This window comes from Bos taurus, chromosome 6, assembly GCF_002263795.3.
Source record: "Bos taurus isolate L1 Dominette 01449 registration number 42190680 breed Hereford chromosome 6, ARS-UCD2.0, whole genome shotgun sequence".
NCBI lineage: Eukaryota > Metazoa > Chordata > Mammalia > Artiodactyla > Bovidae > Bos > Bos taurus.
The window spans coordinates 27,705,503-27,849,681 of record NC_037333.1 but is presented as its reverse complement, the minus strand read 5'-3'; positions in this window follow the sequence as shown (position 1 = coordinate 27,849,681).

Below are 144,179 nucleotides of genomic sequence, written 5' to 3'. Positions count from 1 at the left end.
AAAGTTGGGTTAAAGCTCAACATTCAGAAAACTAAGATCATGGCAAATAGATGCAGAAACAGTGGAAAAAGCGGCTGACTTTGTTTTTGGGGGGCTCCAAAATCACTGAGGATGGTGACTACAGCCATGAAATTAAAAGACACTTACTCCTTGGAAGGAAAGTTATGACCAAACTAGACAGCATATTAAAAAGCAGAGACAGTACTTTGCCAACAAAGGTCCATCTAGCCAAGGCTATGGTTTTTCCAGTGGTCACATATGGTTGTGAGAGTTGGACTGTGAAGAAAGCTGAGTGCTGAACAATCAATGCTTTTGGACTACAGTGTTCGGAGAGACTCTTGAAAGTCCCTTGGACTGCAAGGAAATCCAACCAGTCCATACTAAAGGAAATCAGTCCTGAGTGTTCATTGGAAGGACTGATGTTGCAGCTGAAACTGCAATATTTTGGCCACCTTTTATGTAGAACTGACTCATTGGAAAAGACCCTGATGATGGGAAAGATTGAAGGCAGGAGAAGAAGGGGCAGACAGAGGATGAGATGGTTGGATGGCATCACCGATTCAGTGGACATGAGTTTGAGTAAACTCCGGGAGTTGGTGATGGACAGGGAAGCCTGGTGTGCTGTGATCCATGGGGTTACAAAGAGTTGGACACGACTGAGTGACTGAACTGAACTGAACTGATGGTTGCAAGAGAGACAAGAGATAGCAAAGACCTCACTAGGTTGGTAAACTCGTAATTTGTTTTCAGTGCTGTCAGGGTGACAAAGGAATAACTTTTGGCCTTCTCTTATGGGATTTATGTGAGTTCCTCAGAGACCCTCCCAATGGAACTTGTACCTATAATCCTCTTGACATTCATCCATTCCCTTTTTTTACCAATTCCTCCTCAGGCTGTGGTCTGCACATACTCATCCTTCTTATAGAAATCACTTACTCAATTTAGGACTGTTGCTTAGGTGACCCTAGGCCAATCACCTTCCAAAATCTCATCAGGTCCTAACACACTCATTTGCAATACTTCCAGAAGAAATGTAGCTTCCTCGATCACAGTCCTCTCTTACTTTATTTTGATGGTTGAAACATAATTAAAGTGTTTTTACCTTTTACTTCTCATAGAGGAGAAAGATACCAGACTTCAATATCCCTGAGTTTTCAGAAGACTCATATCAAGCTCTCCAAACTATTTCCTTGAATCCCCATTCATCTTAACCTGAGGTGACAGAGATGAACTTTATTTTCTTCGTCCAAAAGTTAGGGACAGCAAATGTCACATCACTCCAACAATCATTTCCCCAAAGTTACCACACCCTTTCTTGTACAATACCCCAACCCCATTTATAAAAATAACAATAAGGAAAAAGAGAAGTGAATTAATGCTGGTAATATCTTATTACTATGTCTTCACACATCTTACAAAAGTGTTTAGAACCATTAGAATGATGGAGCAATGAGCCTTCATAAACATTTTGAGAAAACAGCTTGATTACACTTATTACTTATCGGACAATGCATGAGATTCTATGAATTAAAAACATTCATATCTTGATATTGAGGGCTCTAAATTTAGTAAACTAACTGAAGTGAGATAAAATACTATGCTGCTGCTGCTGCTGCTAAGTCGCTTCAGTCGTGTCTGACTCTGTGCGACCCCACAGATAGCAGCCCACCAGGCTCCCTGTCCCTGGGATTCTCCAGGCAAGAACACTGGAGTGGGTTGCCATTTCCTTCTCCAATGCATGAAAGTGAAAAGTGAAAGTGAAGTCGCTCAGTCGTGTCCGACTCTGAGCGACCCCATGGACTGCAGCCTACAGGCCTCCTCCATCCATGGGATTTTCCAGGCAAGAGTACTGGAGTGGGGTGCCATCGCCTTCTCTAAAAATACTATGGATATTATGATAAAAATTTAGAGAACATCTGGGCATAAAGAAAGTAATGGGCAACTGTACTGGGGATGTATAACCACCAATATTATCATGAAGTGAAGTGAAGTCAAGTTGCTCAGTCGTGTCTGACTCTTTGCGACCCCATGGACTGTAGCCTACCAGGCTCCTCTGTCCATGGGATTTTCCAGGCAATAGTACTGGAGTGGGTTGCCATTTCCTTCTCCAGGGGATCGTCACGACCCAGGGATTGAACCTGGGTCTCCTGCATTGTAGACAGACGGTTTACCGTCTGAGCCACCAGGGAAGTCTATATGATGAATATTATCATAGTCATCTGAAACTCAGAAAGCTAATGCAGAACCCACTTTTCTTCCCCTCAGACCTGCTGGCCCTCCTAAGTTCTTTACCTTTAACAAAAGCCTATGACACACTGTCACTTAAGGGGAAAAAAAAAAAACACTAACCTAGGCCACTCACATTTCTTCTCGGTGTTGCTGTTCGGTCTCTAAGTCGTGTCTGACTCTTTGCCACCCTATGAACTGTAGCAAGCCAGGGTTCCCTGTCCTTTAAATCAAATTCCTTAACTCACTACAAATGATCAACATGTTCTCAAAAAACACAGCCAGGTGTTTATTCTGGATGGAAAGGGAAGTGAAGGGGATCTGAGGGCATTAGATTTAGAAACATTCACATCTCTTAGACAAAGGTAATCTCTTTTAACATGACAGAGATAGGGGGTGATAATGAAGAAGAGAGGAGAGATTTTTTGCCCCTCATAATGTGCTATCACGTTACTTACTGTCTCCATAGTTCCATTCATACTATTCCTTCTTTGTGGGAAGTCTCTTCCTTTAAATGGGTGGAACCTTGTGGGGGAAGTTGATTAAAAGTTTACTATATTTTAGAAATAATGGAATAAAACAAGTGATATTTCTACTGTTATTGTTACATCAAGGGTTGGCAGATTCTTAGTATTTATTTCAAAGAAGTGTGTTTGTGTGTCTGGTGACCTAGAAATGTTTTTTAAAGTATCCTCAAATTTTTCTTATGCATACTTCAGCCTGGAAAAATCTGCTAACAGGCCCCCAAGATTAGAGATATCTAGCTAGGAGTCAGACCTATCTTAACCTGTGAAATGCACAAATTTGAATTGAGAAACGCAATGGCACCCCACTCCAGTACTCTTGCCTGGAAAATCCCATGGACGGAGGAGTCTGGTGGGCTGCAGTCCATGGGGTCGCTAAGAGTCGAGCACGACTGAGCGACTTCACTTTCACTTTTCACTTTCATGCATTGGAGAAGGAAATGGCAACCCACTCCAGTGTTCTTGCCTGGAGAATCCCAGGGACGGCGGAGCCTGGTGGGCTGCCATCTATGGGGTCGCACAGAGTCAGACATGACTGAAGCGACTTCGCAGCAGCAGTGTCTGTGTGTAAGTGTATGTGCAGGTGATGTCTTGTATGTGCAACTGTATATGTGAGCATGTTCAATTATACGTGGGCTTGTGTGTGTGATGTCTTGGGTGTGCTTGATATTGGGAAGGACTGCTGCTTGGTAACCATTCCTGACTTTTGTGAATGAAATTACATAAAAGAGTATCCCAGAAATGTACTCTTATTCTTGAATTTTCACTCGGATATAATTTCACTTAGAAGTTATATCCACTCAATAATGCATTTCCTACTCTTCATATTTTGAAAAATCGATACTTTTACATCTACATTATCTTTTATGGATGTAGTACATTTCTTTAAGTGTCTTAAACAGGGGCACCTATGTTATATAAAGACAGCTGTTTTATTATAATAGCACTTACAATGGGTTTTGAATTCAGATTGATTTTTCTCATATTGTTTTAAATGGTTTTTATTAAGCAAACATATAATGGTATGGTTTTCTATTGTCAAAATATCAAAGTAAAAAATGTTAAAAAGAAACTATATGAGGCATTTAGAGAGAAAGCCATGTCCATGCCCCTTTAAGTGGCCTTTGGGACTTTCTGTTTAAAAATGTTAATGTGCTTTATAAGTTTTGATTTATAGATATTTTTAACATTGTACCTTTAAGGTGTCAACTCTCAATAAATTAACTGTGCACCTCAATTCTTTCAAATCATGAAGGCTTCTGTGTATATATACCTTAAGGGCATTAAAAACAAAATGAGTAGGAATTTGGTTTATTAATAAGATTTGATCTGAAATAGAAAAGAGAAGTAAAATAATATTTTGAACTTGAATAACATGTTCACTAACAGCAACAGAAAGGAACATCAATTCAAACAGAAAGGGAGGAAGCTAAAACCATATTACATAATCCAAATCACAGTGTAGCTCCAGGACTAGAGAGAGCGACGAGGATAGCACATCACTTTACAGAGCATCTGATCCAGACTCTGTGGTCCCGCCCAATGTAGCTTTTTCTAATACTTATAATCTCTGTCACTTCAGGGGTAGAAAAAAAAAATCTGACAACTTGAACGTAAACCCAAAGGAAAAATGATGTCTGAAGCAACAAACAGAAAAATACACTCTTCTCTCTTTTGTCCATGGAGCTTTTACAAAAATTTTCTATATGAGTAACAAAGATAGCCCTCAGTAGATGTTAAAAACAGTGATTTTTAGAGACCATGTTCTCAGATGTTAATGCAAAAACACAGAAGTTAACAAAAAGAACTTAATATTAAACTAAATTTTAAAGTGGAAATCATCTGTAAATTAAAAGAGACTTCTTAAGAAATTATCAGTTCAGTTCAGTCATTAAGTTGAGTCCGACTCTGTAATTTCATGGACTGCACCAAGCCAGGGCTCCCTGTCCATCACTGACTCCTGGAGTTTACCCAAACTCATGTCCATTGAGTCGGTGATGCCATCCAACCACCTCATCTATTGTCATCCCCTTCTCCTCATGCCCTCAATCTTTCTCAACATCAAGGTCTTTTCCAATCAGTCATCTCTTCGCATCAGGTGGCCAAAGTATTGGAGTTTCAGCTTCAACATCAGTCCTTCCAATAAACACCCAGAATGATCTCCTTTAGGATGGACTGGTCGGATCTCCTTGCAGTCCAAGGGACTTTCAAGAGTCTTCTCCAACACCACAGTTTAAAAGCATCAATTCTTCGGCGCTCAGCCTTCTTCACAGTACAACTCTCACATCCATGCACGACCACTGGAAAAACCATAGCCTTGACTAGATGGACCTTTGTTGGCAAAGTAATGTCTCTGCTTTTCAATATGCTGTCTAGGTTGGTCATAACTTTCCTTCCAAGAAGTAAGCGTGTTTTAATTTCATGGCTGCAATCACCATCTGCAATGATTCTGGAACCCCCAAAAATAAAGTCTGCCACTGTTTCCCCATCTGTTTGCCATGAAGTAATTGGACCAGGTGGATTGATCTTAGTTTTCTGAATGTTGAGCTTTAAGCCAACTTTTTCACTCTCCTCTTTCACTTTCATCAAGAGGCTTTTTAGTTCCTCTTCACTTTCTGCCATAAGGGTGGTGTCATTTGCATATCTGAGGTTATTGATATTTCTCCCGGCAATCTTGATTCCAGCTTGTGTTTCTTCCAGCCCAGCATTTCCCATGATGTACTGTGCATATAACTTAAATAAGCAGAGTGACAATATACAGCCTTGATGTGCTCCTTTTCTTATTTGGAACCAGTCTGTTGTTCATGTCCAGTTCTAACTGTTGCTTCCTGACCTGCATACAGGTTTCTCAAGAGGCAGGTCAGGTGGTCTGGTATTCCCATCTCTTTCAGAATTTTCCACAGTTCATTGTAATACACACATAAAAGGCATTAGCATCGTCAATAAAGCAGAAATAGATATTTTTCTTGAACTCTCTTGATTTTTCAATGATCCAACGCATGTTGGCAATTGATCTCTGATTCTTCTATCTTTTCTAAAACCAGCTTAAACATCTAGAAGTTCACGGTTCACATATTGCTGAAGCCTGGCTTGGAGAATTTTGAGCATTATCTTACTAGCATATAAGATGAGTGCAATTGTGTGGCTGTTTGAGCATTTTTTGTCATTACCTTTCTTTGCAATTGGAACTTTTCCAGTTCCGTGGCCACTGCTGAATTTTCCAATTTTGCTGGCATATTGAGTGCAGCACTTTCACAGCATCATCTTTTAGGATATGAAATAGCTCAACTGGAATTCTATCACCTCCACTAACTTTGTTTGTAGTGCTGCTTCCTAAGGCCCATTTGACTTCACATTCTAGGATGTCTGGCTATAGTTGAGTGATCACACCATTGTGATTATCTGGGTATGAGGATCTTTTTTGTCCAGTATTCTCGCCAGCTCTTCATAATATCTTCTGTTTCTGTTAGGTCCATACCATTTCTGTCCTTTTTGAGCCTATCTTTGCATGAAATGTTCCCTTGGTATCTCTAATTTTCTTGAAGAGATCTCTAGTCTTTCCCATTCTATTGTTTTCCTCTATTTCTTTGCATTGATTGCTGAGGAAGGCTTTCTTATCTCCCCTTGCTATACTTTGGAACTCTGCATCAAATGGGTATATCTTTCCTTTTATTCTTTGCTTTTCACTTCTCTTCTTTTCATTTGTAAGGCCTCCTCAGACAGCCATTTTGCTTTCTTGCATTTCTTTTTTGGGGATTATCTCTATCCCTGTCTCCTGTACATGTCACAAACCCCCATCCGTAGTTCATCAGGCACTCTGTCTATCAGATCTAGTCCCTTAAATTTATTTCTCACTTCCACTGTATAATCTTAGGAATTTGATTTAGGTCATACCTGAATGGTCTAGTGCTTTTCCCTACTTTTTCAATTTAAGTCTGAATTTGGCAATAAGAAACAATATATCCTATCAAAGCTTCTTTAAGAAATTGATTATATTCATCTAAATGCTTCCTTTTCAGAAATAAAAGAAACTACATGTGCCATATTAAGTTTATAAAAGGAAAGAAGCAACATAAACTAAAAATTGCCTTAGTATAATGATTAAGTTTAGATTAAGTTAAAGTAAAAAAAAATGAGTATGAAACTCTCAATAGAGTCACCTTCTCTTTTCTTAAAAAGACCACTTCTCATTAAGAGTAAAAAAGGAAAGAAAAAAAAAAAAGATACTAATATGTACAACCTCAGAGTTGAGAATGAAGATAGAACTGTGGGCTTCAAAGGGATTTAAATTATTATAAGTGACAGTTCTATGCTAATTCATGACAACTTTCATAATTTTCTAGCAAAATATATATCATAATAACTGCTCTAAGAAGAGATCAAAGATTCAACATTCTAAATCATTAGAAGAAAAGATTTTCAAAGGTACATGACTGTAAAAGACACAAGTTCCAGGTAGTTATACTTGTGAATTTTAACATACACTCAGATGACAGACAAACCCTTCATATTTTACAAAACTTCACAGCAGAATGACATGAAAAACCCTTCAGCTTATTTTATTATACTGGGATGATCCTGTCACCAAAACCTTATTTTAAAAATTGCAGAAGTACTCACACACAATAGAAAAATACATTTTTCTTTTAGATGTCTAAATAAATGAGGAAAGGCATAACATTATAAACAGTTATAAAGCCACATAAAGATTTGTGTTTAATATCAACAGTAATTACAGATTACATTAATTACAGAATCACATTAATGCTGGAATTACAAAGGGCTTTTTTATTGAAAATGATTCTAAAGTATATATGGGAGAATAAATATGAAATTGCTAAACAAACTTTTTAAATGAATAAGTAATAAAAATACAAAATACAAAAAAGATCTTCATAACCCAAATAAACACGATGGTGTGATAACTCACCTAGAGCCAGACATCCTGGAATGTGAAGTCAAGTAAGACTTAGGAATTATCACTACAAACAAAGCTAGTGGAGGTGATGGAATTCTAGTTAAGGTATTTCAAATCCTGAAAGATGATGCTGTGAAAGTGCTGCACTCAATATGCCAAAAAATTTGGAAAATTCAGCAGTGGCCACAAGACTGGAAAAGCTCAGTTTTCATTCCAATCCCAAAGAAAGGCAATGCCAAAGAATGCTCAAACTACCACACAGTTGCACTCATCTCACACGCTAGTAAAGTAATGCTCAAAATTCTCCAAGCCAGGCTTCAGCAATATGTGAACCATGAACTTCCTGATGTTCAAGCTGGTTTTAGAAAAGGCAGAGGAACCAGAGGTCAAATTCACAACATTCACTGAATCATCAAAAAGCCTAGAGAGTTCCAGAAAAACATCTATTTCTGCTTTATTGACTATGCCAAAGCCTTTGACTGTGTGGATCACAATAAACCATGGAAAATTCTGAAATAGATGGGAATACCAGACCACCTGACTTGCCTCTTGAGAAGCCTATATGCAGGTCAGGAAGCAACAGTTAGAACTGGACATGGAACAACAGACTGGTTCCAAATACAATATGGAGTACATCAAGGCTGTATATTGTCACCTTGCTTATTTAACTTATATGCAGAGTACGTCTTCAGAAATCTTGGGCTGGAAGAAGCACAAGCTGGAATCAAGATTGCTGTGAGAAATATCAATAACCTCAGATATGCAGATGACACTACCATTATGGCAGAATGTGAAGAACTAAAGAGCCTCTTGATGAAATTGAAAGAAGAAAGTAAAAAAGTTGGCTTAAAGCTCAACATTCAGAAAACTAAGATCATGGCATCCGGTCCTATCACTTCATGGCAAATAGATGGGGAAACAGTGTCAGACTTTATTTTTCTGGGCTCCAAAATCACTGCAGATGGTGACTTCAGCCATGAAATTAAAAGACGCTTGTTCCTTGGAGGGAAATTTATGACCAACTTAGACAGCATATTAAAAAGCAGACATCACTTTGCCAACAAAGGTCCATCTAGTCAAGGCTATGGTTTTTCCAGTAGTCATGTATGGTTGTGATTTGGACTATAAAGAAAGCTGAGAGCTGAAGATGATGCTTTGAACTGTGGTGTTGGAGAACACTCTTGAGAGTCCCTTGGACTGCAAGGAGATCCAACCAATCTGTCCTAAAGGAAATCAGTCCTGTGTGTTCACTGGGAGGACTGATGCTGAAGCTGAAACTCCAATATTTTGGTCACCTGATGTGAAGTGCTGACTAATTTGAAAAGACCCTGATGTTGGTAAAGATTGAAGTCAGGACGAGAATGGGACGACAGAGGATGAGATGGTTAGATGGCATCACCAACTCAATGGACATGAGTTTGGGTAAACTCCGGGAGTTGGTGATAGACAGGGAGGCCTGGCGTGCTGTGGTTCATGGAGTCACAAAGAGTCGGACATGACTGAGCAATTGAACTGAACTGTACCTGTCCATTACCTATCAAGCTTCTTTAATTAGAATAGTGTATATTTGTACAATAAAAGTCTAAGAAGTTAATGAAATGATAGAAAGTGAAGCAGTTGATTAAAGTAGTTTTGTGAAAATAATATAAATGTAATAATAATATGCCCCAAGTAGGGAACAATGGTATTCCAAAAATGGTGTTAGGGTGCTGGATATTTTATTTAGAAGAAAATAAATGTAAGGTTTCATTTCATAACATACAACAAAATTGATTTAAATTAACTAAAGGTCTAAATTTAAATTTAGAATAGCACTAATTAGAAGAACATATGAGAATACTTCTATAATTAGAAGGTAGAGAAAAATATATTTAAGTAATTTAGGTAAATCAAGTTAGGAATGAAGATTTTCAGAGAACAGATTGTATAATATGAAAAAATATTTTTTGACAAGTGAGAGCAGATACAAAGATGATATACTATATACATACAATCTTAATTTGCAACCTGATTCTCCATCTTAATCTGACTCACATTCATAATAAAATCCCAAATCCATTCCAGATCACACATATAAGCCCCTAACTAGTCTGATCCATGGCTACGCATCAGTATTCCTATTACATAAAACATTGCTGCTAATTACTTAATAATTAAAAGATAAAAGCAGTTATTTATTTGTCATGAGAATGTTCATTTTCCAAAGGAACAAACTATAAAGATATTAAGAATTAGATTACAGGTATAGAGAACATTGTTGAGGATTTTCAAATATAGTGATTTTCAATACTGTGATTTGGTGATTAAAGCTGTGATATAAAACACATATACACACAAAAAAATCAAAGGAGCATGAGGAAACTTATGGAGGTACAGTTATGTTTATTACCTTGATCATGTTGATAGTTTCACAGGTGTATGCATATATCCAAACTCATCAAATTGTATACATATATGTTAAATATGTGCAAGTTTTTTTTATATGTAAAACAAAGCTATAAAGCTGTTTTAAAAGGTCATAAGGAAAAAGAAAAATTATGATTTGATTATTTGAAGACTCTTTTCTCATCTAAATATCGATACTTTCAAGGTAAATGTTTCTGTCCTTCTAAAATAGATATTTTAAAACCAACTTTTGATTTTGAAATAACTAGACTTACATGCTATTGTAAAAACAATACAGAGAAATTCTGTGTGTTCTTTACCCAATTTTACTAGGGGTTAACATATTTTTTCAATTTTTTTTCATTTGGGTCTACTTTATGGCTTCTATTTCTTTACTGAGACTTCCTACTTTTTAATTTGTTCTTTATTCAGTCTTTACTGATGTTGGTTAGGGTTGGGCAGACTATATCTAATGGAATCCCCACAAGAAACATATATGGCATACTCATATAAGGTGACTGAAAAAGAGTTTAATAAAAGGATGTTTTACAGTTGTCTGGACACATTTATAGGACACCAAAAAAGAAGGTGAAGAATCCTAAGAATGGACAACAGCTGGTGACATATGTTTCTCTGGACATGGCAAGACTTAGAGTTACAGAAGGTGTAGCCCATCTGGAGCTGTGGCTTACAGTAAAGGAACCAGCCGTGGGTAACAACAGACTGACAAAAGGAGATAGAAATTTAAATGCAAAGGCAGCTTTGTCTTCACATCCACCCATCTCCCACTGGAATTTTCTACTGGACAAATGTAACTTTAAGGGATAGATAGGGAGTGTAGGTAAATCAAATACTGGTACACTTAGTAGGGTAAAGAAGGGCAGAAAGTGAAACTCGATGGCTACCTACTATGAGAAGACGCTTCATGAGGCCAAATTATGCGCATGTGATCAAAATGAGAAGGCTGACCTGTCTAGAGAAGAATTCAAAGGAGAAAGGTATTGTATATAAGATGAGATCATAGAGAGAGTCATGAAGGTGGGATCAGTAGCTTCAAATAAGGCAAAGGGAATTTAAGTAATTCAGGGGCTAAACAGTTAAAGTATATTTACATAGTGAAAGTGATAAGAAGGAAAAGCTTAAAATATTCAGTACTGAGCTCATTTTTAATAAACATCTTTTTCATTATTTAAGGCAACAGAATACAAGATAAATTTAATTATCACAGGAAACATGGTAATTTCACTGTAAAGGTGTTTAATTAAATTAGAATGATAGCAGAAGGGTTGAAAGGATTGATTGGACATTTTGCAGAGATGAATCTATTGTGAGGAATATAAGATTCAGATTGAAATACTGCGAAAGTGCCATTTTATTTCAAGGATTTGTATGAGTGTGGCATTTTTCTCATTTACATAAACATTTTATACTGAAAATAAATCTCAGCCAGAAATCTGCCTTCAAATGAGAGACAATAACCACCTAATCACTACCCTTATTCTTCCCAATACAATTAGGGTCATCAGAACCACATCTTCCTAAAAGGGAAAGAAACAGCCAACATCTTAGCAGGTGCTGCATAATCATGCCTCAGATAAAAAAAAAAGTAGCATTTGCTAGCATAAGTGAATATATCTGCCTGAGTTGTTTTCCTACAGATGTTATCCTGGGAATAGAAACAAATTGTTCATTCACTAGCAGCTTTCAAGAAGCACCATGATCTGGGGCAACAAAGAACCAGCAATAAAAGACAGACATTCACAATTCTGGAAGAAAACATTGGTGTGGAAAATACATAAAATGGCTGTCTGGTCTCAAGACTGCCTGAATTATTATCCAGCTATACTGGATATTCTAATTCCTGTTTCTCAGAAGACTGAAAGAGAGTGTGTGTGTGTGTGGTGTGTGAGTGTGTGTGTTGTGTGTGTATGTGTGTGTGTGTGTACACATACTGACTTATACCTACTTATCAATAGATAATACTGTCAAATGGCAGTTTTCATTGAGAGTGTTTGTATGAAGTTCTCTGCACTAAGAGCATCTACTAAATTATAAATACTTAAGAGCAGAGACAGCTTCTTATTCACTCTGTATTCCCAAATTGAGCCTTGTACATATGCAGTATCGTTCATGCTTTCAACATCAAAGATCCTTTATATCCAAGGTATATATATATACAGCTCATAGCAACTAAAGAGTAGGAATTTATTATAATATCGTGGTGGTTTAGTCACTAAGTCATGTCCAATTCTTGTGACCCCATGGATGCAAGTTGAGTAATTTATTGAGCAATAACTTGAGTAACATATTGAGTAATAACTAAATTACTCAATTACTATAACTAACTTAATTAAACCAGTTGTAAGATTAATGTTTTATATATCAACTTGGCTAGATCAGGGAATGCCTACATAACTGGTTAATCATTATTTTTGGAAGTGCTTGTGAGTGTGCCCAGGTGAGATATGAATTTGAATCTGTTGACTCAGTAACGTATGTAGCTCTACCCTCTGTGAGGGGGCATCATTCAATCTGTTGAATGTCTGAACAGAACAAAAAGGTCAACGAAAGAAGAAATGTTCCTCTGCTTCAACTGGGACATCTCATCATCTCCTGGCCTTGGTCTGAGATTTACATCAATGCCCTGCTTCTCTAGTCTCTGGACTTGAGCTAAATTAAGCCACCGGTTTTCTGGATCTCCAGCTTACAGACAGAGAATCGTGGGACGTCTCAGGCTCTATAGTCACAGGAGCCAATATCTCATAATCAATTGTCCTTTGTACCCTATTGGTTCTGTTTCTCTAAAGAACCCTTACTAGTACACTAAACAAATTGTATCCTCACATATTCCATTGCCAGTAGATTATGCTTTCAAAATAATACTGCATTTTGGATTCTGATTCAGCTACAACTGTTCATTTACTGTACAGAACTGTTGTGCTTTATTTATGCTTACTAAAAACTTCTCTCTTGGTCAGACACACTTATTCTTGAAACGAGTATTTATATAGTGCCTAGTATACGGGTAAAGGCTTATGCTTGATAAAGAAGTTGTCAAAAAGGCAAGTTATTTCCAGATAAACAAGATTCAGATTTCATATTGTAGTGTACTAGTTTGATTTCCTATACCATCCTTTAAAATATGTATCCATGTTTATATTTTATGTATACTAACAAGCAATAATAAGTCTACTCTATTTCTATACATTACTATTATAATAATTTGTAGGATATTTTCTCAATAAGATGAACAAATAGAGTGAATGATTTGTGAATGAATACATTGAATTTTGAAAATATATACTCAATTTTTTAGCTAATTTTCCATTGACTTCAGTTCAGTTCAGTTCAGTCGTTCAGTCATGTCCGACTCTTTGCGACCCCATTGACTTACTTTCCTCCAAATTATAGGTATTTAAACAGGTATGATGATAGACTATACAATGGCACTGATTTCAGTGTAGACCAAATGAAGCCATAGTCTCAAGATGTGACAAGATTTGGTCAGACAGATACTCATCATGATACTCATTGATTAATCCTGTTTTGAGTAACTTCACAGCCAGAAGCAAGAAATGAGTGTGGACTAGATTCTGGACTTAGGACTAATGATAACTTTCAGCAGTGACAGGACTCCAGCTGAACAGCTTGATATTTATGTTGGTGAGTAATGAGCGCACTGAACCAGAACCTAAGGAAGTCACATTATGTAGTAGATAAATAAAACTGTGACATATGTCCAAAGTGCCCACCCAGGCGCCAGGGAAGGCACAAAGCAACAGAATGATTTCTAGCCCCCACTCACTTGCAGAGTTCTTCTCCCAATGCTCTTTCTGACCTAGGTGATTGTCTTATGTACTACATTAGCCAATATCAGGAGGTATAAGCTCTGAACTCCACTGTACAAAACAGGGAACAATAAGGCTTTTTCAAGTTGTGACTAGAGAAATAAAAAGATGAGATACTTTGTCCACATTCTAAACATATTTCCAACACTTTTCTGCTCTTTAACCCTCTTCATTGGTTCTCAATTGCTTTCCAGAACAATATTAAAGCAATATCCTCTCCTATACTATGCGACTGATCTGATCTGATCTGATCTGATACTATGCATATTTAAACATATATTTTGTTTCACTTTGTGATTTCATTTCAATACATTGTTCAATTTGTGTCTAGTCAATTTGTCTTAAAGTTAGTTTCATTTCTCGGCATGATCAAGAATAATCTACAATATATTCTACAAAATATTTTATTTCTCTGTTCCAATAACTTTCAAAATATGCATTTTATTGACCTTTATTTCCAGTTGTTCTATACTCTACTAAGATATAAAAATAGTTACTCCAATATTAAGTGTACATGTACAACTTTTGCTCCAAGCTGTGAGATCCATTGAGTTCAGTATATGAACTCTGAAGGAAACTGCAATCAATGTCTGTCTCATTCTGTCATCTGCTTGGTATACCTTTGTTCTCAACAGATCTTTATGTATATCATGAGAATTACAATGATTAACTGTGTGTCTATTCTGCTGCTGCTGCTACTGCTAAGTTGCTTCAGTCGTGTCTGACTCTGTGCGACCCCATAGATGGCAGCCCACCAGGCTCCCCCCTCCCTGGGATTCTCCAGGCAAGAACACTGGAGTGGGTTGCCATTTCTTTCTCCAGTGCATGAAAGTGAAAAGTGAAAGTGAAGTCGCTCAGTCGTATCCAACCCTCAGTGACCCCATGGGCTGCAGCCTTCCAGGCTCCTCCACCCATGGGATTTTCCAGGTAAGAGTACTGGAGTGGGGTGCCATTGCCTTCTCCATTTGTCTATTCTACATTTTATTTAACATCATGTCTGTCCTCCAGAAACAGGTCATCTAGGAAGGAAGATAAAGTTCATGTGCAAATAACTAGAACAGAAGGTAAAATAAGACAAGTACCTCATAAGGTGCATGCACAGCATGCTACAGAAGTTCAGAAAAGAAAGAGACCTAGTTGAACAGGAAGAGCTTTATTTAATGTATTACATTTTATTTGGTTCTCATAGCACAGAGAATATTTTTAAATGAATATATTTAGACACTATTTAGTTTTTGAGTTTTAAGAGAGAGCAATGCCATATTTGGGGGTTGCTATTAGCAAAAAGTTCATCAAGGTCGCTGAAACCATCATCAAGGTTGCTGAAACCAAAGTATTAATTACTCAAAAAGGTAAAATTAGCGCCTGAGGGTCCCCCTCCAAAATAGTACAAACACTATTTTTTTTCTGAAAAGTAATGACATGCCAGATACCTAAGGTTTCCTAAACATATGAGTCACTGACATGTGGGACTTTTGATCTACTGTCTCTGGATTCAAGGCCACCTAACACATTACAGTATCTTGGTCACAAAAGTCACAGTACGTCTTACAAGTTTTACTTCACACCTACCGAAAACCACCAAGAACACTGTCGTTACACTCTTTATTCTCTTGAAACATTTTTTATAATAAGAGCTTTATTATGGAATGTAAATCAATACTCAATTCCAGAACTTAGAGTCACTGTAAACGCAGCCTTTGGGTTCAGTTCATTAAATCCTTTATCAAAGTCCCAACTAGGCAGTAACATGGTAATCACTTCCATGCATTTTTAATGTAGATTTCCTAATAACAGTCCTTTCTCTCTCTCCCTGTTACATCAAACAGGGAGATTTTTCTCTCTCTCCCAAGCCCTCCTGGTTTTCTTTTCTCCTAGAATTCACAGGCAAAGCGTTCTGTTTTTATTTTTTGCTCCCCATTCTTTTCCTATGCTTTTTTTCCCCAACAACTACAAATAATTATTTTATCTTCTGCCTTCTTCTCATCCAGTGTCTGCTTCATGCCTGTTCCTCTCTGCCTGAAGAGTAGCAGGTAGGAGTGAATTACCTATAACCATCGCCAAGTTTCCTGTATTCCCAACATCCTTGTTCTCCACGCAGTCTGCACATGTTGTCCACATGAAATTTCCTTCCTTTTCTTTCACACCGGCTGCTTTGCAAACTAGCTGCCTAATGAACTAGCTGCCTCCCCCTCCTTTGGAGCTGATCTTTGCCTGATCCTACTATCAGATATGACTGATCTCCAATTTAAGAATCATAAATTGAGAATCAGAGAATTTGAAACTTTCTCAAGGTGTCTAAAAAGGGAGTAACAGAGCTGGCTTCCATGGTGGCTCAGCGGATAAAGAACCTGCCTGCAATGCAAGAGACCCTGGTTCGATTCCTGGGTCAAGAAGATCCCCTGGTGAAGGGATAGGCTACCCACTCCAGTATTCTTGCCTGGAGAAACCCCATAGACAGAGGAGCTTGGTGGGCTACAGTCCACAGGGTCACAAAGAATCGAACGCGACAGCACTCAGAGCACAGAACTGAAACTGGAGCCCAGGTCCACATTCCAAGTCTAGAGTTCTTTCCACTGCCAACCACTATCTTATATAAAACATAGGTAAATTACACACTGTTTCTATACTTATAGTTTCCACTGCAACAAATACAATTTCTCAGGAAAGAAATAAAACTAAAAATTTCATAAAGACAATCACAACTAGTAGAAGTAAAAAAGTTAAAGAAAGATGGGAGAAGAGACTCAGAAAGACTTCAACAAACTTAAAGCCTGAATCTGGTAGGAAACTGAACTACAGAAAAAATTTTCTTTCTTTTTTTTTAAAGTTATAAAACTTTTATTTTTTTTAATTTTAATTTATTTATTTTAATTGGAGGCTAATTACTTTACAATATTGTATAGGTTTTGCCATACATCAACATGAATCCACCACAGGTGTACACGCGTTCCCTATCCTGAACCCCCCTCCTACACCTCCCTCCCCATACCATTCCTCTGGGTCATCCCAGTGCACCAGCCCCAAACATCCTGTATCCTGCATCATTTTCTATTGTTTCTTAAAAAGACCTTGGCCTTTCTCCAAATGGTATCACATCCATTTATAGTCATTTAATTAAGTGCATATTTCACACTGCTTGGTGTTCAGTACAAACTAACATGCTATTCTAACCACAATGTAAAACTCGCTGTGTAAGAATCAGCTGGGGAATTTGTTAGTTTTAAAGATTCCTGGGTCTATTTTATAAGTCTTTATTTAATAAGGTTGCTGTATAGTCCAGGAATCTGTATTGTTAAAAGCTTCCCCATGATACTGACGTGCAGTCCATGAGGGAACAATTAATCACACTATGTACTATCAAGGATTCGTAAAAGTATGGTTTTTAAAAGAGGAGAATTTATTGAATTTCTAGAAATTAATTTATGGATTTCCTGGAGACTATTTCCATCATTTTCCTAAACTGCTCTTTTTTCTTATTATTTTTCAGGAAAACTTATAGTAGAAAGAGAGGAGATATTGAAAATATGTATTCATGCCATCTATTCACTTATCCAACCCATAGTAAATATTCATGTGGAGCCAATTACAGGAGTGGGGAGGGGGAAAAATTAAAATCTAATGAAAGTTAATCAAAGAGAAGAACTTCCTTCAGGCTGGTCATGCATGTCTGCGGTTTGTCTGTCATTTATAATGCTGCAGCCTCTGGTTCATAGTCAAGCTGTAATTCTGCCAGTTAATGTATCCAATTAACCCCACTAATGAGCTAATCAACAGTGTAAAATCTGTGTAAAATCACTGAGGGTGTATGATGAATGGAAAATGCACTGAACTCTCCCAATATAAAAAGTGTTTTATTGCACTTGTTAAAGTGGCACTGTCTTATCCCTCTCCAAAGGGTAATTTATCACTAGGGTCCATAACAGTGCCATGCCCTGATAAGGCAGAGGTGGCAATAAACCCATCAGAAAATGATTACTCAGGAATGTAGAGCAATTACAATGTCTCTGTGTATCAGAGTCATAGGCTACAGAGTAAATGTGTTTTCCTGTTGATGCAGAGTTCAAATGAAGAACCAGCAGTAAACTTGAAGGTGATCCACAACTTGTAAATGGATGGTATTTTTATATATGTGCATATTCATTTCTAATACTCTGAAGCAAGTATTTCTGGTATCTCAAATCTCTGTTGTAGAGGAGGATGATGGTTCTTAAGGGAAACCCTTTCTCATCTAAGGGTAGGGCAACACAATGTTGGGTACCCTGTAGAAACTACCTATGTCCTCTAAAACCAATCATCTCTTACAGAAGGACTTCTACCAGCTAATTAACAGTCCTCAGTTCTTGCTTGTATACCAAGAAAACATTCTGGAAAGGTTGATTCTTGTGTTGATAAAGCAAAGTGTTCTCTGTGGTGTGTAATTCAAAGTCATCCTCTTGGATACCAAAGCAAAATCCAGTATTTTTGTTCTTTTATTCATCTACCCTTTGATGGCACAGTCTCTGGGTGTTTAATATATATGAAACTAGTCGTCAAACAAGGAGGGGGAGAATGGAAGAAGTGGCAGAAGGAAGTAGCATTGTTTATTCATTTCTGGATAATTATCTACCTTATTTGCTCCTTTGACTGACCTATTGTCTTATCATTATTTCTCTATATCTGGCCCCTTTCCTCTTAGTTATCATTTTCAAAACATAAATTTCCCACTTTTCACCTAAAATATTTCTGCATTTTTTCCTGTCATTTTATTTTCAACAAAGACATGGCCTACCTTCATTCTAACTTTTTTTTTTTTTTAATTTTCACCCCAGATTTTAATCTGTTTATTGTTTGACCCGGTAATTCACAATTATAAAAGTAAAATGTTCCAAAGAGTAAACACAGAAAAGTAAATCTCCCATCTCCTAACCTCCATGTCCAGTCCACCCAACCCCTCTCCCTAGATGTTTTTAGTTCCTTGTTTCTATTCTCAGAGATATTCTATGCACACAGAAGCACAACATACATATCCATACATACACATGCACACAAACACACACATATATACCCATAAATATTTAAAATAACTTTTAACTTTTCATTCTGAAATATATACTATTTTTAACAAAAATATTACATGCGCTATTCATTTCCTTAAAGTTTTGTATACTTGGGATTGTTCCATGTAAGTACATATAATGCTGCTTCATCCTTTTTTTTTAATTAATTTATTTTTAATTGAATGATAATTGGTTTACAGTATTGTGTTAGTGAAGTAAGTCAGAAAGAGAAAAACAAACATCATATACTAATGCATATATAAGGAATCTAGAAAGATGGTACTGATGAAAGTATTTGAAGGAAAGCAATGGAGACGTCTAATGCTAACTCTTTTTCTCCCCTGTTGGCATTTGTATCCTTGCTGTATCCATTAGTTGTTTGCTTTTCAGTGTCTCCTTCTCCCCGGCTCCCCTGTAGTCATCAAATATGCTCCCCCATCAATACTACTTAAGATCCTTCTCTTTCATTCTGAGTTTTCCCTCCAGTTACCATCTTTCTCTGTCTTTCACTTAAATTACTTCTCCCTTGCTATCTCCTCTCTGTCCATGTACATATTAACCTGATAATCTCATCCCTCTTTCATCTCTACTATTTAAATTAAAATTGCTTTCTCAAAGCTCCTCACTGTCAAGCCCACTGGTTTTATCATAATTAATCTCTTTGAAAACAATTGACACAATTGGCAATGTATTGCTTCCATAAAATACTTAACCACTCCTTAGAGCCATATGACACTACATTTTTGGTTCTCCTTCACGTCTTGAAATACCTTTCTTGAAATTTTCTTCCATGGACTTTACTCAGCTGTTCTTCACATGTATGTATTCTACAATATTGTTTTATAAACATACTGAAAATACTCCTACCATGCCTGGGCATACACACTGAGCAATTCTCCTGCTTGACTAATGATTTCACTATGTCCTCTCTATTTCAAACTAGGAAACTATAGGTTTAAGCTTATTAATGAATTCCAGGTCTGAATCTCCAAAATTTGCTAATGTTTTTGACATCCCACAGTTAATATTTGCGAAGTTTAGCTGATTATATTTTACTACTCAATCATCCAGGCTTATTTAGATTACACAAATTCCACTTTAATTAATTTAGGCTAAGGAAAGATTCATTAGAAACATCCTGGCATGTGATTGGACTAACCAGTCAGAAGTCTGCACAGTTGCCTTCCCTGATTTGTTCCAGGTGCTGGTTTTATTATGTGTAATAAAATCCCACACTGGCCACAGGACAGGGAAGAAAGTTATCAAACCTCCTGATTCTCATACTTGAAGCTTCCAGTTCTGAAGCTTTGACTGAATCTTCTTCCCTCCATTCACAGCCACATTTCTGTGCTAGCTTTTAAGATAAAAATAAAAAATAATTTTATGACAAAATTCCTTAGAAAAGCTAATATTGCCTGTCTTCAATTCCTCAACTCTGTTCTCTCAAGAAACTAGTGGAGGTTTTCAGCCCCATCCAATCCATTCACCAATAACTCATAATCACCAAAGACAGGCATCATACTAGGTCCACTATCTGCTATATATCTGTCTCCTTTTTACTCAAATCTCAGCAGTATTTGATACAGATGATGAATGCCTATTCTTGGTTACTTTCATCTTGCCTTTTTAATTTCCATACCTCGCTAGCTCATTTTCTACCCCATAGATATCTTTTTTCTTTTACTGAAGTATAATCATCATACTTTATACTAGTTTCAAGGAGACAGTATAATGACTTGATAGTTACACGTATTGTAAAATGATCACAATTAGTCTAGTTAACATCCCCCACCACATAGGGCTACAATTTTGTTTTTGTTATAAGAACACGGTCCGTCTAGTCAAGGCTATGGTTTTTCCAGTAGTCATGTACAGATGTGAGAGTTGGACTATAAAGAAAGCTGAGCACTGAAGAATTGATGCTTTTGAACTCTGGTGTTGCAGAAGACTCTTGAGAGGCCCTTGGACTGCAAGGAAATCCAACCAGTCCATCCTAAAAGAAATCAGTCCTGAATATTCACTGGAAGGACTGATGCTGAAGCTGAAACACCAATACTTTGGCCACCTGATGCGAAGAACCGACTCATTGGAAAAGACCCTGATGCTGGGAAAGATTGAAGGCAGGAGGAGAAAGAGACAACAGAGGATGAGACGGTTGGATGGCATCATTGACTCAATGGACATGAGTTTGAGTAAACCCTGGGAGTTAGTGATGGACAGGGAGGCCTGGCGTGCTGCAGTCCATGGGGTCGCAAAGAGTCGGACACAAGTGAGCGACTTAACTGACCCGATGAGAACATTTACACAGATGTCTTCTTTTCATTGTCTACTGCTAGATCTACTTGCTCTTCCCAAACTCCAAACACTGGCATACTCCAGGGTTAAGTCCTCAGGCTTCATTTCTCTTCCTTGTTCAAACTTTCTCCCTAGATTAGTTATGCAGCTTCCTCTGCCCTCTGTTAACTAACTATAAATTCATCACCAACAGCACACATATACTACAACCCTCTGGTGTATTCATAATTTCTATGATACTTTTGTGTTTCTGTAACATTCCCTGTGCTCTCACATAGTTAACACTGTTCAAGTTTGCCATTCACTGCCTCTGATGCCACCACTATCATCCCTAGGCCCAATTCAACGCTACCTCTCCTACGAAACTTTTCCTGTTACCACCACCCAACTTAGCTCAGATAAATTATTCTAGTTTTCTGGCTATGTGTGGTTTGCATCTCTTTTTAACACATTTCATCCTGTATCCTTTTATAATCTGCTATTAAGCTTTTGATGACCCCACTTAGATTGCAGTTCCATGAATGAATGCAATATTCTGTTCTGGCATGCCATCAAGGCACTCTGTAGCTAACCTGTCTATGAATACATAACTCAGATCCAGCAGACAAGCTGAACTTTTGATCCCCACCTAGTGCAGACTAACTGAATGTCTCTTCTCAGCAAGTTTTACCTGTGTTTCCACAACTCTGGTTTGCTCCCTAGAACTAGTTATATTCAATTTTTATTCTCGTCATTTACAAGGTACAGGTATAGAATTTAAAATGTTACATTTATTTACTGTATTTAATTTTAACTTTTGTTACTGACATAAAATTTAAATGTGGTTGCATACTTAAATTTACCTTTAAAAAATTCTCTTTAGCTCTGTCCAAATGAAAATTTAAAAAAAAATTCAGAAGTTAACTTGCTTAAGGTCACAGGCCAATGAGGGAAAAGTTAAAATTACTTGAATTCATTTTAGTTAACTCCAAAGCTCAAACTCAAAGATTCCCCCCTTCTTTTCATCAGTCACCTCCATTCCCTTTTCTCTTAGCCTCCTTACTCTAGCAGAGTGCCCACCCCACACACAGTAGGAGCTCTGTAAATATTTGTTGAATTGACTATAACTTTTGTAGACGGCGGTGGTTTTGTTATGAAAAAGCTTGGAGGCAGAGAAGGTTAACTGAATATGAGTCTCAAGGTGTCTGTGTTATGGCTCTCCTCAGTACTAGCTGGCAAACTGTATTTTTCTCCTTACGCAATTGCCTGTTATAACCAGCCACAGGGGGCCTGCAAAGCTTGAGGCTGTCAAATAACACAGTCAACCCATTCTAGGGAGCCTCTGCCAGAAATCTACAGGACTGAGGTGCTAGAAAAGAGATCACAGAGCCAGAAAAAAGAATAAAACTGGCTTCAAGTGCAGCAATACAAGTGCAAGGCTTGATGGTAAGAATGCAACCTAGTTACTTTCCAGGATTTGAATTATTTACAGTACATGTATATTAAATAGAAGAAGGCAATGGCAACCCACTCCAGTACTCTTGCCTGGAAAATCCCATGGATGGAGGAGCCTGGTATGTTGCAGTCCATGTGGTCGCTAAGAGTCGGACAGGATTGAGCGACTTCGCTTTCACTTTTCACTTTCATGCACTGGAGAAGGAAATGGCAACCCACTCCAGTGTTCTTGCCTGAAGAATCCCAGGGACAGGGGAGCCTGGTGGGCTGCCGTCTATGGGGTCGCATAGAGTCGGACACAACTGAAGCGACTTAGCAGCAGCAGTATATTAAATATGGGTTTTCTAAGAGATTTACTGAAATCCAAAATACTAAAAAACAAATAAGAAAAAGCATAAGCATAGTGTCTTTATATATTTGTCCCTTTACAGACCTTTATTACACTTTTGTCATTTTACTTAACTTTATAAAATGTAACCAAAGATGCTAGGATTAATGATCAAATAGTGAAAGAGGTTCAGAGTCAAAAGCTACAAATCACTTGGCATAAGCAGACAAAATAATATTGCAAAGCAATGCTTAAAGTTTTCATCAAAAAGGATTTCTAACTGATCTACCTGCTAAATGAACATAAAACCATTTCATAGATTTAAAAATCATTATGTCAGACATATTTTTAAAACAATGAATGCTGCTGCTGCTGCTAAGTCGCTCCAGTCGTGTCCCACTCTGTGCGACCCCACAGATGTTAGCCCACCAGGCTTCCCCGTCCCTGGGATTCTCCAGGCAAGAACACTGGAGTGGGGTGCCATTTCCTTCTCCAATGCATGAAAGTGAAAAGTGAAAGTGAAGTCACTCAGTCGTGTCCGACTCTCCATGACCCCATGAACTGTAGCCTACCAGGCTCCTCCGTCCATGGGATAACCTCTTCCATTTCAAATAAGTCTTATGCTCCAAAATTGTTTATGTGGTTACTTTATCTATAGGTATATAGACTCTGATAAAAATAGAGAAAAATAGTTGAATATTTCTTATAAATGATCTTGAAGTAGAAGAAAGCTTCTGATCACAGTCCTTTTTAGAATTAACACAAAGCTGCAGCATTAGGTAAATTTCAAACATGAAATCTTTATATCACTGACACTATGCCTGCTCATTTCTGACTCCTCTGATCTAAATTCTCAGGAAAGGTTTGTATTTTTTTTTCCTTTCTCCTTACGCAGTAATATATCAATTAACCATAACATGTATTCTGTTCTATTACTTGGTCCAATTAACCCCTCCAATTCATCCTTAGATTTGTATCCCTGGTGCCATTTACTCCATCAAGCTCTTTCCAATCACCCCATGGAAACAGATTGTGTTAGGTAAAAAACTAAATAATTTTAATCTGAAGCCCTTCAGCTAAAAATGCTTTTAGCTATCTCATACATTTTAGTTATTTTGCAGAACATTACATAATGTGGATTTGTCTAATGGTATCCTCATAATGAAATCAGGTTAAAGGTTCTTGTCAGAAATAGTGATGCTGTATTAATCTCCGTGAAGCATATCAGGAGGCATATGGTTTATATTCAATATTTGGCAATGAAAAATGTGATCATTTGATTAAAGCATTATCCTCTATATTTCTCCACCACAAAGGTACCTTCCCTCCTCCTGTAAAGAAAAAGCAATTCATGCAGTGAATCTTTGAACTATTTGAATATCCTTTTGCTCACTGAACTTGTCCCAATGTTTTCTTTTCAATAAAGTTTTTATTCTAGAACAGTTTTATATTTACAGATATATAATGCTTTATTGACTATGCCAAAGCCTTTGACTGTGTGGATCACAAGAAACTGTGGAAAATTCTGAAAGAGATGGGAATACCAGACCACCTGATCTGCCTCTTGAGAAATCTGTATGCAGGTCAGGAAGGAACAGTTAGAACCGGACATGGAACAACAGACTGGTTCCAAATAGGAAAAGGAGTTCGTCAAGGCTGTATATTGTCACCCTGCTTATTTACCTTATATGCAGAGTACATCATGAGAAACGCTGGACTGGAAGAAGCACAAGCTGGAATCAAGATTGCCGGGAGAAATATCAATAACCTCACATAGGCAGATGACACCACCCTTATGGCAGAAAGTGAAGAGGAACTCAAAAGCCTCTTGATGAAAGTGAAAGTGGAGAGTGAAAAAGTTGGCTTAAAGCTCAACATTCAGAAAACGAAGATCATGGCATCTGGTCCCATCACTTCATGGCAAATAGATGGGGAAACAGTGGAAACAGCGTCAGACTTTATTTTTCTGGGCTCCAAAATCACTGCAGATAGTGACTGCAGCCATGAAATTAAAAGACGCTTACTCCTTGGAAGGAAAGTTATGTCCAACCTAGATAGCATATTCAAAAGCAGAGACATTACTTTGCCAACAAAGTTCATCTAGTCAAGGCTATGGTTTTTCCTGTGGTCATGTATGGATGTGAGAGTTGGACTGTGAAGAAGGCTGAGCGCTGAAGAATTGATGCTTTTGAACTGTGGTGTTGGAGAAGACTCTTGAGAGTCCCTTGCACTGCAAGGAGATCCAACCAGTCCATTCTGAAGGAGATCAGCCCTGGGATTTCTTTGGAAGGAATGATGCTAAAGCTGAAATTCCAGTACTTTGGCCAGCTCATGCGAAGAGTTGACTCATTGGAAAAGACTCTGATGCTGGGAGGGATTGGGGGCAGGAGGAGAAGGGGACGACAGAGGATGAGATGGCTGGATGGCATCACTGACTTGATGGACGTGAGTCTGAGTGAACTCTGGGAGTTGGTGATGGACAGGGAGGCCTGGTATGCTGCGATTCATGGGGTTGCAAAGAGTCGGACACGACTGAGTGACTGATCTGATCTGATCTGATATATATATATAAAGATAATACAGAAGGTTCTTATATTTACCATAAGCAGACTGCCCAGTTTCTAACATCCTGCATTGAATGATATAACTAATGAACCAATATTGATGTATTATTAGCTCAAGTCCATACTTTAGTTGCATTATTTTATTTTTATCTAATGTTATTTTTTCTGGATTCAGAAACCCATCCAGGATATCACATTACATTTAGTCATCATGTTTCCTTAGATTTCTTTAGATGACAGTTTCTCATACTTTTCTTGTATGACAAGACAGTTGACAGTTTTGAGGAGGACTAATCAAGTATTTTGCAGAATGTCTCTGGTTTGGCTGATGTTTTCTTATGGTTACACTGGAATTATTGATTTGGGGAAAGAAAAGCCACAGAGGTAATGTGCATCACACCATATCAGGGATTCATGCTATCAACATGACTTATGACTGTGGATATGAGCCTTGATCACATGGCTAGGGTAGTGTTTGTCAGGTTTCACCACTGAAATTTACTCCTTTCCCTTCTTTCTATATTCTACTGTTTGTTAGGAAATCACTATGAGCAGCCCACACTTAAGCAATGGATTTCTATGTTCCACCTCCTGAAAAAAGGAGTATCTTCATAAGTTATTTTTTATTTCTTTATATGAAGATTTGTCTATTATCTCCATTTCATATATTTATTCAATCATTTACTTGTATAACCACAGGCTTAAAGATATTTATTTTTACCTTACACTCTAGTTATCTATATTCATTATTTTCTTGTTCAAATTGTTCCAGGTTTGGTCACATTAGGAGCCAATTCAATTGCGCTTCTCTGACATGATCCATTACTTTGTGGTACAAGATGGTCCAGGCTTATGTTCATTTCCTGTCCCAGACTTATAATCATACATTTCTACAAGGAGTCCTCATTTCTTCTACTAGAGGGAATTTTGGGTTCTGGGTATCTTTATTGCTACTTAGGTGTCATTGCTTCCAGGCTTTTTGAGAATACAGAACTTCAAAATAAATCTATGAGGACTTCCCTAGTAGGTCCCATGCTAAAGAATCCTCCTGACAATGCACGCAACATGGGTTGTAACCCTTGTTAGGTAAGATCCCACACACAATAAGGCAACTAAGCCTGTGCGCCACAACTGAGCCTGTACTCTGGAGCCCACGAGCGGCAGCTCCTGAGCCTGCACACCCTACAGTCTGTGCTGCACAACAAGAGAAGCCAGCACAACGAGAAGCCCACACGCGACAACTGGAGAGCACCATGCGCCCCCGTGCACTGCAAATAGAGAAAGTCCCTGCACAGCAATAACGACACAGCACAGCCAAAAGCAAATAAATAAATGAAATACTTCTCTGTATATGCAATATTATAATAATAATCTATTAGTAGTTAATTATATATATTATATAAACATAATGTACAAACCCGTATTTATAATTATTTCTATATCTACTTTCCTTTGTGTATTAAGCCAATATTAAGCCAAACATGAGTTCATACTGATGTCTTCAAATTAAGTCAGTTTTAATTGTTTCATCTAGCCTTGCTGTCTTGCTTGTAACCTTGCACTCCAACAATGAGAAATCTGACTACCAACATTCATAATTCATTTATGTATTGTACTTCTTCCATCTCAGTATACGTCTACAGTTGTTTCATTCAGACTTGCTATCTCACAGATGTGTGAGAAAAACTTCCCTCACTGTAGTACAGTTCTTATGTTCCATTCCTTTTGTCTTTAGTTTTCCAGTCTCCACTTGGGTCAGCATATTTCCTCCTCACCGCCGTTAGTGATGTCATACATGTGTAATGCAATTAATTATTTTATCACAATTTGCATTTCATCTTGGGATCCTCTGGCATAATTTAAATGTAAACATTAAGTTTTGCTCTTCAGCTATAAAATTCTACAGGTTTGACAAATCAATGGTGTAATATATGTATCACTGTAGTATAATACTGAAAAGTTGCACATTTCTGAAATAAAATCCCCTGGCAAATCCTGATGTTTTCCATCTTCATATTTTTACCTTTTCCAAAATGTCATATAAATGGAATGCTATATAATCTTTTCATACAGGCTTCTTTCATTTAGTGATGCACTTTTACGCTTCATTCATGCCATTGCAATCATTTCTCTTTATCAATGAACTATGTTCTATTGTATGACAGTATGACAGGGTTTTTTATTCATTTAGTTTTGAAGAATATTTTGGCTGATTCATTTTGGATGATAACATCGTAAATATTTGCATGTAGAATTTTGGTAAACATAAGCTTTCAAATCAGTTGGCTAAATAATGTGCAACTGCCGGATCCTGCCAAATTGTCTCCAAAAGTAGCTATACCATTTTTCAATCCCAGAAGCAACCAATGAGATTTCCTGTTGCTCCACCTCCTTGCCAGTAATTGTTACCTTTTTCAAATTATTCTAACAAGTATCTTATCATATCTGATTGCTGTTTTGACTCAGCAATGTTTTTTCTCATTCATTGATGATCTATTTTCTAAGTTAAATTGGGATTTGTGAAACAGCAATATTTTAATTCTATAATTTATTTAGTAATATTTCTTTTTTGCTAAGGCTTTGTATTAAAAGAAGAGCGCCCTCCCCTCTTTTTTAGTATCTTCCATAGACTCATCCATGTCTTTATTTTAATAATGTTATAACATACCATTGCCATTGTATTATTTTAAGAGATGCTTAAATTATCCCAAGTTGGCTTATAAGAGCCCATTTATGTTTATTCCTCTTCCTTTTGACATCTTCAGTACTGACAAGTTTCTAAACAAATAAGTAAAATAATCAAGGGCAATTAAAATGTGTAGTGGGAAAAAAGTCAGAATACAGAGTTATTTACTATACACACACACACACACACACACACACACATATATATATACAAAAAGAAACAACAAAGAAAAAAAAAAAACCTGAGGTATTTACTATATTACCTAAAATAGCTATTTTCAACAAAACCTCACAAGACAAAGAGAAACGTATGACTCATATTCAGAAACAGGTCAGTCTATAACAGGGACCAGATGTTGGATTCAGCCTAATAAGACCTTTTAAGGCTCTTATAACTATGTTCAAAGAACTAAAGGGAATTATTTTTAAAGAATTAAAGAATGATGACATGACTCAGCAAATAGTTAATGTGAATAAGTACTTAGTAATATATGAGAAAAGAATCAAATGAAAATTCCAGGATTGAAAAATATAATAAATGAAATGGAAAATGTACTAGATGAGCTTCTTAGTGTATTTGCCATGACAGAAAAGCAAATCAACAAATTTGATCAAAAGAAACTATTCAATCTTAAGGATGAGGAAAAACAAAGATTTAAGAAAAATATACATAAGTTTGGAAACCTGTGAGCAAATATCAAACACATAAAGGTGTATGTGACTGCCAGTTAGACAGAAATAAGATAAGGCTGTAGTAAAAATATTTAAACAAATAAGTTACAAAAATGTCCCACATTTAATGTCATAAATATTAATTTACAGATCCAAGAAGATCAACAAGCCTATGTAAAATAAACACAAATATATCTAAACCTAGATATATCAAAGCTAAATTGCTGAAAGATAAAGAAAACTTTCAATATTCAATATAGCCAGAGAAAAACATGTACAGAGAAACAAAATTACAATTAACAAAGGATTTTGCATTAGAAACAACAAAGGCTAGAAAGCAGTGGGATTCACACATTTCCTGCAGATATTTCATAGATCTCTGAGCCAGAAATTCCATTGTTTCCCTAATATGATCACATCTGTGAATGTCTTCCCTACCTTATCTAGGATTCTCTCTCATACACAAATAAATTATTTTCACTATCCTGATTTTCTTTCTATCCTCATGCATTGATTTTTGAGTTTCAAAAAATTTCATTCACTTTTCATTTGAACAGTCAATGAATTCTAGATACTCCTCTTCAATGTTAGAGGTAAACTGGAAATAGTTATTTAGTGTACTATTTTTAGTGCAAAGAATGATAGCCTCATTTTCCAATCTCTTCAGAAGGAAAGGTAATTTTTTTGAAGATGGGGTTCTAAAATACTGAGCACAGCCAAATTAATTTTGGATGACCAATATTTCAAGAATTTTATGATTTTGAGATTTTCTTGCTCCTTGTGGAGAAAACGTCATCTGACAGACTTCAGTATACCCGTCCAAACATCACTGCACTTTAGTTTTATTAAACAGAGCACCCTTTGAGAGGCTTTACTTCTGGAATACTTGTCTCAATATTAGTTTTAACCTAATTACCATATATTGTGAAAGTGAAAGTGTTAAGGCACTCAGTCATGTCCCACTCTTTGTGACCCCATGGACTGTAGCCCGCCAGGCTCCTCTGTCCATGGGATTCTCCAGGCAAGAATATTGGAGAGGGTTGACATTTTCCTCTCCTAGGGATGTAACCAACCCGTGGATTGAACCCAGGTTTCTTGCATTGCAGCCAGATTTTTTACCATCTGAGCCACTAGGGAGATCACATATATTCTAGACTAGAAATATATAGTTTCTACACTAAGTATTTTGAACAATAAAATCATTTGAAGACAAAGCAGTTAAGAGAACAATTTCATTTAACTTACACTGAACTAGACTACTAAGAACTTGGAAAAGTGTAAACTTGATTTATAGCGGCTGTCTAACTTTGAAAAGGAGGGAAGGTCATGCTGTTAAAATGATCTCTTTATTACTGTTCCCAAAGAAATTCAGCTATATGCATGTGTGCCCAGTTATTTAGCTGTATCTGACTCTGTGACCTCATGGACTGCAGCCAGTCTGGCTCCTCTGTCCATGGAATTTTCCAGGCAAGAATACTAGAGTGGGTTGCCATTCCCTCCTCCTGGGGATCTTTCTGACACAGGTATCTAATCTACATCTGCTGTGTCTCCTGCATTGGAAGGCAGATTCTTTACCACTGAGCCATCAGGGAAGCTCCCATTTTCATAATAGTTCCACTGATTATATCCTTCTGAACAAGAACATATGATCTTATATATGATCAGACCATGAGTCTTTAACAATGACAAAGAATTTATGAAATTATTAGAGGTTACTCTTGCCTGGAAAATCCCATGGATGGAGGAGCCTGGTAGGCTGCAGTCCATGGGGTCGCTAAGAGTCGGGCACAACTGAGCGACTTCACTTTGACTTTTCACTTTCATGCATTGGAGGAGGAAATGGCAACCCACTCCAGTGTTCTTGCCTGGAGAAACCCATGGACAGAGGAGCCTGGTGGGCTGCCATCTATGGGGTTGCACAGAGTCGGACACGACTGAAGCGACTTAGCAACAGCAGCAGCAGCAGCAGCAGCACATCTTTTCAGGCCCTTAACTTTTTTGGTATAGCTTTTTTTTTTTTTTTGCCTTTTTTTTCTTTATGGCATTTTGTATACACCTGCCCACCATTAACATTTTATAATACTCAGTAGATGGTAAGCTATCAAAATAGGAAAAAATTGCCTCTAAGATACCAAGCTTTTCATATACATCCTAGTTTTCCCTTCATTTTTCATTTCTTGTCTGGCTTTCAAAATTTCTCAAATCTTTCTTTCTTGTCCTAATTTTTTATACCAAGGTAACAAACAAACAAAAACAAGGCAGTGTTATCTTTTCTTATAGCATTTGCATTTTCACAATTAACTACATTTTAATCAATATGTATGATACTCACCACAGATTCTGAAATTGAAATAAATATCCAGGCTAATGCTTCTCAATGTCTAAGGCAACTGTATCAGGATGTGTGTAGGTGAGGACGAGATAGAATTGGCCAGGCACGAATATCTTGAAGCGCTCCTTGGATAACTGCAAATGTTCTTCTATACCCTACTTCGTGACTGAGAAACACTCATCTAAGTTTCTGCCTCCATCCATCCCTGAAACCAACCTGAACCACTGCCATCAAACTTCAGCTGCTGCTTGTCACCTCTGCTCTTGCTATTCACAGTTCTGGTCCAGATCATGATGAATCTTTGCCAGGTGAATTTTAGTAGCTAGTATGGGATGTGAAGATGAGTCAAATAACACGTGTTATAGGAGAAGGGACTTGCTTCACTATTTCATACAGCATATTATTTTAGGACAATTCTGATTAAACTCAGAGGGCTGATTTCTTTCCATTCAGATGAGGTATACAGCAATATTTCTCAACGTTCAATGTATATTAGAATCATGTTGAGGGCTTTTAAAAATATCAGTGTCTGGCCTCAACCCAAAGATCTCCATTCAGTTGATTTAGGAATGGTTCTGGACATTGATTGTTTAAGTTTCCAGATTCTGACATGCAGCTAATGTCTAGAATATTGAGGTGCCAAAAAAGCTACAGGACAAATAATGTTTATTATTTTAAAAGGCAGTGTATATTTGCTTTGGTACATTCTTAAATCTTATTCATACATGATCTTTTCCCTTTATCCCAAAATATAATATATGACCTGGAGAAGGAAATGGCAATTCACTCCAATTATCTTGCCTGGAGAATTCCATGAACAGAGGAGCCTGGTAGGCTACAGCCCATAGAGTCAGAAAGAGTCGGACACGACTGAGTCACTAACACACACACACACACACACACACACATACACACACATACACATAATATATGAAGGTGGTTTGAAGTATACAAAAAGAAAGAGTTAATTGAGTAAATTAGGCCACAAATGTGGCCAGATACTGACATCTAAAACAGTATTATGCACCGTTGGCCGCCAATTTTTTCTAAAGAAATATGTTTCTTAAGTAGATTTCTCTTGAATACTGATCCTGCTGCTGCTGCTAAGTTGCTTTAGTCATGTCCAACTCTGTGCGACCCCATAGACACCAGCCCACCAGGCTCCCCCGTCCCTGGGATTCTCCAGGCAAGAACACTGGAGTGGGTTGCCATTTCCTTCTCCAATGCATGAAAGTGAAAAGTGAAAATGAAGTCGCTCAGTCGTGTCTGACTCTTAGCGACCCCGTGGACTGCAGCCTACCAGGCTCTTCTGTCCATGGGATTTTCCAGGCAAGAGTACTGGAGTGGGGTGCCATTGCCTTCTCCGGAATACTGATCCTATGTCACCTAAAATTGTATATTGGTCCAAGAAGCTTAGAAAACATTTTTAAAAACATACCCTGGTTTTGAATATTTTAAAACAAAGTTGGTTATTTTAAATGCTCTTGGAGTTTCCACAGTGCAAGAACTCATTTGAAGTGATTAATTCTACATTTTATTAGCCTACTTGACTGTAAACTGTTTTGTGGTAACATAGTAATACTTTGCAAATTTTAATCTTCTGCCAAACACACATTGAAAATCACTGTACTGTATCATATTGTCATATATATATATATATATATATATATATATATATATAATAAACCACATAAGGAATCTTAGTAAAATCCTATGAATAATATCTTCTGAAATTCATATGACTAGAAAAGAAGCTCTATTTTACTATAAAAGAGTTACTGTAAATTCCACAATACTCTGATAAGGTCCTTTAACATGTGGAAAGGATTGCAGATCTACTGAATATACTATCTAGTGTTAATAGAATGATTTTAGTGTAACTGCAGTAGAAAAGAAATTATTTAAATTTGGCTCTTTATATTAGATAGAACATAATGGATTAGCAATTATTTATCTATTTCATGACTAATTTATTTTATCAGTTTCTAAAATATACAGCTACAGTTTAAGTCTATTTTCTGGTAATTCAGAGGTTTATAATATACCAACTTTAAAATATTACTTTTCAGCTTCAACCATTACTCTTCAGAGGAATTCATGAATCAAACAACTAGAAAGCAACTGCCTTCTCTTTTTGCAATGAAAGTATTTGGAGTAGTAAGTTACATGCTGTGCATCTAATAAGATGACCCTATTGACTCATATTTGCTAAAGCATGGATTTACTTTGAGACTGCTAATTTTTTTGTGTGTATTTTAAGAAGGCTACTTAACCAAACTCTTATACTCACACATTCACATTTTATTAACCATTATATTTTTTCATTACACTATGAACTTAAAAGCATAGTCTGTAGATTTCAAGTTTTTGGTCTTGTTTTCATTGGTTAAGTTACTGGCCCATGGCATTATTCATGGCCAAGTCTATATATGTAAAGATCATCTAATTTGAGTGATTTCTAGTTTTAAATCAAATGACTTTTTGTCTATGTGCTTCTAGACTTCCTCTTTGTCATCAATTTGAAGCAATGCTTTTTTTCATGGCTGTCTGGGGAGGCCTTACAAATAGCTGTGAAAAGAAGAGAAGTGAAAAGCAAAGGAGAAAAGGAAAGATATAAACATCTGAATGCAGAGTTCCAAAGAATAACAAGAAGAGATAAGAAAGCCTTCTTCAGCGATCAATGCAAAGAAATAGAGGAAAACAACAGAATAGGAAAGACTAGGGATATCTTCAAGAAAATCAGAGATACCAAAGGAATATTTCATGCAAAGATGAGCTCGATAAAGGACAGAAATGGTATGGACCTAACAGAAGCAGAAGATATTAAGAAGAGATGGCAAGAATACACAGAAGAACCGTACAAAAAAGATCTTCATGACCCAGATAATCACAATGCTGTGATCACTGACCTAGAGCCAGACATCCTGGAATGTGAAGTCAAGTGGGCCTTAGAAAGCATCACTACGAACAAAGCTAGTGGAGGTGATGGAATTCCAGTTGAGCTATTCCAAATCCTGAAAGATGATGCTGTGAAAGTGCTGCACTCAATATGCCAGCAAATTTGGAAAACTCAGCAGTGGCCACAGGACTGGAAAAGCTCAGTTTTCATTCCAATCCCAAAGAAAGGCAATGCCAAAGAATGCTCAAACTACCACACAATTGCACTCATCTCACACGCTAGTAAAGTAATGCTCAAAATTCTCCAAGCCAGGCTTCAGCAATATGTGAACCGTGAACTTCCTGATATTCAAGCTGGTTTTAGAAAAGGCAGAAGAACCAGAGATCAAATTGCCAACATCCGCTGGATCATGGAAAAAGCAAAAGAGTTCCAGAAAAACATCTATTTCTGTTTTATTGACTATGCCAAAGCCTTTGACTGTGTGGATCACAATAAACTGTGGAAAATTCTGAAAGAGATGGGAACACCAGACCACCTGACCTGCCTCTTGAGAAACCTATATGCAGGTCAGGAAGCAACAGTTAGAACTGGACATGGAACAACAGACTGGTTCCAAATAGGAAAAGGAGTTCGTCAAGGCTGTATATTGTCATCCTGCTTATTTAACTTATATGCAGAGTACATCATGAGAAACGCTGGGCTGGAAGAAACAGAAGCTGGAATCAAGATTGCCAGGAGAAATATCAATAACCTCAGATATGCAGATGACACCACCCTTATGGCAGAAAATGAAGAGGAACTCAAAAGCCTCTTGATGAAAGTGAAAGAGGAGAGTGAAAAAGTTGGCTTAAAGCTCAACATTCAGAAAACAAAGATCATGGCATCCAGTTCCACCACTTCATGGGAAACAGATGTGGAAACAGTGGAAACAATGTCAGACTTTATTTTTTTGGGCTCCAAAATCACTGCAGATGGTGACTGCAGCCATGAAATTAAAAGACGCTTACTCCTTGGAAGGAAAGTTAGGACCAACCTAGATAGCATATTCAAAAGCAGAGACATTACTTTGCCAACAAAGGTTTGTCTAGTCAAGGCTATAGTTTTTCCTGTGGTTATGTATGGATGTGAGAGTTGGACTGTGAAGAAGGCTGAGTGCCGAAGAATTGATGCTTTTGAACTGTGGTGTTGGAGAAGACTCTTGAGAGTCCCTTGCACTGCAAGGAGATCCAACCAGTCCATTCTGAAGGAGATCAGCCCTGGGATTTCTCTGGAAGGAATGATGCTAAAGCTGAAACTCCAGTACTTTGGCCACTTCATGCGAAGAGTTGACTCATTGGAAAAGACTCTGATGCTGGGAGGGATTGGGGGCAGGAGGAGAAGGGGACGACAGAGGATGAGATGGCTGGATGGCATTGCTGACTCGATGGAGGTGAGTCTGAGTGAACTCCGGGAGTTGGTGATGGACAGGGAGGCCTGGTGTGCTGCGATTCATGGGGTCGCAAAGAGTCAGACACGACTGAGCGACTGATCTGATCTGATCTGAATGGTAATAAATGGAAAATTATGATTTATTATGAGAGAATTACATCCAAAGGAACATTGAAATCTTGCTGTAGACTATCTAATATTGGCTATACATAATTTTTATAAGTATATTTTTAAAATACTAGCAATGGTTCTTATACTTTATTCCTCTTATAATATTTGTTTATATAAGAAATTTCATATTTTAAATGTTTTTCTTAGCAAAATTTTATTCCTCTAAACAATAGCTATCTGCTTAAAAGATTAACAGAAAGAAATTTTGTGAGAAAAAAAGGCTATAAATAGAAAAATAATATTTAAAAGTTATTGGTAATTCTTGTCATGGTATCTCCTATTTTTAGTACCCTAAAGTAAGCTCACTGAAATGAAACAATAAGATACAGTGTCATGTTTCTTTCCCTTGGACACTTTAAACAGCACGAGGGAGCCAACTGATTGTCAGATGGCTTTTGTCGCTGCTGAATATCAAAGAAGTAAAGAATTGTAATTTAAGCTAAATTTGGTTCTAGAGGCCTAGTTCAAAAATTCTCAAACTACCCATTTTCTTTTGCTATACATCTAACTTCAATATCTTCCTCATTTGCCTCTCAGTTTCCTTTTAGCCCTGGCAGATTTGATGGTACTGAATTTAAAACCTCTTCATTAGGAGGCTGATCCAATTATATTCACTGACACCTTCTTTTGTCATGTAACATAATACCTTTAAAAGACAGTCAAGCACCTGAAGGCTTACAACATTATCCCCATTGTTGAGTCAAATCAGCCAATTTTATAGTGATTTATTTAGCTTTTATTTGCTTCAATCAGTACTCTGAAAATATTAATTTGACAACATATTAACTAAACAGAAGAAAATACATTAATTCCAAAATGTCATCTTTCATTCCACTAAAGACCTTTTTGATATTAATTTACTTAACTATGGAGACAGGAATCTTCTTTTCGAAAATGAGTTTAACCTAGAATTCTAGAATTTAATCTTCTAATATCTGTGCCACTGAAGTTAGTTGTTTATGTTTTCTATTAGTAAATTCCTTCATTTGTAAAATGACATATTAGGATCTGATTATTATGAAGTCTTTCTCTAAAAGGCATAGTATACACTCAGTATTCAATATAAAATATGCATTTCATAATGTTAAAAAATATATATTGCACTTTTAGTTTCAAACTAATGTATCTAGCAAGATGCTCCTGATCTTAAGCAAGAAATAATGGCAGAGTTGACTTCCTATGATATCTTTAGCCAAATATAAGTCAGTAGTTTTGTCTTACTTAGAATATTTATTTTTAAATGAAGCTAATGTGTTTGAATAGCAAAGCTACTATACAGCAAAACTCCATTATTAATTAGTAATATTTTCAACAGATTGTTTCTACCTGGAATATGGGGGTTCTAGCCAAATAAATTCACCGTATCAATTTTATTTGTATGCTGTTTTTGTATAAGAAATGAAAAATAATTCATGGGAGTGGAAGACTTTGCCTCTTATGGATAATCTGAGTAGATAATCACTTTATAAGAATATTGAAAGTTTTAATTGTATCTGTTAATGTATTGATAGTCCTGATATTCTTAATTTCTGATTCAATGTCATAATTAGGTTGCATGAACACACAACACAAATGCACTCACACACATATACCTGCTAAATATTCCCAAATTGTTTGCTAAATGAGAAAAACTCAACCGATAGTAAAAATGTTACCAGAGCTGGTATTATGAAAGTGGCGTATCCATGTGATACTTTCCTCCTGTCTTACTTTGTTCTGTTTTAAGTTTCACTAATAGGGTCTTGTACAAGAGTTGGAAAGAAGTCAAATGTTCTTGTGCCACTAATGTTTTATTGTGGGTTCTTCATCAACATTCTAGAAGAACTTACACTAACAATCTAATTGTTAATCTTAAAATTTGCCTTAAGATATTCCCCTTATACTTGAGCTCATTAAGACCAGAGTCTTTGTTCAGAAATGTGTTCCTCCAGCTGTCAGGATTCTGAAAAGACTATTGATAGTAGTACATAGTTCACTTCAAGAAAACAAGTCTCTTAACATTGATTAAAATTGTTAAGATAATTAAAAACTGCATATTTGGTTCTGCTTCTACCTATACATGTCCCAAATAATGATGTAGCTTCTGCCTTTCAGGCATAAAAAAACTTAAAAGATAAACAAAACTACTTCAGGTAAACTGACAAATATCTGCAACCTGAAGAATGTTTCTAGGTGCTTATAATACTTCTAGAAAGTCTGTATTAATAAGTGCCTTCTATATTTCTAACATATACTATTTTGTTGGGTGTTCATTTATGTTAGGATATAATGTCTATATTCTTCTAAATAAACCCCGTTTATTGTCATCCTATATAATGGGAACTATATTAAATTGATTAATTCTTATGATTACTTGGTCATGTCTGAGACTTACCACCTTAAGGTTAAATGCTCTTTTTTGCATTTGTTTGTCTATTAGTCCACCCATGCATTATAGCTTCATACAGCATACAGTGTCTGAAAAGCACTTTTACCTCAATTACACCAGTGGCTAAGAGGAACTGAGAGAAAGCGTAGTAAAGTCCAACTCTGTGTGCCCTCATAAGCTATAGAAAATGCTAGAAGTTTCAGTGATTGATGACTGGAGAAATTAAGTCACAATGTCCAAGGCAATTATAACATATATACTAGGTCTGTGACTTTTCTCTTCAGAATTCAGTTGACCTTCCTTTATTTCCCTTGTTTTTTTCTTTCTCCTTCCTCTTCTTATTCTCTCTCTCCTTTGAATATCTTGCTGACAAAAATCACATGTTAGAAACAAAAATAATCACTAACTTTTATGCTTTACAGATACTGACCAAAAATAAGAATTCCATAATAACAATAGAAGAGAGGCTTAATTCAATTCATGTTAATCACTACTATACTATTACAGTATGGAGTATGGATATAAAGCCTGATCTACCTATTAGATTACATAATTTGTGATTTAATTTTAATGGATCTTAATGGATTTGGGAGGCTTCCCTAGCAGTTCAGATGGTAAAGAATCTGTCTGCAATGCAGGAGACCCTGGTTTGATCCCTGACTCAGGAAGATCCCCTGGAGAAGGGAACTGCAACCCACTTCCAGTGTTCTTGCCTGGAGAATCCCATGGACAGAGGAGCCCAGCTGGCTACAGTCCATGGAGTCAAAAGAGTCAGACATGATGGAGCAACTAACACTTTCACACTTCATTGGATTTTTAAAATTAAAACATAGCAAATGAAGCTGAAAAATAACTCTGAAGTATTGAGTTCTTCCTCTTCCTGGTCCCCACATAAATAAGGATGTGATTTTACTTTCAAAGAACCAGTTCAATAATCACAGTGATATTGAGAATATTTGAATATTAATCTTGACGATATGAGCTGGTTTATGAGTAACAATCTAAGGAATCTGATGCAAAGTGTGAAGAAAAAATAATGGTGCAAATTGAATTTTAATCTAGTTAGGTCATATGTACCTGTAATCTATTAAAGCTATTTAATCTCTGTGGCCTAGTTTTTGCCTTGTAAAATAATGTTCTAACATGCTGAGCAGTTTTCTCTAATTATTATTTAAATAAATTAAATCATATATTATCCCATTACAAATCTTAATCTGATATTTTAGATTAGAGGGTAGCCACCATCCTCAATCAAAGGAAAACAGAAGCAGGGAAGAAGAAGAAGAAAAGAGATACAAAATTATTAAATATCTATTATGTGTTTCCCAGTATTCAAGGTATTTTATGATTACAGTTCCATTTAATTCTCATAACTATTTTATGTGTAAAAGTTACTCAAATTTAAAGGCTGGAGATTTTGTGCTTGACTAGTAGTTTGGCTAGTAAAAAAAAAATTATTGCTGTGGGTGTACACCGATGTGACTCTCACTCAAAGAGTCACTTTTGAAAGTGACACAGTGTAAACAAGCTAAAAGTATATCCTTACCTCCCACGACCACTCTACACACACACATGCACTGAGGCAAGAGCTCTATGCAAATACATTTTATTAGCAAATTTATGAATTTACAATATAATAACTATCGTATGTTTCCCATAGAACTCCAGGCACTAGTGTCACCTCGTTCTTAGGAAGTCTGTGCTTTGTGCCCTATATTTACACTGCTCACTCTAATTTTCTAATTCTATCTATAAAACCATTCCTTAGTGTTACACATTTCTTTAGGTTGTTCTTGCCTCAGCAGAGGGAAGGGAACAAGTATCTTGGTCTTTTGTAAAGTAAAATAATATATCAAGACAAATATTTATTTTTGCTTTTGTTGGGATGAAAAATGCACTTATTGGCATTTGATTCTAGTTTGATTGTATCTCATTACCACATATTTAGCGCTATGCTTCTCCCAAATTCAGAGTTCTGTTGTATTCCCCACTTGAGTTATATGAAAGCAAACAGGATTCACTGCAACCTTTTAAGGGCTTCCCTGGCGGCTCGGTGGTGAAGAATCTGCCTGCCGATGTAGGGGACACGGCTTCGATCTCTGGGTTGGGGAGATCCCCTGGAGGAGGGCATGGCGACCTACTCTAGTATTCTTGCCTAGAGAATCATAGGGACAGAGGAGCCTGGTGGGCTAGAGTCCACGGGGTCAAGAAGAGTCAGGCACGACTGAGCACAGCATGGCACCAAACTTTTAAACTGTATTTCAAAAAACATACAGTTTATTATCTCCTGGTATACCTTGGCAGAATAATTCAGATACTAATTCAGTATCTACTGAGTTCTATTGTCTTATCTGCTATTTAGAGAATAATACACATAGCAGTATGTGTATTATGGAGAAACCACAGACAAAAAGAAAATAATCTAACATAGCAACAACGTTAATTCTCTTCTCTAATCATGAGAGAATATATACAAATGATCAAAATAAGAAATCACTGACCATACTTTATACTATGCTGCTGCTGCTGCTGCTGCTAAGTCGCTTCAGTCATGTCTGACTCTGTGCGACCCCATAGACGGCAGCCTAACAGGCTCCCCTGTCCCTGGGATTCTCTAGGCAAGAATACAGGAGTGGGTTGCCATTTCCTTCTCCAATGCATGAAAGTGAAAAGTGAAAGTGAAGTTGCTCAGTCGTGTCCAATTCTTAGCGACCCCATGGACTACAGCCCACCAGGCCCTCTGTCCATGGGATTTTCCAGGCAAGAGTACTGGAGTGGGGTGCCATTGCCTTCTCCGTTATACTATGCTATATAATATTAAAAAGGAATAAGTGAAAGTGACGTCGCTCAGTCGTGTCCTACTCTTTGCGACCCCATGGACTGTAGCCCACCAGGCTCCTCCGTCCTTGGGATTCTCTAGGCAAGAATACTAGAGTGGGTTGCCATTTCCTTCTCCAGGGGATCTTCCCGACCCAGGGATGGAACCTAGGTCTCCCTCATTGCAGGCAGATGCTTTAACCTCTGAGCAACCAGGGAAGCCCTAAAAAATAATAGTGGTTTGCGAATAAATGTTTTTAGAGATTTGTTTGTTCATATCACTGGAAATAAAATATATTTTAAAACAAACTACTTAATAGCTGCTGTTATAAAATACAGGTTGCTATGTGTTGATTTAAAAAAGTTAGAAATTATATAGAAAATCAATGCAAAGTTATTGTGATATACATAGCATAATTTTTGGAGACAGAAATAGCAAACCACTCCAGTATTCTTCCCTGGAAAACTCCACAGACAGAGGGGCCTTGTGGGCTACAGTCCATTGGGTCACAAAGAGTTGGACACAACTGAGCAACTAATACACACACACAGCATAATTTTTAAGGCATTGTACATCAGCGACCCTCATTTGCATTTATTCATTATTATAGCCCATGGACCAAAGCAAACAAGCCAAAACTACTAATGTAGCATAACTGTGAGGGAGAAAAACACCAAATTAATTAATTAATAATTTTATTTTATTTTAATTTTTTTACAGCAATTATTTTTTTCCTTTATTAAAAACTTTTTAACTTTATAATATTGCATTGATTTTGCCATATATCAACATGAATCTGCCACAGGTATACATGTGTTCCCCATCCTGAACCCTCCTCCCTCCTCCCTCCCCATACCATCCCTCTGGGTCGTCCCAGTGCACCAGCCCCAAGCATCCAGTATCATGCATCGAACCTGGACTGGTGACTCGTTTCATATATGATATTATACATGTTTCAATGCCATTCTCCCAAATCATCCCACCCTCTCCCTCAGAGTCCAAAAGACTATTCTATTTTAATATAATTATTCTGTCCACACTTGAAATCACATGACATGATTTCCTATAATAGCTGGTTTTTTGTAAGATGAGGATAACTCCATGATAAATTCATTGTATTCATAATCTTCCCTATTAAGTTATTTTTGTTAATCATATATCTACACCTCTGTAAAAAGTGTAAATATATATATATATAAGAAAAATCAGTTTGTAACTTAAAGAATTAATATGTTTTTCTTCAATAAATTTTGAATGCATTATAAACATGAATTAAAATACCTAATTCACTATATCTTGAATTAGTAAATTTCAGGTTTAAACAAAGTTTAATAAGAAGTTGAAACATTTATGATTAAGCATTAAAGCTTTTTTTTAAAAAGCACGATTACACAAAGTATTCATATTTTTTTCCTTACAAAACAGCATTGCAAAGCAGACGAAACAGAATAGAAAGCAAAGTATTGACATTGCAAATAACAAGTCAGGGAATGCTCAGGAATAGAGTGCTACTTAAGCACACCATTGAGCATGCTATAGATCATCATTTTAATAATTTTTTTCAAAAGTCACTGAGGGTAGAGAACTTAATTGAAAATAATGAGTGCAGTAGCTTCCTGTGTTATTTCAATTCTGATGATGTTACTAAGAGAAGTGTGTGTTAGTCTCTCAGTTGTGTCCTACTTTTTGCAATCCCATGGACGGTAGTCTGCCAGGCTCCTTTGTTTATAGAATTCTCCAGGCAAGAATACTGGAGTGTTATTCCCTTCTCCCAGGGATCTTCCCAAGCCAAGGATTGAACTTGTGTCTGCTATATTGCAGGCAGATTCTTTACCACTAACTCCATCATTGAGAGCTTGTTGCTGAGTTCTTCACTATTCAATCTCACAATTCTTTTTTTACGTCTTATTCCTTTCTGGTTTTCTGGAGTGATTTTTTTTATTTATAATTTTTCATGGTGTTTCTTAAGAATTGGAGGTCATATAGGAAGGGAATATAATACAGTAATATCTACTGTAGAGTTTGATGCTATTTCTGTAACGGGTTTATCTTTTGTAGATATGCTACCTAAAAAGTAGAGTAGTGAAAATCTATTACTATCAGTTACATGACCTTAGAGCAAGTAATTAATTGCTCTGATTCTCAATTTTATCATCTATAAAATGGGATTCATAATGATGAAACGAATAGTTACCTGATACGATATTCATACAAATAGCAAAGAGGATATACATAATGGTAAATGAAAGCATGAAAAATGTTCAAAATCATTTGTCATTGAGAAATGTCAAATAAAAACACAATGAGATGAGATCCTATTTATCTATTTGAAAGGCCAAACGGGAGGAAGGGAAAAGCTGACAACAGCAAATGCTGGTGAGGATGAGGAACAACAGAATTTAATTTATATATTTTTTAAATTGGAGGATAACTGCTTTACAATGTTGTATTGGTTTCTGCCATGCAATAAAGCAAACCAGTCATAACTGTATACACAGCTCTTCCCCCCTGAGCCTCCCTCGCCCTCCCATCCCACCCCTCTAGGTCTTCACAGAGGGCCAGGCTGGGCTCCACGTGCTGTACAGCTGCTTCCCAGTAGCTAGTTATATTACACCACGTCAATACTTTCTCAATTTGTCCCATCATCTCCTTCCCCTGCTATGTCCACACTTGATTTTCTAAGTCTGTGTCTACATTCCTTCCCTGCAAATAAGTACCATCAGTACTATTTTTCTAGATTCCATATATAGACATTAATATATGATACATGTTTTTCTCTTTGACTTACTTCTTTCTTCACACCAGGCTCTAGGTTCATCCACTTGACTAGAGCTGATTCAAATTTGTTCCTTCATATGGCTGAGTAATATTCCATTTTATATATAACCGTATGGTCTTTATCCATTCATTAATGATGGGATTATGGGGTGGAGCCACTTCAGAAGAGAGCTGGGTGGATTTTTGTAAGTTAAAGACATACCATGTAACATAGGAATCACTCTACTAGGCCTTTATCCAAGAAATCTGAAAGCTTATATTCACAGAAAATCTGTATGAGAATATTGAGAGCAGCTTTATCCCTAATAACCAAAAATTTGACCAAATCAATATGCTCTTCTATTGGAGAATTGATAAATTATGGAAGAGCCATATAATGTAATTACATCTGAGATACAAAGAATGAGCTATTGATGAATGCAATGACATGGGCAAATATTAGATACATTTCAGTAACTGAAAGAAGACAGACCTTCAAATATACATGATACAAAGTTCCATTCATATAATATTGTGGAAAAGGCAAAAATTATAAAGATAGAAAACATATTAGCAGTTGCCAGGAATGGGAGGAGTGAAGATCAGCTGGCTACAAGAGAATGTGCAGTATAATTTTTAAGGTGAAGAACTGTTCTGCATAGTACTGGAATATCACATACATGACTATTCATGTGTCAAAACTTATAGATCATATACATCACAAACCATACAATATAAGCAATACATCACAGAGAGTGAACTTTAACGTATGCTGAAAGTGAAAGTGAAAGTAAAGGTCGTTCAGTCGTGTCTTACTCTTTGCGACCCCACGGACCATACAGTCCATGGAATTCTCCAGGCCAGAATACTGGAGTGGGTAGCCTTTCCCTTCTCCAGGGGAATCTTCTGGACCCAGGGATCAAACTCAGGTCTCCTGTTCTGCGGGCAAATTCTTTACCAGCTGAGCCACAAGGGAAGCCTTTAATGTATGCTAGATTTCAGTCAATAGTAACATACCTATGACAGTTTCTTAGTTTCATCAAATGAACCTTAGTAATATAAGATGTTAAACTGGATGAGAGGTGTATTGGAACTCTATGTACCATCTGTGTAACTTTTCTATAAACATAAAGTGTAAATGTAAAAATGTGAATTCTCCCCAAATAAAAACAATATTTTCTTTATAGGGTTATCAAAAGTATTTAGTAATTTAACATATGTAAATTGTATATATTAGGTTGGTGTAAATGTAATTGTGGTTTCAGATGGTGAATTTTAAGTTAGTGTGTGTGTGTGCTCAGTCGCTTCACTCATGTTCGATTCTTTGCAACCCTATGAATGGTAGCCCTCCAGTTTCCTCTATTCATGGGATTCTTGCGGCAACAATACTGGAGAGGAGCCTTGCCTGCTTCCAGTGATCTTCCTGACCTAGGGATCGAATCCATGTTTTTTTACATCTCTTCTGCAATGGCAGGCAGATTCTTTATGACTAGTGCCACCTGGGAAGCTCTTTTAAATCATTATAGCTAGGCTCAAACACATTTTTATTGACCAAAATAGGAACCACTACAATCAACATATTTGCCAATAAGAAATAAGCTTGTTTATTCCTGTAGCATGAAAATCCATGCTTTGGGATTCTTGACGAAAGCACTGGACAAAAGAAAACACTTGGAAAGCATTTCCTGTCTCCTGCTGCTTGTGGAAGCGTTTGCTCTGCAAAAACTGTCAAGATGCTGCAAGAAGTGGTAGTCAGTTGGCAAGAGGTCAGGTGAATATACATGGCAGATGAACCAAAACTTTGTAGCCAATTCGTTCAACTTCTGAAGTATCGGTTGTGCAGTGTTTGGTTGGGTGTGGTCAAGGAGAAGATTTGGGCCCTTTGTGTTGACCAATGCCAGCTGCAGGTGCTACACTTTTCTATGTATCTCATCAATCTGTTGAGCACAACTTCTCAGATGTAATGGTCTCACTGAGATTCAGAAAGCTGTAGTGGATCAGGCCAGCAGCAGATCACCAAACATTGACCATGACCTTTTCTGGTGCAAGTTTGGCTTTGGAAAGTGCTCTGGAACTTCCTCTCGGTCCAATTACTGGCTGTTGCATAAAACTCGATTTTTATCACATGTCACAATCCAATCAAGAAATGGTTCCTTATTGTTGGGTAGAATAAGAGAAGAAAACACTTCAATTATTTTGATTTGTGGTCAGCTGATAAGAAACTGAGCTATTGAGCCTTTTCAACATTCCAAAATTCCAAGGAAGGTAAGGGTGGGTTGACTGAGAACGTAGCATTGTCATATATACATGGTCATGTGTAAAATAGATAGACAGTAGAAAGTTGCTAAGGAGAAGGCAATGGCACCCCATTCCATTACTCATGCCTGGAAAATCCCATGGACGGAGGAGCCTGGAAGGCTGCAGTCCATGGGTTCACTGAGGGTCAGACACAACTGAGCGACTTCACTTTCACTTTTAACTTTCATGCATTGGAGAAGGAAATGGTAACCCACTCCAGGGTTCTTGTCTGGAGAATCCCAGGGATGGGGGAGCCTGGTGGGCTGCCGTCTATGGGGTCGCACAGAGTCGGACATGACTGAAGTGACTTAGCAGCAGAAAATTGCTAAATAACACAGGGAGCCTGGCCTGGCACTCTGTGATGGCCTAGAAGGCTGAGAGGGAGGCTGAGGAAGAAAGGGATATATATATAACGACTGAATTGCTTTGTTGTACAAAAGAAACCAACACAAAATGGTAAAGCAATTTCCTACCAGTTAAAAAATTTTTTTAAATAATTTAAAAAGACAATTATCAAAGTTTTAGATAATCAGTTATTGATATATCTGAACCAAAGAACAAAAAGGACATGGTGATAATACTTCCTTGTTTTACCAAAAAGCTAACAAAAATATTTAGAGATGACAGAGGATTGTGTTTACATCATGCTTTCGAGTAAGGGAGAGAAGGTGATGAAGCAAACATGGAAAATGTTAACTGGAGGGACTGAATGAATGAAAATTTGGGCATCTGTGAGTTCTTTGTACTATTCTGGCTACTTTTCTGTATTTATGAAATTATTTTAAAAGAAATAATTGTTTTAAATAAAACAAAGTTAGAATAAAGTGTTCTATGTTTACTGAAGAGGGATGAGTGACTTGATCTACATAATAAGCTGAATAATATTTATAATGTGCTTATGATTATATGAAGACCTGTAAGATAACTAGGGGAAGAATTGTTTATGGTCTTCTTTCTATGTGAAGAAATAAAATTAATTTTGATGTTAATTGCTACATTTTGAGATACTGAAATCTTCATTTACTTACTGTCTTATTCTTTGTCTTAAAAGAAAGTGGAAGTGTTGGTCATTCAGTTGTGTCCAACTCTGCAACCCCATGGACTGTAGCCCACCTGACTCCTCTGTCCATGGGATTCTCCAGGCAAGAATTCTATGGGTAGGCACTCCTTTCTCCATGGAATCTTCCTGCCCCAGGAATCGAACCCAGGTCTCCTGCATTGTAGGCTGTTCTTTACCAACTGAGCTATCAGGGTCTTATGCCACAAATATTTAAAATTCACTTATAAAATTCATGTGATAAGTTGAATTATAAGTAAAATAATAATTATATAATATATAATACATATTACATAATCTATTAAGTAAAACCTGCACATATATGTTAGATAAATTATGAGTTAAAAATAAGAAATAAGGAATTTTATAAAAGCAGCCTAATAATGTATATCAGTAAGATATAATTTTGTAGTTTTTAACAAATATATCATTGTAAAAGAGTATGAGATTAAATATAAAATAAATATTATTATTATCCCCAGTTAAATATAAAATAATTCAATTGTGATTTTTGAATGTAAATGTTCTAATGTTTAAAATAATTTCAGTTGAATTAAATTCAGAAAAATTTTGAAAGCTAGTTGGAAATAGATTGAAAAATAGTAAGGTTACAGGCACCTTGACAATCAGGTTTGATTCAAAAGAATGTAGTATCATAATAATCCTAAGTTAAGAAAATACAAATCAGATTTCCGAAATGAAGCAAAGGATGCTGTTCATTCATTCAGCTCCTTTAAGGCAAAGGTAGTTCATACTTTTCACCTCTGAGCTTGTCATTGTTTTCAGTATCTCGGTAGGATCAGTTAAAGTGTTTGTATGTAATGGGCATATCATTTTGAAAAATAGGATATTAATAAATGAATTGTTTCCTCCGTTTTCCTGTTTACAGTAAGTTTAAGAGTATAGGTCTTACAATCGTTTCTTTGTTATAATTTGCCTCACCTGCACAAGGCAAAAGTAAAAAATACAGGAGACCAGGAAACACAATCTCCATGTGTAAAGGCTGCTTCGATCTCTACTTTTGTTTAAATTACTGTGTGTAGAAAAAGCAAGTCCGTTCCTGCACTCAGCACCCTTTCTTAGGTCCCTGAAAGGCTGGAATTGCAGTGCACCACCCCATGTCGTCTACATCCCACTTCTATGGTTGCTGCTTTTATGGTGTGCTAAATTGCTTAATTAAATTTTACTGGTTTATTCTGCTTGCTCATTCATATCCTACTTAATCCAGCCTACAACATTTTCTTCCTTAAAATGAACATATGAAAACTTATGATGTATTTTTAGAAGTGGATTTGGGCTGTGAAAATGGTTTACTGTGTAGGATGCTTTTTGTTGAAAAAAATAACTGAATACTTGAGTATAAAAGTCATAAACAACATTAGCATGTCGGGTTTAACAAAGCTTTTAGAGGAGTAAATACTGGATTAAATTGTCTGCTTTCACTGGATGTCATTTTGGTTCATTTCTAAGCTTTTGTTTCATCTTATATGTTTGGAAACCTATTCCTGAAACTAAGAATTGTACATATAATACTCTCTGTAACAAAACCCCTGTTTATAGACTGTAAGAAGAGGAAGCACTAATGTATTCTTTATCAGAATCCCTTCATAATTGAAGGTGCCTGGTACATGATGAAGGACTGGAATGTTTCCAAACAATTCACTTCAGCATTAGTACTTCAAAAACTTTTCAATTCCTCTTGGAATGATTTTTCTCTTTTCAGATGACCTCATTTCTTTAAATTTAAAACCGTGACCATTTAAAATAAATATATTCATTGTTTATTTTTCATAAATTAAAGATTAGCTGTAGCTTTGCTTGAATTCCTCTCCTTTATGCCTATCACCAATGATAATTTTTCATGGTACCGATTCATGTCTCAATTTCTGGTGAATTAGCAATAATTAAATTCACTGTTCTAATACTCCTTATATCATGCCTAATATTTAATATATTCATTCTATTATTTACCATGTACAAACTCATATTTTGTTTGAAAGTATATATAAACAGGTTGGAACTTTTCCTCCAGATGAGACTAGAGGCACTGAAACAACTATACAAGTGGAGATTGTTTCTAGCTGGTGGAGTCAAATGGAAACTCTGTCATTTTAGTTAATGACATTATTATTAATAATCTCAATATATCTCATTTGTAAAATTATAGTTATCAACCCCTGGTGGCCTAGGGACTCACATAGTAAAGAGTCTGCCCAAAATGTGGGAGACCTAGATTCGATCCCAGGGGTAGGAAGATTGCCTGGAGAAGAAAATGGTAACCCACTCCAATATTCTTGCCTGGAAAATCCCACAGATGGAGAAGCCTGGTGAGCTACAGTCCATAAGGTTGCAAAGAGTCTGACATGGCTAAGAGACCTCACTTTTACTTTTGGGCTTCCCTGATAACTCAGTTGGTAAAGAATACGCCTGCAATGCAGGAGACCCAGATTGGATTCCTGGATTGGGAAGATCCCCTAGAGAAGGGACGGGCTACCCACTCCAGTATTCTGGCCTAGAGAATTCCATAGAGTCCATGGGGTTGCAAAGAGCCAGACACGACTGAGCAATTTTCACTTTCAATATAATTGAGAAATTGCAGCACTCAAGTGAGCTAATATATGTTTAAGGCATGGCCTTATATTGGATCTCATTTTGCTAATACATTTCATAGTGTTGATAGACAAAAATAATTAGGTGTTCTACAGTTTAATCAGTGTCTCCCAGTTGCATTAAGTGGCATTATTCATATTAGGTGTCCCCTCCCATGGCTCCTAACACTGCTGCCTACAGAACTGAAGCCGATCACCTATTCTGTGAACACCTACTAATGAGGATGGATATATGTAACTCAGAGTTAGGATACAGATGGATAAAATGGTACTGATTCAAGCTTTAACCTGTAATTAAGTTGCTGGATTCCAGAAAGTTAGATGGAACAGAGGCAGTTGGGATCTAGATTTGTGTTAATAGGGACCATCATTTAAGGACTTAAAGCAGAAGCAAATTTTCAATTCCAGAGAATATATTTCAATAATTTTACTAGCTGTACTGGGGCTGTCTGAATATCATTCTTTCTTTTCCTTAATGCTAACTACTCAAATATTAGTGATCAAACCATCAGCAGATGTAGGGTCATGTCACACTGAAGTTTATTCCTCTTTCTCATACAATTTAAGTATAATTCACTGCATCAGATACTTCTTTCTCCTTAAAAACTGCAGAGATTTTTTCTATTAGGAAAACAAAACAAAAAGGGAATCCATAACCACTCAAACTGATATCTTAGCCCATTCCTTTTCAGGGATGCTAGATTTTACTTTTGGTTTCTTTTCTCAGTATGGTCTCTGGGCAGAATGCCATTAAGCACTGACCAGTCAGCACTTTGTGGTGGTGTGTTGACTTTAATGAAATCATTATTTGAGTACAAATGGAGTTCAACAGAGCCAGTGAAAAGTAGAATGGAACTCTAGATCCAAGTCTCAACTATTTTCTCAATCTATATATCTTCCAAATACTTTACTGTGGACTTAGCTGTGGACTTTGCATCCTGAGATCCACCATGCTGTGCTAAATCTCTTCAGTTGTATTCGACTCTGCAACCCTACAGACTGTAGCCTGCCAGGCTCCTCTGTCCATAGGATTCTCCAGGCAAGAATACTGGAGTGGGTTATTGTGCCCTGCCGTGCCCTGCTCTAGGGGATCTTCCTGACCCAGAGTTCGAACCCACATCTCTTATGTCTCCTGCACTGGCAGGCAGGTTCTTTGTGCTAATAGTAAAGAACCTGCCAGCTAGTGCAGGGAAGCCCCCTATATGCTGCTGCTGCTAAGTCGCTTCAGTCGTGTCCTACTCTGTGCGACCCCATAGACGGCAGCCCACCAGGCTCCACCGTCCCTGGGATTCTCCAGGCAAGAACACTGGAGTGGGCTGCCATTTCCTTCTCCAGCCCCCTATATACACATACATATATATGGTATACAGATATATATATATACCTGGGAAGCTGCCAGGGTCCAGCCCCGGCTGATCCAGGGAGTTCGAAGCGGGGACGGCGTTAGCAAGGATCAGGATACAATAGCTTTAATTAGATATTAATTAGAGATATAAAGAGTAATAGAATGAGGATAGCTCAGTAGGAAAATTCAGTGGAGAAAAGAGGCTGAGTAGCTTGGTTTATGCAGGAGACCAATAAAACTTCAAGACAAGAAGTTTGCACCACTTACATAGGCCACAGGCATCCTTCCATTCTCCTGAAGGAGAGGAGACACTGAGGCCTCCCGGGTCGGATCTTAGAAGCCCAGGCATAATTAGTAAGCATGGCAGGTTCCACGCTCCAGATGGAGACTCAGCCAGAGTTTGAGAGAGAGAGAGAGACATGGGGAGACCAGTCTTTCGAGGAACTGATCCCAATTCTTTATTTTCCATGGTCTACTTTTATACACTGAGATGTTATGCAAAAGTCACGTGGGGTCAGCAGTCCTGACTTTTATCAAAGTCAGGTGCTTCATACAAATGTATACATAGGTCTTAGGGATGTTACATCATCTTCTGGCCAGGGGGCCTGCTGACAATTTATGACCCTCTCCTTGTGACAGCCGGTCAGTCAACCAGGACACTTATTTCTCCAGAGGTGATTATTCTTAAAACAGATGCCACCCAAATAAAGTTACATTCCTATAGGGTGAGGGTGTAGTGGGTTTTAATTAAGGAAAGAATTTACTTAGCCTAAGGTCTAACGTGATTTATATCAAAGGTTAATATTTATTTCTTCTATATATTCATTAATGTGTGTAAGGACAGGGGATGTGGAGACTTAGCAACAAACATTGGCTCAACAAATGAAAAACCTTTCACCAATACAATTTCTAATCAGCCCACTATACTTATACTAATGGTTTTCTAACTTTTCTAAGGAACCTGTTTTTAGAAGGTTTAAAGCATCTCGTGCCTCTCACGGTTGGGAGGCTGTGAGCCATCACATGTGGCTGGACAAGCCTTTCAGGCAGGCTAGAGAATCTTCAGAGGAGTTTGTAGGTTAAAACACTCTTGTCACGCCCCGGAGTTTTTATTAACTGGAGCTCTAAGTTAACTCCTTCTCCGAAAGAGGTGGTGGGGGACAGCACCCTGTAAAGTCAGAGGTGTAGGTGAGAGCACAAAGTAGTAAAGTAGGCAGGCTCTGGTTATGGGGGTAGATGCTTGAGGATTTCCAGGGGGACTCCTGAGGCTCCATTCCGCCTTTGCGTATGTTGAGCCTCCTTCCTCATGACCTTTGCCATGGGCAGACTGCCTCACGCTGGCCCCCAGCAAGAAGCCATATATATATATAAATGATACACATATCTGTATCTGTATATAGATATATATGATGGGTATATCTGTGTGTATATATACACACACATACACACATATATATGCATCATCTTTTCAAATTAATATCCTATTGTTGCTTCCAATATTTCTGAAATATATCATGCATGTACTTAGACATTTCCCTGCATTTTCTATCTCTATTGTTGTTGTCTATTTGCTAAGTCATGTCCAACTCTTTTGCAACCCCAGGGACTTTAACCTGCCAGGCTCTAGTGTCCATGAAATTTCTCAGGCAAGAATACTGGAGTGGGTTGATATTTCCTTCTCCAGAGGATCTTCCTGACCCAAGGATTGAACTGGCATTTCCTGTGTTGGTGGGCAGATTCTTTACCACTGAGCCACCTGGGACGCCCTTAAGGAGGTATTAACAGAAATAGAGGACTTTGCTGGTGGCTCAGTGGTAAAGATGGAGAAGGCAATGGCACCCTACTCCAGTACTCTTGCTTGGAAAATCCCATGGACAGAGGAGTCTGGTAGGCTGCAGTCCATGGGGTCACTAGGAGTCGGACATGACTGAGCAACTTCACTTTCACTTTTCCCTTTCATGCATTGGAGAAGGAAATAGAAACCCACTCCTGTGTTCTTGCCTGGAAAATCTCAGGGATGGGGGAGACTGGTGGGCTGTCATCTATGGGTTCACACAGAGTCAGACACGACTGAAGCGACTTAGCAGTAGCAGCAGCAGTGGTAAAGAATCCTCCTGCCAACACAGAAGATGCAGGATACTCGGATTCAATCCCTGAGTGGGGAAGACCCCCTGGAGTAGGAAATGGAAACCTGTTCTAGTATTCTTGCCTGGAAGATTCCATGGACTGAGGAGCCTGGAAAGCAGCAGTCCATGGGGTCACAAAGAGTTGGACATGACTGAGCATACACATACACATTCTATGCAGGATGGGAATTTTGTCATCATCTTTGTTCACTCTCTCTGCCCTTTTCCCTATGTTGAATTAGTTTTATGTTTTCATTACATTAATCTCTTAAACATTTAGTTTTTAAAATTCTTACTTGTAAATCACTGTTCAGATTCTCATTAACATTTTCTTGAACTGTCTAATGTTCTTCTAACGTGCATTTTTCTAGCTTACATCCTTTTTAATGCAACTAACTCAGGTATCTTTCTTGAGTTCTAGACCTTAATACCTTGCAACACTGGACATCACTATTTGGATATTTCATAGCCAGTTCAGACATAATAAGGCAAAATTGTAATCCTGAATTCTACATGTGTACATATGCACTTTGCCCTTCCTATAAAGCTTTGCACCTGAGTTGCTGCTGCTGCTAAGTCACTTCAGTTGTGTCTGACTCTGTGTGATCCCACAGACGGCAGCCACCAGGCTCCCCCGTCCCTGGGATTCTCCAGGCAAGAATACTGGAGGGGGTTGCCATTTCCTTCTCCAATGCATGAAAGGGAAATGTGAAAGGGAAGTCGCTCAGTTGTGTCCGACTCTTAGCGACCCCATGGACTGCAGCCTACCAGGCTCCTCCATCCATGGGATTTTCCAGGCAAAGTACTGGAGTGGGGTGCCATTGCCTTCTCCACTCCACCTGAGTACATGGCCCTTTATTAACACTTCTGATCAAGGTACATAATCTGAATGTTATCCTTGAATCATCATCACCAATATATAATTCATCACCATGTCCTATCAAAATTACCCATCTGGGACATGCCTCATATTGAAATCTTATTAAAATTTGGATTTTGTTTGTGTGGGTTTAGGGTGGAACTAAAGGCCATGGATTTTAAAAAGATTCCAAGTGATACCTGTGCTGATGGTTTGAGAAGTACACTTTGAACAACATGAACCTACAAAATCCTACATAGTTGACCTCCTTGCAGCCTCTCAAAATCCATCACCCAACACTCTGCATCTGACCTACTTGGCTCCAAGCACCTTGACTTCCTGTATTTTCTTAGAACATCAACCTTTTATATGCCCATGCTTTTTCATGTAGAGCTTAATCTGTTCAGAATCCTCTTTACTACTTTTTATACTACTAATTCCCTGCATTCTTTGCATCTCAACTTCTCCCATTCATCTGACAAACATTTATTGAGTGCGATGATTATTTTTATGTGCAACTTGATGAGCCATAGGATACCAAGATATTTGGTAAATAGTGTTCTGGGTGTGTATTTGAGGATATTTCTGGATGAGATTAACATGTGAATCTGTAAACTGAGTCAAGCAGATTGCTCTCACTAATGCGGGTGGGTTTCATCCAATCCATCAAAGAAGTCCTGACCAGAATAAAGAAAGTGGAATAGGGAAAAATTTGTTCTCTCTGCCTGACTGTCTTTGAGCTGGTGCATCAGTCTTGTCCTGCATTTGGATTTAGTATCAACATGGAACTTATTCCCACAGGTTCTCTTGGCCTTAAGCCATTCTGGCTAAAACCATACCATCAATTCTCCTGGATTTCTAGCGTACTGACTGCAGATCTCAGGACTTCTCATTCTCCATAATCACACCAAGCCAACTCCTTCTTAACACACATATACACACATATTTGTACATCTTATTGATCTGCTTTCTCTAGACAATGCTTACTTAAAACACTGAGTGTATATTATCTACTAATAAATCCTCACATAAATATTCTGACAGCATAGCAGAAAGTGTATAAAAGGAAAAAAATACAATGTAATGCAAGAAAGAAATATAGTTATATAAGTAGTCAGAAAAGTTCCTTAAGAGGAGAATTTTAACTGAAACTTGAAGAGATAGTAGACAAAGAGTAGAAAAAAATTATCTCATGCAGATGGAACATCCTTTGTGAATGTGTTGAAATAGTGACAGCAAGAAATCAGCATGTCTGGAGTAGTGAGCAAGAAGATTTTTATTAGGTATTAGGAGTCAGGAGCTAAGGCAGAACCCAGAACCTAATAGGTCTTGATACAGAACTGAATACAATGTGTATTCAGTGAGATATTTAATCAAGAAAGAGAAATGACCTAATTTGTATTCATTACAAGTTACTATATGGTGGGACCCCTACTTTCAATCACAACTGAATAAATGATACCAGATTTGATTTCTTCACAAAAACCATCATAAAACAGGGTAAATAGCTATATGACAAAACATTTCAAGTACAGGACAATAGGCAGAGGAGATCTGTGATTGTGGAGAGAAGGGAAACACAGGGAGGTAGCCAGATGATTGTGCCCCAAGGACCCCGACTCTCAGTCTGGAAGCATTTGTGTGCTGCAGAATAAGGGGACAAACGAGTAGTGACATTGCTAAGCTGAGGAGGAAGACATCAGAAGACATAAGATTTGGCTTCTAGAATAGGCGAAATGTACAGTTCCAGGTAAGAAGAGGGAATTGGGAGAAGGGGGGCTCCATACACCTCTGGAGGGAATCATCATGGGTCCTTGGATGAGGGCTGAGTGGTTCACTTCAGATGGACATTTGAGTCTCCTGCTGATCAGAATGGAAAAACCCCTGCGAGTGCACTGAGCATTCAGTCAACATTCCACAAAATGCCCTGGCCTCAAAGTAAGGACCATACCATGTTGTAAGTGCCATGTCCGGATACTAAGAACAATGCAGAACTAGAATCTCTTTAACACAGACTTAGCTCAACATAGATCAAATTTAACAAGGACTAAAGTTATCAATATAAACCAATAACTTATATACCTGGCAAAATAAAATACAATGCCCTTTAATGGGGGAAAGAAAATCAACGAATATTATATACTTGGGATGCATGGAATACAGCAAGAAGAGAACAGAAAAAATAAAGACAGAATCTCTGCTGTGATGGAGCTTATATTCTGATGGGAAGACTCCTAAAGACACAAGAGAAACAAAGTTAGTATGTATCTATAATCAATACATTTCTGTATCAACTGCTTGCCCTGCGGACATTATTTTGTGCACCAAACTAATTCATGCAACAAATATATTTATTGATGTGACATTTCAATCTGTAATACAGAATATTCTTGATATTATTAATGTAAGGGGAACCTATTTAACGATTATTTTACAATCAAATTAGAAGTATTTGTTTGTTAATATTTTAGTGCAGTATTGTAGTGTCGATGGTTAAAATAAACTCCTTTGCTTTACTGAAGTTATACTTTAAGACTAATGATAACATCAGGGACACAATGCTAAGATGTCCTTGTAAACAATTCCTAAATTTTTTATTATGTGATGCAGCTCCAGAGGTTCTGGACAGTTTACATGGATCAAAGCAGTGGCAATCAGTAAGTCATCTAGAGCCAAATAACCCAGTACCCATAGTCTGACTAAGTGATTTTTAGGGTTTTGTATTTTTTTTGCACAGAGCACGGTTTTAAAAGCCATGCCTACATTTTCAAGAAAATTAGAGAAACCAAGGGAACATTCCATGCAAAGATGGGCTCGATAAAGGACAGAAACGGTATGGACCTAACAGAAGCAGAAGATATTAAGAAGAGGTGGCAAGGATACACAGAAGAACTGTACAAAAAAATCTTCATGACCCAGATAATCACAATTGTGTGATCACTGACCTAGAGCCAGGCATCCTGGAATGTGAAGTCAAGTGGGCCTTAGAAAGCATCACTACGAACAAAGCTAGTGGAAGTGATGGAATTCCAGTTGAACTATTTCAAATCCTGAAAGATGATGCTGTGAAAGTGCTGCACTCAATATGCCAGCAAATTTGGAAAATTCAGCAGTGGCCACAGGACTGGAAAAGGTCAGTTTTCATTCCAATCTCAAAGAAAGGCAATGCCAAAGAATGCTCAAACTACCACACAATTGCACTCATCTCACACACTAGTAAAGTAACGCTCAAAATTCTCCAAGCCAGGCTTCAGCAGTACGTGAACCGTGAACTTCCAGGTGTTCAATCTGGTTTTAGGAAAGGCAGAGGAACCAGACATCAAATTGCCAACATCTGCTGGATCATCAAAAAAGCAAGAGAGTTCCAGAAAAATATCTATTTCTGCTTTATTGACTATGCCAAAGTGCCGGGAGCAGGAGCTCCTCCCGTGGCAAAGGTCATGAGGAAGGAGGCTCGGCCTACGCAAAGGCGGGATCGAGCCTCAGGAGTTCCCCTGGAAATTCTCGAGCATCTACCCCCAAAACTAGAGTCTGACTACTTTCTGCTTTGTGCTCTCACCTAAACCTCTGACTTTACAGGGGGCTGTCCTCCACTACCTCTCTCTGAAAAAAGAGTTAACTTACAGCTCCAGTTAATAATTCCTGGGTGTGACAGTGTTTCAACCTACAGACTCCTTTGGAAGTCCTCTAGGCTGCCTGAATAGGTTTTTCCGGCCACATGTGATTGCTCAGAGCCTCCCAACTGCCAGAGGCATGAGATGTTCTAAACTGTCTAAATATAGATTCCTTTGAGCAGTTAAAAGATTGATTAGAAATTGTATTGGTGAAGGGTTTTTCACTTGTTGGGCCAATGTTTGCTACTAAGTTTCCATATCCCTTACCTGCTGTGTCCCTGGCAGTGTACTGATTAATATAATTGGTGTAAGTAGTAGCTTTAATGTTTGTAACCTTGGATGCTTGAGTTAATTCTTTTTCTTGTTGTAGCCCACCACCCCTTTGCTCTATAGGAATGCAACTTTATCTAATGCTTTTAGAGGGTGGCGCCTGACTAATCAATCACCTTTCGAAAAAAATAAGTTTTCTGAAGAAAGAGTCTTAAAATGTTAACAGGCCTCCAGGCAAGAAGATGATGCAAATCACCTAAACTTTTGCATATGGTAAGTTTGCAGGAAGAAATCCTGGCTTACTGCAAGAGTCAACCCTTTCCCCATTATCCTCTATGCATAACTTAAGGTATAAAAACTACTTTGGAAAATAAAGTGGGGGCCTTGTTCACCGAAACTTGGTCTCCCCATGTCGTTCTTTCTCTCACCTTCTGGCTGAATTATTCAGCCTCTTTTCTCCACTAAATTTTCTCACTGAGCTATCCATATTTAACCCCTCTTTATATCTTTAATTAACATTTAAATAAGCTGTTGTTTCCTGATCTCCGATGCCGTCTCCCCTTCGAATTCCCTGGATCCACCGGGGCTGGACCCCAGCACCAAAGCCTTTGACTGTGTGGATCACAATAAACTGTGGAAAATTCTGAAAGAGATGGGAATACCAGACCACCTGACCTGCCTCTTGAGAAACCTATATGCAGGTGAGGAAGCAACAGTTAGAACTGGACATGGAACAACAGACTGGTTCCAAATAGGAAAAGGAGTATGTCAAGGCTGTATATTGTCACCCTGCTTATTTAACTTCTATGCAGAGTACATCATGAGAAATGCTGGGCTGGAAGAAGCACAAGCTGGAATCAAGATTGCCGGGAGAAATATCAATAACCTCACATAGGCAGATGACACCACCCTTATGGAAGAAAGTGAAGAGGAACTAAAAAGCCTCTTGATGAAAGTGAAAGAGGAGAGTGAAAAGGTTGGCTTAAAGCTCAACATTCAGAAAACAAAGATCATGGCATCTGGTCCCATTACTTCATGCCAAATAGATGGGGAAACAGTGGAAACAGTGTCAGACATTATTTTTAGGGCTCCAAAATCACTGCATGCAGCCATGAAATTAAAAGACACTTACTCCTTGGAAGAAAAGTTATGACCAACCTAGATAGCATATTCAAAAGCAGAGACATTACTTTGCCAACAAAGTTCGTCTAGTCAAGGCTATGGTTTTTCCAGTGGTCATGTATGGATGTGAGAGTTGGACTGTGAAGAAAGCTGAGCACTGAAGAATTGATGCTTTTGAACTGTGGTGCTGGAGAAGACTCTTGAGAGTCCCTTGGACTGTAAGGAGATCCAACCAGTCCATTCTAAAGGAGATCAGCCCTGGGTGTTCTTTGGAAGGAATGATGCTAAAGCTGAAACTCCAATACTTTGGCCACCTCATGCAAAGAGTTGACTCATTGGAAAAGACTCTGATGCTGGGAGGGATTGAGGCCAAGAGGAGGACGGGAAGACAGAGGATGAGATGGCTGGATGGCATCACCGACTCGATGGATGTGAGTTTGAGTGAACTCCAGAAGATGGTGATGGACAGGGAGGCCTGGCGTGCTGTGATTCATGGGGTCGCAAAGAGTCAGACATAACTGAGCAACTGAACTGACTGAATTGACTGCTTTTTATGGCATACATTACTCAAATAATCATAACTAAGATATTGAAGATTTTCTTCAGAATTCCAAACTTCAAATAATCTAATTTTAGGATAAAAATATCTAAGAGCTAATCCAATTCAATATTGCTACACTTAAAAAAGGGGGAAAATTATGGCCAATGTTGTAAAATGTTTCATATTTTTGAAACTAATTAATTGCAGGAGAACTAGGACTTGAATCATCCCCAAATGTCCCAATTTCTACCATTTATAAACTTGTAAGTAGCATTTAAGCTTCTTTGTTTCCTATCATTAACATTTTAAATTGGTGTGAAGGGAGTCCTTCATCTTTAAAGAATTGCTGTATGTTACTTTTGATAGACATTACCCTATTTTTTTTTTTAATTTTATCAGGAGACTACATGACTTTCAATGTAATATTGAGTTTTCTAGTTTGGCCAATCTTTTATTTATTTATTTATTTTTGTAATTGTTGGAAATAGTTTTATATAGAGAGCTGAATATCACTCATGGAATTTCTAGGACATATTCAAGTATTTCTTATCTCTCACAAATGTTTTCAGTGCTAATACAAGAATAAGGAATTTTACTTCCTTCTTTCTTATTCAACAAAATGAGATTAATAAACTGTTAGGCAATCAGGTATATTAAGTTAGTAAATTGATAATCCGTTTCTCTGTGTATGTATATATGTTTGTATGCACACACAGGATCAATGTAGAGTTGAAAATAAAGGCATCTCGGATTTTTGTCTGTTCATGGAAATCATTTAACAAATAGAAAATTAAGTTATATTTTGATTCATTCCAGCAATGGATTTGACCAAGTTTGCTAAATAGGAGTAATCCTGTACTTAAATTGCAAAATGTCATGTATGCAAGCCTTTGGCTTAACTCTCCTTCAGAAGCATCTCAGTTTTCAAAAGAATATTATGCAATGAAAGGCATAAAAGCTCAGGAAATAAGAGAACAGATTGTTTAACAGCAATATTCCCTGTACAAGAGAACATGATATGAAGCAATAAAACAGTCTTCCATATTGTCACTCCTCACCATGTGGTCTCGGCATGTCTGTGAGAGAATCAGACATTTATTACTTCATATGTCCTCTGATACTTTGGGATTATCACTTAATTAACTTGGTATAAATAGATTGAACAAGTGGTGTAAATCCCAGTGGACACAACACTTAGAATTCTATGATGGATCCTCAAAAGAAATCCTGGAAAATGAACTAACAAAAAATAGAGAAGCAGCACCCACTTCAGATCAAGATTTGAGATGACAAACACTTTTTACTATTCTGCACACATATTTTTAGTCTGGCTCACACATTTACAAGTTATAAACAGACAAACATTCACTGAAATATTATATGGTCTGTTCCATACTTCTCAGTTTGGGGAATTGTTAAAGGATGAGAGGTTAGTTTAATTCCCAGACACAATTTTAACATTGCTCTATTATGGCTGAGTTTAAGAGAATTCAACAAAATCATTAGTTGATGATGGAGACATACTTTTATGTCTCCAGAAAACAAACAGCATGATGTATTATTTGCTGTAAAATATACAATAGATATAGCTAATGTCACTGAGGCTTATAGTTTTTTAAAGGTCTCCTTAAGAGTGAGCTTAAACATCTTAATCAAATCTCTCTGTGACCATTCAGGAATCTAATTCAACCCTTTTTGATAGTACCCAACATATTATATTTTATAAATTTATTCGGTCAGATCAAAGATTAGTACTGGATATTTTAACCCAAATTCCATCTAAAAGCAAGCATCAAAAAAAAAAAAAACAACTATAATGCAATTTTATCTTATATGCCTGTTATATGAATAACTTTTCCTGGACCTATTAGCGATCTTTGAAAATGGAAATAAATATTCATATCATTGTTATTAAAAGTGCACTAGACATTTTATAGTTTAATATATTTTAAAGTACATGAAGAATAACAAACTGAAGCATACTTTTGCTGACCCTGCCATCAAATATCTTAAAGCTTAAATAAACAAATCCATTTGTGTTTTGCATCCAGAGACAGAAATGTGGCTTAATAAAAGAAGCCTTTCGTAAGGGGCATCTCAGCTCCATGAAAGTCACTCCTAAATCCTTACAAGATGTTTCAGATACAGATTAACTGAATACATCACATTATATAAAGACTTATTCTTTCCTGCTGTTACTAAATAAAAGTACTCAGTTTAAAAAACTAAGATGCTTTAAAAGGGTTTCTGAGAGTGTGTTTTGCTGGGTCAAAACTTCCCGGATGCTGACACGCATGAACCTTGGAGCGCTTTCTATCTCAGTAACCTGTTTGTATTTATTCATTCCAATGATCACAGGCTTTCATTCGAAGTAAATGTAGGGTCGTCATCAAATGGTGATGTGAAAAGGTTTTTCTGGAAATATACAAAAAAAAATCTGAATGCTGTTATAATTTTTTAATAAAAGTTATCTTTACTTCCATGAATTTTAGTACACTCTCATTTTTCCATACCTTGTTTCTTGACTTACATACATAAGTTATATATAAGATGGGCTTTATTGGGTTATGTAAACATTAACACAGTAAAAGACATTCGTCTTTATGCACTTTTTTTTTTCCCTTCTCAAGTACATCAGGGGAAGTATTCATGGGAGTGCTACCTATAGCAAAAGACACTTTCTATTAGAAATGGCATAAAGAATCAGTTTATGGTTAAGGCTGAGAATGGAAGGAAACTCTCATTCTCAATTCATTACCTGGAGGTTCATGTGTCTGGAGGAAAGAATCTGACTATCCACGTGGCTGCTTAAATACTGAAGACAAGCTAATGGCATAGCCTGGTACCCACAACAAAGATAAATTCTTACAATAGCTTTTTAAACCCCGTGTCTTTGTATTCTCAAACTGAGAGTTAACCAAATTGATGACCATATATAGGCTGAGACCTGCTGCCAGAGAAATGTCTTGATTGTAGGTAACTGGGAGTAATTTTCATGTTCCTTCAGTCCTCCCATTGACTTCTTACAAATTTTATTTCTCTGGTGAATGACTTTTATTTTCTCAATCCCCATTATATTGCTGGTGGCCTTATTTCTGACAATACACCTGTCTGAACTTTAAGCACTTTCAAGACACTGAGATTATGATATCATGAGGTAGCTTTGACAAATACCAGGATAACAAGTATTTATAATTATAATGATTGTACAGAGAAATAACTAATAATTTGTTAGGTATAATTAAATGTTTTTATATTCAATACTGCTTTACTTTCTTATTCTTGGGATGATGTACATATTTGGAATTACTTAATTAATTTCAATCACACAAACTCTTCACTAAAAAAAAACCAGCTTAGATTTTTGCCCCACCCTTTTTAACTTTTAGTCTTGGATGTCCTGTTGTGTCTTCCTGATTTTTGGTCCTATCCTTGTTGGTCTGTTTGACAACCTTTTGAATATACTTTGCTTATAACAACATGCTGAAACTGGACATACTTCAACTTCTAATTAAGATGGGATTTCCACAGGTTCTTAGCAATCAATAGTTTCCAGCAGTGTAATTTTTTTAAAAATAGATATCTTTCACTTTGCAAAATGATAAATACAGCTTTTCAAGGATCTCTGTAAAATAAATAATAGCAATCGAGTGATTTTCTCTAAGATACAGAGGAATTTCTGCCTCATTCTAAATGGAATAAGTATCATAAATTTATAATTTAGTGTCAAAGGCCTATTTCCAGCTCTATTTCCATTAATTTATGATATTTGTTGAGTTTTTTGTTTGTTTGTTTGCTTGCTTGTTTTTTGTTTTCTGAAAAGAAGCAAGAATTTTGACTTATTTGTTAACTGGGTCATTAATTCAAAATAACGGCAATAATGAAAAAAATTAAAGTGCATTTTTTATTGCGTGTGTCTACAATGCACCATGCATTGTGTTAGGTGATGATAGATAATCTAACATTATTCTCACAATAATTTTAATATTGAGGAAAGGGAAAATCACATGTTTAAATATAGCATATCTAGTACGAATTACAGGCAGCATTAAATTCTGAGTCTATATAACTGCAAAAGAACCAAAAGTTAGGTTCTTTCCACTGTACCCAACATTTCAAACTAGGACTCAGTCATCTCTTTGAGGGTAAGGAGGCGACCCCCAGGTGACAGTACATTAAGACAAAACCAAGATTATGAGTGCTTTTGCTGCTGCTAAGTCACTTCAGCCGTGTCTGACTCTGTGCGACCCCATAGACAGCAGCCCACCAGGCTCCCCCATCCCTGGGATTCTCCAGGCAAGAACACTGGAGTGGGCTGCCATTTCCTTCTCCAAGGCATAAAAGGGAAAAGTGAAAACCCTATGACTACAGACTTAAGAAAATCTACATCTGTTAGCTATTTAGTACTGAATGGATTATTGCCAGAAAAAAAAAGAACATGTGTGTGTGTGTGTGTTTTTGTGTGTATACGCTTTCACCTTTGGAAAACTTGAAAACAGAAATGTGGCAGGGAATTTTATGGGCTAAATATCATCTATTTATCTTTTTACAAATAAAAACAGTCTAATCAATGAACTTGAAAATTGACCAGTGAGTTAAATAAGCTGTTTGCTATTAATAAAGTTAATTCTTTATCACATATACATTTCTTATTAAACTTTTTATACATGTATATTTTAATATAAAGATTGTGATAGTGATATAATGTAGTTAGGATTTTTTTTTTAGGAAATGTTAGCAATGTTGAGGATTACTATTTCTTTCTTTCATGTTTTGAACTGATTGAGAAAGAAAGCAATCTGAGAATGAAATGAGGATATAAATGACGAATGATTTTTATTTGTGTTAAAGTTGAATTGACAACAGCCTGGACTACGGTTATATATGTGTGGTCTACCAGACCATTCTGTGAATTGTACTTAACTTTTAACTTGTACATAGAGCAGCTGTTGAGAAAATAAGTGAAAGAGAGAGAAGGAGAAGGCATCAATCAGTTAGTCTATGAATGAGTAGTGTTCTTTAACCTATTGACTCAACAACAGGATAGTAAATGAATGTCACTTTTTCTCGCTTGAAGTGGATATGAGAAAAAATATATCGAATGCCTGGAAATATTACATTATTCCTGTTTCTTCTTGGAGAATGGAAAGGACATCTATGCCTAGAAATATACAAAAGAATAATAATGTTTTCGATATTTGGCAAAACCAATACAATATTGTAAAGTTTAAAAATAAAATAAAATTTAGAAAAAAGAATTTGATTATGTTAATAGATATAGGACTATTTAGATTTTTCTGTTTCTTGTGTCATTATTGGTAAACTTATTTTTAAGAAATTTCTCCATTTCATATATGTTGCCAAAAATTTTGTAATAAAGTTATCTATAAGTTTTTTTCATAAAAAAAATAAATAAAAAATAATGTTTCCCAAAAAAATTTGGTGGGAAATTAAAATGGTAAAGATCTAAAATACTGTAAGTAAGAAATGAGATCATACACGGAAAATAAACAGAGTGAGGTTTATTGGGCACTGAAGAACAAAAACTAAAACTGGCAATGAACAAACTAAATTTCCTAACTAGCTGCAATACACACAAATATAAAGAAGGCTTAGTTGACTCTCTGTGATAGCTGTAAGGGGTAGTAGATAGCTCAATATAAGTGGGAAGTCCATAGAGTCACAAAACGTCAGAAATATTAAAATAATAATAAAAATAAACTAAGGGTGGAAACAGAAGGAATGCACTAAGGACCATTAATACAGGAACAGGGTAGGCTTTCCTAAAATCACAAATATATGCAATGGCAAGAAGTAATTTTGATCCAGACATCTTAATATTAAGTAAAAGTCCACCTCTCATACAGGTAGCAAACAGAACAGCTTACACACAATGACGGAGAAGGATTTTCTCACAAAACTATGCGGATCTACCCCAAGATGTTTAATAGCATAGCACTGCTTTATTTTGTCCAAACTCTGTGCTTCAGTTTTGCAGACTTAGAAACTGCCTTTGCCAGCTCACCAAGATTATCTTCATTTCTCTCTCAAGGGCTACTTAAGTGAGCAAAAAAGTAAGATGTACTGTATTTACAAAGGAACAAAATTCAACTGGCTACCTTAAATGATAAATATGTAGAATACAACCAGATGGCTGTATCTTCCAGTTGAATTTTCTCATAATTATGAGAAATCATATTATAATCAATAGGCTGTGCTTGGTAAGAGAGGAAGAATTAGATAATTCAATATTTAATGGCATCTGACTGAATTGCCTAACATATTCCTCCCCTCTGGATGAAAATAAGGAAGCACGACAAAATTCTAAGAAGTTCAGAACTTGAACCAGGGCATTACCCATCCTGTCTCTGTAATATCACTCTAAATTTTAAACACACGGTCTCAGCCATCACCTGCTAATTTTAGAATTTAACACTAAAAATGTTTTATTTCTTCTTATTCTTTTTTTTTTTAATCTGAGATGACTATGTGGGGATTTACACAACTTACTGAAAGTGCTGGTAAACTCTTGACTAGAATGATTAATTATTGATTCTCTTAAGACAATGATGAAGAGAACAGTTCTTCTAATTCCAAATCTAAATATAAAAAAAACTGAAGCCTAATTTAAACTTTTAATGTTCCCTTTTAGAAAAATACCTGGCATCCTGCTGCTGCTGCTAAGTCACTTCAGTCGTGTCCGACTCTGCGCGACCCCACAGACGGCAGCCCACCAGGTTCCCCCGTCCCTGGGATTCTCCAGGCAAGAACACTGGAGTGGGTTGCCATTTCCTTCTCCAACCTGGCTCCCTACTTTATATCAAATCATGTGAAAGACTTCAAAGAAACAGCCTCCAAAGCCAGAGCTTTTCAAAGATAAAATAGACAGAGATGGGCAACAGAAGCACTCCACAATGAAATGCTTATAATTTAAAATACCAAAAAGAGGAACAAAAGAAGGGAGTGTAGGAAAACCAAACTGGCCCTTTAATGAATTCATATCTTTGGGGTATTTAAATGAATAAAAGGAAAGAAGAGACTACATGTACCATAACTGGGGAATTTAAGGTTTAAACCAAATTGCTGAAAAACTGAATCATGGGCAAAGGAAAGATAAGCCCTGAAAATAACAAGGGAAAATCTGGCCGGCCCACTGTCGTTTGTCCTGCCCAGTTCATTTTCCACAGTCAGATGCCCCAAATTGTTACATATGTGGAAGCAAACGTTGTGAGGGCTTCCCTGGTAGCTCAGCAGGTAAAGAATCTGCCTGCAGTGAAGGAGATTCCTGGGTCAGGAAGATCCCCTGGATAAGGGATAGGCTACCCACTCCAGTCTTCTTGGGCTTCCCTGTTGGCTCAGCTGGTAAAGAATCCACCTCCTGTGTGGAAGATGTGGTTTTAATCCCTGGTTCAAAAGATCCCCTGGAGAAGGGAACGGCTACCCACTCCAGTATTCTGGCCTAGAGAATTCCATGGACTTATTATAGTCCATGGGTTAACAAAGAGTCGGACATGACTGAGCGACTTTCACTTTCAAAGCTTATGAAATACCAGTATCCTACAGGCTTTTATTATTAAAATATTTAGAAAGTCCAACTCTTATTTGTCTGGGTAACTAGTCAATTTCAAATATTTTGAGACATTTTTACACCTTAAAGACTCTTTCTCCAAAAACATTTTATTTCTAGTAATTTATGCTTAAGAAGCATTCATAGTAGTCTTCAGAAATTTCTTTCACTGCACTTACGCCATTGTTCTTTGATTCCATTGTGTGTGCCTGTGTTTACTGCATGCATTAAGCAAATTAATACCTGCCAATATTAATTTCTGCTAGTGTTTTCTTAGATATTGATATTCTGACAGGAGAAAACAACAAAGGGAATTGGATGAGACAGAATGTTATTGAACTCCATTAAGTTTTACTTTTTAAGATAATTTTAAAATGTAAACATGAAACAAAAGGATAAATTGAACACTGGTATCACCATTATGATAAAATTTCACTTTTGTTTCCAAGCAAATCATGATTGTCCACTTTGGATAGTCAACAGTTGGTTGATTATTGAGCAAGTTATAAATAGCACACTATTTAAGAACTGTAAATTAGCAGGTATTCTTTATTCAGCAGTGCAAAAATGCTGGCTCTAATTGTTTTCTTTTTCAGTGATTAACTGTATAAATAGACTATGAGCAAGACACATAAGTTAAAACCCCAACCCAGATACATTACAGGTATATAACCACATTTACTCTATCCCCTAATTTGTTCCCAGACTCTCCAGGGAGTCTATTTATTGACCTTAATACTTAGTGTGAGAGCTATTCACTTTGCTACCAGACTTCTTCCTATAGAAGCCATAATTTTTAATGTAGCCAATCTGAATCTGAATAAATCCACTGATTATCTATCACTTTGTCTCTCACTGAATTCTTTCTGTGATGAGACATCAAGAACCTGAGCCTCATTAGGTCCTGAAACCAGGTATCATAGGTTTTGGCTGAGTTTGAGTCCCAGCCACGTGGGTTCAAGTCCCAAGCAAGGATTTGGCTGGGTTTGAGTCCCAAGCAAGATTTTGGCGGGATTTGAATCCTAGCCGTGTGGGTTCATGTCCCAAGCAGGGTTTTGGCTGGGTTCACGTCACAGCCACGTTTGTTTGAGTCCCAGCCACGTACGTTCAAGTCCCAAACTGAGTTTCGGCTAGGTTTGAGTTCCAGCACATGGGTTCAAGTCTCAATCTGTGGTAAATGGTTTGACATGGAAATCAGGATACAATCTTAGTTGCATGAGTATAGCATGCCAGGTGCACTAAGAGAGGAATCACATTCACGTGAAGGGAACAACATATACATTGTTCGTGGGAAAGGTGAATCATTCCTTTTCTGAGTGGATAGCCATAGGCTCAAATTCCCATGTGGTCCTAGAATCATTAATGTGCATAAGCAGACATCTGCAGTAAGGATACTCAGATTAATTTACTTCAAGTCAATTTCCAATTAAACTGGTCATAACACACAGGTTTTCCCAGAGGTGTCAATGATAATACAGCAACATAATTTTAACAGCTTTTCCTTTCCATTTTTCAAAATGATAGATCAATATTTCCAAAAGAAAGGTGTCTCTTTAAGCCTAACTCTGTGTTCCATAAATACTTTGCATATTTTATATACACATGTATGTGTGTGTGTGTGTGTGTACACAGCCCACTCACATATTTTTTGCTTTCTGACATCTTTTCCAAACTGGTACATTTGATAAGTGGCTATCTCTGTATTTTTGCAGTCAAGGTCCTTTATTTGCCAGCTGTTTAGGAAAGAAAGAGGCAAAGGTTGATTTGCTTCTCCCTTGAAACAAATCTGTCATATCACTGATGTTCCACTGCAGTAGCCTTGTGGGGCTAGTGAGGCCAGTCCTCCTCTTTTAGGGCACCTCCTGCTCAAATACAACATTTTTTTTTTTTTCTAGATGAATAGAACATCAGAATGGCAATGAAGTCTTGCTATGTTAGAAAGAAGTAGTCACAAAACTTGCCTAGATATTTTCAATAATCAGAGTATCTTAAGAAGCTTCTTATAATACATTCTCATGCATCAGGATTTTCTGGCTGCTATAGGTGCAAGAGTCCTATTTCAGAAAGCAAAACTGCAAAGCTGAGTGATCAAAAGCATCAGAGCTTCTCTGGTAGAAATAAATGCAGTTCAAACATTAGTAAATATGTATGTGATAATGAAAATATCTTTTTATAATACATTTCCCCAGTCTCAGTTATGAATTTCCATGGGAATTATTTCCAAAAACAAGCTGCAGGGAAAACATCAATTAATCTGCTGAATGAATTCTTGAATCCATTCTCAATGCTGAGACCCCCTCCTGGTGCTTGGTAATTACCCCAATATTTTCTGCACGCTTGTTTAAATGGCTTCCTCTTGGGTTTCCCGTGAAGAGGGCCTTTCTTTCCGCTGATCTGAGAGGCAGCTTGCCTTATCACTCTGCCTCATTCCATCTGCAACTCGTGGGGGGTCCCGCTAATCATTGTCATTGGAACATTGGATGAGCAGTCTGGGGACATAGATAGATGTGACACCAAAGGAGACCAGGGACTTTCCAACTGAGTACTCATCTCAGTAAATGCTTCATGCCCTCCCAGATTCAACACACGAGATGAACTATTTTTAAAGCAAAAGCCTGCACCTTAATTATACAAATACAATGATCAAAGCCATTATCATCCTTTTCAAAGGGCAAGGATTATTTAGAATAACATTTTATTACCTTTGACAGAGAATATTTGGTCCTTGTGAAGAGCAAAAGTAACAGAGAAAAATGCAATAGGGGAGGAAATAAAACAAGAGGAAAGGAAAATTGGTTTTAAACAAAAACTGGTGTTGCTAGAGAAATATAATGAAAGCAGTTGATGCAAAAGAGAGATAAAAGTTGTAAAGTGTTGAATTTTGAAAGAATTTCAAAGTGTATTCAAATGTCACATTGTCTTTTCTTAAATCCTTAAGTAGTAAGTTTCAAAAGATAAATGTAATCCACAATTTATCCACACAAGATTCATCTATAGAGAAAATAAAGCACAGTGATTCTTCCATATAAAAGTATGCTATTGTAAATATTTATTATTTACATTTCTTAATAAAGATGACTTTCATAGCTTTGGAGACTAACATGCATGAATATAATTTCCTATATAAGTTAGTTGAGAGTTTCTTTGAAACTGTCTCTGAAGTATCAGAAGACAAGCTTTGCAACTTTGTTTAGTGTGTAATAAGAGTAATGTGTATAATTTAACTCAAAAACTAAAAGATATAATCTAACCAATATGAGAAATGCAAGATTTTCATGCACAAGTATTTGAACAAAAGAAAATTTGGTATAAAGCTGAGGCAAAATAAATAATTCCTTTTAATATTAATATATAAAAATCTCTGTTCAATTAATTTATCTGAATGGTCTGATTCTTAATATTTAATATTTTAAAAGTTTGAGATAGCTTCCCATTTGTAATGCTAGTTATTTCTAGGACATAAACTTGTAATAAGTATCACAGTTCCACTTGCTATCCCCCAAATAAAGAAAATATTTAGAAAGCCTCTATATTTAGAATATTTAGAAAACTTCTATCAATATTTACTTTATCTATACATCAGAGTTTAAAAATTTAACAATAAAATAGATCTAGTCATAATAATATACTGGAGTCTAAAAACCAAGAATAAATCTCAGGTAACTAAGATTCAAAGGTCTATACTGATCTTTAATTTATCTCTTCTTCTAATTCTCTCTTGAGAATCCACACTAATCAGGAATGTTATCAAGTTGTTCCCTGTTGCTAAAATCCAGTGGTCGATTCTCATCTGAGCTGACCTGGTAGTGACATTGTCATGGTTTCTCAGGCCCTTTCTACTTGAACATTGTCCCTGATTTTCTTTTTTTTTTTTTTTTCTAATTTTATTTTATTTTTAAACTTTACATAATTGTATTAGTTTTGCCAAATATCAAAATGAATCCGCCACAGGTATACATGTGTTCCCCATCCTGAACCCTCCTCCCTCCTCCCTCCCCATACCATCCCTCTGGGTCGTCCCAGTGCACCAGCCCCAAGCATCCAGTATCGTGCATCGAACCTGGACTGGCAACTCGTTTCTTACATGATATTTTACATGTTTCAATGCCATTCTCCCAAATCTTCCCACCCTCCCCCTCTCCCACAGAGTCCATAAGACTGTTCTATACATCAGTGTCTCTTTTGCTTAGATCACTGACTCATTCTTCTGCTTTATTGTGAGTTTTTTGGATTATCTGCATTCCCCTGATTTCTAATCATTTACATATCTTGCTGCTCAGTCCTTACATATTTCCCATCTATCTACACTGATTATCAGTCTCAGAGTCTTAAATCCTTTCTACATGCCTATGACTCAGAAACTGAGCCTTTCATCCTGCATATCTAGACTGTACTCCCAACTTTTATATCTAACTTTTAACCTTAATTTTAATGAATGATAAACATCCCAAACTTACACTCAAAACAAAACTCCTGTTCCTCCTCAGGTTTCCTAAATCTAATAAATGGAACATCCATTTTATCATTATTGAAGCACAAAGCCTTGGATTCATCTGATTCTTCGGGTTCTTTAACTCTCCACACTTGATATATTAGCGATGTGTTAATACAACTGCCCGAATGATCATTTTATAATTCAAGGAATATCATGGCATTCTTGTATTCCAAATTATCAATGGCATCCCATATTGCTCAAATGTAAAAACCATGTTTTCTCTCACCGGGCTACAAGATAAAGTTTGCTGCTACTTTTCTGAATTCACTTTTGCTTTGCTCACTACAACTGTCACTATCAACTTCAGTTCCTAGATAACGTCCAATATGCTGTCATCTTTGCTTTTCTGATCCTTCTGTTCTGAAAGCTCATCCTTCAAATTTCTACTTATGTTACTCCATCATTTCCTGCACGATGTAATTGATTATTCCCTTGATAGTGGCTGCATATGACCTTGGGTAAACTATCCTAATTTTCTGGTATGATGTTAGTGCTAGTCATTCAGTTGTGTCCAACTCTTTGCAACCCCATGGACTGTATCCCACCAGGCTTCTCTGTCTGAAGGGATTTTCTAGGCAAGAATACTAGCATAGGTTGACAGTCCCTTCTCCAAAGGACCTTCCTGACCCAGGGATCAAACCTTGGTCTCCTGCATTGCAGGCAGATTCTTTACCATATGAGTTATAGGGAAGTCCCAATTTTCGGGTATACATTTTTCTAACATGTACAATATTGCTCAAATTTATTTTACAGAGTCACTGTAAGATTTAAATGAGATAGCACAAGATCATTAATAAAAGCTGTATGGATGATACATATCTCAGTCCACAATAAAATATGCTACTTCTGGTATATAAAAACAGAGTATATAAAACCAAAATGATCCTAAAATAAAGTTCATATCAGCACTCCTACACCCCTTAAAACATGATGACAAATTTATCTCTGTAGAAAACAACTAGTAAAGGAAAGCATAGTAGCAATACAGACAAATAATCAAAGTATTTGACTAGACTAGAAAAATACATGTTATGTGTAAAAGCATAAATCATATTAAAGTCTAAAGATGGTATTCCTTAAAGTGAGGTCTCTGAGAAGAGTCCAGTGCCAAATTGGCTCAAATCAAATTCTTAGACTGTTTCAGAACCAACTCTGTTCCCAGAGTTATCACCCACTGCTGCTGCTACTAAGTCGCTTCAGTCATGTCCGACTCTGTGTGACCCCATAGACGGCAGCCCACCAGGCTCCTCTGTCCCTGGGATTCTCCAGGCAAGAACACTGGAGTGGGTTGCCATTTCCTTCTCCAATGCATGAAAGTGAAAAGTGAAAGTGAAGTCTCTCAGTCATGTCTGACTCAGTGACCCCATGGACTGTAGCCTACCAGGCTCCTCTGCCCATGGGATTTTCCAGGCAAGAGTACTGGAGTGGGGTGCCATTGCCTTCTCCAGTTATCACCTACAAAAGTAGTCAAAGTTGAGAAGAAGTACTATAGTGGATGGCACGGACTGTGGTGCTTGATCATTTGGGCTCAAATCAAGTCTTCCACTTACTAGAAGATGAGTATAACACGGATCCATGTTGAGATAGTTATTCAATCTCTCTGGTTACCCAAGTTCTCTTCATTTAACATTCAGATTTGAAAACCAGGAAGAACTGACTACATCCCCTTTTTGTAAGAATTAAACAATCGATGATAGAACAGTGCCTAGATTATAGGAAGTGGTCAATGGTTATTAGTTATTAGTAATATTAACCCAGAGCCACATCTTTTGTGGAGCTCTGGGTGGAGAATACAGAAGTTCCACAGTACAGGACAATAGATACAGGTAGACTCTAAAGTAAATAGATGATATCTCCCAGAATCACATGTCCCTAGCTACAAGTGTTTTCTACGGCTCCAGTGATCCCAATGTATCAAAATCACTGACAAGAAGGAAGATAAGGACTTATTAAGCTGCATTTTATCTGTCTCTTTTCAGTGTCCCCAGAGTCTCCACTTCTCAAGTCTGGACAGAGTCAGCTGGAGTCAAAAGTTGAACTCATTGCATTGAATAGTCCTAGATGCAGATCTGAACCAAATTCCATTGAGGGACCAAGAAATGTAAAAAAATAAAAAAAAGACATGGATTAGCTTTGAAGCGCCCTGAAACTTAAAATTACCCTTTAGACCACTGAAGAATTTAGAACTCTTTAATTATGACAGCTTCTTGGTGAGGCACTTAAATCTACCTGTTCTAAATTTCTGTCCTAATGATTTCTCAGGGACAGTTTCTTTTCCATGAGCCTGCTTTTCTAGGAAGCAATCAAAATGATCCATTTCATTCTAGACCAAAATTGGGGGGCAATATATAAATCAGCTGAATCCTGAAGTGTTTGCTTCTCACTAGCAACTGAATTTTGATAAAGGATAAAAAGGGAATGGCTGAAATCTGTGGATACAGATAATTTTTCTTTTTCAAGCAGCTCTATCATAGATCCAACCTCTCCTCACCAATCATGTGTTCAGAACACAGATTTTAATTAGTTTAAGATTATATTTTATATCTAGTGTTATCAAAATGCAAATTTTTTACTCCCATTTCTTATTATCCTAACATTTTACCATGTCATTGTTCTCTTTTATGAGGCCTCCGTGTCTTCTGGCTAGGATTCTTGGCCCTGGGTCTATGTGTGAGTGTGTATGTAACTGAACTGTAGGAGTATAAGGCATCATTACCACTTTTGCTTTCATATAAACCACGCACCATTGTAATTTTTAATAAATTGCATACTTCTTTACAACTCTTATTCAGTAATTGGCTTTAGTATTTTATATATGCTATGAAAATTACTCTTTTATGATTTGTTACCATAAAAAAAAAACTAAAGTGAAATAGTCACAGGTCTAGGTACAACTGTCCAATGATTTATAAACTTTACTGAAGAGTTGAAAGTATGTTGATCAGGGCACATGAGCATACTCTTTAGGTAAATTCATACTACTGAAATGAATTTAGGAAAACTCTGAAATGATGAATTTGAAGGATATATTGCCTGTATTGTTTCCTCTATTTCAATTTTGTCCAAAGATAATTATTATTTAAAGTTTTATGTTCTTATAGTAATAATCTTTTCTGAAATACTGACTGTTGAGTGACATAAAAGATATTCTCTTTTTAACAAATAAGGGTCTCAGAACATGCTCTCAGTTATTCATTCTATTTATGCATATAATTGGGAACTTGCAGGCTACAAAATACTCCTTTTTTCCTTAGAAGTTTGAAGCTAACTATTGATAGTTTTCTAAAGAAACTGTAAGTTTGTGTCCAAAGAAGTCTTTGTAGAGTGTTTTTGACAGGCAGAGAAATAGGGAATGAGAGCATTTTGATATCTTGCAATGACTTATATATATTTATATGTCATATATGTGTATCGTAAATATAAATATATGTCATAAAAATACAGATAAATAGAATGTGTTCTTAAGCCATATGATTTTTTCTTTTTAAAATGTAAAACGTTTCACAAAATGCCTAAAAATTTTCTGAATAATGAAGGAATCTTTGTGATGATGATGGACTCAGAAGTTACTTCCAAACTAATCAATTTATACAAAAATAGAAAACAAAAAAGAAAGTGCCAGTTGTATAATTGAAAAATATGTGTTGAATGAAATAAGGGTCAGTAAATTTTATCTCACAAAACAGACAGACAGAGCATCACATCTTTGTGAATGCTAGTTTAGAATGGACATATTTTCTTTGGGGCTGTCATTGTCTTCTCTCCAACTCGATTTGTAACTTATCCTATACAACTGTATGATTTGAATGGGAATTTCATAATCTCACTGTACTGTAAACTACCATCTTGTGTCCTGTTATCACTTATACAGACGTGTTTTTAAATTTTCGTTATTTTGATATAGTCTGAAGAAATGCTTTGGTGAGACAAAATTTCTTTTTAAAATGTTGGATACTGCTTCTTTTGAAAACAGAAAACACTACACAAGGACAAAAGTATGTTCTCATTTATTGTTCATTCCTTTAACGTTATTCAGAATTTATTATATATAGGATGGTCTCTGACACACACTGGAGGAAGGGTAGCTCTGTAAAATTGTATCTTTTCCTTCAAGAAATCTTACCAAGATGACAAGAAAATAGTTGCTGTTGATTCACAACCACTCTGGTCTGGCCCAGCACTTCCAGGCATACTGCTAAAATCAAACCAGAAGTATTCCATCTCTCCCTGTCATAGGTGAAGACTCTTGCAAGATGAGCTACAGATCTACCTATTTAATTATTGAATCTTTTGAAACACACACACAAACACACCCACTTATACACATACAGCCTTTATCACTCTTGGGCACTGGATATTGCTAATAGGACATTGGCAGAGTTACTGAAGCCCATTTTGAGAAAGGAAATGTTTCTCTAACTTGCTTACATTCAGAAAGACATTGTCAAAATAAAGTTTATTCCTCTGCACTTTATCGCTTCCTTATGTTGAATATGCTGACCTAAGAATTAGGGTTTGTTATCATTTGGCTATACCCTTGACTTTCCAATGAATGTTTTAAAAACCTCATTTTAGTCAAAACTGATTTTTTCACAGAATCTTTTTTCCTGAGTCTTTCTATTATACACAATGGTAGGGAGCACAACAAGTGAGACAATGTAGGGCATAGCGCTGTTAAATGACTCACTGCCTACACTAGTTTCTGAGCTGCAAATGGCTAACTCTGGGACATTAAGCAGAAATCTCAATCAGAAGCCCAGTATGGACCAAGAGACAGAACACTATAGTGTACTGTCTCTTCCCTAGACATGGGACTTGGGAATGGAGGGTATCATTAATCATCCTCCTAAAAACCCAAGGATTGACTTAATCTCAAATGTCTCAAATTTGGAAAAGTGTACTCCTAAAGGACTACACTAATATTTGCATTTCTATAAATGTGGTGTCAATTATTAGAAGAGCATTATGCAGTTTGGACGTGAGAAAAGAAAGGTCATACCTTATCAGAACAGTTAGGAAATTGAATGTTTCCTCATGTGGAAACCTTTTGATGAAAAATGCTAATTCCTTAGATTCTCTTTTTACAAACTCTTAGGAAAGTTCACTTTAAGGAACAGCATGCCAGCTGTACAATGGGAAATGGCAAAACTAGACACGGTAGAAAAAGAACGCATAGTGCCAGGAACACATCAAAGTACAAAACTAAAGACCAAATCTTCTCCGCTTAACCTAAACAGCAAGCGGAGCTGATGTTGAAAGATAAACAAAAGAAGAGTTACAGGTTATACCATTCTAGCATGGTATGGCTCTGATAATCACTAACCATCATACATCACTTGGCTATTCACCTAGAAGATGACCAAAGATGCTTGTATGCTAAACGAATACCAACATACACCAAAAAATGACTGCTATTTGAAGAGACTGTCTCCTCTACCTCATAACTTAGATTACATATTTGAAATCTGGATTTAGGACTTTGCCCATATATTGATGCTATAATAAGCAGAGAGAAATAATGATGTAAACATATGCACGAGTATAAAAATTAAGATACATGCCATGCATTTGCAAATAATTTTCTGTCATCACAATTAACTTCATATATGATACGTTTTACAGTGAATAATTTAGGGAAAGGTTGAAGTTATTTTTCAGTTCAGTTCACTTCAGTCACTCAGTCATGTCCGACTCCTTGTGACCCCATGAATCGCAGCATGCCAGGCCTCCCTGTCCATCACCAACTCCCGGAGTTCACTCAGACTCACGTCCATCGAGTCAGTGATGCCATCCAGCCATCTCATCCTCTGTCGTCCCCTTCTCCTCCTGCCCCCAATCCCTCCCAGCATCAGAGTCTTTTCCAATGAGTCAACTCTTCGCATCAGGTGGCCAAAGTACTGGAGTTTCAGCTTTAACATCATTCCTTCCAAAGAAATCCCAGGGCTGATCTCCTTCAGAATGGACTGGTTGGATCTCCTTGTAGTCCAAGGGACTCTCAAAAGTCTTCTCCAACACCGCAGCTCAAAAGCATCAATTCTTTGGCGCTCAGCCTTCTTCACAGTCCAACTCTCACATCCATACATGACCACAGGAAAAACCATAGCCTTATTTTTACTTAGATAATATATGTTCACTATAGTGGAAGATGTTGTGACTGGTTTACACTGACAATTAGATTTCATTGATTTAGTCTTATTGGGTACAGTCAATCAACTTCCATAAAACCTGCATTAACTCTGCCTTCCATGTGGCAACGTAAAGTTTTATATAGTCACACCAGTAATTTTGATTTAACATCACCACCATGTTTGTTTATCTGTGAAAGCTACCTTTAACATAAAATATAAAGTGAATGGCACCTGGTCAAACTGTTCAACAGGGCAGGAAAGCAAATCATGCAAGTTGCCAAAATGTGACAAGGACTTTGCAATATAAATTATTTACCTGATTAATTAGGAAAAGGGAGATTTTTCTGGCTGATCAGCCTATAGCCAAACTTCTGCAAGTGCTTTGAAACTGCTAGATTTTTCATTGAAGACTATGATACATGTTAAAAATTCCAACTAAAAGGAACTTTAGAAGTTCCTCTGGTTAACATTAAGTGACTTCCTTGAACTAAAAATATTTCCTACTCTTCTGAGCAAAAACATCTATAACTAGCTCCATAAATTTGAAAATGTGCTAAAATGGTCCTTCGAACATTTGCTTTTGATAAGTCCATCATATTTTATAATCTTTCGACACACATACTTATTCCTACTTGAAAATAACCTTAAGGTATAACTTACATTAAGAAGTATGAACTAACAACAAGTTCATTTACTGATTTTTAAGAAGCAGAAACAGCCGAAAACAAAATCCAAAACAAGAAACAGGACACAACCCACATTTCAGAATTCCCCTATCCCCTCTCCCAACAGTAGCCCTCCTGATCAGAGGTGATCATTTTCCTAAATATTAGATTATTCAAATAGACTTTTACAGCGTATATCCTGTTATGTATGACTCCGAAATAATTGTGATATCAAACTATGTTGTCGCACGTGGCTGCCATTTGTTTCCTTTCATTTTTATATCCACTGTAAAAATATGACACAATTTATTCACCCCCTCATATTCTTGTAAACAATTTCGTTGTTTCCAGTTTGGGACCATTTCAAATAATGTTGCTACATACATTTTTGAACATGTCTTCTGGTACACACAGAGATGTTTTTTGTTACTATATTTAGAATTGAAATTGATTGGGGTACTCATGGGAGAAGGCAATGGCACTCCACTCGAGGACTGTTGTCTGCAAAATCCCATGGATGGAGGAGCCTGGTGGGCTGCAGTCTATGGGGTCACTAAGAGTCACACACGACTGAGCGACTTCACTTTCACTTTTCCCTTTCATGCATTGGAGAAGGAAATGGCAACCCACTCCAGTGTTCTTGCCTGGAGAATCCCAGGGACGGGGGAGCCTGGTGGGCTACTGTCTATGGGGTCGCACAGAGTGGGACACGACTGAAGCGACTTAGCAGCGGGGGTACTCATATGCTTGTGTTTAGTAGATACTGGCAAAAAAATCCAAAAAATCATTATAATACCAGCCCAAAGTTTGTAACGCTATCTATTGCTTAGTAACTTGTGTTATCTTCTTACTGTTTTTCTTCAAACAGTGTTCACGCACCAGTGCCTTTCACTTTCCCCTTTGTTACTCTAATTATAAATATTAAATTCTTTTTTACCTTGCCCCAAACATGTCTTATTCCTTTATCTGTATTTTCAAAACTGTTTCATCTCTGTGTGTTTCAATTTGCTTATTTTTACTGACTTATCTTTCAGATTGTAAGTCCTCAATTGGGCTATGTGTAATGTACTATTAAATCTATTTATTAAGTTTTTAACTCTATATAGTATATTTTTCTAATGTTACAGTTTATTTTTGAACTATTTTCTCTACATATAATTTTATGCTAAAATTTTCCTTCTATCAGTTCAGTTCAGTTGCTCAGTGGTGTCGGACTCTTTGTGATCCCATGAATCGCAGCACATCGGGCCTCCCCGTCCATCACCAACTCCCGGAGTTCACTCAGACTCACGTCCATCAAGTCAGTGATGCTAATAAGCCATCTCATCCTCTGTCGTCCCCTTCTCCTCCTGCCCCCAATCCCTCCCAGCATCAGCGTCTTTTCCAATGAGTCAACTCTTTGCATGAGGTGGCCAAAGTACTGGAGTTTCAGCTTTAGCATCATTTCTTCCAAAGAAATCCCAGGGCTGATCTCCCTCAGAATGGACTGGATGGATCTCCTTGCAGTCTAAGGGACTCTCAAGAGTCTTCTCCAGCACCACAGTTCAATTCTTCGGCGCTCAGCTTTCTTCACAGTCCAACTCTTACATCCATACATGACCACTGGAAAAACCATAGCCTTGACTAGATGGACCTTTGTTGGCAAAGTAATGTCTCTGCTTTAGACTGAGATATAAACTTGAGTTATTTGAAAACTTATGGCTGATAATTCCACTATTTATTTTTCCCTATAGGTCTGTTTCTATAGTGTGATTTTTCAATTAGTTTTAAATACTTTTGGGATCCTGGAATTCCTTTTTTTTTTTTTTTTTTTTAATACCAAGTATCATATATAAAAACATGGAGAGGTTACTTGTGAGTGTATAAAACATTAGTTTTCTTTTCTTTTGTTCCTAATAAGAAGTTACATTCTGGGGTGACTGCTTTAATCTTAACATGAGTTGAATTCTTTTGAGGCTAGGTTTCTGTTTTCATGAGAACCACTTACATTCTTTCTGGCCATTCTTCTTGGGCAAACTCTTTCAGAAACCTCAACTAAAATCCTAAATGTATTCCAGAACTCACTACCGGCCCCAAGTCCCCAAGAGACTGCTTAATGCTTTTCTCAACTCCTCAGCATTTCTTCTGCTACTTAGATTTAGGACAGATCATCGTGGTATAATCAGGGCAGAGCTGTTTGAAGTTTAAGGTCTGGCTGCAGCTTGAAAATAAGCAAATAACTCCAAAGCAAGAGAAAATTCCAATATTAAACTCACTTCTTATTGTATGTTATCACTCTAAGATACTGACCTCTAAAATTTTGGCTAACTTGATGGTTTTCTGATGTTATTACATTATTTTTTTTAATATTTTATTCACTTTTCTAGTTTTTTTCAGTAGAAGAGTTGGTCTGATACAACCCGATCGACCATAGTCAAACACTGAAATTTTATATACTCACTCAAACCATGCTCAAAACTTACTCAAACCATGCTGCTTTACACATGTTTTATTCAAAAAGGATACCAATACAGTGGAAGGTATATAAAACTTTTGGTTTAATTTATAAACATGCCCTTTTATCAGTTCAGTAAAACATTTGAAACGTAAGAACTGATATTAAAAGCACACATTTATTATTAATATATGTAGACTTCTTTATTTTCCTAATATCATATTTGGGTTTTGTTTCTAGAATTTTTTGAGACTGCAACCTAAACATAAAATTAAATAATATCTTCATAGAGTAGTCTCTATTGGGTATATAAATGTAACCATAAGATGGTATTAGTTTTTATATGAAATTCACAAATGTTCTATATAATTTCAGGTTGTTTTTGTATGATTATATTTTCCCTTAGTTAAGGATAAACCCATTGAATAATTATAAAATAAAATAATTTATTTTCCTTTGGTTTTAGAAATAGTAATTTCATTAAATTAGAAATAATGAAATCATGTACTTAAGAGAGTTTTTGGTGATAATGTTCACCCACAGATATACAAAATTATATGTATTTTTACTCACAAAGTCTATCTCAATTTTAAAGGTGTCAAGGTTTTTAGTTTACTTTATTGCTGGCTCAAAAACCTGAAGGCAACTATTTTCTTCACAATTTGAGAACAAATGAATATTTCTAGTGGAAATATAATATGATTATAGGTTGCCAGAATATCCTTCCCCATAATTGTGGAATAAAAAAATAAGCCCATCAATTAATATTTAATTATTCATATGTGAGCACATACATGTTGATGTTTACTTAAGTATGTGTCTTCTCACTTCATTTTCTACTTGTATTGGTAAAAATGAAAAAAAAAAACTGTACTCATTACACTAATAATATTGAATAAAAAAGAAGTGAAATATGCTATACTGATTAAACATTTGTCAGTTCTGCTTCATTTGTGTTCTCATCCCCCATCCATTCCTAGAAAAAAAATTGTGCTGCTAGATATTTCCATATGATGGCTTTTTAATAGCACAACCATTTTTATTCAAACTATATTTTCTGAGCAGCTACAAAATGCCCCTCCTCAGGCTGACTGGGGAAGGGTACCCCAGGGCTAAACAGGCAACTCTGAACTGCCTGCCAAACCAAAGGGCATGTATTTCCATCCTTCCTCTATTCTGGTCCTTTCATCCATATCCCAATAGTCCTGCTCAAGTCACTGTGCAAGCAGGCTGGGTAGCTTCTTAATCTTGGTAATAAAAGGTCCTGATTCTGATCTGGGCCTTTAGAATCTGGTTAGAATCTGGATCCCATCCCCATCTGGATCTACAAACTATTCTTGCTCTGATTCCCACATACACTCATACTATTGTATGGCCAGATCTCGAAGAATTAGACTTCTGCTAAAGTAGGACAATTCTCTTCCTTTGTGTCAGGACAAATCACTACTGTGCATTTCTCTTTTCTGCTGTACTTTCTGCCATTTGCCTGGATCATGGCCAGAAAAATTGCCTCTTTCACTTGAGTATGTCTTCCAGCCTGGGGCTCCTCATACACCAGCATCTGGGCACTGGGGCTTGTTCCATGGTATATCAAGCCAGGTGGCACTAGTGGTAAAGAACCTTCCTACCAACACAGGAAGACATAAGAGACACAGGTTCTATTCATGGGTTGGGAAGATGGCCTGGAGATGGGCATGGCAACCCACTCCAGTATTCTTGCCTGGAGAATCCCATGGACAGAGGAGCCTGTAGGGTTACAGTCCATAGGGTTGCAAAAAGTTGGAAACAACTGAAGTGACTTAGCATGCACCTATATCAAGCCACGGCCTCTTTTTTGACTTCACAGTTATTTGTTACTAATTAGCTCCCATGTTCCTTCAGGAATTCAGAGACACAACAAATCTCATATAAGCAATCCTTTGCTGTGCCATAGAGTTGACCCCCCCCTTTTTTTTTCTATTAAAGGATACATTTCTTTTCCAATTATAGGGACAAGTTTATCACATCAAAATATTGGTCAAATATTATTCTGTGAATCTTAAAAATAAACAAATATAATTTATTTCCTAATATATAAAGGAAATTATAAACCATAAGGAAATGAACATTCAGAAAATATTCCTTCCAGATAACATTACATGCTAGCAACAAGACCCTGGTAATTTACGAATTTTACTATTACCAACAATATTAATAATCACCAAAATTAAATATGTAATCCAGTCCCATATTAAAAATATATGACTTAAGTCATTCCATTTGATTCACATCATAGCTTGAGGTGGTGTATAAGTTGAAGAGTAAGAAAGAAGCATATACACTCCGGTGGGTCTACCTTTAATCAAGGAGTGAAAAGATTCTACAATATGATCATCGTCATTTACAAAATATGAGGCTTTACAAATTAGTTAGTTAATACAGCAATGCATCCTTCCCCACAAAACTGAAATTTATGAATAATGGTTACATAATATTTAGAAACAGATTCTTATACTAATACTCATTTTCAACGAAATTCATATTACTTAACTGTTTCATATGATCATTCTGATGAGTGATAACTTTCAATGAGGTAAATTAAGAAAACTAAGTTTTTAGTCATTTTTATTGCCAAGTAATATGAAAGCATATGTTCCCACCTCGTCTGAATATTACCCTGTCACTCACTACCTCTAGAAGTTTAGAATGAGCTGAGACTCAGAAATCAGCCAAACCAAATATAAAAGTTTAAGACCTTTCAGTTCATTTCAGTCACTAAGTCGTGTCCGACTCTTTGCAACCCCATGAACTGCAGCATGCCAGGCCTCCCTGTCCATCACCAACTCCCAGAGTTCACTCAAACTCACGTCCATCAAGTCGGTGATGCCATCCAGCCATCTCATCCTCTGTCATCCCCTTTTTCTCCTGCCTCCAATCCCTCCCAGCATCAGGGTCTTTTCCAACGAGTCAACTCTTTACAAGAGGTGGCCAAAGCACTGGAGTTTCAGCTTTAGCATCATTCTTTCCAAAGAACACCAAGGATTGATCTCCCTCAGAATGGACTAGTTAGATCTCCTTGCAGTCCAAGGGACTCTCAAGAGTCTTCTCCAACACCACACTTCAAAAGCATCAATTCTTTGGCGCTCAGCTTTCTTCACAGTCCAACTCTCACATCCATACACGACTACTGGAAAAACCATAGCCTTGACTAGATGGACCTTTGTTGGCAAAGTAATGTCTTTGCTTTTGAATATGCTGTCTAGGTTGGTCATAACTTTTCTTCCAAGGAATAAGCGTGTTTTAATTTCATGGCTGCATTCACCACCTGCAGTGGTTTTGGAGCCCAGTAAAATAAAGTCTGACACTGTTTCCACTGTTTCCCCATCTATTTGCCATGAAGCGATGGGACCAGATACCATGATTTTTGTTTTCTGAATGTTGAACTTTAAGCCAACTTTTTCACTCTCCTCTTTCACTTTCATCAAGAGGATTTTTAGTTCCTCTTCACTTTCTGCCATAAGGGTGGTGTCATCTGCATATCTGAGGTTATTGATATTTCTCCCGGCAATCTTGATTCCAGCTTGTGCTTCTTCAAGACCATAGAAAGGATTAAAATGGGGAAAAGCTTATGAATGAGTCAGAGTGAGGAACAAAGAGGAGATGAGACATAAAGTTGAGATACAAAGTTCTGAATGAGTACTTATAGAATACTTTGTAGTACAAAAATAGCCTTTAAATATTACTTATGGACAAATTGTTACAATATAATGTTTTTTTCAATCAACCATATCACATGTCCTGTTTTACCACAAACATAAGAAGGTGTGTAATGAGGGAGTCCCCTAAGTATTGTCCAAGTGTTAAAATAATAAAATATACAAATAGAGATTTGTGTATAAGTAACCATAACTAAATGAGTAACTAAATACAGAAAAAATCAAAGTTTAGGCAAGGAAGGGACTTCCCTAATGGCTCTGTGGTAAAGAATCCACCTGCCAATGAGGAGACATGGGTTCAATCCCTGACCTGGGAAGATTTCCACAAGCCTGTGGGCCACAACTCCTGAGCCTGTGCTCCAGAGCCCAGGAACCACAACTGCTAAGCCCTCGTGCCACAGCTGCTGAAGCCCTCACACTCCAGAGCGCATGCTCCGCAGCAATCGCAGCCACTGCAATGGGGAGATCACTCACAAGCTAGAGAGTAGCCCCACTGTCCACAAGTAGAGAGAAGTCCACACAGCAAGAAAGACCCAGTGCAGCCAATAAATACATTAAAACACATAGGTATATCCAAAAAAAAAAAGTAACCCAGTGGAAGGGGATAATGGGAAGAATAAAGATGAAATAAATTGGTTAAAAAAAAAGAGAAAGAAAGAAAAGAGACAAAGTTTAGGCAAAATAGCTAGTGGAAGTCTCAGTAGAGCAGGATGAGCAGGTGAGTTTGAATAAAGCTTAATTGTCATTGATTTCGCTATTCCTCAGAGGAAAACTGTGTTAACAGAAAATGTTTCAAAGGATCTCAGAGAGCAGGCATTCACAAGACTGGACTCTGACCACGTGACCTCACATCTATCTAGTCTAGGAAAAGGTCTGTGTGGCCCAAACAAGACAGAACTGCCTCAGGCTATCCGATCATGATGATACCAGCCATTTCAATTATAAAACTAATTATCTTCGAACTGGTTTTGTACCCACTAAACTAACTCCTGTTTGAAATTGGGCTTCTCACGGAAAACTTTCCTATAAAGAATGGATAGACACTGTGAACACTGAAGTTACATTGCTCATTACAAATCAATATTGTGTGGTTCTGGTTAAAGCTGAATCTTTTAAAAATATGATTATTGTGGGTTAGTTCTCAAGAGACTAAACTACTTGAACTACATAGATAAAATAATGATTCTGTTGCAGAAACACTGACAAGTAAACATATCCAATGCATCAACTCAGATTTTCTAAATTTTTTACTCAGTTTTAACGTACACTCAGCAAAATGCAGAGTTTTGAACTGTTTGCTTGATGGGTTTTTGACAAATCTATATGCACTTGTGTATAAAACGCTCAAAATGGAATGTTTCTCCACCAATAGAGTATCCTCGCTGTTTTTTTGATCCAATCTCTTCCCACAGAGGAACTGTTTTGACTCCTATCAGCAAAGATTCTTTTTCTTCCTCTTCTAGAACTTTATATGGATGGAATCATAGGGCATATATTACTTTTTCTTGACATTGTCATTGTCTATGACAGCTACGAGATGAATCCTTATTAGCATTCAGTTTTCCTTGCCTAGTTTATGATGGTGGTGGTGGTTTAGTTGCTAAGTCATGTCATACACTTGCAGACCACTGCATAAATGTACCAAATACATATATCCATTTTCTTGTGGATATATAACTTCTTTCCCCACCACCCCTCCAGTCCTTCAGGTTTACAGCTATTACAAAGAAAGATGTTAAATACTTCTTCACATATATTGGCGGGTGAATATGCATACATTCATGTGTTTTCATTATACACCAAGAAATGAATGTCTAAGGTTGCAGGGAAGGTGCATGTTTAACTTACTTTATAGTGAAAGTTGCTCAGTTGTGTCCTACTCTTTGTGACCCCATGGACTACACAGTCCATGGAATTCTCCAGGCCAGAATACTGGAGTGGGTAGCCTTTCCCTTCTCCAGGGATCTCCCCAACTCAGGGATCGAACCCAGCTCTCTGGCATTGCAGGTTGATTCTTTACCAGCTGAGCCACCAGGGAAGCCCAACTTACTTTATAAGAGAGTACATTTACATTTCTCCATGTTATGGTTCTATCAGCAATATACAGTGTGAGACTTCACAGTTGCTTCACACCTTCAAAATATTCTTTAATCATTTTAAAATTTAGTCTTTCTAAAGAGACTATAGTGATATTTCATTATTTTAATCTGCTTCTGTGATGGAGCGCTACGTTGAGCTCCTTCCACATGCTTATTTTCTTTTTCAGAGTACTGTTCAAGTCTTTTAATTGGGTATTCATGTTTTCATTCATAAACTGAAGGATAATCTTTAGATTCTCTGAATACAAGTCCTTTACCAGAAAATTTTACAAATACTTTCCCCAATCCGTCTTGCTTTTTCATTTACTTAATACTGTTTATTAATGAGACACGTTTTCACATTGTAATGTAGCCTAATTTATTAAAATTCTAACATATTGCTAGTGCTTTTGCATCTGAAGAAAATTCTGCCTACCCCAGGACTGTTGATATATTCTCCAGGATGTTGCTATATTTTCTTCTATAAATCTTAAAATTTACCTTTCATATTTAGAATTATGACACATCTTTGGTTAATTTTATATATGTTTCAAAATATGGAGGACTTCCCTTGTGGCTCAGATGGCAAAAACTCTGGCTACAAATGCAGGAGACCCAGGTTTGATCCCTAGGATCAGGAAGATCCCCTGGCGAATGGAATGGCTACCCCCTCCAGTATTCTTGCCTGGAGAATTCCACAGAGGAGATGGTGGGGGAGGGTGTTTTCTGTGGGGTCACAAAGAATCAGACACAACTGAGCCACTAACACACTGGCAGGTGAGAGCAAGATTTGGAAGAAGGTTCACTTTCCTTGATTTTAATATTCATTTGTCCCTACACCAATTAGTTGAAAAGACTGCACTTTCTCTTTGACTTGTGTTGTCAATTTTGTTAAAAATCAATTTCCACAGTTATGTGAACTTAGAGACATAATGACTTCATGTTCAGTTATATTAATTTATTTATATATCCTTATTAATTTCTGTTCCTTTACAGTACTTTAAAAAATTGAGCAGTAGAAATCACCCATCTTTTTATGCATGTTTAAAGTTGGTTTGGCCATTTTAAACCATTTGCATTTTCATATAAACTTTAATTTTACTAGTCATCTCCTCAAAAATCACTACTGGTAGAATAATTGGGATTACATGCTTAAGACGGTTACTTTTATATGTATTTTTGCTGTTGTTTTTTTATTTCAACTCTGATTCTGTCAGAGAACACATTCTATACTATTTTGACACGAGATTTACAGAAACTATATTTTAAGGTATCTGTTTTGCTGTATTAAACACACGCACTTGAAACCAAAGTGCATTCTATAGGTATTGAGTGTGATGTTCTCTAAATATCAATTAGGTAAAGGGAGTTTGTTGTTGTTTAGTCACTAAGTTATGTCCAACTCTGCAACACCATGGACTGTAGGCCATCAGGCTCCTCTGTGGGATTTCCTAAGCAGGAATACTGGAGTGGGTTGCCATTTCCTTCTTCAGAGAATCTTCCCAAACTAGGGATCAAACCCATGTCTTGCATTGCAGGTGGATTCCTTAGCACTGAGCCACAAGTTTATTTTGCTATTTTAATCTTCTAAGCCTTTATAGATCTGTGTGTGCTAATTCTATGAATTACTGAAAGAGGAGGACCAAAGAACTATTCATCAATTTTTGCTTTACAAAATTTGAAATTGTTAGGTGAATAAACATATATAATTGATTATTTTTATCATACAATTTCTAGTCCTCTGAAAATAATGCAGAAAATACAGACAAGAACAGCCTATCTGATGTTAATAGCACCACAGTAGCTTTTTGATGAGTAATACTCTGCTTTCAAAGTGTCTCTATCTTTATGTTTAATATTTGTTTCTTATAAAAATTGTTTAGCTAAGTCTTCTCTTTAACCTAGTCTGACAATCATTGCCTAAAAACCAAGCTGTTTAGGCCATTTACAATTTATATTGGTATGGTTGGGTTTAATCTATACTACAAGTAAACCAAGGCTTCCCTAACAGCTCAGCCGGTAAAGAACCCACCTGCAATGTGAGAGACAAGGGTTTGATCCCTGGTTGGGAAGATCCCCTGGAGAAGGTAATGGCTACCCACTCCAGTATTCTTGCCTGGAGAAGTCCATGAACTATACAGTCTATGGGATTCCCTGATAGCTCAGTTGGTAAAGAATCTGCCTGTAATGCAGGAGACCCGGGGGTGATTCCTGTGTCCAGAAGATCTGCTGGAGAAAGGATAGGCTACCCACTCCAGTATTCTTGGGCTTCCCTTGTGGCTCAGCTGGTAAAGAATTTGCCTGCAATGCAGAGTCCTGGGTTCAATCTCTGGGTTGGGAAGATCCTCTGGAGAAAGGAAAGGCTTTCCACTCCAGTATTCTGGCCTGGAGAATTCCATGGACTTTAAAGTCCATGGGGTCACAAAGAGTAGGACATGACTGGGTGACTTTCACATTTCATTAATACAGTCCATGGGGTTGCAAAAAGTCGGACATGACTTAATGACTTTCACTTCACTTAGTTAACCAAGTAGTTTTTGTTATTTTGTCTAATCTATTCTGCTTCTAGGTTTTTATGTTACTTTTATAGTGCCTATTTTAGTGATTATAATAATATGCCCTCAATTTACCACTGTCTAGCTTGACTTACTATAATACCATTTCATGTATAGTGTAAAACTATTCTCATCTTTAGACTTTTTGCTATTTTTGATATATTTGCAACTACATATGTTAGTAACTCCACAAAACAGAGGTATTAGTTTTGCTTTAAACAGTTTATTGTCTTTTAATAAAATTTTTAAAAGTGTTATATTTAACCCCAAATATACCATTTTTAGGGTTCTTCCCTCCTTTATTAGATCCATGTTTTCATCTGATATCATTCCCATCATCCCAGATAACTTCCTTTAGCATTTATTTTAGCATAGGTTTGGTAGTAATGAATCTCCTTATACTGCATTTAATTGAAAATTTCTTTCTCTTCATTTTAGAATATTTTCACTAGAGAATTCTGTGTTCTTTTTTCCTTCAGTAGAGACATCATTCTATTTTTGCCCATTGATCAGATGAGCAGTCTTACGTATTGCTGTTTGTGCTATATCTTTTTATTCCTCTGCTACTTTCAAGTTTCCTCACTTTAGTTTTCAGCAGTTGACTGAGATGTGTCTAGATGTGGTTTTGTTTGTATTTATCCTACTTGGGGTTGTCTGAGTTTCCTCAATATTTAAGTGTATTTATTTCATAAAATTAGAGAATTTTCAATTATTATATCTTAAAATATATATATTGCCCCAGTCTCTCTCCATTGAGGATTTCGTTTACACATGTCAGACTGCTTGATGTAGTTCTATGAGTCCCCTAAGGCTTTGATGATTTTTTTCTTTATTCTTCAGATTTGATTACTTCTATTGATCTGACTGCAATTTACCTCTTTTTTTCTATCATCTCCAACTGGCTGTAAAATTCATCTGTTGAATTTTTCATTTCAGATATTATAACTTTCTACTTACACTTTATTTTATAAAAGAGCTCGATTAAAGTGTAATCACATAGCATACAATTTTCCTGAGTACATAATACAATGCCTTTAAACAAATTTTTAAAGTTGGAAAGTTGGTTTTAGAATATTTCCATCATTTAAGAATGATTCCTTTTTGCAGTTGATCCCCATTGCTACCTCCAAATCCAGGCAGCAACACATCTGCTTCCTGTCTTTAAAGATTTCCCTCTTAAATACATATCTTAAAAGTGGTAACAGACAAGTAAAGTCCTTTGCATCTGGGTTCATTCACTAAAGACACTGTTTATGACATTTACCCATATTACAACATATAACATTTTCATTTTCTATATTTTTTCCATTCACCAGTGATAGACATTTGTACTGTTCCAAATTTTTGTTTCTTATGAATAAGGTCACTATGGAAATAACTGTAAAAATATTTGTGTATATACATATGTGCACTCACGTGCATTTCACTTGTGTATAGATTCATATGAATCATGTTTCTTGAATTATGGTAAGTTTAGGCTTTACTTTTTAAGCAACAAATCATTTTCCAAAATGACTGTATTATTCTACAGTCTAATCCCCAATATATGAGAGCTATGATTCTTTCTCATCAATACTTATACTTTTTGATCTTTTAAAAATTATAGCTATCATAGTTTAAAATGGTATCTTATGGTTTTAAATTTTGTTTCCTTTATAATGGAGATATTGACTGTTTTTAAGATTTTTTATAGCTTATATTTTCTACTGAGAATTCCCAGAAGTTTTTTTCACTATGTCATTATTTTCCTCTCAGCCATTGTTTCTAAAGTAGTATTACCACGAACTAGACAACTATGTGGGGAGGCTGTTTTGTGCATCATAGGATGTTTAGCAGGATCCTCAGCTTCTACTCACTGAAGGCCAGCAACACACCCACCAGTCACAATAATCAAAGATATACACTGTCTAATTTAGGGGTCAAAAATACACCAGTTGAGAACATATGCTTTAATTCGTTGATAGTAGTTTTAAATATAATTTATTCTAATTCCAATATAATGAAGTAGATTTTCTTGTATCTTCAAGTGTATAGTGATACACTGTAATTACTGATAATACATTGGAGAGACTCTAGCTTCTATTATTTTCCTCTGGTGAGCCTTATTTTTGTTTATTTGTTTAGTAGTCAATTAAATTGCTTGCTTCCTTCTTTAAAAAATGGGAACTTGCTTTCATGATTTACTGTTGTCGATCTGTTTTAGATTTTTCCTTGCTCTTGGAGTGAATCCTTTAGCACAGGGATGTACCTTTTCTGTCTGTAAGTCTCTTTGGGTTTTTCAATGGAAAACCCAAGGTATTTCCTAGTACTTTCACTCTGGTGGTATTCAGACTTAATACTATGTTTCCCAAGAGATGGGCAGTAGCTGCAATTTCTGCTCAGTGTTTTCAACATTCCACCTGTGTCTATCCACTGGGTTTCTTAAAGTCTTCCCAAAACTTACACAATTCTGTGGTCAAAGATTTAAAGGCAGTTTTTAGAAACATTTTGAACTTCTCCATCCTCTTTGATATTTCCCCATGCTTGATTTTCTAGCTGTTCTGATATTATTAAACTATTTATATCCTCTAACAACTCAAGCAGATAAAGATCTTAGATTACTGCTTGAGTTCTAGCTATCATATGCAAAATACTACATCAATGTAGACCGCACAGCAAGATAGTCTCAGCTAGCTTTTGCTTATCTTTGTGTCAAATTCCCATTAATTTCCTCTTGTTTTAGTCATTCCATCATGCCTCTAAATAGTGGGTGCACACACATACATGTGTGTGTCTATGTGCGTGTGTATTTTCCAGAGTTTATAAAGATTATTTGTGGGCATGCTAGTTTGATTTGTTTATTCTGATATCATCTCTTTGTGGTTAGCCTTTTAGATCCAAATTTTACAGTGAGATTAGATAACATCTTCAGGGTCACATAGCTAGTAAAGTAATCCTCTTTCCATTTCACCATACTTTTATTTCCTAACACTATTTTTTTCTATATAGGTTTTCTTTTTTTTTAACGAGTCATCTGAATTTAAAAGTTCATGATTTGCATTTGTTATTATAAATATTATAGATTGTCCACAATACTCAATTATAGGTATCTATCATTAGAAAATAGCACTAATATGTATGTATTTAATTAACAAATAATGTAGGAAAAGTAGGCTTCCATTACTATTTATGAATTAAGTAGGCTGCATCCTAAAGGCAATTTGAGGATATCAATTCCGAAGGCCTTTTAAACTTTGTCAAAACAGTTTTCCAAATATGTGTGAGTCTAATTCTGGGATTTCTATTCCATTTATTTATCAATATTTTCCATCTTTGAGCCAGTACTCCACTGTTTTGATTATTGCAGCTTATAATAAATCTTGAAATCACTGATGAAATAAGTCCAGTTAAAAAGAATACTAAAACCAAACTCATAGAAACAGTAAGTAGCAAGGTGATTATCAGGGGCTAGAAGTAGGGCAAATCAAGATATACTGGTCAAAGAGTACAAACTTCCATTTATAGGATGAATAAGTTCTGGGGAACTAAAATTCAGCATGATGAGTATAATACTGTATTAACTGTATTAACTGTAGAAGCTGATCTTGTATGATGTGATGGAGGTGTTAGTTTAAGCTATGGTGATAATCATTTTGTAATATATAAGTGGATCAAATTAACATGTTGTATACCTTGAACTTAAAACAAAAAACACTAGTGCAATTTATTTCTTAGTTCTCAGGATTTCCAACACTTAAAAAATAAGGAATGTTTTTGCTCCTTCATTGCAAAATAAGTTAACAACTTAATAACGAATTAATAGTGAAAGTATTAAACTTTTCATGTCTTTGTACATTTAAAGCTTAGCTTCACAAGAACCCACCCATTTCAGTGAGGAATCTTTAACATAAAGAGATTAACTTGAACACACAGTTAATAAATGGAAAAGTTGGAAATCGAATTTTGGCAGTTTAAGCTAGAGCTGAGTTCTTGGCTACCTTACCTCTATTAGTAATGAAACAGTTGAAAACTATGCAAAAGCATACAAAGAAATTACTATTTTTTATCTCATTCAACAAGAATAATCACTGTTATTTTGGCATACATTTTCTCCAGACTCTTTTTTTTTTATTACCAAATGTATGAAGTCAAAAATGAATACATTCTTGAACGTGATAACAAATATTGATCCATTCAGTCTAGAATCTAAATACAGTATTATATCCCAGACTTATTTAACTCAAGACTGTGTGAAGGAAACAAAGAAATCTTTTGAAATAGCAGAACTTATATTCAATAATGAGAATTATATAGTTACTGGTGTTTATGGTGAGTATAATATATGCATCATACAATCTGAAGCTGCTAGGAGAGCTGATCTTATATGATGTGATGGAGGTGTTAGTTCATGCTATGGTTGAAATCATTTTGCAGTATATAAGTGGATCAATGAACAATAAAGGCTGTAAAGGACAAAGGACATTCTTCATCAGGTTTTTTCTTCCGAAGGCAACTGACATGATCCTTAACCAGCAAAATTTGCCATAGGATATTGCTACATTTGGTGACTTTGTTAAACTACTTTGTTAAGTAAACTCCTCATCCTGAGTCATCCATGAGACAGTGAGCTGGATTTAACAAAAGACCACAAGGTAACTGAAGTAGACAAGTTTATTACTAAAAGGTCTTAAAAGAAGGAGGAGATATACAGTACAGGCAAGTCAAGACAAGAAAAAAAGATAGGATCTGGGGTGCATGTCTTTATCAGGAGCCATGAGTGAAATGCTTTGAGGTTCCTGGGCTAAGGCTAGATTGAATAAAGACCCTAAGGGTCTTAGCTAAGCAGTGCACAAGGTTAAGGGCCCTGGGAGGCAGGGGAGACTATCACAAGGGCACTTGGCAAAGTCCTAACAGGAACCTACACTTGTGACTGTGGGTTGTTGCCTAAAGCATGTGTTTGCATCAGGGGCTACTGTCAGTTTAAGGCCCCCACAGCTAGCCTGGCCAAAAGAAATGGATGCTGCCAAGGCAGTAATACCAGAGTAGCTTAGCTAAACTCTGGGCGCATTACCACTGAATTCTTGGACTTCTCATTTTCACTCCAGGGAAAACTAGACCATGCTTCCACACTGTTTCTTTGAGCTATATGGGTGTTCCAGAACTCCCTTCATTGTGAGCAGTGTTTTCCTGCTCTGAACATTTCCACTCTATCATATATATAGGTGCCAGGCAGTATGGAAAGATTTTTTTCTGTTTAGACTCAACTAAACTTGAGTTCTTCATTTAATAGAAGTCAGGACACATCAATATTTAATCACCTTCCCTCTAGAGATGTGCTTGTTTACAAAAGCTCAGGTTTCTGTTATGGCCTTGAACAATAAAACTAGAATAATTCCTATTTTACCCATTTATTGAGCAAGTGATATAATGTATATGGTAATAGTATGTGTAGGCAATTATTGCAGTTATTCAGTCACTAAACCGTGTCCACTCTTCTTAGACCCCATGGACTACAGTCCAGGCTCCTCTGTCCATGGGATTTCCCAGGCAAGGATACTGGAGGGGGTTGCCATGCCCTCCTGCAGGGGATCTTCCCAACACAAGGATCAAACCCGCTCTCCTGTATTAGCAGGCAGATTCTTTACCACTGAGTCATCTGAGAAGCTTAGGTTATTACTAATAGGACTTTTTATGAACATACCATCTCCTCAGAAACTGTTTCTTTTCCAAACATAGGACACATAGTAACCGGGTACAGTGAGGATGAGGCATAAGCTCATAAGCTAATAGTGTTTAGTTCCTACCCCTCCTCTGGGTGGGGAAACATAGGGCACAGCTCCCCATTTTCATCACTATTTCTAAGCACAGCTACAGGAATAATACATCCCCAGCTGACCAGAATAACTGAGAGAATTAGCTGTCAAGTGAAAACAGATTATCTATTTTGTTGTTGCTTAGTCACTAAGTTGTGTCCAATTCTTTTGAGACCCAATGGACTATAGCCCTCCAGGATCCTCTGTCCAGGGGATTTCCCAGGCAAGAATACTGGAATGGGTTACTATTTCTTTCTCCAGGGGATCTTCCTGACCCAGGAATTGAATCCACATCTCCTGAATTGGCAGGCAGATTCTTTAACACTGAGCCATGAGGGAAGCCCCATCATCTGTTTTACTTAGTATTTTTATCTTACAGAAGTTTGAATGACAAAAACTTCCACAAACTTCCATTTGTGGTGGTATGGCAAAAACCACCACAATGTTGTAAAGTAACTAGCCTCCAATAAATAAATTTTAAAAATAAATCAATTAAAAATAAAATAATTAAAAGACCTTTGAAATTTCATTTTTATTGCTCTAAAAACAAAGCAAATTTAAATAACCAAAAAAGGATGTCTAATCTAATCAAAAAGGATGTACAAAAATCTCCCAGATTCATCAAAGTTCCTATGTTTTGAGTTGTTCTTGAGGATTAAACATAGGTACAACTTCAATGATCTGTGTTTAAGATAAAATATGTGAAAGATAGACACATACCAGACAACCTTCTGGTTGGAGGATGTGTTCAACAGACATTTATCTTGTCTTCATCAGGAAATAAAAGCTCTTAATCTATCTTTATTTGGGATAACCATGTAATGCTAAACTCCTCCCTTCATACGCACACTTTGTGAACACAAAAAATATGCTGTCCAAAATATAGTTTGTTTCCTATAAACCAGGCATGTCTTACTAAAATTTTCTTAACACCAGTTACAATATATGTTAAGTATCTTAAAAATGGAAATGGGAAATTATATACTTGAGGCAGGGATGAAAATATGAATGAATCATTTGGGAAAATTCCCAACATAACAACTTCTTATGAGAGCTTTACTGTCATAATAGCAAAGATAAGCTTAATTCCTCTGGGTGCATAAAAATCACATGAGGATGGGACTGTAATTTTAGATGAATGAAAGTGTTGCGAAGGAGTGCAAATTGGCTCATGCACACATATCCATAGCCCATGGGAGAAGAGATGCGCCTAAAGCAAAATCCTTCTTGAGGTTATAATGCTCAGTTTATGAAGCTTATATTTCATCTAGCAGGAAAATATACCTACTGAAAAAAATCTTTTGTTAACCTTGCGTTGAGACTTTGCCTCACACTAGCAAACAGTGAGAAGCAGTCACTCACACAGCAAGTGGTTATGTTTGAAAAGAAATTGAACATTCCCAAAGGGTGAGAATATGGCTATTTGCACCTTCAAAATGGAATTGTAAGCCTGGGGCCAAAAACAGCTTTATAAGATATACGTTTGACACAATGGACTACCTCTGCCTCCTCCAACACCTCCCGATCTCAGAAATACTATCATGTATTAGTACTTCTGTAGCTTTAATTACTCCAGTTTCTTTCAAAAGTTTTTCTTTCTGTTTGATAAATATGGGTTTATTATATTTAACTGGCAGGTTGGCATTTTCATTGAGAAGTCCTTGGCTCAATAAATAAGTATGTCTAACTAAAATCACAATAATCTTTCCCTTCAAACTGCTCATCCCTCCAGATTTTACTGTCAGAATCAATAACGGTACCATCATTTTTCTTGTTACAAATCAAATCCTTAGAAATATGTTTGAATTTCTTTCCCCACTATTTAACTTAAGATACCTCATTAGGCCAGACTCCAATTATTTTGGTATTGGTAACCTCTTTATTATCTTTCTTTATTTTATTGCCATTTTTCTAGATCAACTTCTGTGCTTGGATAATTGTACTAGTCTTATAACAGTTTCCAGCCGTCAGTAAAATCATCTCATTCTGCACATCACCATCAGATTAATTTCTTCCTGCAGTGTTTAGCCCTCAATCAGGTGCTTCAGTTAAGTTCAGTCCAGTTGCTCAGTCGTGTCCAACTCTTTGCAACCCCATGAATTGCAGCACGCCAGGCCTCCCTGTCCATCACCAACTCCCAGAGTTCACTCAGACTCACGTCCATCAAGTCAGTGATGCCATCCAGCCATCTCATCCTCTGTCGTCCCCTTCTCCTCCTGCCCCCAATCCCTCCCAGCATCAGAGTCTTTTCCAATGAGTCAACTCTTCGCATGAGGTGACCAAAGTACTGGAGTTTCAGCTTTAGCATCATTCCTTCCAAAGAAATCCCAGGGCTGATCTCCTTCAGAATGGACTGGTTGGATCTCCTTGCAGTCCAAGGGACTCTCAAGAGTCTTCTCCAACACCACAGTTCAAAAGCATCAATTCTTCGGAGCTCAGGTTTATTCACAGTCCAACTCTCACATCCATACGTGACCACTGGAAAAACCATAGCCTTGACTAGACGGACCTTTGTTGGCAAAGTAATTGTCTCTGCTTTTGAATATGCTATCTAGGTTGGTCATAACTTTTCTTCCAAGGAGTAAGCGTCTTTTAATTTCATGGCTGCAGTCACCATCTGCAGTGATTTTGGAGCCCCCAAAAATAAAGTCTGCCACTGTTTCCACTGTTTCCCTACCTATTTCCCATGAAGTGATGGGACCAGATGCCATGATCTTCATCTTCTGAATGTTGAGCTTTAAGCCAACTTTTTCACTCTCCTCTTTCATTTTCATCAAGAGGCTTTTTAGTTCTTCACTTTCTGTCATAAGGGTGGTGTCATCTGCATATCAAAACAAACCTAAAAGGTTTCTAAATAACATTCACAATCATGACTCAGTGTTCTTCTTTGCCAAACACAAATCTGTGTATTTTCCCTGTATTTCAAGCCATATATATTTCTAATATGCATAATACCTCCCCCATAACTCTATGTTTCAATCTAACTTTTGAAATCCAGCACTATTTTCAACATGCCCTAGTCATCAATCAATCAAATACTGGTCGTCTCAATGCCCTGTCTGCATCAAGGGTCAGCAAATGACATCCATCGTTCAATTCTACCCCCTTTATCATTTTTGGCTTGTTTGCAAATTAAATGATTTTTTAAATACATTTTTTACAAGTCAAGCCCTGGTATGTACTCCTCTGCCTTCACCATACTGAGAGCCAATCAGAAAAAAATTAAATTGTTACATGAGTGGTAATAGGTAAAGTTATTTATCCTTACTATGGAGTCTGAAAGGAGTTTAACAATGTAATCTCACTGAAAACAAAGCCTAATTATTTTAAGAACTAAGAAAGTTTGGTCAATATATAAGTGTCTGTTGAAGGAAGAGTTTTTCCAGTTTGATTAAGCCTAGATTATGAGAATATATTTGAAAAAGACAGCTCCACAAAATTCTGTTTTAAAAGTTCTTACTCAAGAATCTAAAATATTACTTTGTGAACAGTACTTTCCAAATTCATATTTCCAAATTCAACATTATTTGAAAGCTATTATGTGAATATATTGGTTTCCGTGTTCTCTATCAGATTTCATTTATGTTCTTATTTTATTATCTAAGTCCAGGTTCAATGCACAATACTGGATGCTTGGGGCTAGAGCACTGGGACGACCCAGAGGGATGGTATGGGGAGGGAGGAGGGAGGAGGGTTCAGGATGGGGAACACATGTATACCAGTGGCGGATTCATTTTGATATTTGGCAAAACTAATACAATTATGTAAAGTTTAAAAATAAAATAAAATTTAAAAATAAATAATAATTTAAAAAATACTTATTTCTGGACCATCTGTGTACACCCCTTTTAACTGAGTATTTCCATGTGGTTTCATTCCATGTATTCAGATTTTGGTTTATAGTGATCAAAATTAAATCTAAGTGGCTGTGTTATATTTTAAATACTTTTCAAGCATGCCCTACCAGAAACTGGGCATGCCAGCATTACAAAATAAGCATTGCCAGGATTAGCACTGGCAAGCCTCACTCTTCAAATTTGATCTTTGGATAAGTATCTGAATTTTATAATCATAGCACAGGACTTTAGATTCTTAAATCAACATCAATTTCTAGTTTAAATTACTGCACACAGAGTTCATAGCTTCCATGGAAGTCTTGCAATGAAGATAGATAGGCAACTTACTAGAAAATAGAGAAACCTAATTATCTTATCAGAGATTCCAAACACACCCCTGTTTCCCAAATGTAAAATATAATATCCAGTGTGATTGACAATCACTATTGACCCATTATCCTATTATCAAATCCAGATATTAACTATGTTCAAATCTAAAGAGAAACAAAAATGAAAAACATCTAAATGGGGCTTACAGTTCAAAGGGAAAATTTTTTTCTAGCTAGTGGAATTTTAAAAAAGAAGAAAGGATTCTATGACATAAAATAAGAAACATATATAATACCTCAATATTTCCTTGAGGAGAATATATTGTTTCCTTATGAGTATGTAAACTTACTAGTCATAGTCTAATATACACATGTCTATACCAATAAATCATAAAAGAGAAGGTAGAATATGTTGTTATTCTCTAAAAAATTATCAACCAGCAACATTCACAGTAATTGAGAACTTAAAAATGTAGAATCACTGACCCCACCAAAGAATTGCTGAAAGAGAATTTCATGTTAATAAGTTCCCCAATGTGATTTGTATACATATTAACACTTAAGCTGTGCTTCAAAACAGAAAATTCTAAACTCTACGTAGTCTTTCTTTTACTGAAAACTGTTTATAAAGGGACAGAAAATGTGTTCTTTCCTCGCCCCACATTATGAAAATTATTGATAGCAATAGCCATAAAGGGCGCTATATCATTTAAAGAGAAAGCATTAAATAGGTATATATGAGAACTTACCAGGAAGATTATATTCCACCAATAGAAATCATATTGCTGTATTGTTATATTTAAATATTACATATGAAACTAGATGTTAACTATTTCAATTAGCATCAATTAAGGGGATTATTTTGTAAATAGACAATGTAATTACAGTAAAACCATATGAAGTATTAATAATTACCAATTATGTCCTTCCTTCACATACAGGAAAAAATCTACATAGCAAGGGTGACCTTTTTTATTAATATTATTGGCTATTATCAATTATTAAAATTATTTAAATGTTGGTTATTTAAATATTTTTGACCCACTTAGTTTTCCTGTAAGCTTAAGTATATATATTCCTATGCAATTAATCTATCCAGTTTGCAAAATAAAACTAATTTCTTACTGTGTTTTCACAATTGGGGGACAATTTTCAATATATCAACTAATTTTTATTTTCATGACTTTTCCAATAATAATTTGTTTTATTCATTAACAAAAGTAATTCCATCTGGTACCAAAAATTTAGCTAATAACATTGAAAACTAGTTCAATCATGGTGGTGTTCAAATAAAATAAAATGAAAATAGTCTTAAGGTATTCCAGAAATTATTGCCAAATTTAAGATTATATCCTTTTTGAATGAATATTAGCAGTATGAGTCTAAAACACTAAATGTGGTAGGATTTTATATATATAATAATGTAAATTATTTTTAAGAAACAAACTGGAATTTATAGATCTAAGTAGGCATTTACAAAGAGTCAACTTGGATGTATATATAATTAAGATGTTAACATAATTCAAAAATATGTACAGCCCTTTTGAAATTATCTTCACAGACTATATACCATTTAAAAAGTACAAATAGTGTTTCTAATGGTCACCATTTTTATTTATTTATTTTTACTTTACAATATTGTATTGGTTCTGCCACACCTCAACATGAATCTGCCATGGGCGTACGCATGTTCCCCATCCTGAACCCCCCTTCCACCTCCCTCCTCGTACGTTCACCATTTTTAAGTGGATTTGATTGTTGAAGATAGAATCTACAATATACTAATTGAAATATCAATGTAAAATTCAGTTTCCTATGAAGCATACTGGTAGTTGAACATATTAAAATGCTGGGCAACAACTTGAATAAAATCAATTATATAAAGTAATAAAGGTAACACCTCATAGGTCTTATAATCTCTGTATTATTTTATAAAGGATACATCATGTTTGAAGAAATTTGATAAACTGACCCCAAATATATGGGTGATAGGCATAAGATATAAGTTTTCTTCTATTTTTTTTCCTTCTACTTAGTATGAAGCCAGTGCTCAAAAGAAAAACATAATTACACAGGAATAGAAAGTGAAGTCAATAACATTAAAACACACAGAACCCCATTTTGAAAAATGTCTATAGATTTTTATATATTTAATTGAAAGAAATATCAAGTTACTAAAGGAAAAGTAAGAGTATGTGAAACTTTTTGGTAAATTAACTTGTTAATTTTCTGTTGTCATATGCTTGTTTGGTTTTACTTAGGAGAGAGTAGAATTTTCCACTCTTCAGTTCAGTTCAGTTCACTTCAGTCACTCAGTTTTGTTCGACTCTTTGCAACCCCATGTACTGCAGCACATTTGGCTTCCCTGTCCATCACCAAATCCCAGAGCTTACTCAAACTCATGTCCATCACGTTGGTGATGCCATCCAACCATCTATCCTCTGTCGGCCACTTCTCCTCCTGCCTTCAATCTTTCCCAGTATCAGGGTCTTTTCAAAGGAGTCACTCTTCTCAGCAGGTGGCCAAAGTATTGGAGTTTCAGCTTCGCATCAGTCCTTCCAATGAATACTCAGGACTGATTCCTTTAGGATGGGCTGGTTGGATCTCCTTGCAATCCGAGGGATTCTCAAGAGTCTTCTCCAACACCACAGTTCAAATACATCAATTCTCCAGCACTCAGTTTTCTTTATAATCCAACTCTCACATACATACATGACTACTGGAAAAACTACAGCTTTGAACAGACAGACCTTTGTTGGCAAAGTAATGTCTCTGCTTTTTAATATGCTGTCTAGCTTGGTCATAGCTTTTCTTCCAAGGAGCAAGCACCTTTTAATTTCATGGCTGCAATCACCATCTGCAGTGATTACAGAGCCCCCCCCCAAAATAGTCTCTCATTGTTTCCATTGTTTCCCCATCTATTTCCCATGAAGTGATGGGACCAGGTGCCATGATCTTAGTTTTCTGAATGTTGAGTTTAAGCCAACTTTTTCATTCTCCTATTTCACTTTCATCAAGAGGCTCTTTAGTGTTTCTTCACTTTCTGCCATAAGAGTGATGTCACCTGCATATTCAAGGTTATTGATATTTCTTCCACTTTTCAGAGTCAATAAAATGTGGAGTTTAGTACTGTGAAAATTAAGCCACGTTTCTTTCCTGCAACTAGGTATAAACTATAGATCAGAACAAGAATGAGGATACTATATACACCTCTTTACATTCCCCACTCCAATAAATACAAAAAAATAGGACATATTCTCACATTTTGCAGCACTTTTCCTTAAAAAGCAGCTAATAAATATTACTAAAGAAAACTGTTACTCTTTTTGTTCTAATATAAGACTAAGCACAAAGTAACAATGTGATGAGATATTTGTTCCAGAAAAACATAATTAACTCTCATTGTGTTGAGATTGGGCCACATATTTTTAGATACAGAATCAAATATCTCCAATCCTTTGTTTTCCTTTCTGGATGAGGAACAAAACAAGAATTATAATACACGTTGTAAATAAAAGCAAGGGAATGTCTAACTCTGTATGTGAAATCAATTTCCCACAAGAGATCATATTGGAACTGGGAAAAAGAAGTGCCTTAATTTTTATATGTATGTTTTTTCCAGACCAAACAACAGCAAAAGATGTATAAATGTATGTACATATATTCAAAAGTTTATGTGATTATAAAGGAAGAAAATACTTATTATCAGCCTCAGCTATCTAAACTAAAAGACTTCCCCAAGATTCCCTTCTCCCTAATGAACAAAGTGAAGCTAGTTTTTCTTGCTGAAAATTTTCTAAAAACATTTTAGAGAAGTTATTCACTCTGACTTATATTAATACTTTCCCCATGTTTTAAATTCATTAGTGCTGATTCATGTTTCTAAAACAGATACATGCTTGTTGAATGTGACACAATGAATGTCATATCTCTATTTCTAAACATTACAAAAGATATGAGAAAATAATTTATCTTAAAAATAATTCTTTGTGTATTTAAAATTAATAACCAGTACATGCCAGATAGGCTATAGAGATTTTATTATGTGCTAAAATAGCTGATTTAAAAAGAGTTAACACTGAATGTTACCATATTCTATGACTATAAAATTATGAAACAACTATCAAAAGTTTCAGGAAAAGAGACATATATTTAACATCAAGTGTAAAATCCATGGGCATATACTCCTATATCAAAATATTCTCATCTTGCCCAGCTTCAAATAGGAACAAAGTGACATTGAATTTACTGTCTTCCTATACTCCTTATACATATTATTTCTTATATTCTCACCAGTATATAGAAACAGTGTGTTAACCTATCTACTGCTGTATAACAAATTATCTGAAAACTGTTTATCTTAAAACAACATAAATTTATTATCTCACAGTTCCTATGTATCACCTTAGCTGAGTCATCCCATTCAGAGTCTCTTACAATAAGGCAATCAAGATACTGGCGGGGGCTCCAGTTACCTTAAGGTTCATCTGAGGAAGGATCCACTCCAGAGCTCACTCACCAGTTGTTGGCAGGAGTTAATTCCTCACAAGTTGGTTGACTGAGGTCAGTTCCTCACTGGCTGTTTGCCAGAGTGAGTTAGTGAACGTCACTCAGTGGTGTCCTACTCCTTGCGACACCATGGACTGTTCTCCAGGCCAGAATACTGGAGTGGGTAGCCTTTCCCTTCTCCAGGGAATCTTCCCAACCCAGAGATCAAACCCATGTCTCCTGCATTGCGGGTGGATTCTTTACGAGCTTAGCCACAAGGGTTGGCCGGAAGTCTCAATCAATTCTTTGCTATTTAACTCTCTCTATAATGTAGCTTACACATGCCAGGTGGCGTCCATTTGAGCAAGCAAGTGAGAAGGCAAGAGAAAGTGAATGAGACAGAAGTCACAGTCCTTTTGTAATCTAATCTCAGATGTGATATTGAATTCCTTTTGGCCTATTCTATGCATCAGTATGGAGAAGGCAATGGCACCCCACTCCAGTACTCTTGCCTGGAAAATCCCACGGATGGAGGAGCCTGGAAGGCTGCAGTCCATGGTGTCGCTGAAGGTCGGACACGACTGAGCGACTTCACTTTCACTTTTCACTTTCATGCATTGGAGAAGGAAATGGCAACCCACTCCAGTGTTCTTGCCTGGAGAATCCCAGGGACGGGGAAGCCTGGTGGGCTGCCGTCTATGGGGTCACACAGAGTCAGACACGACCGAAGCGACTTAGCTTAGCTTATGCATCAGTAGTGGGACACTAGACTCAATACACATTGGAGTGGAGGGGATTACATGAAGGTGTAAATGCTTGGATGTGAAGTCTGTCTCACTATTTAATCCATAGACTCTTGTTGTTCAGTTGTTCAGTCATATCCAACTCTTGTGACCCCATGGACTAGAGCATGCCAGGCTTCCCTGTCCATCATCAACTCCCAGAGCTTGCTCAGACTTATGTCCACTGAGTTGGTGATGCCATCCAACCACTTTATCATCTGCTGCCGCATCCCCTTCTCCTATTGCCTTCTATCTTTCCCAGCATCAGGGTCTTTTGCAGTGAGTCAGCTCTTCACATCAGGTGGCCAACATATTGGAGCTTCAGCATCAGGCCTTCTAATGAATATTCAGGGTTGATTTCCTTTAGGATTGACTGGCTTGATCTGCTTGCAGTCCAAAGGACTCTCAAGAGTCTTCTCCAACACCACAGTTCAAAAGTATCAATTCTTTGGCACTTAGCCTTCTTTATGGTAGACTCTAGTTAGCACTTATATATCTTCTAAATAGCTACATGAATTTGTCTTACTATAAACCATTTCAGAAAAAAACAAGAGTTCAAATAACACAAAAATGATTTTTATAGTGAGTAATAACTTCTTATTTCTTAAACCAACTGAATTGGTTCTAAGTAGCATTAATCTTTGCTTTACTCATTTAATCTAGTGGAGAATTCAATATAATATATCTAATTATCACTATTCATCACCTGTCTTGACTTGCTGATTTGTCAAGATGACTATAAGCTATTCACAAAGAAATACACTTTTCGTAGGTAACCACAGATACTCTGGTTTAACATTACCATCACATTTTTATATGAAAATATTGTTGGCTATCACTTTAATTCAGTGCTTCCTGTGCTAGTGGCTTTCTGGTAATGACACACATTGATGAATGGAGATGTATATCCTCAGTTTCAAAAGTTCTGCATGTGCACATATATATACACACACACTTATATATATATGAACATGCTATGCTAACTTTTAAATACAGATATTCCTAAAAGCATAAGAGTGTGTCTGAAAGACTATGTTCATATGAAGTAATACATTTATTGTTTTCTACTTAAATGGAATTTTCCTCAGCTATTTAAAACAAAATGCTGTTACCAGTTCCATTGTGTGCTCTATTTTTCCTGAAAATAAGACTTAAAAATTAAGAATATATATGAATCAGTTGTCCTTGAAAAAGAAAAAATATTAACTAAGTTTTGCAATGTTTAGAATATCTTTGAAAACTAAGAACCTGGACATTAAAATTACTCTTTGAACCATCACAAACGTCATCTGCTATAAATAACTTAGTAATAATTTGGTATCCTTGAGGGGGAAAAATGGTAAATAACAACGGAGGAAGGAGAATAATTTTAAATGCCCTTTCTCAGTAACCAATATAATAGATCAATTTTTTTACATGCTTTCACTGAAATGGAAGAGTGGCCAAATTAAAAAAAATAATAATAATGTTATCTGCCATTCATATCTCTAAAAATCCTGGTGTTTATGTTTTTAATTCTAATATGCAAAATTGTATGTTATTTTCTTCTTAGTTGTATATAAAATACTAGCATGTAGCCTCTGGTCTTCTGGTTCCTAATTTGCATCCATAAAATTTTGTTGGTAACATTATGAGAACTGAGACGAAATGTTAACTGTAATTAGTGTAATTACTGTAGTTAGTGCTAATAACATAAACAAACTTGATTTTAAAATACCAAAATTTATATTTTATAGCCCTTTAAATTTAGAATTTGCTTTTGTTTGCATGCAGCAGCTATTCAATGTCTCCTTTATAATGGGCTGGATAGCATCCTCCCAAAAGAATTGTCCAAGTCTAACCCACTGTACCTGTGAACGTGACCTTTTGTGTAAATAAGGTAGGTGTATACGTAACTGCTAAGGATCTTGAGTTAGTATCTTCTTGGATTTGGGGTGGGCCTTAGTCCAATGACTGGTATGTGTATTAAGAGAAAGGAGTAGACTATTTGGGACACAGAGAGAGGAAGGGCGCATGAAGACAGAAGCAGAGATTGGATGTCATCTGTGTGCCATGGACTGCCTGCAGCCACCCGAAACTGACGGGGAGACAAGGACTGCACTACTCCTTAGATCCTTCAGAAGGTACCAACCCTGACCACATTTTTATGTATCCAGCCTCTAGAACTATGAGAAAATAAATGTCTAATGTTTTAGTCAACCAAGTTTGCAGTAATCTGTTGTGGCACCCCTATGGAGAGCAAGACAACCTCACTTAACATACACTCTAAAACAGAGATGCTTATTTACCCAAGACGAAAGTCAATTAACTGAACTTATGTACGTATCATTGGCTTAGAGAAGAGTGAAATATTCTTTCAATATATGCTGAATTTCTGTTTCTCTTGATACACTATTGAGCACTATAGTCTTCTTCAAAGCAATCATCATTAAATTTGAGCTGATTTTTTGGAAACATTTCCTCAGACAAGGGAAACATAAACAAAAATAAATAAATGGGTCTACATAAAATTTTTCACACAGCAAAATGAAAAGCCTACCTACTGAACAGGAAGAGGTATTTGCAAACAATATGTCTGATAAGGAGTTAATATACAACATATACAAAGAACTCTTATAACTCCACATCAAAAACACAAACAAAAAACTTGATTTAAAAAAATGGGCAGAGGATCTGAATAGACATTTTCCCAAGGAAAACAGAGAAAGGAACAACAGGTACATGAAAAAATGTTTAACATCATTAATTAGAGAAATATAAATCAAAACTACAATGAGACACCACTTCATATCTGTCAGAATGGCTATTACTGAAGAGATAAATAACAAGTGGTGGCAAGGATGTGGAGAAAAGGGAACTCTTCGCATTTTTGGTGGAAATGTAAATTGGTGCTGCCACTACAGAAAACAGTATGAATGCTCCTCAAAACTTAAAACTAGAACTATCACATGATCCAGCAATTTCAATCCTGGGTATTTATCTGAAGAAAATAAAATCACTAATTAAGAAAGATATATGTACCCCCAAGTGCACTGCAACCCTTTTTACACAAGTTCAGATATGGAAGCAACCTAAGAGCCCACCTCTAGATGAATGGATAAAAATGACGTGATATTATATGCATAACACACACACACACACACACACACAGAGGAATATTGCTCAGCCAAAAAATAAAAAAAATGAAACCATGCCACCTGTGACAATATGAATGGATACAGAAAATGTTATGCTAAGTGAACTAAGCCAGACAAAGACAAATACTGTGTGATTTCAAGTATTCATGTAATCCAAGATACAAAACAAATGAAGAAACACAACAGAATTTTGAGTAAAGTTAAAAAAAAAAAAAGAGACTGAAAATAAATAAATGTTGGGACCATATTAACCAACATCTTAGGTATGCTTTCTTTTTTAATAAGAGTGAAAAATAATAAAGGTAAGCTGATTTTAAAGGAGTTGTGTTAACTAGTAAAATTGTAACAAAATGAGTAATAGTATAGGCCAACAACTTAATTACCAGGCTTTTCCTTTGAGAGGAAACATAAAGCAATGATGTATCTTGTCATTGATTCTTTGATTTGATGATCTATTTGTGACTGTTCTGTAAATTGAAGGAGGATTAGCGAGAAGTTTTTATAAAAGGTCTTTCTGAGGATTCTTCTCTCTCATGCAGAGACCTGAAAATGTCACACTGTAACTTGTCAGAGTTGCCAAGTAAGTGTTTTTTCGAGTGAGGAAGTTTGTTATGAATAGATGCTAATGTTATACTCAGGAAATTCTATTCTATAAAGACATACATTTTCTTTTCTTTAAAATGAGTATTTTCTTCTAATTTCATGGTTATATTTTTGATGGTTTGCCCGTTTGCTTTTTCATTTGAATTCTTAAAAACAAGATAAAAGTTGTGAAACTGTCATAGGTGGTTCTGAACTAATGCTTTTCAGACTAATTGTGTTTTAACACAAGAAAGTGAGGACTTTAGTTTTAAACTGTAATAATTTCAACAATCTAACGATGACTCCTATGTTTATACTCTGTAAAATCTCCTAATCTGGAATGTGGACTAGATCCGTGATTTGCTTGTTACTGATAAAACATGGGAAAGGTGCTGAAATGTCATTCTTATGATTATATTCACATATGTGTGTATATATGTATATATATATAATATACATAAATATATTATATACATATATGCATATGTAGATATAAATCTGTATCCACATTGATACTGATTTTTTTTGGTCACTGCTATTGTTCAGTTGCTAAGCTGTGTACCATTCTTTGAGACCACACGCACTATAACACGACAGGTCCCTCTGTCCTCCACTATCTCACAGAGTTTGCTCAAATTCATGTTCACTGAGTCAGTAATGATATCTAACCATCTCATCCTCTGCTGCCATCTTCTACTTTTGCCTTCAATCTTTCCCAATATCAGGGTCTTTTCCAATGAGTCAGTTCTGTGTCTCAGGTGGCCAAAGAATTGGAGCTTCAGCATCAGTCCTTCCAATGAATATTCCAGGTTTATTTCCTTTAGGATTGACTGGTTTGATCTCCTTGCTGTCCAAGGGACACTCAAGAGTCTTCTCCAGCACCACAGCTCAAAAACATCAAATCTTCAGCACTCAGCTTTCTTTATGGTCCAATTCTCACACCCTCACATGGCTACTGAAAAAACCATAGCTTTGACTGTACATGGACCTTTGTTGGCAAAGTGATGTCTGCTTTTTAATATTCTGTCTAGGTTTGTCACAGCTTTTCTTCCAAGGAGCAAGCATCTTTTAATTTCATGGCTGCAGTCACCATCTGCAGTGATTTTGGAGCCCAAGAAAAGAAAATCTGTTCTATTTGCCATGGGTCTTGGACTGCAAGGAGATCAGCCCTGGGATTTCTTTGGAAGGAATGATGCTAAAGCTGAAACTCCAGTACTTTGGCCACCTCATGTGAAGAGTTGACTCATTGGAAAAGACTCTGATGCTGGGAGGGATTGGGGGCAGGAGGAGAAGGGGACAACAGAGGATGAGATGGCTGGATGGCATCACTGACTCGATGGACGTGAGTCTCAGTGAACTCCGGGAGTTTATGATGGACAGGGAGGCCTGGTGTGCTGCGATTCATGGGGTCGCAAAGAGTCGGACACGACTGAGCGACTGATCTGATCTGATCTGATGGGTCTGGATGCCATGGTCTGAGTTTTTATTTCTAACATTGAGCTTCAAGCCAGGTTTTTCACTCCCCTCTTTCACCCTCAAGAGGCTTTTTAGTTCCTCTTCAGATTCTGCCCTTAAAGTGGTATTATCTGCATGTTTGTTGATGCTTCTCCCTGCAGTCTTGAAGGCTGTGATTCTTTGAGCCCAGCATTTCAAATGATGTACTCCACATATAAGTTAAATAAGCAGGGTGACAATATACAGCTTTGTTGTTCTCCTTTCCCAATTTTGAACCAGTCAATTGTTCCATGTCCAGTTCTAAATATATATACTATATACCAGTATATAATATATAATTTGTTTATCCCTTTATATTCCCTATATGAAAATAAACATACACATTTATGAACATATTTATTATGCAAGCATGTACTTCTCTATAAAAATGTGTAAGCATGTGTTTGTAAACAAGCCTGTCAAGAAGATGTCTTTCTCTTCCTGGTTTTGATGGAATAAGCTACCATCTTAAAAGAATACTTATGAGAGGGCCTTGTGTTTAGAAAATAAAAGCAACCTATAGGATCTGAAAGCAGTTCCAGGTCAAAGACCATCAAGAAAGTGAGGATTTTAGTTTTATAACTGTAATGCCTTCAATAATCTGTGAGAGTTTGGAAGTGAATTTTTCTCTAGTCCAGGCTTTGATGAGAATGTGGTCCTGGTGAATACCTGGATTTCAGATTATCCTTGACTCATGAAAACTTAGGCAGTAAGCATATATGATTAACAGAAAATGCAGACATTTCTATTTTATTCTGTTAGTCTGGCAAGTTTAACATACTCTCTACAGAGAGGCATGAGACCTTTTTTTCCCACTCGGTTTAGTTTTTCTTTATTTTCTGCCTTTGTCCCAGTATTTAGGGTTTGACAACTTCTTGAGAGGTCCTCCTGCCCATGTGTTCCTCCTCCTTGGATTTGTAGTCAAACCCAATAAGCAGTGAAACAATTTCCCAAGTACCAACTGATGAATGATGTGATGTGGTATTGGGCTTCCCTGGTGGCACTGGTGGTAAAGAACCTGCCTGCCAACGCAGGTAGATGTAAAGAGACATGGGTTCGATCCCTGGGTCAGGAAGATAACTTGGAGGAGAGCATGGCAACCCACTCCAGGATTCTTGTCTGGAGAATCCCTTGGAGAGAAGAGCCTGGTGGGCTACAATCCATAGGGTCACAAAGAGTATGTCATGACTGAAGTGATTTAGCAGCAGCAGCAGCAGTGAATGGTATAATGTATATTTTGCATATTCTAAATGTCACCCTGGGTTCTATAAAAAGTCTAAACAATTTTTATTGGCTATAACTTTCTCTTTTTACATTTGATTCTTGAATCCATGAAAATCATTTTAAATTCAAACTTTAAATAAATGAGGAGAGTGAAGAAAACTGGCTGAGAGTATAATTCCTGAAATCAGACAGCTATGGCTTGCTGACTTCAAATGCTTTCTCTGCTATTTACTGGCTCTAGGGCTTTGGACATGCAAGTCAGTCTTTTGGAGGTCAGTTCCCATATCTCTCAAACGACCATCACAAGAGTGCTTCCTCATATAACAGATGAAATGAATGAGGCGATATATATTTTCAGTTCAGTTCAGTTCAGTCTCTCAGTCGTGTCCGACTCTTTGCGACCCCATGAATCACATCACGCCAGGCTTCCTTGTCCATCACCAACTCCCAGAGTTCACTCAGACTCACGTCCATCGAGTCAGTGATGCCATCCAGCCATCTCATCCTCTGTCATCCCCTTTTCCACCTGCCCCAATCCCTCCCAGGATCAGAGTCTTTTCCAATGAGTCAACTCTTCTCAGATCAGATCAGTCGCTTAGTCGTGTCCGACTCTTTGCGACCCCATGAATCGCAGCACACCAGGCCTCCCTGTCCATCACCAACTCCCGGAGATCACCCAGACTCACGTCCATCGAGTCAGTGATCCCATCCAGCCATCTTATCCTCTGTCGTTCCCTTCTCCTCCTGCCCCCAATCCCTCTCAGCATCAGAGTCTTTTCCAATGAGTCAACTCTTCATATGAGGTGGCCAAAGTACTGGAGTTTCAGCTTTAGCATCATTCCTTCCAAAGAAATCCCAGGGCTGATCTCCACTTTCATCAAGAGGCTTTATATTTTAGCACCTATCAAAACACTTCGAATATAATTTGTTCTTAATAAATAAATTTGCTAATCTATTTATTGGGCTTTCCAAGAGGCTCAGTGGTAAAGAATTCACCTGCCAATCAGGAAATACAAGAGACTCAGATTCAGTCTTTGGGTTGGGAAGATCCCTTGAAAAAGAAATGGCAACCCACTCCAGTATTCTTGCCTGGGAAATCCCATGGACAGAGGAGCTTGGTGGACTACAATCCATGGGGTCACGAAAAGTCAGACACAACTGAGCATGAACAGGCAAGAATCTACTTACTATTATTAATATAACTATTAATACAAGAAGGCATTTTTAATACTGATATCATTCTTAACCATGGGTACTTTGTCTCCCAGGGGACATTTGGCCAAGTCTAAAAAGATATTTGGTTGTCATGACCAGGTTGATAGGTAAGGAAATTCTACTGACATCTACTGGGTAGAGGACAGGAATGATGTTAAATATCTTACAATGTCTGTGACAGTCTTCCACAAGGAAAAGTCATCCATCCCAAAATGAGACCAAGGCTGAAGCTGAGAAACTTCACTATAATTATGTTTGTTCATAGACCTTCCTTCTCCAGCACTGATGGTTTTCATTTAAAATCATTTTATTTTTTCTTTATGTCCTTTAACATCTTGCTTACACTTCTGCAAGTTAACTGACTTAGAGTAAAACAAATGCCACTATTATGCAAAATATTAGGTACAGGAAAAAACAAACAGCTGAACATACAACTTCTTATTCTGTGATAATTAAACTCTTTTCTTACAAAGTATATTATTCATATTCACCAAATCATGATGCGTTTGAGATATATTCATTTAGAAATCCATATTAAATAGCAGTCATCATTTGTAAGTTATTTAGGTGTCTATGCAACTATACTTTTGCATCAGTGAGGCCATCAGGCATCTCATCCTCTGTCGTCCCCTTCTCCTCCTGTCCTCAATCTTTCCCAGCATCAGGGTCTTTTCCAATGAGTCGGCTGTTCACATCAGGTGACCAAAGTATTAATTGAAACCCAGAAAAATGTTATGCTTAAATAAAACAAGTTGAATCAGCATATTATTGCACTTAAGTTTTTTCAACAATGACATGTTGAATCATTGCAGGCTTTAACAGTGTATTTAGTCAGTACAATTAATCATCATTAGTGCACACTTCCTAATGATCAGTCACACTCAACTTTATGACTAGAATTGATCACCAAAGAATGTATTAGTAATCATCCACAAATTTAAGAAAACAGGCTTTTTTGCTCCCATTTTTAAGTCACTGAAATCTTCCATTAGTAACAACTATTTGAATATTTTTGGTATTTTTGATTGAATTAATATTGATTGACAGAAGTTATATTTAAACATAGTATCTTCAAATTAAACAGATGTCCTAAACTAATTCACGTAATGACATGAAATTTTTAGCCTTTTTTATTATTTCAGATCAGATCAGTTGCTCAGTCGTGTCCGACTCTTTGCGACTCCATGAATCGCAGCATGCCAGGCCTCCCTGTCCATCATCAACTCCCGGAGTTCACTCAGACTCACGTCCATCGAGTCAGTAATGCCATCCAGCCATCTCATCCTCTGTCGTCCCCTTCTCCTCCTGTCCCAATCCCTCCCAGCATCAGAGTCTTTTCCAATGAGTCAACTCTTTGCATGAGGTGGCCAAAGTACTGGAGTTTCAGCTTTAGCATCATTCCTTCCAAAGAAATCCCAGGGCTCATCTCCTTCAGAATGGACTGGTTGGATCTCCTTGCAGTCCGAGGGACTCTCAAGAGTCTTCTCCAACACCACAGTTCAAAAGCATCAATTTTTCGGTGCTCAGCCTTCTTCACAGTCCAACTCTCACATCCATATATGACCACAGGAAAAACCATAGCCCTGAATAGACGGACCTTTGTTGGCAAAGTAATGTCTCTGCTTTTGAATAAAATAGAATATATACATATATATACATAACTTATGCACATATATAAACACATACATTATATACCTTAAATATACAGGCATGTTTTTTCCCAACAGGTTTACTCAAATGCCACAGTGGCATTTGATAAGTTTCTTTAAAACCCTTTCCCCATATTCGTTTTCCCTTATTTTTCTCCCGCATTGTATTTTACTCCATGACATGAATAATTATCTAATTATTCCCTCAGTGTTTGTGGGGCATTGGTTCCAGGAACCCCTGCAGATACCAAAATCTGCCAATGCTCAAGTCTTTTATATAAAATGGCATAGTACAGTCAGCCCCCATATGCACAAGCAAAACCTGCGGTTTTGAAGAACACTTATTTTACTGCTTTATTTTTAATATGGGAGAAGGAAATGGCAACCCACTCCAGTATTCTTGCCTGGAAAAATCCATGGACATAGGAACCTGGTGGGCTACAGTCCATGGGGTTGCAAAGAGTCGGCCACGAACGAGCACATCAGCATATATTTAATATGACCTCTCTTCCTCTTTCCCCACTAGCACATATATGAATATGAGCTTTGCAGTCTGATAGTCTGATGTGCTAGGTTTTAATTATGGCTCTGCTTATTACTAACTGTGGGAGTTGGGGCAAATTAATATTTGTGCCTCAACGTCTCTGGCAATAATAATAAGGCTCCCTATCTCATAAGATTGTTCTGAAGTTTAAGTTAATTATTTTAAAAGTACTTAGAATACAATAAACATTATGTAAGTGTTAGCTTTAATGATTAATCTTCATGATGGTAAAGCTTTGTTTTTCACCACTGCATCTTCAGACCTGTAGCACATCTGGCACATGGTGAACAGTCAAAGACGCGCTTAAAGAATGAATTTATCCTTAGTTACCAAAGGTTCTCTGATTTTATTTTGTCGCAAACAACTTACAAAGGTCTTTCACAAACTGTCATGTACTCCAGTACTCTTGCCTAGAAAATCCCATGGATGGAGGGCCCTAGTAGGCTGCAGTCCATGGGGTCGCTACTAGTTGGACACAACTGAGCGACTTCACTTTCATTTTTCACTTTCACGCAATGGAGAAGGAACTGGCAACCCACTCCAGTGTTCTTGCCTGGAGAATCCCAGGGACGGCAGAGCCTGGTGGGCTACCGTCTATGGGGTCGCACAGAGTTGGACATGACTAAAGCGACTTAGCAGCAGTAGCAGCAGCAGCATGTACTCTAACTCTTCTCAAAATGGAGCAAAGGGAGAGTAAAGGGATGGCAGCAACAGTTACAATCAAACTGCAGGGGAATATTTTATTGCCTTCTTTTCTAATGGCATATAATTACCTCACAATATTGTGCTAATTTCTAGTGTACAACGGTGTGAATCAGCCATATATGTACATATACCCCTCCCTCTTGAACCTCCTTCCCACCCCCCATTCCACCCCTCTGGTCATTACAGAGCATAAGGGGAATATTTTTAGATTGTACTTTGCTTTTCCTATTTTACAGGGTTGGCCAAAATGTTCATTCAGATCTGTCCATAAAACCATTACAGAAAGCCCAACAAACCTTTGGTCACACAATATACTTTTACCGATCACCTTTGTCATTTTCATCCAAGTATAGCTGAAAGGACAGAGCCTATAGCAGATAAACAAGTAAATACTACTATTATAAGAACAAGACATTCTTCTGAGAAGGCAAATTACAACATGTTGATTAAAAACAGTTTTCTACTTAGATATGTGTAATGTGAAAGTTGAGCTTAGGTACACATGTAACTAATAGAAACGAAAGATTTCTGCTTGGTAGCTGACAAACCATGTGCTTGTGAATTTGTGCTTGATTTACTGTGGAATCTTGCAGAGGCCATAATAAGCAAAATTAAACTTATAGCAAACATCAATTTATTTTCTTCTCATTTATACTTGAGAATGAGGAGTTTTATAATTTAAATGCATTAAATTGTTCAAATTGTGAATAAAACCAATATAAGTATAAACATTTTTAGATTACATTTTTATCTTTTTTGATTTCATACATCAAATCTAAACTAATGACAAGCTAATATGCAGGCCTAAAACCTCACTAAACCCTCATAAAAAGCTGAAGTAGGTTTTATAATAACATATTATAAGGAAGAAATTGAAAGTCAGAAGATTAAGTAACTTATCCAGCATCCAAATACAGGTGTATGAGACTGTAAACTCCATGCTTTACCACTATCTCAAGCCTTACCTTGACTGTTAGAACTAATATCACAATGGCTTTACCATTAATATAGGTCTTAAGCTTTAAGATTTATTCCTGTATCAATTTTATACAACAAATTTCTGCTATGATCCATGAAGAATAAACAAGGACAGAACTTCCCACTATAAACAACTAGAAACTACACAAAATACATGAAACTATTTCAAGACATCAGACAACATACAGTGCAGGTTTGCAATTCTTGAAAGATGGAATATAAATCAAATGAGACAAACAAGTCTTCATTTCTTTCCTAGAGACAATTCAGACCATTAATGCAAAAAGGGAAATCCAAATGGCCCTGGCATTTTGACATGCTAAATGGGAAGATGGAGTTCAGGTTTCTGGGGAGTCTGTGTCAGCTAGATGTGTAAGTCAGAGTTCTGGAGAGGAGGGAAATATGTTCACAGAGAACTCTGGAAATTTGTTTAGAGATTCCTGAGTCTTTATACTAGGCTGTGTACAAGGCTATGCATACATGGAGCAAAACTCTAAAAGACAGGACAAAGAAAGACCAATAATGTGTATGCATAGCAATTCCAAGAACTCACACAGGGCAGACAGACATTCATGCTTCAGCCTACCACAAGTAGAGACTCTACAGTCATCAGTGGAGATCAGTGCTGAGACTGCTCTGGAGTGAAGATACTCTTTGACGCCTATGAATATTCATGCACTAACAAAGCTTAAAAACCAACAGAGGTAAATTTATCCAAATAATCAATTTCAGGGCAAAAAACAAACACTAATAAAATTACAATGTTCAACAGCCAATCAAAATTACTACACAAACAGCCAGAAACTGTGACACAAAACCAGGATAAAATTGACTTAAAAAAGACCCAGAAATTACAGGATGATGGATTCGTCAAAAAAAGCTAAAAGAGCTATTCTAAATATACATACGTATTTATAAAATGGAAGCCTAATAAATAGAAATGGAATATTTTTTAAAACAGTCCCCAAAATTTCTAGATATAAGAACTAGATTATCTAAAATTAAAATTTTATTGGGTGAAACTAAGAGTAGATTTGGCATTGCAGGGGGAACCAAAGGATCAGTGAACTTGGAAGAACAGTAATGCAATCTATCCAAAATAATTGAGCTCTAGACCTACAGAATAATTCAAAACCCTGCAAAAATAATACACAGTTGACCCTTGACCAACACAGTTTTGAACTGCATAGGTCCACTTACATGTGATTTTTTAAAAAATAAATGTATTGGAAAAAATTTTGGAGATTTGCAACTATTAAAATAAACTTGAAGATGAATCTCATAGCCTATAAATATTAAAATATTAAGAAAAAGGTATGTCATGAATGCACAAAATACAAATACTAATTCATTTTATCATTTACTATCATAAAGCACACACATATCTACTATTAAAAGTTAACATTTATCAAATTCTATGCACACAAACACTTACAGACCTTACATGGTGCCATTTGCAGTGGACAGAAATGTAAACAAATGTATTAACTCATAACTACATAAAATTAACTGCTGTACATACTGCATCATGGTAATACTTTCAAAACCACTTCCTATTGCTATTGTGGTGAGGTCAAGTATTGAGAGCATTAGCTTAACACATCATGTAATAGTTATCATCTCCATGTAAGCAGTAAAACTCTCCAGTAAATTGCATATCACAATAAAGTATCTCTCAGTGTACATGTATTTTCATTGTGTCTAGTGCCATTCAGTAAACTCCAAATAACACCAAGGAACCCATATGAAGTGCACTGGTGATGCTAGATGTGCTACCAAGAAACAGAAAAAAGTTATGATATTACAAATCAAAATTGAATTGCTTGAGTATGTACTATAGATTGAGGTCTACAGCTGCCACTGCCTATCATTTAAACATAAATAAATACAGCATAAGGACAAACATTAAAAAATAAAAGGAAATTCGTGACGCTGTAGCTGCAGCTATGCCAGCAGGCACAAAAACCTTGAACATTATGGGGAATATCTTTTTATCTCCTATTGAAAAACACAGTTTTTATGGAGGTGCAGGATTGCTATAAGAAAGGCATTCCTATAGACTCTAAAATGATTTGATTAAAAACCAAGTCATTATATAAAAAAACTTAAAGCAAAAAGAAGGTGAAGGATCTAAAGGTCAATGGAACAAAATAGAAAGCCCAGAGATAAATCCACGCACCTAAGGACACCTTATCTTTGACAAAGGAGGCAAGAATATACAATGGATTAAAGACAATCTCTTTAACAAGTGGTGCTGGGAAATCTGGTCAACCACTTGTAAAAGAATGAAACTAGAACACTTTCTAACACCATACACAACAATAAACTCAAAATGGATTAAAGATCTAAACATAAGACCAGAAACTATAAAACTCCTAGAGGAGAACATAGGCAAAACACTCTCCGACATACATCACAGCAGGATCCTCTATGACCCACCTCCCAGAATATTGGAAATAAAAGCAAAAATAAACATATGGGACTTAATTAAACTTAAAAGCTTCTGCACAACAAAGGAAACTATTAGCAAGGTGAAAAGACAGCCTTCAGAATGGGAGACAATAATAACAAATGAAGCAACTGACAAACAACTAATCTCAAAAATATACAAGCAACTCCTGCAGCTCAACTCCAGAAAAATAAATGACCCAATCAAAAAATGGGCCAAAGAACTAAACAGACATTTCTCCATAGAAGACATACAGATGGCTAACAAACACATGAAAAGATGCTCAACATCACTCGTTATCAGAGAAATGCAAATCAAAACCACTATGAGGTACCATTTCACACCAGTCAGAATGGCTGCGATCCAAAGGTCTACAAGCAATAAATGCTGGAGAGGGTGTGGAGAAAAGGGAACCCTCTTACACTGTTGGTGGGAATGCAAACTAGTACAGCCACTATGGAGAACAGTGTGGAGATTCCTTAAAAAACTGGAAATAGAACTGCCTTATGATCCAGCAATCCCACTGCTGGGCATACACACTGAGGAAACCAGAAGGGAAAGAGACACGTGTACCCCAATGTTCATCGCAGCACTGTTTATAAGCCAGGACATGGAAGCAACCTAGATGTCCATCAGGAGAGGAATAGATAAGAAAGCAGTGGTACATATACACAATGGAGTATTACTCAGCCATTAAAAAGAATACATTTGAATCAGTTCTAATGAGGTGGATGAAACGGGAGCCTATTATACAGAGTGAAGTAAGCCAGAAGGAAAAACACCAATACAGTATACTAATGCATGTGTATGGAATTTAGAAAGATGGTAACGATAACCCTGTATGTGAGACAGCAAAAGAGACACAGATGTATAGAACAGTCTTTTGGACTCTGTGGGAGAGGGAGAGGGTGGGATGATTTGGGAGAATGGCACTGAAACATGTATAATATCATATATGAAACGAGTCACCAGTCCAGGTTCGATGCACGATACTGGATGCTTGGGGCTGGTGCACTGGGACAACCCAGAGGGATGGTATGGGGAGGGAGGAGGGTGGAGGGTTCAGGATGGGGAACCAGTGTATACCTGTGGCGGATTCATGTTGATATATGGCAAAACCAATACAATATTGTAAAGTTAAAAAATAAATAAATAAAAATAAAGATCATTTGACAATTTTAAAAAGAGGCCTGGGTTAAAACAATGTCACAGGAGAAGCAGTTTCCACAGACCAACAGACAGCAGGTAAGTTCCCAGATGCTTTTTGGAAAAGCATTAAGGAGAAAGGATATCTGCCTGAATAGGTTTTGAATGCATAGAGAAGCGCCCTATTTTGGGGGGAAAAAAATGCCACAAGGACATTTATTAGTAAGGAAGTGAATTGCTCACCAGGATTTAAGGCATAAAGGGTACTCAAATGCAATCATATCAAGACTAGTACCTTGAAAGGAAAAGGTCAGCACAAGCTGCAGTTTTTGGCTGTACCGCAACAAGAAGGCCTGGACAATGTGAATCCTCTTCTGAGCTGGTTCCATTTATGCTTTCTCCCTGAAGTCAAGAAGTACCCTGTCTGTAAGGAACTGCCTCTTAAAGCCTTTTTGATATTGAACAATGCCCCTGGCCACCAAGAATCCCATGTGCTTAACAGCAAAGGCATCAAAGTGATCTGCCTGCCCCCAAACACAACCTCTCTGATTCAACCTCTGGGTTAGTGGGTCATAAAGACCTTTAAGAGTCATCATACACCATATTCTATGGAGAGGACTATTCCAATAGAGAGAACATTATAAAAGTCTGAAATATTATATAACTGAAAATGTCATAACTGGTATAAAAAGCTGTGAAAGCCATCAAGTCCAAAACAATAAATTCCTGCTACAGAAAACTGTCCAAAAATTATGAATGACTTTACAGGATTTACAACAGAGCCAGTTAAGGAAATGAAGAAATAGATTGCGGATTTGGGGAAAAAAACGATGGGGGTGAAGGATTTCTACACATGCATCCTAGAGAAATTGAAGAAATAATGAACCAGAGGAATTAACAGAGATGTCTTGATGAAGATGAGTACTTCGAAAGCAGTGTCAGACAACAAGGAAGAAGATATAGGAGTGAAAGAAAAACAATCTAGTAGAAGGGTTCTAATTATTCAAGACTGCATTTGACTTCTTTTATGATACTGATCCTCCTACAATATGGCAAAAAAAAAAAAAAACTAAAGCAAGTGGTGGAAACATATAGAAACAATTTTAGAGAAATGAAAAAACAAAAAATCACACAAATTATGATGTATTTTCATAAAGTTACACCACAAGTGCCTGTTTCTCGTGCCTGAAGTTTCACCTTCTCCAGCTATTTGTACTCTGCTCCCAGAGACAGCAAAACCAACACTCCTGCTGCTCCTCCTCCCCAACCTAATTAAGGTGAAGACAATAAGGATGAAGACCTTTACCATTATCCATTTCCACATAAGGAACAGTAAATAATCATTACATCATATAGTTAAAAAATGTAAATGCTGTGTATACATGTACCTTCATGTGAGAATTCAATAATGGCAAGGTCAGAAGTGTATGAGAGTTTTTCTTTCATCATCATGATTGTCACTGCCTAAAGGAAATCAACCCTGAATATTCACTGGATGGACTGATGCTGAAGCTTCAATACCTTGGCCACCTGCTGCGAAGAACTGACTCACTGGAAAAGATCCTGATGCTGGAAATGATTGAAGGCGGAAGGAGAAGGGGATAACAGAGGATGACATGGTTGGATAGCATCATGGACTCTATGGATGTGGGTTTGAGCAAGCTCAGGAGTTGGTGATGGACAGGGAAACCTGGCCTGCTGCAGTCCATAGGGTCACAAAGAGTCAGACACAGCTGAGTGACTAAATCGAAGAGAAAAATTCATTGTGTAGAACACTGTTTGCAGGACTTGTATTGAAGTGGATAGCCTATGCTTATATAGGCATGCGGTGATGATATTTAATATAAAATTAATAACGTGCTAAGTTTTTTTTTACTGTTTTATAACTTTGCTTTCAAATAGTTATTTTACAATACTGTATTCCTCTTTCTCCAGAGAAGGCGATGGCACCCAACTCCAGTACTCTTGCCTGGAAAATCCCATGGACATAGGAGCCTGGTGGGCTGCAGTCCACAGGGTCCCTGACGGTCGGACACGACTGAGCGACTTCACTTTCACTTTTCACTTTCATGCATTGGAGAAGGAAATGGCAACCCACTCCAGTGTTCTTGCCTGGAGAATCCCAGGGACAGGGGAGCCTGGTGGGCTGCTGTCTATGGGGACCCGCACAGAGTTGGACACGACTGAAGTGACGTAGCACCAGCATGCCTCTTTCTCATAATTGGAGAAACTGCTTATCAGCCTAACATTACAGGTGAATGGCTTTAAAATAATGTAACAGTGTTTCCAGTATTTTACTATGGATTTGACTGTAATACTGTATGCCATAAAAATTTTATAATAACTCATTCATTAGTTTATAACTAAGTTATCAGGAAGCAATTCTATTATTCGGTGTCACCATAAACCAATCATATTGGTGTTTCTTCATTATCAATATGCAATTCATTATACTTGTAAACAAATATAAATTTCTTCTTCACATTTTCATTTTTTTGTCTAATGTTAGTCATACTTATATTATCTAGAGTGTTTTGTATTGTTAGGAAGTTAGACATGAGCAGCACAAGTTGATCTCTAGCCCCACACCAGACACACCCTAACACAGCCCAAGGGAGCACATTGATATGCTACAAAATAACCACAGATCAGATCAGATCAGTCACTCAGTCGTATCCGACTCTTTGCGACCCCATGATCGCAGCACGCCAGGCCCCCCTGTCCATCACCAACTCCCAGAGTTCACTCAGACTCACGTCCATCAGGTCAGTGATGCCATCCAGCCATCTCATCCTCTGCTGTCCCCTTCTCCTCCTGCCCCCAATCCCTCCCAGCATCACAGTCTTTTCCAATGAGTCAACTCTTCGCATGAGGTGGCCAAAGTACTGGAGTTTCAGCTTTAGCATCATTCCTTCCAAAGAAATCCCAGGGCTGATCTTCAGAATAGATTGGTTGGATCTCCTTGCAGTCCAAGGGACTCTCAAGAGTCTTCTCCAACACCACAGTTCAAAAGCATCAATTCTTCAGCGCTCAGCCCTCTTCACAGTCCAACTCTCACATCCATACATGACCACAGGAAGAACCATAGCCTTGACTAGACGAACCTTTGTTGGCAAAGTAATGTCTCTGCTTTTGAATATGCTATCTAGGTTGGTCCTAACTTTCCTTCCAAGGAGTAAGCGTCTTTTAATTTCATGGCTGCAGTCACCATCTGCAGTGATTTTGGAGCCCAGAAAAATAAAGTCTGACACTGTTTCCAGTGTTTCCCCATCTATTTCCCATGAAGTGATGGGACTGGATGCCATGATCTTCGTTTTCTGAATGTTGAGCTTTAAGCCAACTTTTTCACTCTCCACTTTCACTTTCATCAAGAGGCTTTTGAGTTCCTCTTCACTTTCTGCCATAAGGGTGGTGTCATCTGCATATCTGAGGTTATTGATATTTCTCCCGGCAATCTTGATTCCAGCTTGTGTTTCTTCCAGTCCAGCATTTGTCATGATGTACTCTGCATATAAAGTAAATAAACAGGGTGACAATATACAGCCTTGATGTACTCCTTTTCCTATTTGGAACCAGTCTATTGTTCCATGTCCAGTTCTAACTGTTGCTTCCTGACCTGCATACAAATTTCTCAAGAGGCAGGTCAAGTGGTCTGGTATTCCCATCTCTTTCAGAATTTTCCACAGTTCATTGTGATCCACACAGTCAAAGGCTTTGGCATAGTCAAGAAAGCAGAAATAGATGTTTTTCTGGAACTCTCTTGCTTTTTCTATGATCCAGCGGATGTTGGCAACTTATCTCTGGTTCCTCTGCCTTTTCTAAAACCAGCTTGAACATCAGGAAGTTCACGGTTCACATATTGATGAAGCCTGGCTTGGAGAATTTTGAGCATTACTTTACTAGCATGTGAGATGAGTGCAATTGTGCAGTAGTACGAGCATTCTTTGGCATTGCCTTTCTTTGGGACTGGAATGAAAACGGACCTTTTCCAGTCCTGTGGCCACTGCTGAGTTTTCCATATTTGCTGGCATATTGAGTGCAGCACTTTCACAGCATCATCTTTCAGGATTTGGAATAGCTCAACTGGACTTCTATCACCTCCACTAGCTTTGTTCATAGTGATGCTTTCTAAGGCCCACTTGACTTCACATTCCAGGATGTCAGTGATCACACCATCGTGATTATCTGGGTTGTGAAGATCTTTTTTGTACAGTTCTTATGTGTATTCTTGACATCTCTTCTTAATATCTTCTGCTTCTGTTAGGTCCATATCATTTCTGTCCTTTATCGAGCCCATCTTTGCATGAAATGTTCCTTTGGTATCTCTGATTTTCTTGAAGAGATCCCTAGTCTTTCCCATTCTGTTTTTCTCCTCTATTTCTTTGCATTGATCGCTGAAGAAGGCTTTCTTATCCCTTCTTGCTATTCTTTGGAACTCTGCATTCAGATGTTTATATCTTTCCTTTTCTCCTTTGCTTTTCGCTTCTCTTCTTTTCACAGCTATTTTTAAGGCCTCCCCAGACAGCCATTTTGCTTTTTTACATTTCTTTTCCATGAGGATAGTCTTGACCCCTGTCTCCTGTACAATGTCATGAACCTCCGTCCATAGTTCGTCAGGCACTCTATCTATCAGATCTAGGCCCTTAAATCTATTTCTCACTTCCACTGTATAATCATAAGGGATTTGATTTAGGTCATACCTGAACGGTCTAGTGGTTTTCCCTACTTTCTTCAACTTCAGTCTGAATTTGGCAATAAGGAGTTCATGGTCTGAGCCACAGTCAGCTCCTGGTCTTGTTTTTGCTACTTATCCAATTCCTGGTATATGTATGCACACTAGGCACATAGTGGATACAAACTAAACACAGGGTTTTCTCCAAATGTGACCTTGCTGCATAGCTGTGCTCTCCAATGAACTTAGGCAGCCAGGAGTCAACTAAGGGTTCATAAATATTTTATATATTCATATATCTGATTATAACAGACTGAATTATGGGAAAGACATGCACAACAGAGCCTGTTGTTATGTAACTTGCAACTGTCAGTCAAAACTGTCAGTCCATGCCTGCCTAAATAAATATGTAAAAGCACTGTCTTGAAAATACTGTATGTCTTCATTCTGGTACGAGTGCCTCTCCTTGCATGGCCCACCTCTCCCTTGAGGTGCTTTTTTTTCTTCTTTCTGCTCTTTTTGTTCTTTATTCAATGAACTTGTTTTTACTATGGGTAGGACCTCAGATTCTTCTTTGTGTCCTTACAAAGAACAGAGGCCCACAACGGAGGGTCATCTTCTACCCTCACCCTCCCAAATCTGGTAACAGTGTCATACAAATAATACTGATTTAAACACTGACAGATGATTCAACTTGTAAACACAGTATAGAATTACACTAACAATAAATACAGTGCAGTACTATAAATGTATTTTCCTTATGATTTTCTTAATAACATTTCTCTAGCTTACTTTATTCTAAGAATACAGTATATAGACCATGTAACAGACAATATGTTAATTGCTGTTCATGTTATCAATAAGGCTTCCACCCAACAGTAGGCAATTTAGGTTTTCAGGAGATAGGTTTTTAAGAAGTCATACCAGATGTTCAAGCTGGTTTTAGAAAAGGCAGAGGAACCAGAGATCAAATTGCCAACATTCACTGGATCAGGGAAAAAGCAAGAGAGTTCCAGAAAAACATCTATTTCTGTTTTATTGACGATGCCAAAGCCTTTGACTGTGTGGATCACAATCAACTGTGGAAAATTCTGAAAGAGATGGGAATACCAGACCAACTGACCTGCCTCTTGAGAAATCTGTATGCAAGTCAGAAAGCAACAGTTAGAACTGGACATGGAACAATAGACTGGTTCCAAATAGGAAAAGGAGTACGTCAAGGCTGTATATTGTCACTCTGCTTATTTACCTTATATGCAGAGTACATCATGAGAAATGCTGGGCTGGAGGAAGCACAAGCTGGAATCAAGACTGCCGGGAGAAATATCAATAACCTCAGATATGCAGATGACACCACCCTTATGGCAGAAAGTGAAGAGGAACTAAAGAGCCTTTTGATGAAAGTGAAAGAGGAGAGTGAAAAAGTTGGCTTAAAGCTTAACATTCAAAAACAAAGATCATGGCATCTGGTCCCATCACTTCATGGCAAATAAATGGGGAAACACTGGAAATAGTGTCAGACTTTATTTTTTTGGGCTCCAAAATCACTGCAGATGGTGACTGCAGCCATGAAATTAAAAGACATTTACTCCTTGGAAGGAAAGTTATGACCAACCTAGACAGCATATTAGAAAGAAGAGACATTACTTTGCCAACAAAGCTCCATCTAATCAAGGCTATGTTTTTTCCAGTAGTCATGTATGGATGTGAGAGTTGGACTATAAAGAAAGCTGGGTGCCAAAGGATTGATGCTTTTGAACTGTGGTGTTGGAGAAGACTCTTGAGAGTCCCTCAGATTGCAAGGAGATCCAATCAGTCCATCCTAAAGGAGATCAGTCCTGGATACTTATTGGAAGGACTGATGTTGAAGATGAAACTCTGATACTTTGGTCACCTGATGCAAAGAGCAGACTCATTTGAAGAGCTGACTCATCTGCAGTGCATGGGGTTGCAAAGAGTCAGACACGACTGAGGGACTGAACTGAACTGAAGTTATGTATTAAGGGAGTGGTCCTGGTGCTCCGAACCCCCGTACTGTTCAAGGGTCATCTTAGCATTAAGCAGACTACAGAAAACTATTTTAAGAAATAATGGCTGAATAATATCCAAATTTAATTTAAAAAATTAAGCCTAGCAATCCTAAAAGCTCAATGAACTGGAGATAGGAAATGCACACACATACCACATCAAGACATATTATAACTACATTTATGAAAACTAGAAGCATGGAAAACAAGATACAAGATACAACAAAATACATACTGACCCTTCTCATAGTAAATATCGAAAGCCAGAGAAAATGGAAAACATTTTAAGGTAAAAAGGAAAATCTATTAATCTAAAGTTTCATATGGAGAAGGCAATGGCACCCCACTCCAGTGCTCTTGCCTGGAAAATCCCATGGACGGAGGAGCCTGGTAGGCTGCAGTCCATGGGGTTGCAAAGAGTCGGACACGACTGAACGACTTCGCTTTCACTTTTCACTGTCATGCGTTGGAGAAGGAAATGGCAACCCACTCCAGTGTTCTTGCCTGGAGAATCCCAGGGAGGGGGAGCCTGGTGGGCTGCCATCTCTGGGGTCTCACAGAGTCAGACACAACAGAAGCAACTTAGCAGCAGCAGCAAAATTTCATATTTGGCCAAAATATCATTCAAAAATTAAAGTGGAATAAAAACCTTTCCAGAAAAGGAGAAGGAAGTGAATTTATCATCAGCTGACCAAAACCAAAGAAATATTAAATTTTTCAGTCTAAAAATTATATCACAGGGAATTTTGGATCTTAGCCAAGGAATAAAAAAAACCCAGAAATTATAAATATGTGAGTAATTACAAAATATTATTTATAAGTTTTAAAAAGATAACTGAGTTTTTAAAGTACAAATTAAAATAATATGTTGTGAAGTATATGGTTCTATAAAAGAAAATTATAAGGAACAATAGTATAAAGAATGATAGAGAACAGAAGCATTCTTTTAAGGATGTATAATGCATATGATACATTAAGGTTGTATTTTGTTGCATTATTTCAAGATAGATTGTCATAAGATATGCATATACATCTGTGTGTGAATATATATATATATTTTATATATATACACACACACACACATATATATATGATGTGAACACATCCCCTAACCCTAACCAGAAGACATACCTAACTAGTGAATAATGAAGCCATTTTTTAAAACACTCAACATGATAAAAAAATAGGAAGAGAAGATAAAAAGGAATAAAAAACAAATGCAACTTTTAATAATTGCAACATCACTATAAATCCAAACATACTGATACATATACCAAATGTAAATTGACTAACTGGCAAATAAAAGACAGAGATTTTAGGACTGAATATAAGAAAACACTCTAAATATATAAAAAGAGATAGAATACAAATTAAGAGAATGCAAGATCTTTCTAGGTGGCATTGGAGGTAAAGAATTCGCTTGCCAGTGCAGGAGACTTAAGAGCAAGGGTTTGATCTCTGGGTGGGGAAGATCCCTGGAGGAGCGTATGGCAACCCATTCCAGTATTCTTGCCTGCAGATACCCATGAACAGAGGAGCCTGGCGGGCAACAGTCCATAGGGTCACAAAGAGTCGGACACAACTGAAGTGACTTGGCCCACATGCATGCAAGATAATGGGAAAATACAAACCCTGAAAACACTGAACATAAGGAAGTTGGAAAGGCTGTAGTAAAAAGAGGGGGAAATTATGACATAATAAGCAGCAATAACAGAGGGGGAAAAAAAGGTATTTTGAAATGACAAATAAATAAATTAATCAAGGAAGCCTAAGAGTCCTTCATGTGGACACACTCAATAATAGAGTGACAAACTACAAGAAACAAAATCTAAGAGTAATGAAGGGAGAAACACAACCAGAATTATGACTGGAGTTTTCCAGGCCCCCCTCCCAATCATCAGTAATACAAACAAAAGTATAATCTATAACAAATAGAAAAAATAAATAATAATATCAACCAAATGGACCTAACTGACATTTACAGGTTGAAACTGCAACCTCAAACAGCAAAATACACATAATTTTCAAGTATACATGAAACATTTAACAAAACAGATCACATGATATGCCATAAAATAAGTTCATCAAATTTAAAAGAACTGAAATCACACAGAGCATGTTCTTAAACCACAGTGAAAATAAACTAGAAAGAAATAATTCAAAGATATCTGGGAAACCCCCAAACAATTATAAGAAAACATAAAAAATATATATTTCTAAACACACTGTCATCAAAGCAAAAGGAAAACTAGAAAGTATTTTGAATTAAGTAAAATTGAAAACAACATTTAAAAATGTGGGATGCAGGGATAAATGGCTCTCAAAGGGAAATTTATAGCTTAAAATGTTTATATCAGAAGCAAACTAACAAAAATTTAAAATCAATGATCTAAAACAAGAGTTTACAGTTTTTCTTTTAGAAAGAGTCAGATGGGAAATAAGTGTGTGTAGTTTATTATTGCTACTAACATCTCTGCCACTGTAGTGTGAAAGCATTCATAAATGGATGAAAAGGACTGCACTCTAAGAGCAACCTTTATTTATAAAAAGTGTAACTTGAGTTTCATGAAATGTTCACATCCACAAAGTATTATTTTTATTTTTTCAAACATTAAAAAATGTAAAAATCACTCAGCTTTCAGGTACTTTAAAACTAGGTGATAAACTGAATTTGGCCTCCAGTCCATAGGTTGTAGTCTCCTGACCTAACTTTTGGCCTTACGAAGCTAGGCAAAGGGAAAAACATTAAACAAAAAATAAATGAAAGGAAGGGTTTAATAAAGATACAAGTAGGAGAGGGGACTTTCAAGATGGTTGAGGAGTAAGATGAGGAGATCACCTTTTTCCCCATAAATACATCAAAAGTATATTTGCATGTGGAACAACTTCTCTAGAACAGCTTCTGAATGCAGGTAGAAGACCCCAAACTTCCAAAAAGATAACTCAATTTCCTTAGTATGAGGTAGGGCCAAAAAAGAGAAAGAGAGAGACACAGGATTTTGGCAAGGGGAACTGCACCTCAAGGAGGGAGCATGAAGAAGGAAAAGCATCCCCACACACTTGGAAACCCCCTCAGGGGCAGAGACAGGGGGCAGCTTTGGAATCTCAGAAGGGAATGCAGAAACAGGTGATAAGAAAGCAAAATGGAGAGAATTCATCACAGAGACAGTTGCCAAACAGCACTGCCCAGTCAGGAAGCAACTTGCACACCAGCTGCAGCGAATGGAATGGAAGATGGGTGCGGAGGCTCAGGCTTAGGGGCTTAGACCCCTGAGTGAGGACCAGGATTGAATGCTGTGAAGAGGGGACTAGTATAACACAGCTGAGGAAGTCCAGGGAAAAGCCTGGGCCTCTCAGAGAGGCAAAAGATAGTTGCCACAGGGACCCTCTAACGCTGCAAGCTAGCAGACCGCAGGAAACCACCTTCCTGAATGCTGCAGGTGGGATGAGAGGCATCTGTGAACTCCCCAACCCAGAGGTAGACAAGCCTGCCTGGCCACCACCAAAGCAGGCAGGAGCGTGAGAGGTGCAACTGGACATGACTGCAGTTTATGATCCCAGAGGGAGGAACTCAAGCTGACTGGCCACTGCCAAAGCCAGGGTAAGTGCCTGAGGCAGGGGACAACATGCTGCCACGACCAACCCAACACCAGAGGTAGCAGCTGCCACCGAGCGGTGAATGGGCATCGGTTACTGTCCACACCTTCCTGGGAGCCTATTCAGCTTGGCTCTGCTGAGCGACACAGGACCCAGAGCTAATTCCCCAAGGACAGCACAAGACCCTCCTCAGACTGCAGCAATTTCCTGCAGGCCTAGATCACAGCAGGCAAATCTCCCAATCTCCCAATCCCCAATCCCCAAATCTCCTAATCTCCCAATCCCCAAATCTGCCAAATGTGGCTTCCATGATCGTCCCTCTCCCCAGCCCCAACTAAGCAAATAAGCCCTAATAAGCCACTACTTTTGCCCCTTCTGACCTGGGCAGGGAACATACACCTGAGGCAGCCTACAAAGTGGGTCCCGAATTAAAGCAGCACATACAGCTCAATATCAGAAAATCAGTCCAATCAAAACAATGGGCGTAAGACCTAAACAGACATTTCTTTGAAGAAGACATACAGATGGCCAATAAACACATGAAAAAAAAATGATCAACATCACTAATTATTAGAGAAATGCACATCAAAACTATAATGAGATATCACCTCACACTGGTCACAATGGCCATCATCAAAAAGCCTACAAACAATAAATGCTGAAGAGAATATGGAGAAAAGGGAACCATTTTACACTGTTGCTGGGAATGTAATCTGATACAGCCATTATGGAGAATAGTATGGAAATTTCTTTTAAAAACTAGAAATAAATCTATCTGACCCAGCAATCTCACTCTTGGGCATACACCCTGAGAAAGCCACAATCCTAAAAGACACATGCAGCCCAATGTTCACTGGAGCACTACTCACAGTAGCTAGGACATGGAAGCAACCTAGATGTCCATCTACAGGTGAATGGATAAAGAAGTTGAGGTACATATACACAATGGAATGTTACTCAGCCATAAAAAAAAAAATGAACTTGAGTCAGTTCTAGTGTGGTGGATGAATTTAGAGCCTGTTACACAGAGTAAGTCAGAAAGAGAAAACCACACATTGTGTACGAACACATAAATATATACGATCTAGAAAAAGGGTGGGTACTAATGACCCTACTTGCAGGGAAGGACTAGAGACACAGATGCAGAGGATGGACTTGTAGACACAGTGGAGGAAGGAAAGGAGAGTGTGAAAGGAAAGGAGAAAGCAGCTTTGATATATATACATTATCATGGGTAAAAGAGATAGGGGGTAAGAAGCTATCATATAACACAGGGAGACAAGCCTGGTGCTCTGCGATGACTTAGGGTGGTAGGATGGGGCTCAGGAGGGAGTGGTTATATGTATAATTATGGCTGATTTGTATTGCTGTACAGCAGAAATCAACATAACATTGTAAAACAATTTTGCACCAATTAAAAAAAGTAAAAGGTACAAGTAAGATTCAATGACAATGATGAGGAATAAACAGAAAAGGAAAAGCAAGGACGTCAAAGGCTGGTAATTTGGAAAAAATCAATAAAATTGATAGACTTCACACTCCACTAATAAAAAAAAAGCATTCTGAAAACATATTATTAATATTAGGAATGAAAGAAAAGACATATTTTAAGACCATGAGTTAATAAAGAAATGTTATAAGTAACTTCACACCAATATATTTGATACTGAGATTAAATAAATTCTGGGAAGATATAAATTTTCTAAAATTTTAATAGCTCCAGCTCTTTCAGGGTATTTTAATTGCTAATTAGAACTTTCCCACAAAGGAACTCCAGAAACAAATGTTCTCATTGATACATACTACTTACCATCTAAAAGAGAAATAATATGAAACCCATACAGAGCCCTTCAGAACTTAGAAGAGGAAGAAACATTCTATGGAGTCAAAAAACCTTATTATCAAAAGCAGGCAAAACTTCTCCAGAAAAAAAAAACAAAAAAAAAAAACAGACAAATATCTCTACTTGAAAACTCTTTTAAAATGTTTTGCAAAGAGAAGCCAGAAATACACAAAGGGGATAATACAGTTTGAACATGTGCAGTTTATTTAGTGAATAAAATCACCATATTAACAGAACAATTGGTGATACACACACAAGACCATCTCAGTACATGCAGTAATAGCATTTGACAAAACCCAGAGTTCATGCATTGCAAACACTCTCACAATTTAGAAATGAATAGGAACATTCAGTGAAACATCTATGAAAAAATCTACAACTATGATTGTACATAATGGTGACAGACTGAATATTTTCCCCTTACTAGGAACAAGTCAAGTTAGTCATTCACATCATGTCTATCAGAACTGCAGTGTAAGCTGCAGCCAGCGTATCAAGTTGTTTAGTCCCTAAGCCCTGCCTGACTCTCTTGTGACTCCATGGACTGGAGCCCACCAGACTCCTCTGTCTGGGATTTCCCAGGCAAGAAAACTGGAGTGGGTTGCATCTCCTTCTCTATGGGATCTTCCCAACCCAGGGATCAAACCACTATCTCCTGCACTGCTGGTGGATTTTTTACCACTAGCCATCAGGGAAGCCTGGCGAATCAAGTATAAAAAATAAAATAAAACACATACGTTTTGAGAAGAAATAAAGTTCTTTTTATATTCAAACACCATGAGTATCTACAGGAGTTTACAAAAAGCAATGAGAATTAATTCATGAGTTAAATAAGATACAGTGCATAACCACTTAGCAGGTCAGCAGGTGTGGAACTCTTTCGAAAGGACCAGACTGAGGATGCTGCCTGAAGGACTCAGCATATCCAAACAGAAGGGTGCTACGTGACGTACGCCATAAGAATAGAAGATGTCAAATGCACTGTCCCCTTCAGAAATCAGAGTATGTGTATAGGGTGGGTGGGAAGAAATATGCTCTCAAATGTACAAGGGAGGAAGGGCTTGCATTTTGATACCTGCACAAAAAGGGCCCCTCTGCTCAATTACAGCAGCATTTGTCAATAAAAAGCATGTATTTCTTTTTCTAATTCTTGTTCCATTTGATCTAGGAAGAAGAAAAAGAACTTAAAATAATAGGTGGAAATAAAGTGTAGAGGAAAAATAACCCAACAATGATTCCCTTTCTCATGGCAGATAACAAAATTAGGCCTTAGATGAGTTTAGAAACAGGGGTTCAAACCCCAGGTTGGAAAGGGCCCCTGGAGGAGGAAATGGTAACCACTCCAGTATTCTTGCTGGGATAATCCCATGGACAAAGGAGGCTGGTGGGCTATGGTCCATGGGGTCACAAAGAGTCGGACACAACTGACTCTCACCCACAAGGATAGAGGAGCTTCAAACTGGATGTGAAGAAAAATTTTGGTTTAGGTCAGAGAGTATTTTTAGTTTCTCAAGTGAAGTGATAAATTCAATATCCAAGATAAATGATAAAGCTATCTACTCTAGCTATCACAGAGAAACTGAGAAGGGGGAGTAACAATTTCAAACAATGGTGAGAGACAAAATAAGATATTTACTGATGGCAACCTACAATCAGAACCTTCAATAGACCTTTCTTATTTTACCTAGTATCCACATTGTCCAACATAAGCACTCAACAGTTGTTATCACAAAAAGTGAAGAACAACTGAAAACTCTGTTAACTATTTGTTTTATGAACCTATAATTTTTGTCTACATAGCCTTTGATCTGAAAGTGAATTGCTGCTTTGTCTAAGAAGAATTTTTTCTGAACTAGAAAAGAATCTTGGAGTGTATTTTTATGGTATGGTGCCTGTATGCTGAGGCAGAAAACTCAAAATGTAGTTGCCATGCTTTATCATGTTCTAATTTACAAAAACACTAAAATATCCATTCCTTGTGGTTTAAAATTGGTATCTGTTAACTGACTCTGAGCAGACTTCTAATTTTCACTAAAAATAAATGTGAAGTTCAGGAAATACAACCAAAGCAATAGCAATACTGAACACTAAAACTAAGACAATGTGCTACTAGGAAGCAAAAGATGTATTCTATAATTTTGAATTTTACAAAGTTAATTCATAAACTTACTGTCTACATGGTTTTTGCTTTTTCTGAAAATCACCTATGTTGTTATTTACTTTACACATTTCTTGAAGTAAAATTTGAACTTTTTAGCTATCCTAATACTAAATAATAATAGTTTTCTATTACTTTTTTTCTGTCAACAGATTCAAATCTCTATCAGAATGTTTAGGGAGGCCTGGTGAGCTGCAGTCCATGTGGTCAAAAAGAGCTGGACATGACTTAGCAACTGAACAACAATAACGTGATTTAAATTAACCACATAACACATATACAGTATATAATCCTAATTTCTCAGCATTGAAACAAAATCTTAACATAATTCCTATCATGAGACCCAAGATAAAACAATAACTTCCTCATCTTATTACAGATAGTAAGATATGAGCAAGGAATCAGAAGACATTTGTAATTTTTAATTTCCTTAGTGCATAAGTGTCTGAATACAGTCAATATTTATTTCTCTAACAGAAAAATATATTTGGAACCTGAGAAAAGACTGTGTCATCTATAATCACTGTGGTACTTGAACTAACCACTTAAGCCATTTGCTTTTTACTAGTTTTGTTAAGCTTTCCTCTTCTGGTCCCATTTTAAGTGCATAAACATATCCACGAATATACATGTATGTAATGCCTTTCTTACATCAATTCCATGCCTCACTTACAAACCAATATTGTTATTATATCTAAGAATATTTAAAAGAGGTTCCAGAGATTGTGATTAATTACAGTTTGACAAGTTTATTTCTCTGTTTGAGTTCTTTAAAACATACTTCATAGAAATATTGTAATTAAGTCTAAGTATTACTTTTCAATATTTGTTACTTTAAATGAACACATATTTTTGTGTCTTCCCTATGCAAAGCTGTGTTTTTATACAGTAAGAAATATTAACACAATAATAAATGATGCTCTAATAAAACCCTGCTATAAAAAACTTCTGATTCATAACAACAGACAGAGATGTGAACTTTGATGCATGGATTAATAAAGATAAAGAACTTGAAAATATTCATTAGACCTTAAAAAGAAAGTTGATATATCTAATGAATTATCTTCAAAATTTTCTTAGACAAACAAATTTTAGAAAGATGGAAGCTGGAAAAAGAAAGGGCTTCATTGCACATGATCTAGCTTCTCAGTATTATAAATTGACAAATCTTAAAGGCACAAAACTAATAGAGTTTTGCCAAGAAAATGCACTGATCATAACACCCTCTTCCAACAACACAAGAGAAGAATCTACACATGGACATCACCAGATGGTCAACACCAAAATCAGATTGATTATATTCTTTGCAGCCAAAGATGGAGAAGCTCTATACAGTCAGCAAAAACAAGACCAGGAGCTGACTGTGGCTCAGACCATGAACTCCTTATTGCCAAATTCAGACTTAAATTGAAGAAAGTAAGGAAAACCACTAGACCATTCAGGTATGACCTAAATCAAATCCCTTATGATTATACAGTGGAAGTGAGAAATAGATTTAAGGGCCTAGATCTGATAGAGTGCCCGATGAACTATGGACTGAGGTTCGTGACATTGTACAGGAGACAGGGATCAAGACCATTCCATGGAAAAGAAATGTAAACAAGCAAAATGGCTACTGAGGAAGCCTTACAAATAGCTGTGAAAAGAAGGGAAGCAAAAAGCAAAGGAGAGAGCATCTGAATGCAGAGTTCCAAAGAATAGCAAGAAGGGATAAGAAAGCCTTCCTCAGCAATCAATGCAAAGAAATAAAGGAAAACAACAGAATGGGAAAGACTAGAGATCTCTTCAAGAAAATTAGAGACACCAAGGGAACATTTCATGCAAAGATGGGCTCGATAAAGGACAGAAATGGCATGGACCTAACAGAAGCAGAAGATATTAAGAAGAGGTGGCAAGAATACACAGAAGAACTGTACACAAAAGATCTTCACGACCCAGATAATCACGATGGTGTGATCACTCACCTAGAGCCAGACATCCTGGAATGTGAAGTGAAGTGGGCCTTAGAAAGCATCACTACGAACAAAGCTAGTGGAGGTGATGGCATTTCAGTTGAGCTATTTCAAATCCTGAAAGATAATGCTGTGAAAGTGCTGCACTCAATATGCCAGCAAATTTGGAAAACTCAACAGTGGCCACAGGACTGGAAAAGGTCCGTTTTCATTCCAATCGCAAAGAAAGGCAATGCCAAAGAATGCTCAAACTACCGCACAATTGCACTCATCTCACACGCTAGTAAAGCAATGCTCAAAATTCTCCAAGCCAGGCTTCAGCAATACGTGAACCGTGAACTTCCAGATGTTCAAGCTGGTTTTAGAAAAGGCAGAGGAACCAGAGATCACAATGCCAATATCCGCTGGATCATGGAAAAAGCAAGAGAGTTCCAGAAAAACATCTATTTCTGCTTTATTGACTATGCCAAAGCCTTTGACTGTGTGGATCACAACAAACTGTGGAAAATTCTGAAAGAGATGGGAATACCAGACCATCTGACCTGCCTCTTGAGAAGCCTATATGCAGGTCAGGAAGCAACAGTTAGAACTGGACATGGAACAACAGACTGGTTCCAAATAGGAAAAGGAGTACATCAAGGCTGTATATTGTCACCCTGCTTATTTAACTTCTATGCAGAGTACATCATGAGAAACGCTGGACTGGAAGAAGCACAAGCTGGAATCAAGATTGCCGGGAGAAATATCAATAACCTCAGATATGCAGATGACACCACCCTTATGGCAGAAAATGAAGAGGAACTCAAAAGCCTCTTGATGAAAGTGAAAGTGGAGAGTGAAAAAGTTGGCTTAAAGCTCAACATTCAGAAAACGAAGATCATAGCATCCGGTCCCATCGCTTCATGGCAAATAGATGGGGAAACAGTGGAAACAGTGTCAGACTTAATTTTTTTAGGCTCCAAAATCACTGCAGATGGTGACTGCAGCCATGAAATTAACAATGCTTACTGCTTGGAAGGAAAGTTATGTCCAACCTAGACAGCATATTCAAAAGCAGAGACATTACTTTGCCAATGAATGTTCGTCTAGTCAAGGCTATGGTTTTTCCTGTGGTCATGTATGGATGTGAGAGTTGGACTGTGAAGAAGGCTGAGCACCGAAGAATTGATGCTTTTGAACTGTGGTGTTGGAGAAGACTCTTGAGAGTCCCTTGGACTGCAAGGAGATCCAACCAATCCATCCTAAAGGAGATCAGCCCTGGGATTTCTTTGGAAGGAATGATGCTAAAGCTGAAACTCCAGTACTTTGGCCACCTCATGCAAAGAGCTGACTCATTGGAAAAGACTCTTATGCTGGGAGGGATTGAGGGCAGGAGGAGAAGGGGACGACAGAGGATGAGATGGCTGGATGGCATCACTGACTCGATGGACATGAGTCTGGGTGAACTCCGGGAGTTGTTGCTGGACAGGGAGGCCTGGCGTGCTGCGATTCATGGGGTCGCAAAGAGTCGGACATGGCTGAGGGACTGAACTGGACTGAAGTGAAAGATATAATTACACATTTTAGTGCCTTTTTGCTTCTCCAGGTACAATTTTTGAAGTACTTTACTTTAATGAGATATTTCTTTCCTATCCAAAATCCCTCTCAAAAATATGTTTTGATTTTCCAATTATAGAAAAGTACAGAAACAAAAATATAATACCTAGTTACCATTACTGAAATTATTACTTAGATAATTATTTTAGAATTAACACCGGTAAGCTGTTTTAAATTTGTAAAATATTAAGTACATCATATATTGAATATAAATATCCAATAAATTTTTCTCCTTTGCAACAATGATTAGGAAATGATAGCTAAGAAAATATACATTTGTGACTATAAAGTAGAAAACAATATGTATTTCAGGTAAAGAGATGAGAAAATCTTTACTAAAGGTTTGTTTTTTAAAACATTTCTTGCTAAGGTAGAGATTAAAATATATTCCTGTGTGCTCTGTGCTAAGTTGCTCCAGTCATGTCCGACTCTTTGTGACCCATGGACGATAGCCTGCCAGGCTCCTCTGTCCATTGGATTCTCTAGACAAGAATACTGGAGTGGGTAGGGATCGAACACGAGTCTCTTGAAACATCTCCTGCATTTGCAGGCAGGCTTTTTACCATTAGCAACACCTGGGAAGTCCAAAATATGTTCATGGTAACTGCGATTTTATTTACTGACTGTTCACTTGGGTTAAGTACAGAATAGAAGAAAACAGAAAAACTAGCAAATAGAAGAAAACAAATTATTAAGTATAACATTTATATCCTCCTTTAACTTGAATTTAAATTAACTTCTACTTACCAAACTGTTCAAAAAATGTTGAAAATTTTTATTCTAATTTGCATTGATATTACACACTCAGCTGCATTCTTGTTGAAAAATATCTCAGGAAAACATTGACAAGTTTCCACTTGTCTTTGTAAATAAAAAAAATGGAAATTAAAATATATCTATATATGTAAAATATTATGCATATATATTATGAAATATAGGTAATTTTGTAATATAACATGTATTATATTTAGTTTTGAAAACCTCTGTTCACAATGCTTGTTTTAGAAAATTTATAACCTTCTTTTACTGCATTCTGTTATATTATGAAAATCTGAAAACAAGGCTTCTCTATTTCAACTACTAAAAGGTTTCATCTCACAGATAATTAAACTTTTCCCAATGTATTTCCAGATTCATTTTAAAAGATCTAGCACTCATGTCTTTTTACAATTTAAGTTAATCTTCCATATGTTAACGTTGCTTTTCAGAAAATTATCTTAATGATGATGTTATGTGGAAAGGATCCTTGGTATATAAACGTATAAAAATGCAAACAACATCTTTGTGGACTCAATTTCTGCAAGTACGAGCTATGTAAAGGAATTATTGTTTTTTGGGATTGTTATTATTTTTGCTTAATGTAGCTTTTGGTTAATCAGTTAAAAGTTTAAGAGTTGAGGATGCTCCAAACAGGCTAGTTTAAAATCCTCCCAGACTTTAAATTTTTAAACTATAGAAAGGTTGAAAAAATAGCAAAATGAATACTGGCAAGCACTTCAGCTAGATTTACCAAATATTAGCCTATGCAGTCTCTTTCTCTCCCGGCTCTTCATATTGTTTATTTCTAACCATCTGAAATTAATTTGCAGATATTATTCCACTTACTCCTAAATAATGCAACATATATTATCCTAAAAACTAAAAGACACCCCTATATAAGATCAATGCCACATTAAATAAAACTCTTTAAATAAAACACTGACCTAATTATAATGATGCTATAAGTCCAGATTCAATACTTCCTAATTATCCTAATATTGTTCTTTATAATTTTTTGTTGTTGTTTTTATTTGTGTAAATCTAGAATCCCATCACAAATCTTGCATGGCATGCTGTTGTTTTGTCAGTCTCCTAAAGAATAGTTCCCCAGACTCTTATTGTCTTTCACATTTAATATTTTGAACAACCCAGATCAGTTGTTTTGCAGAATACTTCTCTATGTAAATAGAGTCAAATTAAGTATTTTTGGTAAGAATACTGCAAAGGCAAAACACTACATAGACACCTTCCATTTCATCACATAAAGATCAAGTAATGTTATTTTATCCCATCATTAAAGATGCTGGATTAGGTAATGTTGGTCTCTATCAAGTCCTTCCATTTTACAGGCAAAGATTTCCTTTTGTAATTAATAAGTAATCTCAGCTGTGATGACTTCCATTTATGTTCAAGCAACCATTAATGATACTTTGATGAATTAAGTTTACATTGGAAGTTTTAAATGGAAATTTCTAATTGTACAATTTGTTGTACATTTATAGGTATTTGTTAAGAAATGTTTCTTTCTCTCAGATACTTTTTTTTAGTATTCAAAATAGTATAATTAATTACTATGAATATTATGTTTTAACTTTTGAATATGAAACAATTTTAGAGTAACAGAAAAGCTGAAAAAAATAATATACAGTTTCCATTTGCTTTCACTATTTTCCCCTAATGTGAACATTTTCCTTAACTATAGCACAATGATCAAAACCAAGAAGTTAACATTGGTACAATACTTTTAATTAAAGTAGAAACTCTATTTGGACTGCAGCATTTTTTGCTGCTAATGTCCTCTTTCTGTGATGGGATGCAATTCAGAGTATCACACTGCAATTTGGTCTTTTTCATCCTTCTCTTATCTTTCATGACCTTAACACTTTTGAAGTATCAGTTCAGTTCAGTCCCTCAGTCATGTCTGACTCTGTGGTCAGTTATTTTGCAGAATGGTCCTCAACTTAAGTTCGTCTAATAGGAAAGAATACTAAAGTTAATTTGTATTATAATCAGATGTTACATGATGCTGTTATATCTAAGGCTGGTAATTCAAAACTTGATTATTTAGTTAAGGTAGTATTTTCAGAGTTTCTCCAATACAAAAGAATTATTATTCTCTTTGTAATTAACCAATACTTGGAGGAGATACTTTGAGAGTATGCAAATGTCCCCTCAATCAATTTGTGCACCTATTTTTGCAGCCATTGGAAGACTTTATCTGCAGTTTGGTGTCCTAATGATAACTTTTTATTTCCCTCCTTGCTTTTATATATAATCATTATAAATATTAAGCATTTTTAAGTATGAATATTAATTTTTCTTCCTCTTGTTTTAATTGTCCAAGGGAGGGATTTCTGGAACATATGCTGTTTGTTTTCCATAATGGCTTTATCATGTTGCATTTTCACTAGCAATATACGGGAAATCTAATTGCTCCATGTTCCTGTCAGGACTGGGTTCTGTCATTGTATAAGATTTTAACCATTCTAATAAGTGTGAGTGCTATTTTACCCTGTGTGTGTGCCCATGTGTGTGTTTTAATTCAGTGTAACAATCACCATAATCAATATTCCTCATGGTTCCCATACATAGATCCCTACCCACACACATCTAAACTACTGGCTATCTACCACTGATTAGTTCTCCACACTATATTTTTTTATTTTGGAGAATTTAAAATAAATGGAATCACACGTTATATATTTTGAGACTGGCTTTTTTCATTTTGTATTATACATTTGATTTATACACACACGTATATATAATATACTGTTATATAAACATATATGTGCCGTGCCATGCTTAGTCACTCAGTTGTGTCCAACTCTTTGCGACCCCACGGACTGTAGCCCACCAGTCTCCTCTGTCCATGGGGATTCTCCAGGCAAGAATACTGGGTTGCCATACCCTCCTCCAGGGGATCTTCCCAACCCAGGAATCGAACCCATGTCTCCCGCACAAAGGGCAGATTCTTTTACTCATAGTAAAAATATAGTGTTGAATGTTTACAGAATAATTTATTTTTATCAGAGTAGTGTTCCAATGTACATGTACACCACAGTTTGTGTATCTACTCAGAAGCTGAAATATGTTTGGGTTATTTCCCTATTAAGGGTTTAAGCACGTTATAAGAGACATGTTTTTCTTTCTTTCTTTCAAATATAAATGCTCTGTACTTCAATTTCTTACCATATTGCCATATTGCACCGGCCATGATTTCTAGAACTGTATGAATGAAGAGTGGTGAGAAGGACATAGCATGCTTCATTATTGAACTTAAAGGCAGAAAGTTAAGGTTTACATTGTTAAGCATGATATTAGGTATATACAGTGATTTTTATTTTTTGTTTTAAAGATGTCATTTATCAATTAAGAATGTCTCCTTTCATTCTGAGACTGCTCAGTGTTTTTACCGTGAATGAATGTTGGACTTCTTAAGTGATTTTCTGCATATTTGAGATAATAAGGTTTCTAATTTTTATATCTTTATATAATAAATTATATAGTTTTTTGAATTTTGGACCAGCTTGCATTCTTGGGGTAAACTCCACTTGCTTATACTGCATTTTATTTTGCTGGATTCAAAGTATTAATATTTTTTGAGAATTTTGTGTCAGTGCTCTTGAGGTATATCGGTATTCGATTTGTATCTCACGCAATATCTTTTTTTGTTTGTTTTTGGTCACACCATGTGACTTATGAGATCTTAGTTCCTCAACAAGGGATCAAACTCAGGTCCATGAAGTGAAAGCCTGAGTCTGAACTGCTGGGCCACTGGGGAACTCCCTATTTTTGGTCATATATTTTATCTGCTTTTAGCATTTGAAAAACATTGTGCTCATGCTCAGTCACTAAGTGTGTCTGACTCTTTGCAACACCTTGGACTGTAGCCTGCCAGGCTCCTCTGTCCATGGGATTTCCCAGGTAAGAATATTGGAGTCAGTTGCCATTTCCTTTTCCAAGGGATCTTCCTGACCCAGGGATTAACCTGTGTCTCGTGTGCCTCCTGAACTGGCAGGCTGATTCTTTACACTGAGCCATCTGGGAAGCCCTTAGGGAAACACAGGATTCATTAAATAAGTGGGTATTGTTTTCATCTTGTCTATCATCTATTCTTGCAAGAGACTGGCAGAATTTGATTTCTTCCCAAAAGGATATGTGAATTCACTGTGAATACTTCTAAGTCTGATTTCTTTGTTTAGAAGTTTATAGTTATATATTAAAATTTTTAATTGATAATGGTCTATTAAAATCATCTATTTCTTTTTTAGTAAGTTTTGGTATTTTTTTAATCTAAAGAAATTGATCCACTTAATCTAGGTTGTCAAATGACAGGCATAGAGTTATTTGTAGAAATCCCTTATCATTTTAATATCTATATACTATATGCTGCTGCTGCTGCTGCTAAGTCACTTCAGTCGTGTCCGAATCTGTGTGACCCCATAGACAGCAGCCCACCAGGCTCCTCCGTCCCTGGGATTCTCCAGCCAAGAACACTAGAGTGGGTTGCCATTTCCTTATCCAATGCATGAAAGTGAAAAGTGAAAGGGAAGTCGCTCAGTCATGTCTGACTCTTCGCGACCCCATGACTGCAGCCCACCAGGCTCCTCCTTGCATGGGATTCTCCAGGCAAGAGTACTGGAGTAAGGTGCAATCTCCTTCTCTGATATACTATATAGTGATTAATATTTCATTTTTAAAACTGACACATATACTCTCTCTTTTGTTTCTGATCCATCTTGTTAGAGATGTACAAATTATTTTTAATTATTTATATTTTTATTGATATTCTCTATTATTTTCTTATTTTCAATTTTATTGATTCCGCTCCTCTTTCTTATATAATATGACCTCTTGCTTTGGATTTAATTTGTTTTGTTTTTTACAGAAGATATTTAAATTACTTATTTAAGACCACTGTTCTATTTTGACTTGAGTATCCAATACTTTTAATGTCCATATAATCATTTCATAAATTTTGATATGCTGTATTTTTATTTCATTCAGTTCAATATTTGGTAATTTCCCTCAAGATTTCCTATTGACTCTTGAATTATTCAGAAGTGTCTTATTTAATTTTCATGTTTGGATTTTCTAGGTACTTCCTATTATGGATTTTAAATTGCAGTCTATTTTGTGTAATTATATATTTTTTAGTTTGCTGTGGCTTATATAATGGCCTAGAAAATAGTCTATTTGAATGTTTAATGTGCACATGAGAAAATACATATTCTGTTATTGTTGAGTAAAGAATCAATTTGATCATTTTTTTCAGGGCTTACCGATTTTCTATGTTCCATCATTTGATGAAAGAGGAGTGTATAACACTCCAAGTACCTTTTATTGTTTACATATTGTTTATTATCTGATATACAGCAGTAAATTTATTTCTTTAGAGTATAGTTGCAGATATTAAACTATTTGCAAATATTAAAGGCTATTCTTAAATTATCCATACACTCTATTATTACATAATACTCTACAGAATTTTTATTCCATAAACTAAGTAGATTATTGTACTATTATCACACTGTTATTTCTGTAAATATAAGCATATTAAGCATATCATTTCTGTATCATCACTTCCCTGTTTTCCTCATATATATATATTAAGATCTAGACTCAGACAGGAATATATTTTCAGGAAAAGTTGATTATAACATCAGATGTTCTTTGTAAGAGGATCTACATTGTTGAAAATCTTGACAATTTTTTAAAACTAAAAAATCTATTTTATCCCTATTTTGTACATGAAAATAAACATATAAACCAAATTTGATACATGTTACCAGCCTACTATACAGGTACTAGGGTTTACAGAATCATGAGATAGTTAATTAAATTGACCTTATGATTCTTTATTGAATTATGGAAACAAGCAGTAGTCAATCTCAGTTATAAGCAGAGCAGGGAACATTTACTAAATTTACCCATGACTTTTGATTACAGTTGTCTATTACTGATACTAAGGGAAAAGGCAAGCAAAACAAACAAAAATTAATAAACTAAAATAGGTGGCTCCGATAATTTGCTTTCTAGTATTAACACATGAATATAATTTGTCTTCTTTTCAATT